This window comes from Corvus cornix, chromosome 3 (genome assembly GCF_000738735.6).
Source record: "Corvus cornix cornix isolate S_Up_H32 chromosome 3, ASM73873v5, whole genome shotgun sequence".
NCBI lineage: Eukaryota > Metazoa > Chordata > Aves > Passeriformes > Corvidae > Corvus > Corvus cornix.
In genome coordinates, this window is record NC_047056.1 from 70,713,905 (window position 1) to 70,858,083 (window position 144,179).

Below are 144,179 nucleotides of genomic sequence, written 5' to 3' on the forward strand. Positions count from 1 at the left end.
AAATTCTTGGCTTTTTTTTTTTTTTAAAAGGTACTGGCTGAAACTGAGGAAACCTCTGTACAAAATGAAGCCAGGGTATTCAGCTCTGGCATTGCTGTTTGCAGCTTTCAATGAGGGAAAATCAGAACCCACAAAGGCAGGAGTCAGCATTGCTGAAGACACCACTGCCCTCAGTGAAGCAGCATTGGGGCCACAACCAGGCCGCGCACCCAGTTGGTGCAGAGAGATTGAAGACAAGGGAAGCATCAGTAAAGCAATGAACACTTATATTTAATTTACATTTGACAATTTGCACATAAATAATGATGTAAACCAATACGTAAACATATGATAGTTTGTTGTTCTAGCAAAGTAAAAAGCCTGTTAACTTTGGTCAGAGTCTTTCTTAAGAGAGACAAAAAAACCCCCAAAAACACTGTTGATTGTTGCTACATTCACATGTAAAACGTCTAAGGGAAGGGGGAAACAGTAAAGAGAAGTAACAATTCTTAAAGCTGATGCATATAAATTCTTGTAAATTTTGTATCAAATACAAGAAAGCACTACAGGCAATAATAGGAAAAGTGTGTGTCCAGTGACAGAGTAGTGATACTTTGGTTTATCCTACAATTAAGTACTATATTTATGAACTATTGCTACATTTAAAAGATGTCAGCCTCACAATTTGCAGGAGTGGAAATGTTATGAACTGGAGCCCTTCAAAAGCTGTGTTGGGAGACCTGTATTTCAGGATTGTTTGTTTTTTTAACAGAAGGCATTAAAATGAAGTTTGCTGAAAAAAAAAGACCACCGAATCCTGAATTGTTGAGGTGGACTTTAAAAATTTTTTTAAGAACATAACCAGACAAAAAGGGATACATGGAGGGAGGTGTGTAATAATGCTACTTATATTCATGTGAGTTGACTGTGCAACTCGTTAGTGGCAGGGCACAATGAGACAAGGGCCTTGTCCCCCCTTGACTTCCATCCTGCCCTTACTGTGATTTGTGACCACATCACGCACGGGTCATATTTGGCTTCTTTTCAAGTTCTTTCAGTTACATTTTCTGGCTGTCTGTTGACTGACCACCAGCCTCCTTCCCTCCCAGTGCAGACTGCCAGGAGAGCAGGGGACTGAAGGAGCCCTGGCCTGAAAACAGGGTCATTCCCACCAAATTCACTGAGATGCCACACGTGGATGCATGATGATGTCACTCACGTGTTTGCAAGTCCCGGCTTCACCTTCAGCTGTGCGTGTGTATTTGCAAGTGATAAATGCCTCGGTACAACCTTCTGGTTTTGAGGTCACTGGTTATTTGCAAAACTGGGATAACATTTGATTTTCACACTTAGATGAAAAATAGGTTTTATTACATGGTTTGGCTCACAACTTAAGTGGTATAAATATATATACATATACATATATCGTATAGTGGTATAAATATATCTATAAATATACATGTATTCTTTGCTACACCTCAAACATCACCATATCATCTTTGGGCTTAGCAAAACAAAAAGATAAAAGGACGTGCATTCTATCTTTCCCTGTGCACATTTTGGTTTCTTCTCTAAAGTAGCAAAGCATTTAGGTAAAACAGCATTGTCTGCACCACTGGACACAAGCACTGAGGTAATTGTTGTTCAACAACTTTGCAATGCCCTTTTCTTCTTTAATTAAATTAACCACAAAATGTACAAACACAAATACTGAGAAAAATCTGAGTCGTACAGGAAGGAAGAAAAAAAATTTATGTGCCAGGAAAGGACTTTGCTCCCCACTTCTACCCAGGCAAAGTGGGAGAGAAAAATACAAGTAAAACTGAACCCCTTCTTTCTCAGGGAATCTGACCATCTTTTTTTTTTATCCCTGGAAGGCTCTGGCCAAAAAACCCAAAATAAAACAAAAATCAGAAGAAAGAAATCTGCCCAAACCCCCTTTTAGGCAGAATATTAATAATATTTGTGTCTTTGCTTTTAAACTGCTTTTGGAAACAAAAGAATGTGAGATTCTATTTTGGAAAAGCCACTTTAAGCTCATGTGTTCCTTTGGTCTTAAAGTTACATGACAATATGTGGGGCTAGAGCTGTTTTCTAAAAACCTATGGTATTGTCCATGGCAGGTCAGTGTTTGCTGTGCCACATCTGTTCCAGGGAGAGCTGCAGGTAGAAAAATCTTTCTCCTCTCCTCTGAGAGGCAGGAGAAGTTCTTTCTTCCCTGCTTGCTGCTACTCTGGGTTGTTGGTTTGGTCTTTTTTTTTTTTGCTTTTCAATTCCCAGTGGGGTGATTTGCTCATGAAAGTACACAGAATTTTTTTTTCAAACCAACAGATCTAGGATTCTGTATGTCACATGTCCAACTTTGGCAATATGAAAAACCACATTTGTTTAAAAGACATTGGTACATAAAATACATTTACTGAAACCCTAATCTTAGGTTCTTAAAACAGATGTGCAGAAAAAAAATATCTACAAGGAATGGCCATAAAACAAAAAATAAAAACATTTAAAGTAAAAATTACAATGAATTTTTCCAGTCATTGTAAACATTTTCCTAATTATTGCTTTTAGAATGATTAATTGCATAATAAATTATGAAGTACTATCATTGAAAAAATAATTATGGATAGATGATTGTCTCTTAGTAACTGGCGAGGCAATGCACAGTCCTTTGCCCCTTTTTATGCCCTGAGAAAACAGTAACTTTGGAGTTCCTTCTTTCAGCTGGAGAGCGTAGGGAAACTACTGTAAGCCAAGATTGCTTTGCAGCATTGAAACTATGTACAAGCAACTGCTACAGGCACCCTGACTTGCCAAGTCATAAATAAAAAAAAATCACTTTGCCAAAAAGTCTTAAGGGTCCATCGGTTCAATTGTTTCTTGCTTGACCTTTACAGGTAACAGAGGTAGTGGGTGACCGTGAGGCAACTTCATAACTGACATATCTGACGACTCGTAAAGGTTGCATCCTGAGGAGATAAGCCCATTTCCCAGGTTCCTCTGTAGAGAGACTTTCAGATTAGCTCCTTCCATTTCCCTCCTGAGCATGGTCAGTATATCCTTCTCCACGATCGACGTTAAGTCGATATTGTCCTCCACTTCTTCCAACTTGTCAGCATTGTCACTGATATCGAACTTCTCAATCTCCTCATTGATTCGGTTCAGGTCCTCCATGGAGAGGCCAGAGGCAGGGGCAACGGGGCAGTTGCCCTTCAGGTGGACCTGGAGGCTGCAGAGGTGAATGTAGCTCTTGTGGCAGTGGATGCATTTATGGGGGCGTTCCCGGGTGTGGAGACGCTTGTGCAGCTTCAGGTGCACAAACTGGGTGAATTTGGCCGGGCAGAGCTTGCACTGGTAAGGCTTCTCTCCAGAGTGGAGCCGCAGGTGGGTTTTGAGATTGCTGGTGCTGCTGAACCGCTTGTGACAAACCTAATGTGGGGGGTGGCAGAGAAACAGCGAGTGAGTGGGAGGCGATTTTATGGTTTAAATCACAGACACCTAGGAGGAGACGGCAGGACGAAGCAGCAGCTTTCTATATCTTCACACTTTCTCACAAAGGGAAAAAAATCCCCACCTTTTTTTATTTAAATATTGCTGAATGTCATTTTGAGTGTGGCTGATGGCAAAACTGTATCAGGCAGATGTTGCTCTAGCAGGCTGCAGGCAATCATGCTGTCTCACAGATGCTGCTGCACAAGGGCTGGGCCCAGCTGCGGTGTGGATTCTGGCCCTGAGCAGCCAAGGGTTTGTCCCTCAGCCCTCCCTGCACACTGTATGGGGTGTGCAAAGCCCTGCCGTCCCTTTGGCCTCAGAAGGAATCATCTCTCTCTCTGTGCATTACATACCTGACACTCGTGGGGTTTTTCTCCCGTGTGTACCAGATAGTGCTTCTGGAGGTGAGCCAGCTGTGTGAAGCCCTTATTGCAAGTCTGGCATTTAAATGGTCTCTCTCCGCTGTGTACTCGGAGGTGCACCTAGGGAGAGACAAAGCAATTAACAATTTGCAGTTTCCAGTACTACAACAAAAGTGCTTTCAGATGTTTCCTAAAGTCAGCGGAAGAGTCCCATTGCCAAAATACAATGTTATCTAGTTAATTAGGTGGCGTCAGTATTAAAACACACAACCACGCTTTCTTGCTGGGGGATGCTGTACTAAGCCCAGACGAATAAACAGCCTAACAAGCAAGGGAGGCCTGACCCTGCTTTTCCTCGAAAACCTACAGGGAGAAACCTGAGCCTTCAAAGAAGGCTCCTGTCTTATTCTCCACTGCCTACCTTCAGATTGGAGAGCTGGCCAAAGGTCTTGGAGCAAACATTGCATTCGTACTTGATCTTCCCATTCTGCTTTTTCAGTGGGTATGGGAGGGTTTTGTAACCGGTCACATTCCTCTTACTTTTAATGAGATTCATGGCTTCTTCACCGCCGGTGGCAGCCAACACCACTGAGGTAGGTTTAGGTTGCATTATGTGTTCTGAACTGGCTGCTGTACCAGCGGTGGGGGACCCACTGGTAGGGCTGCATGGCTTGTCCTTCATGCTGGCAGCAGCGCCTGTGATAGAGAAGGCACTGTTGGGTGCTGGTATGAGGAAGTCTCTTGGATGATCAGGCTGCAGCAGTCGACGGCCTCCTTCACCGGGCAATGAGCTGGGGAGCGTGGTAGGGTTCAGCATGTGGTGGGAAAGGCTACCTCCACTGAGCAGGTTGCCATAAAGAGGATACATCCTTGGGAAGAGATTGAAATTGTTGATGCCATTGATATTGTTCAAAGCGCTCAGGTTATTACAGCTCATATTGAATGGAGGTAACAGGAATTTGGGGTAATGGGGATTGTAGGACGGTAGAAAGGCAGGTGAGAGGTGGCCAGGGGGTGCATATCCAGGATAAGACCCCAATCCTTCTGAGCCATATGATCCATTCAAGTAAGGGTATGGCTCTCTGTGCTCTTGGGAAGTAGGTGCCAGAGGCGAAACCGTGACCCCTGGACTACTGTGGGGGCTTGAACTTTTTAAACTTTGGTCTGGGCTGCTCCTCCCGGAAGGACTCGGTGTAGTAGATGCCTGGATGGGCGAGTGAGTAATGTAGCTGGGTCTGTCCATGCCATATGCTAAGGAAGCTTTCAGATAGTCTTCTGGAATGTGAGGTCGGATTGGGTAGACAACTCGAGGGAAGAAACACCTCTCCGGGCTATAGTTCTTATGTAAATCATCCAAGTCTTTTTCTGGAGTAACTGGTGAAATGTTGGTCTGAAAGAAGTCTTTTCCTTTTGGAGGATTGGATTCCATTTTCAGGATTTCTTTCACACTGTGCTCCTTCTTTGGGATGCTTTTCTGATAAAGCTCATCTTTATCAGCGCTGTGCTGCTTTGGATTAACGTGGGTTTGTGCTGAAATACAAAGACAAAGTAATGATTATTTAGATATGTCACTGGTATTATCTCTTTTCAAAACAAAATCTAACTCCTACAAGTTTAGTGGGAAGGAAGGTCATCTCTCAGAGATGAGCAATCATTCAACTTGCCAGAAAACTAATTTTTGTGTGAAGAAATGCCTGCTGGTATTAAGTGTTAATATAAAGCACTGTTAATTTAGGGGATACAGGCCAGTACATAGAGATCTGATGATGATGCATTTGCAGAGTGCCAGTCTCCACTCTGCAAACTGATTTCACCTTTCTTTCCCCTTAAATTTGCCTGGCTTTGCTGTTGAATGTCTCTTTAAGCAGTATTTCTAATAAATGTGGTAACGAGCATTTGTTCACAATACAGGTTTAACTGAAGGACTTCACAGAACACAAGCTCCCAGAAATGTTCCTCAGTAAAATAACAAGGCATGACAAATCGGGTTTTGCCAAACCGCAGCAGTCACTTCACCAGCCAGTTCAATTACTTACAGTACCAAAAAAACCATGGCTGGCTAGGATGAAAGCCTTCTTCAAAGAGAAGGTATTCTCCATCAGTAAACAGATCATTACTCATTAAATATACTGCTTAGGAACATCTACAACAAAGCAGACTATTTACTGCAGATTTCTGTGGCATTCAGTCTATGCAAAACTCCTCTGCTTACAGCTGTACTTTATAAAAAAATGCTGAAGCAAAGTAAAAGAAAGCAAGACTGGTTGGCTCCAGCTTAAGTTGAAATGTGCTTAAAAAAAAAAAAAAGGAAAAAGAAATATGTATTTAGAAGGAAATAGAAGCTAGCATGCATTCATCTCAGTTCAGCACATATTCTATTTATTTGTATTCAAAGACCTTGCTATCTGGACATAATACAATCTTAACAGCACACTGAAAGACAAATTCAGTAGAAAAACAAATCTGCCTTTATCTTTGTTACATAATCTTGATTACTTGTAAGATATTTTGTTATAGGGGAAAAACTACAAGAAGGTTTCATAATCTTAGTTAGTGCCAGGCTTTCCCTCAGGAGGTGCAAGCCAACACCAGTAGGTACGTGACTCAAAACCATTGCAGTCCTTTAGAAACGTTTCTGCTTCCATGACTGACTGTTCTTACTTCACTATCTGAGGTGAGAAACAGTTATTTCTGATTTTTGGAGGATCATCTGAACCCAGTGAGGAACGTAAGAACAGGCAATGACCACGCAGCTTTCAACACGGATTCTTTGCTTCACTATGCACTACCCTGATGGAATCTATAATTTGGCAACATTACCCTATAAGGCAAAGAAACAGCCATTTATTAAACGTATCCAAGAAAACAGCTGTTTTCAAAGCATGCGCCTACTTACACCAACCCACTTTACAGTAGCATCCTTTTTGAAATGGCATTAGACTAGTAGCAAGCAAATTTAGTTTGAGATTTGTTGGTAGTTTGTGTGTTTTCAAGCTGCAATGAAATGCAACTGAACACAGTTAAATTCAATTAAAATATTTATGATAAAACTTAAGAGTGTTGTACAGCAAGCATGTACACAGGTAAGTGCACAGATAGCTTCCCAATTAGTTCTCTCAGTATCTAAAATTTAATCCAGAGCTGTATCAAAAATAAAGTAATAACATATTGTGTTGTCTGGCTTTAAAAAACATCTACTTTCTTTGGTCATTTTGTCTGTAATCCTGGACTGGTAACTCATTTTTTAAATGTCAACCAGATTTTTGGGCATAGCATAGAGGTCCTCCTAGGTCCAAGAAGCTCCACAATGGCACTGTGGATAATATTATCTGTATCTTCTTATCAGCTGCCTTTCACCACAGCAGTGTCTCAGAGCAAACATTCCTGGTGACACTATCAGCATTGGGAAGTATCAAGACCAGGCAGTATTGAAAACTGGACAGGGGGGTGAGAAGGAGGACTTGTGAAGCCTTGCAGCAGGAAAAATAAATAAATACCACCTTATCAGGCCCATATCAGTTTCTCAGTGGGGTCTGTCAAGCAGGAAGTTCAAACTGACACTTTTCTCTTTTAAAGAAAAAACCCAGGAGGAGGGGAAGAGGAAGGAGAAATGCTGGTGGTGCTGGAAAAGTGATAGAGAAACTGGGGCCACTTCAGCTGGAGAAACAACTCCGACTGTCACAAGGTTAAACACGAGGGTGGGGATGTACGTGCCTTATGTGCAGGAGCAAGCCCAGGAGTGACAGAAAGGAAGCTCACGCAGAGATCGTAACTTTCTTTGTGCAACAATCCCATGCTCTCTCTTGACTGACTAAAGATAATTGCTCTTTTCTTCCCTTCTGAATTTTCCCAGTAAAGCTGTCCCTCCTACTAATTTCCATGCATAGACAGAAGTTGTGGTATTTAAAATTTATTTTTCAAGTCTAACTGTGACAGGTCTCTTTAGTTTGCAAGCTATCTGTGGTCCATAAATCCCCTCTTGGCTTTTCCCCTATTACCTGAGCACAAGGGACACTTGGGAACACCAGAGAGATCAAAACATAAACAAGTGTGTCAGCACTGTGTAAAATAAGAGAAGGTAATGTCGGGGGCCAAGGAGAGGTTCTTAAGTTTTATACTGAAGGTGGATTTAAACCAGGGCTGAAACTGATTGAGAGGTTTACAGCCTTTCTTGTTGCTCTTAAAGGAGCCATACTTCAAAGTTAAAGAGATATATTTCTTATAAATGGATGTTTTTTCTGAACTTGTGATCCTAGATCTAAGTTTTTACCAATCAGAATGTCTCCCTCTCACTCTTGAAATGCATTTCTCCCCCTGCCCCCATACACACACACACACACACACACATATACATACTAAATATAGGCACATACTATTCCAAGATCTGTCTAGTTTCTGTGGTCAGAGAGACACACAGAAAAGAGATTCATGACAAAACAAGAACAGTGCAGCTGCATTTTTAAGTTACTGATCTAAGAAGGGTGGGGGGGAAGAAAGAAAAAAACCCCAGACGTGCCTCTTGAGGAGCCTGATCCACTTCTGAGGTCAAGAGATTATTTGCTCAGATTTTTTTTTATCTGCAAACAGATATTTGCTGAGATTAGTGCGTGCGTGCAAGAGGAAAAGGGACGAAACTCCTGTTACTTTTAAGTATTAATAAAACTTGAGTGAAGGGGCTGCCTGAAGTCACTCCAATGTGGGTGTTCCAGCTACAGACTGCTGCAGAGCTATAGCCTTTGCTCTTGGTTCTTGTGCTCTGAGCAGTAGCCTGACAAACATTTCATGAAAACAATGATCTGGTTTTTTTTCTAAAAACTTGAAAAACGGTTGTAGGCAGACAGTAATTTCAATAGTAATTTCAGGAGTGAGATGGTACTGAACACTTTGAGTGGTGGAGCTTAATTATGCCGATTCACATTTTTGATCTAAATTAAGCACCTCTTTTGCTAGTAGAAAGAGAACCTCGAAGTTGTGAAGCGGGCAAAACAAAGACTGTTTCCACTCAAAATGAGAACAGAGACCAACATTTAGAAGTACATAATTTGATCATCTGTTTTCTAAATGTGTCCATGGCAGTGTGACATGCCTTTGAAAACTTTTTGCTCAGAGAAGGTCTTTCCGGGAGCCTTCAAATAATTCTCAATATTAAGACAACTTCAGGCCCTGAATTCTGATTTTGTGAAGACAACCTCTCATATCATTTAAAAATCGTTTTCCTGAGCCCTTTTGAACATTCCAGGAGGCATTTTTTTAAGCAAGTGCAGATGTTTCCTATCAACCCAAACAGAAAAGCTTCAAAACCAGAAAGTGAAACTGCCCATAAACAAAAGGGAAAGCGAGCGACAGGGCTGAGCTAACGGCCAGCATATCAGGGCCAGCAGGAAGAAAAGATTAAATAGCATTTTAAAAAAAAGCGTTAAAAACTTAATCTTCACAGAACTGGAAACATTTTAAATAATGCCTTGTTAAACCTGTTAATGAAACAGAGAGATTGCCAAGTATTTTGTAAATAGTCTTCCCCCAACTTGAATTTTTTTCTGAAGCTTGACCAAAAGATGTCACCTGCCCGTACTTGACTGAGGAGACAAACATGACATGAGCAGCAGGAAGTTGCATCATATGATTGCAATATATGAACATTATTATCAAATAGTCATGTCCTGAGTCAATGCAATGGTTTGGATTTTGTTGGGCTTTTGTTGTATAGGGTTTTTTTTGTTTGTTTGGTTTTTTTTAACTGTTATCCTCTCCACCCCTCCATCCCAAAATAATCCTCCCATGTTGAGGTAAGAATTAAATTCTAAACTATGTGGAACCACCAACGCAAATTTCCTCAGTCTTTGCTAAAAAAAAAAATCACAGACTAAAAGACAATCTGAAGGAGCGGTTGAATGAGGTTAAGCACATTTAACAAATTACTGATAATTTATTTTTAGCAGAATACAGAAATCTTGTGTCACCATACTTAAAACTATTTTCTGGACAATGGCACCATCTGAAGGTGACATCTCAAATCTTGACAAAAAACATCAGGGGCCTCAAAACAGGCAGGAAGGAGAAGGGGATAATTTGGAATGACACTGAGTTTCCAGCATTGGGATAATGTGGAGTCTTGCCTCTGCCACTGTTGTGCAACTCCTTGCAGGCACTTCAACATCTATCTGAAGTTATGTAGCTCCACTCAGAGCTAATCACAGCTGTGAAGGTAGGTGTGTGCTCCAGCGTCCGAAGGACTGGGTCAAAGGCCCCAATTCAGGAAAACACAGAGGACAGGGTTAAACCCACAACTAAGTACATACCTAATTGCTGTCTTGCATCTGGATGCTTTCCTTCTGCGGCGCAAATGAACTAATGCTAGGGAAGTTACCTTTAATTTGAAAGTTTGCTGTTACAGAGGCAAGTAGATGTTACATGTGGGTATGTAAATACATTTATGCTCTAAAGTGGTAGTTCTCTCATTTTTGAGGCCACTAATTACAGGAAATAAAGCCAGAGAAATTCCCTGATACATTTTTCCCCGGAGGCCCATCCTGCTCTGGTGCTTAAAGAGGAACTGAGGTGCTGAACTCTAAGGCTGTGATCCCCAAACCCTTGAGGCACTTAAAGCAGCTGCCTATATTTTAAGTTGGCAAGACTGGAAGGTCTCTGTAGGTGTGTGTCCCAGGTGGCCTCTCCTGTGCTGGGCTGGGCAGGCAGCCAGCCAAGGTGCGACTCTTCCAAAGCCTCCCATGGGCACCAGTGAGCACTGCACGCCCAAGACACAGTGAAGGGAGAGATCTGGGTGCAACACATCACAGCCACTGGCAGCCTCCTGCCCACACCAGTGTGTATCCCATGGGAGGAGGCCCTGACTTCAGCATGCCTCTTGGGACCTGGACTCCAACTTTCCCTCCCTCCTCCTCAGTGGGTGCCAAAACCAGCAGCCATGAGCTGTGAGAGGTGGTGATGCTCCCCTGCTCCTCTGAGGGAAGCCATACCACTTTGAACACCAAATTATTAACAATCCATTTGGCTGGAGAGGACTTAACTGACTTCCTAGCAGGTGGGGGATCCCCTCAAGCAAGACTGTTTTGATGGGCCAAAGCCCTACATCTGTAGCAGGTGCAGGGTGCCAGTGAACTGGAGACAAACCCTTTGTGCTTTACTCATGGATGAATGCAGTGCCAGGGTACCTTGGCCAGGCTTTGTGACAGAGAGAGAGGCTGGAGAGGCAGCACAATGCTCTCTAATTTTAGATTTAACTAGTGGCCTGTGAGAAAGGAGCAGAAGAAAGCTAAACAGTACTGGCATTCATGGTAAACTCATCTGGTTCCAGTACTAATGCTGGAAAAACCACCCCTGCTTGCACCATTGCTGCAGGGACTTTGGCAAATAAGGATCTTTGGGAGACTTCTGGATTTTTCTTCCACACTTTTCAAAAGGTTAACTTTAGAAAACCTCAACCCTTATGGTACCTGTAGGGTTTTTGGCCCAGCTGCAGGCTTTAGGCCTGAATGTGCTGGTCACAAGAATGAGGGAAAAGAAAAAAATGTGTGAAAATTTTTTCTCATTTTCTGAACTGCTATTTTCTTTAGGTGGAAGGAGCTAACATAAAATTTCTAAATGGTTTAAATATAATTATCTTAAAAAAGAAAAATGTCTGTTTCAACCTCAGCATCTGGAAAAACTGCAAACGTTAAGGCTGAACTACAAAATTGTGGCTCAAGTTCCCATTTCTTTAAATCCTTGTATTGAGCCTACTGCTTTTACTAAAATCAGTTATTCTGCCATGTCTAGACACCCCTAGTTTTGACCTGATTAAGAGAAACTGGACAGAGTAAGAAACACTTTACAAATACATTCATTGCTACTTCTGCAAGGAAGCCTAAGGTGCCAGCAGATGCAGGAAACCGATCCTGCGTTTGTGTGTCCTCCTAGCTAGTGGCCAAATGTGCCTGACCAGATCTTAGCAAACTCCTCATCCACCAGAGCCCTACATGCTGTTGTCTCATCTCACCTGCAGGTCTTACTGAAAAGCCAACAGTTCGTCATATCAGGAAATAAAACTGCACAGAGAGTGGCGAGATGACATATGTGCAAAGATGACAGAATCAGTGAGATCGTTTTTGAACAGAGAATATAGCTGCGTAAGACATTCCCTCCCTCTCTTCCCTCTGTCATTAAGAGACAACAGGTTTTCTTCTATTAATTTGTAGGAAAAGACAAAAAACTAGGGAAAGGGTGACACCCACAGAGGACAGATGTACTTTTGATTAATCTGAATGTGTGATATCATTTTTGTAATATGGGATGACAATTCTAATGATCCCCAAAGTAACAATGATATTTTTTAACCCATTCTTGTTGCCAAATAACCATAAATAGTTCTTTATATTAAAAAAAAAAAAAATCCTGCTTGCAGTTTGTCCTTCAAGTTTCGGTGTAGTCACTGGCAGAAGGACAAAAGAATACTCTGCTCTATCTTAGAGCAGCAGCAGGGGAAGCAGCCTAAGAGTCCACTGAGAAGTCAGCAAGAATCTTTCCTTCTCTAGAAGGGGCTCTGGGTGAGGTATCAGGCAGTGATTAAGTGAGAAGTAAAGCACCAAGGCTGGAGATCATCAGAAATCACAGAGGAACACAAACTCCTGGAAACACCTCTTCCCTCTGCTACCAGTGCTATTATTTTTGAACAGAAAATGAAAGCTGCAATATAAAGCCAAGAAATGGGGACAAAGTACACTGACCTTAAAACATAAGTAACCAGATGAGAAGACCACAGGAGGTTTGGTCCCATTAGTTAAATACGTGTAGATGCAAGGCTCAAAGTGCATTATGCAGTAAACATGTATTTTGTCAGACACCTAGACAGTCATGGCACATTGCCACTTCCTGGTACAGCGAGGGCAGCCCTTTGGGAGCATGACTGGACAGCCCAGCCTTTAGTATGTGCTACCAAAGCAGACTTTTGCTCAACACACTGTGAGATCTGAAATTGGAAAGTCTGAGAGTGAACCAACAGCTATGGTTAGGAAGACAGAGGTCAGGTTGTCTGTCCAGAATTTCACCAGATAAGACTCAGAGTGTAAACAAGCAACTGCTCAGATTTTATAACCTCTTTCCATTTGAACAGGCACAGAGTCTTGTGTTGGGTTTTTAATTCCCCTTTTTAACATTCTCTTGTGTTGGGCTTTTTAATTCCCCTTTTTAACATTCTCTTGTGTTGGGTTTTTTAATTCCCCTTTTCCACTCCAAGCTACCTCCTGTGACACAACAGATGATGCAGCTGTGTAATTATACAACTTATTATTAGATCGTATAGGCAGAAGAGACATTACTAGCATTCCTTGTTTATACTGTAATGCACTTACTGAGGTTCATCATTGTCAGCTCTCTGGAGGAGGGATAGTGCAGCCTCTCTGCAAAGTCTCGGCAATACCACACAAGCAGCTCTTGGTTGGCAGGGATGGGCTTGATGGTATAGAAGTAGATGTTCATTCCATTCTGACAAGCAGCCAAGTTCTGCTCCTGAACAGAGTAGCCGGGGTTTACATAACGCATCCAGTTGCTCTTGTCCTCGTTAAATCCATCAATGAAGTGGTGAAGTTCACCACTTGAGTAGATCTGGAATAGAGAGGAAGTGCTTATGAATATATATAAATATATATATAGGCACAATATGCAACACGTATGCACAGAGTCCAGAGGGGAAAAATGATAAGCTCCCCCTTTTTTTTTTTTTTTTAAAGAGCATATATTACTGAAGTAAAGAGTTCAAGCTGTGTTCCTGCCTTTCCAACTATGACATCCTCTGATTTAAGAAGGTGTTCAAAGGCAAGTTCACAGTCACCTTTTCCATTTCATCTTAGCCTATGTCTCAGCTTGGGAAAACAAGACCCAAAATCTGAAACGCAGAGTACTCTCCCTGTGTGAACAGTCTACCTTAGAGTCCTTTTCCTGATTCTCTGATCAACAAGTGGGTGATGCTGAAGACTGCAGGTCTGAGTGCATGCTTGCATTAATGCTTTGAGTCACCTGTGTATAAGACTGGCTGGCTGCACTACGTCAGAATCCTTCTCACCTCTTTCTATGGCCTCTGTACTTGCAGTTTCCTACCACCTCCACCCAAGGTTTAAACTATGCAAACATTCTCCACCCCCCCCCAGAGTCCTAAAGCAACACTTGCTCATAGTTGAACTGTAACCCTTTTGTAGGAAGGCTGGGTGAGGCAAAGATGAAATTCACCTGCCATAACTGAAGGAAGACCTGGAGAGGGGTTAACCCATGAAAAGTCATTTTTCCTGCCAAGGGACATGTTCTGACTTGCCCACGGAGGGGCAAGAAAACATGAATATGAAAACTGCTCAGCGGTTTCGGGGGAAAGAAGTTCCCATCATTGACAGAAGCTACTGTTTCTCGAAATGGTAAGAATAAGAGAATTATTTTTAAAAAGTCAAGAGAAATCCACGAAACATGCTTGTTAAAAACTCACTGCTTACTCTCAAGGGGAACTAGTTCCGTGCTGGATGAAATGACCAGGCAAAAGCCAGACCTTGAAGTGGGAGCAGCTTGCACCAGCAATGCACCGCGCTGAGCAGGAAATGCCTTTCCAAAGGGGAGACAAAGCTTATCTCATAGGGAAAACACTCCACAGGATGTTGCTGCCCGTGTGCCCTCACCACTCTCGCAGCTCCCTGGCCGGGCAGCGCCCTCCGGCCGGCCGGGACCCTCCTATGCTCCCCGAAGCCCGGCGGGCAGAGAGGCGAGGCGGCCTGGCCCTTTAACGCGGGCCGTAAACACCAGAATCACTTTCTTTAAGAGTAACTTCCTGTAAACTGAGAAGGGGGAAATACATGTGGCCTCATCAAAGCGGCTTGCGAGAGATTTTGCGGTGTGTTTGTTATGAGAAAATGGAAGGGAGCCGGGCGAGTTGTGCTGCATCAAGAGGAGCCTTCGGGTTTCTCTGCTCACCCCGGCTCGCAAACTTCCAGGAACGCGGGGCTCTGGCGCTTGACGCCTGCCACCACTTCCCAAACCAGCCCTCCACCGCTCCCACGTCAGGGCCACAGCTCCGACTCTCCGGCAGAGGCACCCACCAGGCTCCCACCTATTCTGGGGAAGGCGCGACCAGATGTGCTGAGTCACGGCGCGTTCCCAGAAATGACGCGGGCCCGGGCGGCCCCGCTCCCCTGGCGCGGGCAGGGCGCAGGCAGCGTCCCCGGGCGCCTGGCAGATGTTCCCGCTCCTGCCAGCGAGCCCGGGATGCCTTTAATAACATGTGGGGAGTTATCTCCCACGTGTTATTATTTCCTTTGCATATGCAAGCCTGTGTCAGACCCCTAGGAAGGAATTAATTTTCAGTGCAGCAGTCTGTCTTGAACGAATCAAGAGATTATAACAGGGAATTTAATGATGCCTAGATGGTTCCTAGGATATTATTTCTGAGGATCCCTCCGCATTAAGGCTTAAAATCACATCGTAAGAATGATGTCATCTTTCTCACTGCAATGTAGGAATGAAGTCCTGGGTTAGCAGCCCCTCTTCCCTGTGTCTTCTGTCTTATGAACAACTGGTGGGGCTAGGGTCAGCATACTGGTCTCTTCCTATACTGGACACAAGCTCCCTAAAAGTTCAGCAAAAAGAAACATTTTGTGGCCTTATTAATGTGAAAACAGTTGCCTGCTGTGTAAAAACGCACATGCAAATAACTGCCTGTGCAATGCTGTATTACGTCGTACAAAGACGATCTGAGAAAACCAAAATGATTCAATTAGGTAGGAAGAAAGGGGTGTGGGGAATGCTGGTGCGTGCCCTGGGTTTCACCTGGATATGAGGTTGGGATATTACTAAGGCAGGCAGGCACCTGAGCGTAGAGGCTTGGACACAGTCCCAAATCCACGGAATTAGACACAACCTACATGGCTAGAAGGCAGCAAAACAAATCCATGGAAGGAGATGGGGCTGAAAGAATGTTCTCTAACAATTAATAATGTGTCTGTAAGGAAAATGAGGATTATGTCAGCTGATAAACTGGAAGCATATTCCCCAGCACAGACTGTCCAAGCCAAAATATATTGGCTGCTGCTCCCTTCCAGTTTATGCTATGGAGTACAAATTAGGCACCACCTCTGGTGTTTGTCTCTTTTCCCTTTGCTAAGATCCATGAGCTATTCTTTTAACAATTCTGAGGAGGCCTAGAAAAATTTATTACTTGAATGATATACACTGAAGACTACCACTACTGTGTTACAGCAGTTCTATACAAGACCTAGGAAAAAGTGTCACAAAATATATCATAATTCCAGAGTGAAAGCTTATGCAGTACTTTCACAGCTTCTTCATAGTGGGAAAAAACAAGGACGTGATACTTGCATAAATCAGAATGACTTCCCGCTATGAAGAAATGCAAAATAACCTGCGCCCTTACAGCAAGCAGCACAACTATTTCTGTACAGAATCAAGCACTGATACATTTTAGAAGACAGAGCCAGGAAGGGCTGTGCATCTCCACTGCTCTCTCCACCCACACAGTCCCTACATCCAAGATAGCCAGGCTTTTACTCGGCTTAATTCACCCACTGGCCCTGTTTGTGCCTGGCCACATACAGAGGTTGTTCCCTGCATCATGCAGCAGGAAGTGACCCAGCTTCTCAGCCGTACTCATTTAGTGATCTGCTTACTGCAACAACGTGGTGATGCTTTTTCCTGCTTACCCGCCAAAAGTATTTTCTGTTCGCATTCTTGGGAACCGTATCACTGGTATAGATCTCTCCTACCAGGGGTCCAAAGCGTGTTCCTTTTGGGATGTACTCTTTGCTTATAACTCCAGTGACCTACGAGAAGAGCAGCACAGGATCAGTCCATTGCCAGTAGAAAATGAGAAGTCTCCCTCTTCTCCCCTGTCCCCCAAATGTAACACGGTAAAGCAATCAGTGGAAGAATTTTTTTGTGACAGGTCAGCAAAACAGAAATAAATAAATGAACAATCGTGTCGGTTACAATACAACCAGCTTTGTTAGGTACTAACATTTTCCTAGGCCATATGGAAGTTAATGATGAATACCACCTTAAAAATGTGCTTTTTGGAAATACATTTACAAGAAGAAACAGTAAGCAAAATGTACAGAGACTGTCAAATATCTTCAGAAGTTATTTTTCCTATCAAAGGCAACCCCCAAAAGTCTAGTTCCAGCAAACAAAAATATGCAGTATCTATCAATCACTTCACTGCTACAGAGCTTGCTTTTCTAATAAGTTAGAAACTGGAATGACTGCTCCTCCAGATCAAAATGAAACCACCCTCCACCCCCCTCCATTCTTCAGTCTATAGCTGCCCTAAAGTAGCTAAAAGGAGAACACACACACAAAAAAAAAAAAAAAAAAAAAAAAAAAAAAAAAGACAACCTTCAGTTCTCTTACCAGCATACAGTGGCATACTAAACAGAATATGAAGTGACTCTGGGACATGTACTCACAGGTCACCTTCTTGTATAAAAAGGAATCATCAGTTCCGGTAACATATATCAAGTGGGTTTGGTCAAAAAAGGTGTAAGGGTTTTGTAGAAAATGCTCCACTATGCTAGGTCTAAGAAATGTACTCTGGTTGTTCAGCTTCCTTCTTGACAGTAATTATACCAAAAAAAGTCACTGACCACAAATCAGGAAGCAATTCATCATTATTCAGAAGAACGTGCCTTGGAGTAACCCTTTGCAAAACACTGCTGAGTTATTGGTTTTGTCTCTCTGCTTCTCACCGATTTTCTTAAATTTAATGTATCCAAACAATGTTAGAAACCCAACAATTTTGTAAACCAAAAACCCCAAGCCTTTGCAAGATTGATCCTGCTGCTCAGATGGTGGGGAAAAAAAAGAAGGTAAAAAGCCCATTAATTTGGTATTATAACCAAATGTATTATAAACTGTCATGGCAAAATGTATTAAACTTATCCCCTTCACACATCTTGCCACTTGTCTTTTTGCTTGCCAGGATTTCAGAACAAGACAGGAACACCAGCAGTAGTTGAGGAAGACTGAGAGCTGGGATTACTGTTGTCTGTACCCCACAAGGAATCGATGTCCTTACCAAAGCAGATTAGCACTCATCAGAATCTACAGATAGCTCACTTCAGTGAGCTTTTCTATTTCTTTTAACAGTCCTTCTCAGCAAAGGGTGGTAAAAACCCTGGACTGTACGTAGACAGCACTTCACAAATGAGCTAAGCCTTCTGATTTTCTCATGCTACATTTTCTTACATTGTACGATCCTTAATGTGTAAGTGAAGAGGCAGACATAAATCCTTGCCTGTGTACTGGTCAAGATTAAAACTCCCAGTAAAAAATGAACACCTAGCATAATTTCATGTTAAATGTCAAAATAAAGGGGACAAATAACAGCCATGAATTCAAGAAATCACCTGGAAGCAGATTGGTGGGTGTATGTGGTGGCTGTTTGTACTCGTTTGCATTTTAACATGTGTTTTCAGCACACTACAAAGAAAAAAAATTAAAACATCAACAGGAGAGGTAGTTAAATGCTTCATTGATCTGTGCATCTGGACTGAAGAGAGAGAAGAGGGACTTCCAGAAATTTTCCTATACCTACCATATGCTGAAACAAGCTCAGTGGCTCAGTTTTATTTTTGTCTTGCTTATACATGTCTCATAGAGAGCTGAAAAAGGCAGATGTTCTTCTCATTTTCCTTATATATCTTCATTTACATCCATCTGCCCTCTCAAGAAAAGTTCACAACCAAGCTACAAGCACACCCTACCAGTTTTACTGCATGATAGCTTGAGATTTTTCATGGTTTTAAAAATATCTTGGCCCTAATTAAAACGACTAATGAAATTCTCAGAATCTCTAGAAATCACTCCTTGAACTAGTCAACTTGAAACAGTCTCTGACACAGCAGATACTTTTTGATATCCACCTTACAGACAGCATTTGTATTCAGCTATGCCAGGGGAGAAGCAAAGATGATTTCTCACCCTGTACCCATCAGAATTTGGCAGAAGAGGTTCTGCACATCTGTGTGTGCCAACGCTGAAGCTTTGCTAAACCAGGCTATAAAGCTGTCCAGACGACTTTTAGCTGACGGTAGCTCTCTGGTCAGCAATTCTCGGCCTCCACTGTTCCCTCACAAGCTCAGCTGATGAGGTCGAGGAGGGGGCACCTGCCAGCAGAAGGGTGCCAGCAGTGCCAAGGCAGCCTGGCTCCAGACTGCCGGCAACCCCCCTGCCGCAGCCAAAAGGGGCTCCTGCCCCGCCGCAGCTTTAGCGGGGGCGGCTTAAGAGAAGGAAGCAGGGAGCTGCCGAGGGCTGGCCGGTAGGACAGCGGCGCAGCTCCGGGTCCGGAGCGGGGGTGAGCCGCCCCCGGCTGCCGGAGGGCTGTGCCAGAGCGGCACTTCGGAGCTCTGTCCGCCAGGTGTCCTCCAGCGCGCCGCTCCGCTCGGCGCGGAGCCCTTCCCGGGAGCCGCGGGGAGCCCGGCGCGGGCGCTCCCCAGAAGCGGAGCCCTTCTGCTGCCGCCGCCGCCCGGGCGCTGCCTGCGGGGCCCGCACCGCGCCGCACGGCAGCCACTGCTGCCCCCGCTAGTTCTCTCCACAGGCGCTTACCCCCTCTCCTTTCAAAGCTCCCGGCACTCCGCCGCGTCCCTCCTCTCAGTGCAACAGCATTTCCAGCAGGAAGGTGCAGCCCGGCGTCAGCCGGAGCCCGCTGCCCCTGCCCGAGCGGGGCCGGCTGCGAGCGGCGCTCGGGCGCGCCGGCGGGGACAGCGCGGCCGCCGGCGGGGCGGCCCGGCGGGGGGAGCGCGGGCCCGGCGGCAGCCCGGGACGGCGGCCCTGGAACTGACCAGGGTCCTAATGCGGCGCCGGGGGCCGGGCACGCCTGGGGCCCTCCAGGCCCGGTCAGCACACCCCGGCCTGCCCGCGGCCCCTGGGCATGTGGCGGATGGGCTCCGGTCCCAGTTTGATCTGAGACGGAGCTTTGGAAGATCAACGCTCCTGCATCTTTGTTTGGGGAGAGGGCACTGAAGTAAACAACGACTCCTGCTAATTCTGCAAGGGGAGGGTATTTTGCAATGGGACCACTAAACTGCTTTAGAAAACCAAAACACCGAACAAATTCTTATTGGCTTCATTAAAACAACAGTATTCTCCACACACAAACAGGGCGGGCCATCGTGTGTCCTGGAATAACATTGATTTAAATTTTTTTTTAGCTATTAGTTCTACAGTTATGTAGTTTTTACCCCTTTGTTCAGTAACCAGTTTTCTAAAAGTGATGCCACAAAACAGAATGCTTTCAGATGGCGTCCTCGGTGACCGCACAAAAAATAAATAAAAGCAATAGGGGAGAGCAAGTGTCTGAGGTCACTGAGGCACAGTTCGTAACAGCTCAAAATCACTGCTTTCACCAAAATCACTGATTCAGGGTCTGTCTCTAATAAATGGCCTTAACAGATATATGCAACAGTAATGGGTGTTTTGCCAAGATATGTTTTCCTCTGCCGAAGCTCACGGACCAGGATGAGACACTAGTAATAGTCAAGACAGCAGAGTAACTGTCACTTTATATCAAGAAGGGCTGTTTGAGCTTTAAACACCAAGACCAAAGGGAAGATTACTGAAAAAAATGTTTTTAAATGTCTGCATGAAAAGATCATTCACATATGGCCTTCTAAGCATAAGCCTGACACCACATTTCATCATTTTTTGACAATTGCCAAAACTGGGGGAAAGGATAAATAATTCACACATAGAAATAAATAAATGACTTTATGTAAATCTAACAGCCTAAAATGTTATGAGCAGTAGTAATTAATTTTTTAAAATGCTGACACATTCTGTGAACTCACAACAAAAAATGTGTTCTTCAGAAAAGTCCCTGATCAAGATCCAAGAATAAACAAGAGTATGATGACGTGTCACGGGCTCCCTTGCAAATTGCATAAACCTTTAAAGAGGAGCTCCATAAAGCATGCAAGGGAAGATACAGAAAAAGCAGCACTCCCCAAATAGCTGTGGCCATACTTCCTCCCTCCTAAGCAGGCATGCAGTACTTTTCCTGCTCCTGCCGGAGATACAATACTAATTGTGACAGCACCAGGATTTCATGATCTAATCATGACAGTATCAGCATTTCACAAGCGATATATATGTTTTTTTGACAATAAACTGACTCAGCATTTAAAACTCAACCAGATGAAGCCACAGCTCTCCCCAAAGTTAACAATGAAGACAGCTCACATCTGAAACCCACTGGCAAACACGCACGCATGCATCCCCCGAACTCTTACCTCATCCTTTTGCAAGTGATAAAAACCCACCCTACCGAGCTGTCAGGACTCCAGTGGTTTTCCAGGAGGTCAAAACCAGAATCAGGCTCCCTCACTGACCCACAAACAGCAACTTGCAAAAGCAATACATGTACCCAGTCCTGACGCCACTAAACAAAATCACACTCAGAAGGCAAACAGAAAAAAAATAGTGTTTCATGTCAGAAGTTGCTAGCACACAAGCAGATCATGCCATTTACAGCTACTTCACCCTGTGGATTAGCAGCAAATGAGAGACCTGTCCATACATTCACCAGAGTGTAGCCTTCACAGAAGGTGGGCAAAAGAGCACATATCTGCCCTTTTTTTCAGAGCTACCTTAAAGAGAGTCAGGGTTTAAAAGCTCCTATTGCTCCTAAGGGTAGGTGCAATTCAGCACAAATGAAAGACCGGGGGGAGCTTTGGAGAACAAAAGGAGGATGTCCTATATTCAGACTCCCACTAGCAGGGAGCTGCACGGGTCACATTTACAAGGAAGAACCAGAAATCTTTCAACAACTTCTCTCTCCCCCCACCTCTTATACAGAGATGGCAGCAATCCTCCTGATTCACTGACCTGAACTAGAGAATAAGGAAATTACACCTCGGTATTTCCAAACACAGTGTTGGAAATTTTGAAAGCTCTTTGGATGTCTCCAGCCGCAGCAGCAGGACTCGACAGGGGCAGAGAGAGCAAGCAGCCTCAGCAGCCAATCAGTCATCAGCCGGCTGCCAAGGACTGACCGGAGCTGTCACACTGTAAGCTCATCCTTCAACCAAGAAATCCTCCTGTATTCCATGGCAGAGTCACAGCTTTATTTCCCTCTTCACGCCAAACTAAGACCTATCTAACAATGCAATAACACAGAACCAGGTTTCACACTTTTTTTCTGGAGCATGACCTTTCTCTGCCAAAGTTTGGCAGGGCAGGGCAGATGGGAAGAGAAGAGTGACTTTAAGGAGAATTTAGCTTTAACCTCTTACCAAACCTACTTGGCACTCTATTAGGCACTGCCAAGCTAAATTCTGTGGTGTCAACACCCTTCAGCTGGGGGTCTGGCCCTACTTCTGTGCACAGGATTAAACAAGTACCTGCTCTGGAAGGAAATATTTGATAGGCATGGATGAGTGTACCTCTTCTTTTCAGCTCTGTGGTCAGTATGCTTAGCCAAAGCAGAAGCACAGGTAATAGTTGCTATACCACAAGTCTCAGCACAGGGAGAAATGAAGGGTTGTCCCCTGGGTTGTTACACTACCGAACATCACACCTAGCTATAATAGCTACTCTATACGAAGGAGTAAACACAAAACCAAATTGCTCATCCGGGCTCATTTCTTTCCAGCCCTTCTGAAACAACAACAAAGAATGTACCCACTCCAGGGACAAGGATAGGACAGACTCGCACAGCTAGCTACCAGTGAAGATACTGTCCCAGATAAACAAAAGTTAATTTAAGCTACGGCCGCCCTTCTGTCAAGCTTGCTACAGTTCTACCATTACTTCCTTAACCGACATGCCAGAGAGTTTTTAAGAATTTAGGAAGTCGGGAATACAACAAGCTCACGAAAAGAATAAAGCAATTTCATAACCAAAGGGAAAACAAAAAGAAATAATTAAACACATTTCCAGGAATTTGTTTTTGTTTTTTTTTCCCTTTACTTTTTTAAAGCTATTTATTGGACAACCGAGGCACTTTAATCTCTGAGCCAGAGGCAATGAATGGTCCTGGCAAACAGCAGCCTAGAAATTGGCACAAAGAACTACCCCACAGTTTAAATACGCTTATTCAGATGCTGTTCAAATTGTGTGAAAATTTAACTGTTTGCGAATTGGTACAGAAGCAGTTTCAGGGATAGGTTGGCTGCAATTTTCAGTGGAAATATTACACAACAGATGACCAGCACACAGATTCTTAAAAGTGTTATTAGGGTCCCATATTAAAAGCCAGCAGGCAGCATTTGTTGTTGTTGGTAGGGTGTGTGTGTGTGTATGCTAAAGAATCAAAGACAGGGTGAGCACACGCTTTCCAAAGCGCTGTGATTTGGCTTGTCTGACTCCAACCTTCCCCAGAGCACTGCCGCTTACCTCTTTGCAGTTAGATGCATATTTGAAAGTCAAGTTCCTTGGCAAGGAAGCCTCTGCCTGAGTTAGGGTGCCTCCATCGGCACTGGGATCCAGCGGGTGATCATTTACAATATATGTGCACTTCTCTTCAAAATCAGCCTCTGTCCACAGAGTCATGTCAGCATCCTCCATGTCCATTTTCATTGTCCACTCTCTCCCTTTCACCAGATTCTTGAAACTCACAGCGTCCGAGCTACACTGTGTAGCAGCCTGGAAAAAAAGAAAACAGCCTTTAATCCTCATTGTCCTTCAGTGTTGTGGTTTCCGTTGATACAGTGTGACTAATACAGTAGTCTGTGACACTTTAAAAGCGTATGCAGGATAGTTGGTACAGTTGAGTAATAGCCAAAAAGCAGTGTAAACGAAGCTGCTCTGACTGAAGCAGCACTTTAAAATGCCAGCCTCGGTAGTAATGAGGGAACAAAAACAAAGAGGAGAAAATCCCTAGGCTGTGACAACAACTTTACCTTTTTCAGACCCTTTCCTTAATGCTTCAGAGAGAAAAGAATATTCCGTGCTGAAGAAAATGTGGGGTCATGGCCGCAAGACCACTTAGTCGCCTGTGGAAAAGCTGCCTCAGAAAAGTGTCACACAAACAAGGAGAGGAAGAGGAAAGGAACTGCTGTCTGCGTCTGAATGAAGCTAAAAATGGAAAGCGCATGTTGGAAGAGCGGAACCCAGCCTTGCCTCTTCCAAATGGGGAAGCCTGAACTTTCCCACCGGCTTTCAACACACAAACAACTTTCAAAACAACCTGGCCCCCCCGCCTCCTCCTGACGTCCCCTTATCCTTTGGCATGGAAGGCTGAGAAAGCCGACATCCTGCCAGCATCACTGTAGCAGCAGCAGCCCTGCACAAAGCACTGAAATGTGTTCTTGGGGGTCAAACCAGAAAAGAAGCAGGGGAAATAAAATATTTTTTAAAAAAGTTGATCTATCCCTTTTGATTTTGATGGTACCTCCTAGAATTAGTATCTCAAAGCAGTGGATATGAGCCTAGCAGGACAATTCCAGCAAGTCCTTCAGCCCCTCTGTCTGTTCAGGACAGAAGCACTGTTATCAAACCTATCCTCGAACAGGTATTAGGGTCACGCTCTTTCCATAACGCTCATGAGGAACCAAAATCTGTGCCTATGCCGGTAGTTGAGAATGACGCTCAATCCGGCGTAAAATCCCTTCATTTTTCCTTTTTGGATACGCAGCTACTATGAAATTCACACCCCTCCTCCGGGAAAAACGAAACACGAAGACTGAAAGCGCACGATCTTCCGAGAAAGAGATTAAGGGCTAAGCGACTGTGTGTTCGGGGGAGACCCCCAGCACCCCTCCGGGACCGACCCTCCCGGGAGGCACAACCGAGCCACCCGAAGAGGCTGAGGCGGGGGTCGCGGCAAGACACAGCTCCCCTGCGACCGCCGCCGCCTCGGGACCAGCCCCGCGCCCCGTCCTGACCGCGGTCGAGGCGAGCAGTGCGACAGTGCCGGACCCTCGGCGTTGAAGGGGGAGAGGGGACGAACAGCGAAACTCAGGCCGGGGGTGGGGGTGTGACAGCTGCGCGGCGCAGCGAAAGGGTTAATGCCGATCAGGGCAGCGCTCCCGATCCGGGAGAGGCGACGAGGAAACTTTTGCTTCGTCCCGCGGGCGCCGGGGCGGGCGAGAAGCAGGAGCCGGGGAGGTGGAGACAGGAGTGAAAGAGGGGACGGCATCGCGCTCCTTACCGGGGCAGAGTCCGCGCGCGTTTCCACACCGAAGCCCACCGGCGGCGGCAAACCTGGCTCATCTCTACAGAGTAAGCATTTCTCCTTCCTTCCAGCGGCCGGGGTCCCCGGGAGACTGACTCACACCTCCAGCCGCCGCTCCCCTCCCGCTCCTCCCTCCCCCGGCTGTCACAGGTGCTGCTGCTCTTGCCGCTGGGGAACGCTGGGGGGCCGCCTGCCACAGCCGCGCGCTCCGCTCGCCCCGGCCCGCCCGCCGCTCGCCCGCGCTCACGCACCAGCCCCTCCCTCCCTCTGCCAGCCCCTCTCACAGCGCGGGAGGTGGGGCCCTACCTGCGGACCCTGCCCCGCCCAGCCCACCCGCGTTGGGTTTTTTACATCACTGTTATTATTTTAATTTTTTTCCCTCCCTTTCGGCCCCGTGCGTCAGCTGGGAGAGCTGCGGCGCTGCCCCGCCGCCTGGATCTGCTGGGTGGGCGGGCACCGCGGCGCTTCGCGGAGAGCGCACCTGAGGCAGTTTTTACTAGAAATCTGTTTTCCGTGCTATTTTTAAGCTCCGGAGTTCAATATATGACCGCTTTCGTTCTTACGCAGTTTGACTTGATAGAACTTTATAAAAAATACTAACTAAAATTATTTCCAAGTTCCTGAATACTGATTAAAACTCAATTCAAAGTGCTTGGTCCCAAACCTCAACAATCATAGTACTTTACTTGAGATGACAAATTTGGAGGTTTCAGAGTTTTGATTTTATCCCTTTCCCAAGTCTCTTTCTAATCAGCGCCTGTGAGAGGAACTGGGAAAAACATTTCTGTTTCTTCCCTTAAACAAAACCTTCCCCCTTTCCCTTGGTAACATCAGGGAAGCTCACAGCAGCAGGACATGGCACACGGCGTTTCCAAACCCGATGCCCCTTTTGCAGTGCGGTAGGAAAACGAGCACGGATCGTGGATGGGCCAATGTGTGAGCAGCCATCCAGGAACACACTGCTGATGGAAGGAGAGTTGGTAGACCAATCAGCAGATCCCGGCGCCCAATTTTTTTCCTCCGATCCAAGCCAGCATGTTGGCTGAAGGAAGGACATCCTGTGATGATGGCATACAATGTCCTGTTTGTTTATTATTAAGAGCATTCCTGCTTCTCATTACAAAACAACCAGATGCCTTACTTCCTTCAGTGGTCCTGTCTCTTCAGCGAGGCGTCCTCGGGCTCAGAGGAACGGTGATGCACAATTCCATTTATAGCCATCCACAGCCCAGTGCAAATGCTAGCTGCTTCACTGTGAGGCAACTCTACTACTTTTCCTTCTTCTCACACGTCTGCAAGTGTATTTCTCATCAGTTGCCTGGCACTTTATGTGGCAGCTAGTTTCACATTCTTCTTCTAAATCTACATGCACTTATATTCTAGGGTGATCTCAGTGTTACATATTTCTTCACAGGAAAAAGGGAGAAGTGGCGGGGGGGGGGGGTGGGAAGCAGGTTTATGCAATCGGGTGCCTGTCTGTCTCTCTGACAGGCGTACACAAACCCCTTTCCCTTAACCTGCTTCTCCTCCCACTGATAAAAAGACGTGTGGAAAGGATTACTTGCCATTTTCGGCCTGCGATGCTGAGAATAGCATATCTGTGTAAAGACCTTCCGTATGCGCTAACGCGGGAGGGCTCGTGGCAGCAGACCTAAGTAGGGCAACTGCTGGCAAGTGAGTGTCCTGCCTTAACTGCCACCACAGTGTAATTCCACAAGAGAGGTGGCCTGAGCACTGGGGCTGAAGGATATAAATGTAATTGGATATACCCTGTAAAACCGAGGCACATCCAAAATGAGGTCTAGGAAGGCTCTGAAGTAGGAAGAACCATTCATTAAAGGAGAGAAATCCAGCCTACTTGATTGGGTTAATTAACTGATGCTGAGTCACACTGCATAGAACAGAAAAACAATGTAGTCATACTGAAGGTGATTATTTTACCGAAAAATAGTCTCACTCCGAGAGGCAGCTGTTTCAGAGCTTTTCACTTCCCTGTTAGCTTGAAAGAAAAACAAAAAAAAAAAAAAGGGGGGGGGGATGGGGACGAGAAGAAAGGGTTGGTGTGTTTCCTTCAGGGACTGATCTTCTTAATGTGAAGGAGAGCAGGGAAAAAGGCAAATCTGCTTTTCAAGGAACTGAGAATGCTTTTGGACTGGAAAACAAGTGGAAGCAGAGATTAGATTAGATCACATCAGATGAAGTGAAATATTCATCAGGAGGATGCCAATATCCCAGGTCAGTGCGGCTCTATCCCTGGAGCCTGGGGAGGTGAGTACAGCCTACGAAGCCTATGGACTTCAAATAACTCTGTGGCACGCTCTGAGGCTATCCTGAAATTAGTTCCAGGTGTCTCAGTGAAGCTGAGCCCAGAACTACCTTAGTGCAGGAGAAGGAGTTTTGCTGATGTGCAGATCCAGCCTAACAGTGCCTGATCTGGAATAAAACTAAGTTTATCAAGAAAAAGAGACAGAAACAAATTGTTAAGAATGTGTACTAAAGTAAGAATCACAAAGGAAACTCTGCCATTAAAGAAATATATAGACTGACCTTCTGACCTTCCTCCTTAAGAGAGAAACATAAAAAGACGCCGTGTTCAACCAGAAGTTTTCTGCTCTTTTATAGAAATCATTTGTACCAGTAGCTGCTATTGTCTGGAATGTGCAATTTCAAAATGTTGTTCATTTCAAAAAGAACATTTTTAGTCATATTTTAATTTTTTCCTTCTCGCTCATAGAAAACCTCAATTACTGTATTAATCAGCATTTCTCAGGCAGCTCTCTCTGCAGCAGCTTTCAGCCTGGCAACAAATCATGAATGGCCCTAACAGCTCTGATCTCAGAAATCCCCATCCATTTCCTTTGATGCTATCACCACTTCAGCTCAACAACAAGCCTGTGCAACTCAGCCTCAGCTGCCACTGCTGCTGTTCTCCCTGGGCCTGCTGTAATTGTAAGGGGAAGAAGGAGGGAAGGGAGCTGGCTCTAATAGATGAAATTTCTTTTAAAAGTTGGAGGGGAGATAAAATGCACACAAGAGATTAAAGGAGAGTCTCATTTTCACATCCTCCCCTTCCCCAAACAAGGTCAGTGGCAGATTGACCACATCAAGAGTAACTATCAGACCCACCCCCATTTCCCACTTCCTGCATGTAGGCATCCTTGTGCTGGTAAACATTTGGGGACCAGTTGTGGTCATTACTTGGAGAAGGTACATGATGTAGTTGCACAACTGCACGTCTTTTAAAAGCCAACTGAGAAATCAAACTCTAAGAAGAACTTGCTTTGCTTTCAAGTTCTGATATGCACTCATGTTTTGGGGCCATGTTTTTGAAAACGTGGTTGCTGTCAGATTCAAGGGAAAGAGAGACACCCAGCACACTTTAGTGACTGGGCAACAGGAAAAGTTACAGCCATCTTCCTTCAGACTGGCCTGACCTTTGCAAAACACTGCCTATGGGGTTCAGATATGATCTCAGAGGCTTTGTATGGCCTAGACAACTTCAGCTGGTATTGCCTATAAGGAGAGAAATTAAAATTGCACTTGAATCTACAAGAAGGTTTTTGCAAGGGCATTTGGGGTGGTGTGTGCTATAGCCAGAAGGCTTTTGAATTAACACATGCAGCTTTCAGGGACTGCCTTTAATTACAGAGCACCCTGGTCATTGCCTCGTAGCACTTCCAAATGCCAAACGTTTATTTTTGTCTCTGCTCTGCAATACCAAGAGCAGATCTTTTGGCTGCACTCTCAGCTACTGCCTAGTGCAAGCCTTAACATCACTTTTGGTTTCTGTTGTTTTATCCTCTCAAGAAATTTTCCTTAAAAAGAGAAAAAAGGAGTCAAACTAAAATGCCATATCCCTTTTTGTTTCCCACTAGGCCTTATTAAAATACTACTCAGATGACATATGAATAAGCCAAAACAATTCTCCTCCAATGGAATAAAAACATTCTCACAGCACACAGAAGTGAGAACTAAGCTTCAGCCTTTTCCTCTTGTTGAGCCTTGAGTTTGAGGAGAAGGAGTCAAGGCTACCTGGGCCTGCTATCAGGACAGCAAGAAGGCTTTGTGAGAAGGTGGACCACGATGTTCCCTTCTTGGCTACTGTCAGCCTTCCCATCACACTTCTGAGCAATGGTGGTCTTGGGAGGACAGTCAAGAACCCATACAAGAACACTTTTATAGTCTTTGCATGTTTCTACCAACACAAGCTTATATTGGACGGGAAAATCTGAGTACAAATTCAACCTTTCACATCCTAGCCTTGGACTTTTGAATGTTCTGTCTATTGTAACTGAGTCTGAGGAAACACAAATGACAACAGGCCAGCCCATTCCAACTACTTTCCAACCTTACTGGTGACAAGAGGACTGAAAAAAGAATGTGCTTTGGAAAATTTTCATTTAAAATAGGCTGATTTCCAGATTGTCATGGAGGAGGGATGGGATGGTATACATATATTAGAAGGCTCAGTCCTGTGAATACTTCAGACATCAGTCCCATAACAAGCTCACAACAAGCTGAAATAATGAAGTCACCTCAGAATGAATTGTATTATTTCAACTTTCATGTCTGTTCCCAACTTGGCAGTCATTACACTTTTTGGGGTATTTTCACCTCAGCTTGCCTGGTAAGATACAGTGATATGACCAATGGTGAAACTTCAGAGTGTGCTCCTGCACAGTTCAGTTTTGATGCCAGATACTCTCCGGGCCGCCTGGTCTCCTGGAGCTGATGAACACAGCAGAAGGAAGGCAAGATCCATGGGTGGAACTATGCCACTTTTCTCAGACAAAAAGCTGGCCACAGAGTGCATTTCAAAACAGATTAACAAAAACAACAGCTACACACCATGACAAAGTGCATGTGGTGGAAATGAAAATATTTACCCACAGATTATCACAGAGCCAGCAGTGTGACTACCGTGCATTGAGGACCAAAGGATTCAAAATAGTGACTGTATGTTTAGAGTTGATTAGGGAATCTGGTAGGGTTGGTCTGAAGAACCACTTTTTAAGCTTCTAAGAGTGCAGTTGTCATTTCTCCACCTCTCCTATCCCAGGGTGGTGAAATAACAGTCTTTTCATACCTGCGTGTTGGCTGGGGGAGGGAAGAATTCCTGTGCTATTAAACACAACTTCTCATTAAATAGTTGACACCTTATCCTTCTTTAAATGTTGTAATGTTTACTTTGCAAAACCCAGGAAAGCTTTTAAAATAAAGATAGCAGAGAGATTCTTAAGCCGGGTGTCCTTGCTTATCTGCTCTTTATCAACCAGCTATTGTTTCTGGAGGAGCTCGTTGGGGAAGGTGGAGCAAAGGGGGTTAATGTTCAATAGGTATCTATCAGTTCCCCTGAAGGAATAGCGCTGCTGACAGAAGAGCAACACTGGGCTCTCAGCTACTTCCTGCAAATGTGACAAACCAGAGAGGGAGGAAAAAAAAAAAAAACCAACAAAAACCCGAGGGCTGCAGCTACTTCTTTTCTTTTTTTCTTCTTTTTTTTCCTCCCTCTCCCAAAACAACTAGTTTTAAGAAATACATTGTCCTTAGGAGAGATAATCCCACAATAGAGAGTCCATTAGAGGTATTAAAGCATTGGCAGCGCCTGATCTACAAGAAGGGCTCTGTCCTGACAATAGACAATTAAAGCTGATAAATCTGCACTACTTGTTGCCGTTCTAATTCCTCGTAATTGTATGCTACTTGTCCCTGCCTCCTGCGTCCAGGGATGAAGCATGCTTCTTTAATCTCCAGAGTACCTGACCTAGTTCCTATGTGGTCTTTTCAGGACCTGTTTTCTTCCCATCTGGACTTCTTCCCTCCTACTCTCCTTTCCTGCTTCTCTGCCCTAAGCATTAAGAAGAGGTTACGATAGAGGGCACAGAAAACACCAGAGCACAGCACCCGGATCAATAATTCTGGAGCCCCAGACAATGCGCTAATCTGCAATAACAGCTAATCATGGTCAATTTGGCACACCAGTGATTAAACTGTACTTTTCATTAGGCTCAACAAGTAGAGCAGACGCACACTGACAATTCAAATTGCCCTATCAGTAAGAGCTGCCAAACTCATGTGTACTTCTGCATTTGTAGCTGCTGCATCACTAGACTTGCCAGACTAGGTGCTTTGTGGGGGATTACCTGTTTTCTTTTGACATTTTACGAACTGGGACTCCTAGCTGTGTTTTCTATAAAAAGCAAGCCCCCTGTCTCATGCCACTGTCACAAGTTCTTACTTAAAGGGCTCAGTGGGTGAAATTGTGATATGCAGGATGCTGAAAAACGATCATTACAATTACAATTCCCTCCTGGTCCTAACAAAGTTCTTGGGGTTTTTTTATATCTCAAAAGATATTTGGTGATTTTGTCAAATTTCTTTTTTTTTTTTTCCCCTTGAATAAATCTTGAAAGCCTGCTGGCGACAGAGCAGAAGCATGAAAATGTGCATCACAGGATTTAGAAGATTGAAAGCAAGTAAAAATTACCTTGGATCTTTTTATTTTTCAAACGGAGCTGTTCAGCCAACCTCGCAAAGTATTTGGAGACTCAAGAAAGGTTTGGATTTTTTTTTTCATCCCTGAACTTATGGACAAGCCACTACTGTGTCCACCTTAGAAATCTACACAGTTATTACCCTTTACATGTCATTTTGAAAGTGACCTTCTTGTCACCCTCATAGAACAATTTCTTGTGACAACAGTTTATTCTGGTTGCAGTCGTACCTAACGGACCCATTTTGCAAACTGCCCTGAAAGTCTCACCCGAGAGTTTACCACTATCTTTCTCTAAAGCACAGCACCAAATTCCAGGACTCCTAGAGACCAATCCCACACACTCAGAGGTCTCCTTCTGTTTAACTTTAGCTTATCATCCTTGTAGTAACTTGAATAAGTGTTAAAACTGCACTTCAAGTTGCTCTTAAAAAAAAAAATAGCTTAGAAGATGTCAAACGAAAGCAGGAAATGTCTATTCTACTATTAATATTAATGAATCCCTAATGCATTTGCAACCCACTTGAGGTTAAGTCAGTAGAGTTCTTCTTCTGACAGTGATTCCTCATCAAACTACCACTGCTGAAGATGTTGATGCTTTTCCTTTTGCTCTGTAATCTTTAAACCAAGTTTAAATCACACCAGAGCCTACCACAAAATAATGTATTTTATCCTAAGTGAACACAAAGCCCTGGAGACAGTGGTTTAAAGCAGCACACGTCTGCTCAATTTATCATTTTAAGATAGGAAGCTGCTGCAACAAACAAAACACCTCCTTGAAAGTGGGACAGCAGCAGATTGCGGTGCAGAAAGCTCCGGGATCTTTTGTTTTCCTGGAGAGCAACAACAGGGCTTTGCAGAGAAAGACAACAGCCTCCCCTTGCTGAAATCTAAATCAGTTCATATAGGAAAGCCTGCCAACTGCTAGTTAGATGATAGCAAAATATTGCAGATAATTCACTTTTCACGATAAAGCAGAAACAAGTGGGCAAGCAGCACCCAGCAGGGGCTCAACTGATAAAACGGTGTCAAACTCAGACCATTTGTCAACTGGGAGGGAAGAGAGCAAGCTGAAAGATGGACTCAGGAAGTAGATTTATCTAGTGCGACACATTAACTAGTATAAATACTAAGGAAAAAGTAAACACATTTACCCAGCAGTATCTCCAGCCAGCAAAGTAAAGGCTTCTGAGCCTCAGACTCACACTGGCCATCTAACCACTCAGCTGTCAGCTACAATAGCAGTAACATTTTTCTTCTTGTGCAGGATTGCAATGACATTTAATTCACGGCACTAAAAGGTTTTATTAAAAGTGTACGTTATAATTAAGCAAAACAAAAACGTGACTTGTGTGCTGTTCCAGTCTCCTCCCTCCACCCAGTAGCCAAACCAATAAAACCACCTTGGCAGCAAACAAGTCAGGTAACATACCCCGGAGAAGAGCACAGATTTGTTACAGAATCATTCACTTGGTGTCTGGCTTGTTCAAAACTGCCTTATCAGAAACTTCTGTGCCGGAGGCTCCCGAGGCAATGGAGGGGGCTGACAATGCAGGTCAGGCACAGTAATTCGCCAACAGCGTAATGTGGGGCACATAAACAAACTGGAATAATGCAGGGCAGAAGGGCTCTTTGGATGTATGCTTTCAATTGGAGAGTATAAACCAGTAACACAGTCTGTGCACCGCACATTCCTGCTACAATCACTGGGAAGAAGGAAAACGTTTCAAAGGGCTTTAGGATACCAACCCACAGCTACGTGGCAACCTGTAACATCAAAGAATGGTGCAGCATATCAGCACACCATTTTAACACTCAATCTGATGCAAACCTCAAAGATTAACAGCAAAGTAAGTAATGTGCATCTTCATCGCCCACCCCCCCCCCCGTCCCCCTCAAAAAAAAAAGGCTTTAGTTCATAAAGAAAACTACAGCACAGTTCTTTGTTCAGCTGTACCTTCACATGTCCACACAGCACAGGTTCCCCACCTCCAGCTGATGCACCTCAGGGTTTTAGTCCATATGGAAAGTCTGTCATTCACTCTCACACACACATACACGCATGCTCATGCACACCACACCACACCCGCACTCTTGCTCCCCAACACACACTGCCTGGAACTGCTCCGAGGATTTTAGAATTTCCTCTTGCTAGCAGATTCCTCCCTCCCCTCACATCCACTCCACCCCGTTCTGTAATTAGGCTTAACAAGAGCAATTAACAAAACAAACTCCTCTCCGCCTGGTGGCCTGATAATTCTGATTGTCATAATGTATTAAGATGCGTAAGCCAGTTTAAAATAAAGGTAAATTACAGCATTGCACAAGGGCCATTTTGCACCTATTTCTACTGCTTTTATCATAGGGATAATGAACATTCAGCCACGCCTTTAATTTGAAACATAAAACACCAAAACTCGCATCTGAACAGCAGAACTCAAAATTGATGCTTTTAACCAACAAGACTATTTTGATTTTTTTCCTAGTTTGCTAGAGGGCAGCTCCCTTCTCCTATGCACAGCAAACTCCGTGTAAAGATTTTTCTTTATGGAGTTACGTCGTGATCCTAAACCTCCAAGGTGTAAAGTCAAGTTTTAATGCATCTTCTGGCTTTACAGTTGGCCATGAATAAATGGATTGCAATTGTTCCTTTTGCCCTGCCTGGTGTCTAACAGCATGATACAGGAGACCAAAGCCTCAACATTTTTCTGATGGTTTTGTCTGTCCACTTTTAAATCACTTTCCTTCAGCAAACAAATCACACAACTTTAGTGTCGGGATCATAAAAAGAACCAATTGAGGACTAACTGATTTCAGGTGGTTAGTGGAGAAACTTTGATGTCCTTTGATTTCAGTGAGCTATGGGTACAACACACAGAGAAAATTTACAGACAGCCTGAATTCAGTTGGAAAACATATCTAGTTCTTGCTCTGCTTATACATTCTGTGAGTGTGTAATTAAAACTATCAACATGAAATGAGTAAACATACCAAAATCATAAGCACACAAAAGACCTGAAAATAAAACGAGTTTGATTTGTGACATGGATTTGGGTTTACGTGAACTGAAAAAACCATTCTGTTCCCTCAGTTACATACAGTCTGATTCACAATACCATCTGCCAACTAACCACAAACAATTGAAAAAAAATAAGACAAAAAAGAAAGGAAGAAGAAAGGCTGGTGTTGCTAGTATATTGTTGGAATTGTGCAGTTTCTGATAAGCTGGTTGTGTTTTCTCAAGTCAATGATTTCATCTCTGCTGGGTGTCAACATTTACACAAGAATAATTTGGGGGGTCAGAAAGACATCAGCAAATGAGATTTCAAAAGGTTTCATAACAGCACAGATTGCTCAAACCTAGGGAAAGGAGGGTTTCAGCTTCCAGAAGTTCACTCTTCTGCTTCTTCATTCCTCCTTCCCTGAAGCTGAGTCAAAGTTCTGTAAAAACCTACAGCCAACCATCAGATTTGCAAGACAACAGACGCACATTAAAACCCCCAAGTTTTACAGTGAGACAAATATTCCAAAATGTCGGTAAATGGAGACCTATTATGGTGCAAACTCAGGCATTCTTTCAGTTGGTAGGAGATGCCAGGAGATCTAGGATTGTGTACAGAAACTCAGTTCTGCAGTCCTGGCGTAAGATGCACCATCTTTTTCTCCACCTCATTCGGCGTTTAGAAAGAAGAGTGCTGACTAGAAGAGCTGTTTTCCAGATTTTTTCTCTCTCCTTTCTCCTTGAAAGGCCCAGTGCCTTACTTTAACCACAGACCATTCAAATGAAGACAACCAATTTTGTCTTGTATTTTTCCGCTTTGCTCATCAGAACAGCAGCACTTGAACACTTCGCAAACATCAAATAATGACTAATCTGATTTTCACAATACCTCCCCCATATGTTGATGAAGGTATTATTGCTATTCTCGCTCTGCAGAAGGGGTATGGAGACACAATGACATTAACATCAAAAGCATACATTAATTTTGGGATGCAGAGCAGCCGATTGACTCAGAACAGTGCATTATTTTCTATGTTCAAAGCATTTCTCTTCCTGGCATCTGTGATGGCTCTATATTTTGCAGGGCTTCACATCAGGCACCCAGAAAGATGTCAAAATTATTGCCCACCTGCAAAAGGCTTTGCTGAGGTGAATTGGCATGAATCTTGTTCAGAATCCTATTCAGGTAAGAATAATACGTAGCTCTTCAGAGCAGAGCTCACCTGCTCAGAGAAGAGTAGCACTTCTTCCTACCATGGCTGCCTTGCTTCCTTACGCAGCAGCAAATGGGATGGCGGGAAGAGGTGTCTGAAAGATAACATTTTATTACACCACCCCAATTCATCTCCCCTAGCAAGCCTGTCGTATGCCTGAATGAGGCAAGTAGCCAGTTAACAGTAATTAAATGAGTAATTAAAGACTGTATCATAATGCATAAGAGGATCAAATTGGAGTTAGGCAAACAACCTTAAACACTGGAGAACTTGAATTTGCAATTTTAGTAAGGTTTTTCTATAGTTTTTATGCTGATTTTTGAAACTGCAAATAGAAAAAGCAGAGATCTCATGACCTAGCACTACTCTGATGCCTACACAGATCAAGAATGGAGCTGAGGTATTCTGATCTGCCATAGGCAGACCTCCACAGGGACGCTGGCAGACCCGGCTCAAAGCAACCATATGCTTGTTTTTGGCAAGGTCAGCACAAGCATTGTAAGGGATAGGACACTTCTGTTGGTGGGTTTCATCAGGTGACAGTCTGGCAGCAGAGGAATGACTGCTTTCAGGCATCTTGATTTCATGCCAGGTGTGGTGTGGAGTTTTTTCTTCCTCTTCCAGTGCTCGACTCAGACTTCTGATTGGTTTCCTTGCCCAGCAAGTCCTCAGCTTGTTCCTCCTGACCCCTCTTGTAGTTTCCCTTTCCAGTCACTCACATCTACCACTCCCACACCCAGGCTCCTGTGTGCCAAGTCTTCTCATCAAGCCAGTTTCAGTCCCTCCTGGTTCCTCATCTGCACTGCACTTCTTTCCTGTCCTACTTTAAGCAAACATGGCAAGCTCTGCATCCCCATGTGCCCCTGCCTGCTGACCAGGAGACCTGGCCTCCACAGCCTCCTCATCAGTGTGGTGCCGTCAAGTCTCCAGGCATCTCCTGGTGCTCCTGTGCAGGCATGTTGCCCTGAGCTCAGTTCACACATTGAGCAGACATGGTGTCAGGCCAACTGGAACTCCTGTCACTATGTTAGTATGGCAGTGAGCCCGAGCTAATAAGCCCTGGTGAGAAGCCGGATATATTAGCTTGGGCTTAGCACCATGCTAATGCAGCCAGGCAGCTTTTGGATCAGAGCTGGCTTACATCCCACCCGCTTTTAACACCGAGCTTGCTTGTCTTCGTCCACAATAACCCATAAAGATAAATCCCTTGGTCTTGTACTAACCTTACTCTCAGTTTCCCTCTTCCCTGACACTGCTGATCTCCAGGCATAGTCTCTCCTCCTTCATAATCCCCTCCAGGTTCAGCTCTTGTCCGTAGGCTTTCAAAAACAGTCCCTTTTGATGACTCTCTGGCCTCAGGATGGTTTGCAATGAGCATGTGCTGAACATGCACTCCCTCTGCTCTTGGTTCTGGTGTTTCATTCTAGGCCTAAAAGTGTTAGCCCATTGATGGGACCATGATGCCCTCCTGCAGCTCCTGGGAGGGCTGCTCTGCCAATCCTCTAGGCTGGCTTCTAGCTCAAAAGCAATTCTCCTGGGCATGGGAGTCAGAGATGGAGGTAGGGACAGGACCAGAGTGTGTTCTGGTCTTGTTCTGACAGAGACCCAGTGCAAATGAAGCACATGTGGAGATCCATTAACTGGGAAGTGCTCCTGGCAGAGGGGATGGCATTCGAGCACCCCAGACAATGCCAGTCACCACCCTCCCCTGCCACATACGCTGCCCTTCCCCCAAGCCACTGAACCTGTCATTCAAACTTGTGCTTCAAAAGATGGTGGAGATTACTTTTCAACAGAAAACTCATCACACTCCTAATGTTAGCAATACAATTTTTGTCACAGCCAAATTCTTGGAAATGACGGAATAGATTTTGGGGGAAAATGCATCCACAGGAAAGGAAAATGCAAGAAACACCTGAGCCACACATTAAGAATTTGGTAGATTTATGAGAACCTAAAAGTGAGATCTCCCAATGCAAATTGTCTGTCTTAGCAACCGGTGATGCTAGCAGGCTACTAGATATCAGTTCCCTGAGATTTATTTTAGGGGGATGTTATTGAACATTCTCATTTGTATGAGAATGAGAATATTGCCATCAGATACAAGCCACATACAAAGCATGTGCATAGATTTAAACCCTTTTTCAGTGACCCAGGCCAGAGCACTAGAATTTTATTTACTATACAACATGGCAAGGTTTGATAGAGACAGAGAGGATGCTCCTATTCCAGCAAGTTTATACAAATTTCTCCTTTTCTTGTACTAAATCCTAATGGGCAATGCAGGCAATGGAATGCTGAGACTCCTATTTTTCATCACTGGTAAGATTAGAAATATAAACAAGTGACTAGGTGATTGCAGTAGCTTGCTGTAATAAAACCAGATCCCTGAATGACTAATCTCATCACCGAATAATAGAAAAATTTTTTTGAAAGATTAATTTGCACCAGTCTGTCCAGCATATCCTCTCATCTAAAATTATTAGCACTACGTGCACACAAATCAGGCAACGGGGAGTAAGGGAAGCTTGCAATCAGACCTAATGTCTTCCCTTCCTCTCAGCCCCCAGTACAGGACAGCCACTTCCTTTCTACAAACGCTTTGCTCAGATCTGTACGCAAGACAGGCCACATCTTCCGGGGAGGCTCAAAGTCTTTGCAGACGCACAGTTGCCTTCAAAGCATCACTGGAAATCTGTGTGGGAAGACTCTAAAATATTAAAACCATCCTATACTCTTTCCTTCTAAGCCAAAAACAAACCCCCTCTAAACTTATCTATCACTTCTCTGCTCAGTTTATTCTGGGCTGCAGAATAAACTTTCTCACTACCGAAAAAGGTACACACATGCATAAGCTGCACCACATGTGCAAAGGAAAACAAATAGAGAAAATATGTGTGTCCTTTCCAGGAAGATGGTTCTTTTCCAGAACATTAAAATTATGCATAAGCATTTCCCCTATTACCAAAAGGAGGCAAAAAGAAAGCTGGTGTGAAAAAAATGCACTTCTAAGTGTAGCTTATGTGTCCTAAATCTGAACTGACTTACCTTTGAGATCAACACTTCATTGCCATCTTGCCTGATTTTCTTCTCCCACAAGTAAACACTAGCCCTCTAGCAGATTCGTAAGTCATTTAAGCCATTGCCTTCAGTTTTAAGAAATCCCCATCTGAAAGTTTGCTACGGCACTTGTAACCACAGCCCAGCAGTGAGCAGGACGCGACACTGCTCCTCCTCACGCAGTGCTTGGGCAGACCAGAGATTGTCATGTTTTCTGTTTCCCCATTTCTACCCTGAGAGCCGGCCTATGCAGCAGGATGACTTTCAGAGACACATCCTTCATACCCTCTCCTTGCTGCCAGATGTCCTCTGCAGCCAGTTCATTGCTTTCATCTTGTATTTCACAACAGTTTAACAATTTTAATAGAAATTCCCAAGTGACTACTCCTGAAAAAAAAAGTTATTATTCTTAAAGAAGGCGGAGAGGCCAAAAGAGTTAAATCTCAGTTAAATCTTCTGAATTTCTCTAACTTGATATTTCTTTCTGACTGTCAAATCCAGATTTCTGCCAGTCCTTGATATATTTATAACTGGATCCCTTTGAAATATGGTCAAACTGACAAGGTGTGGGGCAGTACAATAGAGATGCTATTTCCCTGAAATACCTGGCACATTTTCACATTTGCACAACTCACTGTGCAGAGAAAAGAGGGCACTAACAGACCTTCGGAGGCTCCTGATCAGTTTCTGTGGATAAATGCTCTGACCCCACAGATAATGATGAGGATGAATCAATTGGTTTAAGTCTGGCAAGGAAGTAAAGACAAACAGTTACCAGAAATTCAGTGTACATACTGGTTACTGAAAACAGGCAAGGCACAAGGAATTTTTTTTCTGATTAATTTACATAAAAATAAATTTGACTTTTGTAGAGTTGATGTGATTTTGCAAATCACCACATCGAAGACATCTAAACAAAGTCCATCTGCATGTTTATAAACATGTACAAGTGTTTAAGGGACACAATATGTTAAAAAAAAGTCAACAATAATGGTTAGGCTATGCTTCCAATTATATTCTTTCTTCAATTAGTCTTGAAGAAACTAACACCTCTATTAATCATTTCAATTAACTCCACGCACCACATGACATCCGCACCAGCAGCCCATATGTTGCGTTCCAATCACCCAAATATTAAAGCCTTTTTAATTGATTGATCTAAAGAACATTCAACAGGCTCAAGGTGGCAGCCAGCCAGGAAATCCCAAAAGAAGATGACAAAAAGGTGGGGGTGCTAAACCAGCTTCCCAATTTGTTTTTCCTCTTCCTCCAGGGTTCACTAAGTTAATCCAATCACAGCCCATAAAGCCCCTTTTTAATAAAATAAATAAATAGATAAGAGAACACACATGTTGGCTTTCCCCCAGAGAAGCCCCCTCCGCTAAAGCTGGAGAGCCATCCTGTTAAGAAAGTGCCGCATAGGAGGGTGCATTTTTTATCCAGCAGAAATATTTAGCTTGGCCATCCGCCAGGGAATGCTGAAAGAATAGACTGAATTAGGGGATTTACCTTCCACGTGTTTGGCACGCGTCATTAGAGGCTCTGAAGAGCTTGACTCTTTCGCTCTCTCACTCTCTGTTTTTACTCCCCCCACCAGAGCTTTGATGCAGAGAATAAAGTATGAGCTATAAGAGCAGTTGATGTGTTGCAGTTCTAAATGTTGGCACGGGGGCTTTTGTGCTGTCGAAGAAAACCAATGCCCAGTTTCTGAAAGTTTTGTTTCGGTTTTTTTTAATTCCAGTCAGGTATAGGGTGATACATTTTAAAAGCACTTGGTTTAACACAGAGAAAAAAAAGCATGCTGTTTTTCTTTCTCTCTTTTCCTAACAACAACAACAAAAATGTTTTTGAAGTTTTCTGTAGACAGATTTAAACTTGGAGAAAGTGGCTTAAAAGTAAATTCCGTAAGTGAAACTCCAACCCACAGAACATTTTAGGAGCTCATTTGAAAGGTTAGTTTTGTAACAATAACCCAGGAATTGCTCTGTCATTTGACTTTTATATGCTGTCATGTGGACTTATGTTATTTTAAAAAACACTTCTTTACCTAACTACTTTGGTCTTGCAAAAACCTATTAAGATCTATAACCAGAACATGTTAGTAGAGGTGGTTGGTCTATACCTCGAGTAATTTGAGCACCTTCTCAGAATTTCTAATTTGTGAAAGGAAAGACTATATTTTAAGTTAGCCTCTGCCACCTTAACTTAGGCTGAGGAAAAAAAAATAAAAGGAAAAAACGCGCAGTTTCCAGATGAATAAAAGCATGGAGGTCCTTAAACCAACAGTAAATGCAAATGTTTGTGTCTGGCACATGTGCCAGCCCTGTTTACAGGGCAGAGTCTTGCAGGACTTCCAGTGCCACTAATACCCATTCAGTGAGCTGGTGTGAGCACTGGAAGAGCCCTGCTGCAGCTGCCTCTGCTGTACTGTCTCATCACAGTATCAGATAAATACAGGCCCTATTAACTCACAGTTTTTATTGCTATTGATTAAAACAAATCAGTTTAGACACTACTTGCTGACATGCTTACTCAAAGCAAGATTCAAACACAGTTTCTGAACTACAGTCCTGGCTGTATCTTTATATCATCTTCACTTGCAAGAAACCTGGGTCTGACTTCAGTTCAACTAAATTCATGCCACCACATCACGTGTGAATTTTCATCTCTCTTTCAGTAAAACTAATTCATTGGGCCTTGTGTATCACAAGATCCTGCAGGTTGCAGAAAAGAAACTTAAGGGATGGATACTAGCCCTCAGATGAAAATACAAGACAGTAACTCCAACATCAGAAGGGTGCTGAGGACCATCTCCCTGCTGAATGCAAAACACCTCAGCTGTAGGGACCTCCTCTTAGCTTAAGGGCAGACCCATAGTTTATCACTTCTTAAGTAAATCATTCATAATTCATAGCCAGGTTGAAAACCACACAAATAATGAGCTCTCAGTATTACTCAGCGGAAAGTGAGAACTGGAGTTTTCCACCTAAACCCGTAAAGGCTGACAAGTTCAGACATGGTTCTGTGAGCCCCTTCCTGGACCCCATGTTTTTTATTCAATTTAAAGAAAGCTAGGCAGCCACTTCCCCCGTCTTTGAAGTAAAGATGTTTACATCCGTGCTAATAATACAAACTACCCCTTCTTTTATCAAAGGCTTCAGCAATCGCAAAGGCTTTTTTTTCATCACAAGGAAAAACGGCAAAAATAAAGCTGCCTAGTTCTGCTGCTAACAGGGCAGGTTTGGCTCTGTACATGCCACACATGCCAGCCAGTGCCCAAAGCACTTTGTAAATTCATAGAATTGTTTCAGTTACCAAAGACCTTTAAGATCATAGACCTTAAAGATCATTCCATCCATGAGCCCAGCACCACCAAGTTCACCTCTAAGTGTTCCCAAGTGCCACAGCTACATGGCTTTTAAATACCTCCTCCTAGGATGGTCACTCCACCACTACTCTGGGCAGCCTGTTTCAGTGAAGCTTGACAACCCTTCCAGTGAAGAAATTTTTCCTAATATATCCAATCAGAACTGCCCTTTGTGCCCGTTGAGGCTGTTTCCTCTTGTCATAGAGAACAGTAAAGTCCTCATTGAGTGGCCTTTTCTCCAGGCTAAACCACCTCAACTCCCTCAGCTGCTCCTCATTAAGGCTTTTGCTCCAGATCCTTCAGCAGGTTTGCTGCTCCTCTCTGGACTCTCTCTGGCACTTCCATGTCTTTCTTGCAGTGAGGGGCCCAGAACTGGACACAGTGTTTGAGGTACAGCCTCACCAGTGCTGAGCACAGGGACAATCACTGCCCTGGTCCTGCTGGCCACTCTACTGCTGATCCAAGCCAGGATGCCCCTGGGTTTCTTGGCCACCTGGGCCACCTGGGCTGGCTCATGTTCAGCCACTGTCAACTGGCAACCTCAGGCCCGTTTCTGCTGGACAGCTTCTCAGACACTCTTCTCCCAGCCTGTAGTGTTACATGGGGTTCTTGTGAACCAAGTGCAGGAGCTGGCATTTCACTTTGTTGGGCCTCATGCAATTGGCCTTGGCCCATTGATCCAGCCTATCCTGTCCAGATCCCCCTGTAGAGCCTTCCTACCCTCCAGCAGGTCAGCACTCCTGCCCAACTTTGTGTCATCTGTGAACTGACTGAGGGTGAACTTAAACCCCTTGTCCATGTAGTTGATAAAGACATTAAACAAATCTGGCCCCAGTATTGAACCCTGGGGAACCCCACTGGTGATTGGCCACCAGCTGGATGTAACCACCATTCTCTGGGCCTGGCCATCCAGACAAGCTTTTACCCAGTGAGGAGTGCCCCTGTCCAAGCCATGAATAGCCAGGAGATTGCTGCGGGAGACAGTATCAAAGGCTTTACTGAAGGCCAGGTAGACAACACCCACAGCCTTTCCCTCATCCCCTAAGTGGGTCACCTGGTCATAAGGAGACCAGGTTAGTCAAACAGCACCTGACTTTCATAAATCCACACCAGCTGAGCCTGATCCCCTGGCTCTCTTGTGTATGTCAAGATGATCTGCTCCACAACCTTTATGTTTCCAGGAGAGCATCTTTGCTGCTAACTGAATCTCCAGATCACCGGCCATGCATAATTTGCATACTGTCCACTAGTAGCATTAGGAACTGCAACAGGTAATTCCCCATCAGTTGTTTCCACCTTATCAGAAAACAGAGTATGTGCTCTGGACTGACAATCCCAAATGGGAAAATCCCTCTGTGGAAAGACTGTGGGTTTAATAAGGGGTAATAGTGAATGAACCACTGACAGTAGCTCAGTTGGTTAGAGCATGGTGCTAATAATGCCAAGGATGTGGGCTTGATCCCTATATGAGCCATTCACTGAAGAGATGATCCTTATGGGTCCCTTGCAATTCGGAATATTCTGTGAATTAAGATGTGGATGCTGCAGGCTCACATTCCATGACAAAGTGCCACAGGGCAGCATGTGCTTCTCAGTGTGAACCTGTAAAGAAGGGCGTTCAGTTTTCCCCATGCCACTGGCACAGGGCTGCCATCCTGTAAAACACCCACTCACACAAAAGGTGCATTTCTGCAGCTCTGGCCCCCATCACATATGGTCCCAGGAACATGTGGCTTTATGTGACTATGACTGGAAACTGCCTGCCTCCTTTGCCTCTTTAGTAGATATAGTGAGGCCAAGTGTATTTCGGTATTGTGATTGATATTTTGAAACTTAGGTCAAATAACAGAGAGCATTGGCCTGACAATATCAGTTCAGTAGCAAATTGCTTGATGTATTTGTCACCATTAAGACAAACTTGTGTCTAAATACAGTCTGCTTATCATATTTGCAGAATAAAAATATGACCTTTAATGTGAAATAAAAGAGCTCTTTTTTCCCCCCCACGTCTCCTCCGTGTTTTTAATTAAAACACGAACCGACACATGTATCCATCCTTCCTTCTGCAATAGCTTGGGATTCCACTCTCAAATACTATACAGATAAAACGAACATTTATGTGTTAGCGATTCAGAGTGCAGTAAATTCTCCTTTCCAAACCTGCCGTCTTCATTAAAATCTTATTTGCTTTGTAATCTCCTTTGATCGCTAAAGTTATAAGAAGCCCCCTCCTCTTCTTTTGATACTATCAGTGTAGCTTTTGACCAGAGAGCGTGATGAATTAAATGTATGACAGATATGACAGGTGAGGAGTGCTTGGAGAGGGCTTAAACAGCAGGGATAAGACAAAGCCCCCATTTAAGAACAAAACCCCTACCCGATGGCTAGCCCGTTAATGACCAACCACTCTATTTGTCCTGGTGGATGAGGAGCAAGCTGATACTACAGACAAAGCTTTGTTAGCCACGGGGCTGTTCCTCAATCAGGCCACACAACCAACTAATTGAAATGCCCAGTTTTTCCCCCTCAGGATTTGATATACAAGCCAGGGGGTTTGTAGGTGTACTCTTTTCTTTTTCTTTTTTCCCCCCTGTAATGCATTAATTCAGCCACCACAAGTTTACAGCTGGACTAAGTGGAATTACGCCATATAAACCTAAAAATCTATCTGCAGGGATCCAGCTAAGCCCTGGAGAGAGACAAGTCCAGCAATACAAATCCAAGGAAATTTGGAAGTCAATCCATTAGGATTACCAAGCCTTTGATTTTGGAAGTCACAGGCTCAAAATATGGAAGTGATGAACTCTATCTTCCTTCATTTTAGCCTCTTGTCAGAGGACTTATTGACCCCATTGGTTTTTTTTTAAACACATTGAAAAATGTGGACAGAATTTTATTGGGTTTCCACTATATTTTTAATGAAGGAAGACAGGAAAATACCTTCTTTCCTGAGCTCATGGGTAACACACCTTTTAAAATTTCATATTTTTTTCATATGTATTTTCTACATATTTAAAACTGCCACAAGCAAATCATCACTCTTCTCATCAGCTAAAGGCCCTTGTCCCCCTCTTTAAGGCTCAGGTTAACTTCCAGCCTGGTGTGCTGTACCTAAATGCAGAGCTTCAGGGTCCAGTAACTGTAAACCACTGGCTGCTTCCCAGACGTGAAGAAATCTCTGTGCCCCCTGCAGACCAGGATTATATTCTCAATGGGCAGTCTCTCATTTTAGCCTACCAATCTGTGGTTAGCAGAAGGCCAGGAGTAGTTTCCAGGGGTAGGTGCCAATGCGATATTCATTGTTAAACCCAAATGGGAAAGAAAAATTAGATTTTAGGGATGTAGTAATGGTCTGGGTATAATGGAAAACACTACCTGAAACAAGAGGAGTTTTCACTTTCAGAAGAAATTCAGTTTTTATCTCTTTGCTCCTTCCTGTCCTGCCCTCACAGTGTGCTGTGGTTGAATAACTCGTGCTCATGTCAGGAAACCTGGGTTCTATTCTTAGCTCTTCCACGGGCCTAGTACATGGCTTTCAGCACACCTCATACCCTTTCCATGCCTCAGTTTCCCTGTATAAAAATGCAAATATTCTTACCTATTTCAGAAAAAGTGTAGTCCAGCGCTTTAAACCATAGAATTAAGATATCTGAAATCTCAAACTGATTATGGTATCAATTTTTGCTGTGTTTGAAGCAACTACCCTTGCCGACCCAAGGGGTCAGCTTCCCCTGGGAAATGCTGAATGGCCAGAACTCAGGCTTCCCAGTAGAACATATGTGCTACTTTTTGAGTAAGTGGTGTTTCTGTCTGGATAAGAGCCCAGCCTCACCTCGCAGTGAGACCACTCACATGGAATGCAAAAGAAAAGACAGTCCAAGCTACAGCCAGCAAAGCTTCTGGGAGCTGCTCTCACTAGAAGGCCACGGTGACCTTCTCTCCAAGTGCTTGTCTGCAGACCACCCAGCAGAGCTGTCCTGACTCTGGCTCAGCCATTACAGTCCTAATTCAGCATGTGGAGGCATAAGGCTAAAGTTCCAAAACTTCACCATGCAGGACAAAGGGCTGAAATGATAGCTTTCTTCTTCCCCAGGGAGCACTCTGGAAGTTTTGGCCATTATGCAGCAAACCACTGTGTCTCTCACGCTCTCTCCTCCTCCACTTTTCCTTCATGAAAAATGCCTCAAAGTTTTGAGCCCATTCAACTTGGAATAAGTAGCAATTTGAACACTTTTGGAGGGCAGAAAAAGCACTTCCTGTCCAGCTCTATCTCATGGTTCTCTGACTCACTGGACACTCGCAAAGGTTAATTAAATAATGCTTAAATATTCATGATACATAAGGTCCCAGACAAATGATGTGTTAACATTATGATGCATAAAAGGGTCATTCAGTGAGAAAAACCTTGTAGAAATAAAGAGGAGAATATTGTTAACCTCACAGAAATACTCATTTTTTCACTACAGACGCCAATAAAGCTAGGCAAAGTTGTTACCAGGATTGTCACTAACCTTGTACTGAAAAAAACCAGACTTATTTTTAGAAAAAGAGCATAGGGATTCAGATCAATAAATTAAGGGGAAGGGGGTGTGGGTACAAAAAACCCCATTAATCTGGTGTATTTTGTTTTTGAATGTGCAGATCTGAACGGAAGCTGCATTTTTTCAGACAGCTTTCCAATCTCCCTATTAGATATAATGTTATAGTCTTATTACACATGTTGCCTACTAGATGTGCTCTGACTTTTATAGATGTCAACCCCATTTCTTAATTCAAGACATTTGTCTCTTGTGATCTCTGCGCCTCTGGGTTAGAGTTCCAGCCAAAGAGGTGAGCCAGCTTTGTATTTGCAATGCAGCCATAAAATCCTCTGGTGCTACATCCCTGAAAACTGCTGCTGCCCTGCAAAAAGGCCTGGATTTTGTCTGTCTGCAGCTCAGCACCCAGAAAGGACATTTTGCAGAAGGGCTCAGTGGACATTCAGGAAAACTGCTTTCAGGACCTTATCTGAAGGACAATACTTAACTTTCACCACCTGGGCCTGGCCCCTGAAGGAAAACAGTCACACTCAATTATTGTCTTTTTCTAGACAATTACTATTTAATCAAACCTCCAGCTGATATTAACTGGTGGAAAAAAGGCTATTTTTAGTCAGGACAGTGATTCCCCCTCACTCCTTTCATCTATGAGTAATGTATTTCCTTTTGCTCTCAGTACCACAAACCAGTCCACACCAGATGCTCAGTATTAGGTAAAATTAAAAATGTGGGCATCATACCCTTTGAAAGATGCTTTGAACTCAAATTAATATACCTAAACCCACTATTTAAATTAAAGATATCCTGTCTCTCTGCTGTGTAGTTTTCCCTTTTATCAGAAGGGGAATTTTAGTCCATTTAAAAGTTTTTTGGTTCAGCTCCACAGACCACGCTTTGACTTAACAACACATTGTAATTTCCTTTTAGCCACAAGAATAAAGGAAATGTATAGAAGCAACACCATAATCTTGTCAAGCACTCTCTTTCGTTTCCCTGAACAAGCCTGTTTGAGAAAACGTGAAGCCTAAGATTTTTAAGATGTTATCTGGAAGATGTTTAGATCATGGAACACTTTTATTGAAAACAGACGTATGTATTTTTATGCATCTACTGATGTACCCACACACATAAAATATATGCCTACTAAATTCTTTTATGGACAAGAACAGAACAGCCTGAAACCTGAAGAGGATTTGCAGAGTTCAATCCTCTTGCCTCAGCATTTTACCTTTTCCAGACTTTTGCCCAGAATCTGCATGGATACTTGAGAAAGCCCCACCAGGGAAGTAACAACCAGGGAGCGCCTGCACCCAGACTCACCTGTGAGCAGGGCTCTCTAACTGCTGTCAGAAGTAACAATGTGGGAGCAATGTAAAGTACATTGATTTCTCATGTATCTCTATGTATATATTTAAAACGTGCTCCTGCATTACTTGTGCCGTTTATTTGCATCTTTGATCTTTTTCAAAACATAATTATTTAAGTGCAACTTCTCTGCTTCTGGAGCTACAGGACTTGAGGCAGTTTGCTGAACATACTTGGACGTAACATTTCGTAAGCAAACACCATGCACCTTCACATTCAGTCCATCCCCTCCTGATGTCTCCCTTGATGTCATCACTGACAACGTTCAAACTACAGGCAGAGGTGTAAGAGCTGCCTCTTCCCTTTGGCACTAAACCATGGAGCTGTGAGTGCCCTGGTTTAGGCTCCGTGGGACCAGGAGCCATGTCCTGTCACACACAGCAAGCCTGGGAGGCACCCACACATGCTCTGGGGCATCCAAGTGTGCGTGGGATGCTGTTCCCTCTGCAGACCCTGAGGGTCTCTTGGTCCTTGGCAGCTTTGCCAAGGGGCTGGTGAGGCACTGGAGGGCAGCTTGACCCTGGCCACAGCATAGGGAGGGGGATCTGCCAGGAGAAAACCCACCCGCCAGGCTGTAGAAACGGATGCTGCTGAACCTGCTGCACTGGACAAGTGGAGAGCTAAGAGTTGGCTGTGCTAATGATGCCACGGAAACTACTTCAGGACAAAGCAAAAGAGCAAGTTACGTGTCTGCAAGTTCTCTCAGTGCCAGTTAGACAGTGATAGTAAGAAAGTTTATCCCCAAGAGCTTTCTCCTCACTGAAGGTGTTGAGTTAACTGGAGATGACCTCTCACTGACCCACAGGCAGCATCTGCAAGTGGTGCGCGGCAGTGGCGGCCAGGAAGCGCTTCTCACAAGCAGCGCCCTTTCAAAACACCACTCCGAAAAGCAACAGCTGAGGTGACCCTGGAGTCAGCTACCCAGCCCCATCCAGCATGGAGGACTCCCTTCAGTCTCCCTTCATCCTTCTGGGATTTCATCCATCTTCATTTGCTTTTTCTTGCTGCCATTTCCTCTGACTTTTCAAGCTGGGGACACTGGTAGCTATTATTCATTCTCTTGTTTCTTACCAGCCATGCAGCTGAGAGCTGCAACTTTCCAGCAATAAATATCACTACATCAGTTCTTATTTAGGCATTATTTTAATAGCTACATTTTTTTCTCAGATACTTCTTGGGCAAAAGCAGGGTTTACTGCATTATTACAGTTTAGAAATCTAAGAGAGAAATATCTCAATGCAATTACTAAGTGCCACTCTGGGTAACCACAAAATAACTTGCTAATGAAAATTCTGAATAGGAATGAAAATACAACTGAGGTATAAAGCAAGTAACTGTTCAAACCATTTGAGTTTAAGCGAGTATGGACAAACCTCTTCGTTGTGTACCCTTTTTGTCTATAAAAAGAGTGAAGAGATGAAGCAGCAGAACTTAACGGTTCCATGACAAACAGTGGTGTAAACATGAAGAGATTTTCCAATTTCCAGCTATAACTAACTATTTAGCTCTGGGTAATTCCAATAATTGTAGTCATCAACTTGCAAAACTGCATAACTCGTATTCAGTTGACATGAATTTGAGTAATCTTGTTGCTACGTCTGGTTAAGAGAAGACAGATAATAATATATCTCGGTTTCAGAGTAGGGAGGGGGAAAGCTAGCCCTTCTCTTCCTCTCTGCTTCTCAGTGGTTCAGGGGGAACAGGGGAGAAATAGAGCTGTTGTGAGGGGGGTGAATTAGCATGGGAGATGAAAAGGCAAGCAGGAGTCCTGGTAGCAGATTTGGGCATAGGATGATGTTTACTATTCTAAGAACAGCCCCCAAAACTCTAATACCTCATCTTCCCTCCCCAAATGTGAGAAGGCAGGCTCTCTAGCTTGCATTAGTGGATAACAGTGGTGAGGAAGGCATACAAATGTACAGCCAGTGACAAGAAGCTCTCAGCTCAATAGAAAAGACACAAAGAGTCCGAGATTTTGTGTAAGAGGAAGAGATCTATGACTTCCCCAAGGTTTAACTGAAAGCAGACAGCAAGGATAGGAGGTGAATGCATGAGTCCTGAATCGCAGCCCTTTGTCTCTATCACAAGACCCTCCTTCCTCTTGAATGTTTTGCACTATTTAGGGTAATCAAGAAAAAGAGTGCTTTGCCTTCCTAAAACAGGGAGAAGGGCAGTGGGTTCCAAAGGAAAGACAAACCTTGCTATTGCCCCAGAAGCAGTGTTGTTTCCTATGCTGGTCGTGTGTGTTGAATCAAGACCAATGTCGATTGCATTAGGTTAGAAAATGCAGAGCCTTTCTTACAAAAGATGCAAGAGAGCATGTCTAACCATGCAGCATGCTCTGTTGCAAAGCCTGCAGAGCCAGCTCCAAGCCCCACTGGCTGTGAAAACTGTAGTGTCCTGACGGGTATGGCGGCACCAAGAGAGCAATGTGGATACATTAGCAGCTAAGTTAATAAGCTTTACAGCTCAGAAAGGCACACAAATTCATGTTCAAGGACATACTCACACTGTTTCTAAGGCAACCTCAATCACTGCTCATACTCTTGAAGGCTGCTGAACCTTGTTTCATTATGCAAGCATGATCATCTTGCTTTCTGGTTTTGCCAAGGTTGAGAAAGGATGTGGTTGTGCTCTATCAATGTGTCATGAGGTAAACAGCAAGGAGCCATTTCTTGAGTTTTAAGATTTTCCCAAAGAATAAAACTGTCCCAGGCAAATTCAGACAAGAAATTCTTTAGTCTAAGAGGGGCTTTTCCATCACAGCAGTGAGGCAAAAAAATGCCAGCCTTAGTAAGATGGACCTCATTCCTTAGTAGAACAATTTTTTAATGAAGCTGCCTTTTCTATCAGAAGACTGTGCTAAGTGACTGAGGAGACCTAGACCCATCCTTTCTAACAAGTCTTCTAAGGTATTTCTAAGAAATATCACAGTGGTCTAGACATTCAGATACTTCCAGAAGGGTGAACTAGTAAAACATTACGCAGACATTTTTTTCAGAGCAGACCATACATAATAAGTTTTCCATCTTTGGATAAAATTCTAGCTGACTGAGCAGTATACATGCATGTGCATGCCCATGAACTCACACTATTTTCAGTATCAAGACCATCTTCAAGCAATTTCTCACTCTTATAACGCATTTATCTTATGTAAAACAGATGCATGTCTTTGGGGTAGGCTTTTGTCTTTTAGTCTTAGATTGTGAATACCCCTTTTAATTAAAACGGGAAATACAAATTTCCTCATTTATTTCCAAGCCTGAAGCCCACTAGCACAAGCAGCCATCTGCAGATTCAGCTGGAACCCTTTCAGCATCCCACAATAAGTCTGCTCGTTAAATTAAGGATCTTTGGACAGTGCAGCTCCACTGAGCTGTGCCCTTGTACACCAGCTGGAGCAAAGCTGAACTAGTAGTGCTGCATCCATGCTGAGTCCTGAAACTCCCGTCTCCAACTGGAGTTAAACAGTTACATTATTACTATTTAAAAGCTGCGTAGCTGATGATAATGCCACCCTTGTTGGCAACGCCTTTTAAAGTCTCTGCTCTGTGCTGTGCCTAGTGATGAAGAAAACTAAATGAGGAAAGCAGCAAACATTGCAAATGGAGATTATCAAACTGCACAAGAGGCAAACCGGGGGAGGACACCTACTTATCCTTAATGCAAAATAATTCAGTCCTAACTTTCTCATTAAAATATATATATTTTAAAAGTCTTTCCTTTTCTTCACGTGCCCAAACGAAGGCGGAAGCAGTCATTTCCTTTCCCGATGATGGAAGTGATACCAACTCTTATGTCAGTATTAAGTGAACTTCCTCCATCCATTTCTGTCGAGTTACTGTCATGTGACTCAAATGCGATTATTAAAAGCGGGCTGTTCGGTTCCAACAAACTAAAGGCTTGCAAGTTTATAGGTACAATTTCTTCAGGCCCCTCCTACGGGTGATCAGATAGGGTGTCTATTGAATGGACTCAAAGAAACACAGTTTCACACCTGTCAGGACTAGATTAATATCCCTGCTAATTGCACTTTAAGAACGGCCAATTAGTTCTAGTTATAGAAGCTTTCATGGGTGAGGGGGAGAAGCAGCCTGTTACCACCATCAGGACTCATTGTTCCCCTGAATAGATTTGTGTCCCAAACTGCGCGTGCCTCAGCGGTTTGACTGGAAGCCCTGCTGCACACCGCTGCAATGACGCCTTTATCCCAGCCCCAAACCCGCTTTAATGATGATAGAGACAGCAGAGGTGACCATAAACATAAAAGGAAAATAAACTAGTGCTTTGCTGAAATTACAAAGCCAGAAATTATTTTCAAGACAGAAGCGGTTTGCTGAAATTTCTTAATAATCCAGACTTATTTTTTGTCTAAGATAAAATCTTGTTTTTACTCTAAAGCGACAGTACTTTGTAATAAAACACTTGCTCCAGCAAGGAAAAGAATGTCCAGTAATGTGCCTGAATTTGCAAAAGGCTGATAAGTGAAGTTGTGGCCTTGAAGTGGCAGCCTGAAGAGTGACACTGCAGCGCCAACACCACCAGTGGGACACTTGAAAACAAATCAGGGACCAAGGGTTAGTCCAGCCATTGGAACGTGACAGGAAGGCTAGTTAATAAACACCAGCTAACCCCCTCAATTACAGCAATAAATTGTTCAATTGGTTAAATGTCCACAGGTTCTGCCCCAAACACCTCTGTGAACTGTTTAATTAGCAAACTCTTGCATCACTGGACAATCAGATCCTGGTGAGCATGGGGGACGCTTGGCTCCTGGGGAGTGAAGGGCGCTAGTGCCCCACACAGCTCGACCCTGCAGGGCTTGTCTTTAAACCACGCAACCTGCTATGTTTTAACAGCTCTGGAGATTATTTGTTCAGTGACACCTATTTTTTAAAACAAAATTAATACTGTGAGGGCAAAATACAGCTTGGTTGCCATTCTTTCCACATCAGTTTTCTGCATTTCGATAAGAAGCCCGTACAAATTACAGCTTCTCACCTGCCGCAAGATTAGATAGCCATGCACGCGAGACGGGTTACGCAGCACACGAGATACCGAGTACCTGGAAACTGCATGTGGTACAAAGCAGACCTGCAGATTAAAAGTCAGCAAGCCTATTTCTTGAAAAGGTTTAACACACTGAATTTGGAATTATCTCACCAAGAGTTAAGAACATTTGAAACATTGCAAAATGATTTATCATGAAGATTATGTAAGATAATATAAGATTGCTGGCTAAGAAGAGTATTTAGAGAATATTCATGAGGCATATGACACAAAAGCATTAGAAAATCCTGATACAAACCCAAGTTTTTGGTAAAAGCTGTTTCACAAAAACAAACAAACAAACAAACAAAAAGACCCAAAAAACCCAAACCAAAACACCCCCCAAAAAAACCCCAATCATTTTTTCTCCTGAATAAATCAATAAGTTTAAGTTGATCACTGAGGATCAATTCATAGTTAAAAGACTCATGTAAGTTGCCTTCACTGGACTTCTAATCACTGTGATAAACCACTAATAGTACATATTCTGTTACTAACTAAAAACCACACACTGATGCAGTGGAAAAAAATGTGTGGCTTTTAAATTTGTTTGTATTAATAAGATCCATTTACCAGGAATTTCATGTCTGAAAAACGACTAGCCAAAGGAGATAAGTACTATTTGTTATGTTTAGACAATGAGGAGAAATTGCATTTCCCTGATGAAGTTTTCTTAATGAACAAAACCCAAGGTAAATTTATCACAGTTGGGAGTAAAAATAGGTACAGTGTTTGCCTGCGGAAAGCTGTAAGTGATTGCTCCCTGTCTCTCTAGCAAAAGTATTTCTTTGGAAACTGCCTTTAGGCAGAAATGTTCATTTAGAACAAATTTTTTAATAACATTGAAGAAATCTACTATTTTGCACTTCTGCCTGAGAGGTTGAGCCTGGATCCTCAAAGGATATCCAAAGAACAGACACGCAATTCTGTTTATTGGGGAAGGATGTGGTCAGACTATGCCCTGTCCTCTGCTTTGCAAAAATACACAAGTCATTGAACTAAACTCAGGATGCTCCTGGCTGAACTTGGTGGCTCCAGGGATTTGTCTCGTGGTTACTGTGTTCTCCCACTGAGCCACCCGGAGAGCCTCAGCACGTAACTCAAGCTCGAAGATTCTCCTCCACGTACGTGGGTCCACATCCACGCTGGGAAACCTGTAGGTTCAGCGTTGTTACTGCCTCAGGTTTAAGGACATAAATGGTCTTACTTGATTTAACGTGCACATCTTGCACAGCTAAGCAGAGAAAACTCTTGAAATTCGGGTTCACAGGAAGATTTCTGTTGGCTTTACTAGTCACTGGGTCGATCTCGTACAGAGCGATTTGAATGCAAATTTTAATCTTTCTGGTGCCAGACCCCGCAGAGAAAAAATACTTCAGAGAGACTCTTTACTGCTAACAAATGACGTCAGCTACCTCACGTTTGTGCGTAGTGCTTAATGTTAAAGAAAAGAAATAGTTCTGTTAAATTGATGTGTATTACAAGCTGTTCTGTTAAAAGTTGTGTACTGACTGTTGCTGAATACAGGGGTTTAATGTCTGTGCCGCTGGAGTGGACAATGAAGAACTACTCTGGGTTTTGTTTTCTTCTTTTTCTCTTTTCTTTTTTTTTTTTTTTTTTTTTTTTCCCCCGTTTAGTTTTGTAGTACTAAGCGAATTAACATCTCTGAAGTCTCGGGGTCTCAGGACAGGCTTTCAGGCGACACCGATTAGCACAGCCTCGCTGAATTAAACAGACTGAAACAATTCAGGCCATTGACAATCCACGGGGGCAGGGTGGGGAGAAACTGCAAATTAGGAAAAGAATAGAGGACACAATACCAGCACTGATGTCCTGGCACACAGCTTTTATTCTGGAGATAGTTTACAAGCAGTTCGTAACCTTTGGACTCCAGACAGTCTGTAGAACCAACAAGAGGAGGTTCAAGATTCGGTCTGAACTTTCCATCGAGCCCCAGCAGTGTCAATATTTGGAGGATGCACAGGAACTCATAAAGTCTCCATAAAATGGATGTTAGTGAAACAAAACAAAATACCCCCGAAACTTGTATTCATAAAGTCCTTTTAGACTTTGTCACTTTAAGCCAAGAAGGTATTAAGGAGATAACCATTTATAACCTTGCTGTGCTTAAAAAGAGGAGTTTCCCTGCAAAAAAATCTAATGCATTTTTGTTTAACAAATCTGGAGTTCAAAAGCTGCTTCTCATTCCAGGTTCCTAACTCTGATTTGCTTCAAAAGTTTTGATTTATAAGTTTAAACTTTTTGCGGTTAATAGAATAACTCCTAGAAATGGTGCAAGTGTGATTTTTCTGCCAAAGAAAAAAGTGACTGGAGAATTCACAAATCAAAATCACTTATGTTCCAGGCCTGTCAATATTTCATTGATCCGTTTAAAATATGTTAATCTTTCTTTCATTCTGTACTATAAATCAATTAAGTTATCATATCAAACCCTACTCTGTCAGGAGAAAATTATTTAAACAAAATAACAAATTAAGGTTTTGTTCTTTGATAGTAATTTTAAAAGACTAAAAAAAAAAAAATACAGGCATGTAATTTTATTTTGTGAATGAAAGATGCTTAAAATAATCATTATGTATGTCAGAGACTTTCGTGTGATGCTAACTAGGAAGTGACATTTACTATTAACTTAGTTGACAGAGCTTTTGTGCAAACACAGTCAAATTAAGTATACTGTTAATAAATAACACAAAACTAGAAGAAAAAGAGTTGTCTTTTAAGTCTCTCATCATTTTGTTTCTTGTCACATGTTTAATGGTCTACATCACAGGGAACTCAATTAATTAAATGTACTTACAGCAGTGCAAGGGTAACCTAAATGAAGAGGGAACTGAATGCCCAACAATATTTTAACAAAGAATTTTTATCTGGTCAAAAAATACCTTAAATGCATCAAATTGTAAACTTCTGTTCCTGAACAGAGGCTTCTATTGTAGGCAATAAACGCTATACAGTTAAAAATCTATCATTTTATACAAAACTAGCTTGTTTTTAGATGTGGATCACTTCATTCATCAAGGGAGGAAAAGTCAGTCTGAAAAAATAACCCAAATTTCTGATGTAATTAATGTATCCCCTACTAGTCAGGATCAAAAAAATGAAATACCAACTTACTCTGCCCATAACCGTGAAAAAGTGAAACACACTGGGTTTGCTCTAGATATGCTTTTAAAGCCTTCAATGCTGAGTTCTGGATTTCTACCTGTAGGAACAAATAAACTGCTTATTCTTTAAAAAACCCCTCATTTTCATATTTCAAATGCATAGAGGGGAATTTGTATTTTACATTAAAAAAAAACCAAAGAAAAACCCCAAACAAACCCACACTATTACAACTCATCCAGAACAAGCATTTTTTAAACAGTTGAGATTTAAGATACTAACTCAACCCATTTTATAAGGCAAGACGATTAATCAAGATGATCATACAATGCTATCATTGCAGGAACTGTGCTTGGGTGAGAGGTCTCTCACATACACAAAATGTAGTTTTATGCCTCTATGAAATTCCAGAAAACAAGATTGTTACCCCATATGCCTAATAACAAGCAATTTCCATGAAGTTTTCAAAGCCCCCAGCATACAGGTCCACAGTTTTGACTCACCTTATCTATTAAGTTTTGCCTTGTACAGAGAGCTCAAAGTTTCAGCACTATCTTGCCCCTTCATTCTCCATACAGAGTATCTCCACACTGCAACCTCCTGTGTAAAGCATGATCTTGCCTATTTCTCTCCCCTTTCTCAAAGCCTTAGCACAAAGTTACGCCAGCTATCCTGAGAAGCTTTACACTGCATCAAGCACCTGTTCCAACCACAGTCAGTTAAAAAATCAAAATAACAGCTGAGTTGAGGTCAGCCACCCTACACACTTCAGAACATTCTCAGAGACCCTACTACCCTCATCCCTCCTGTCTTGATTTGAGAACAGCAGCTCTAGTAACGTGATGCCTTTCTTCCCTTCCCTGTTTGAGCAGGCAGTGAAAGCCCTCCAGCTGTCTTCTACTCCTAAGAATAAAGCTTTAGTCTCCAACCTGAAGTAGGTTGTCTGCAGAAATAAGACAACTCATCCCACACTGATAGCGTTTGTTTAAGGAACACAGGTTCAGCAGAGCCAGTTAACCATTAGCTAGCACCCATACAGATCATATTACACTCAGTGTGAATACTTGCTGAGGTATCCTTACATGAAGTTAGTTGAAGACAAGCACTTGGGTCGATCAGTCTTCTCTGAGCATCACTACACAGTAACACCAACACAGAATATCATGATGAACACTGAGCCAGCTCCAGGCACAAATTCAATGTTTGTAGAAAAGATGGTTGTCGAATACCACACTTAAACCACTCAAATTTTTATTCCCAATACCAAAAACTGCTTAGGAGGTATTCACATAAATAAAAACTCATACTAGATGTTTGCAGATTTAACAGACATCCCTAAAAGTGATCCATGCAAATGTTCCCCTACATTCATCCATAACCTGCTCAACTCCACAGGCTGAAAACAGCAGCTGTCTTCTTAAAAAATAATGTAAAGTTACCACACTTCTTAAATTTTTTTTTTTCTAGAGTCTCACAAGTTAATTATTCTGGTCAGAAAACTACTTAGTGCTGCCATTATTTTGTATCAACCTAAATCTTGACAAAAACTTCAGCTGCAACAATACTGTATCATGTCACGTGAATCATTTTGTCAAGCCCAAAGGACAGGATTTATTATTATGGACTTTTATTACAAAACCTTCTAGCAGGCACAAGCAAGAGCACTGTGCCAGGCATCACGATAACGTGCAGAAAGAAACCTCACCAGCTCAAAGAGTTTGAAAGAAGGGAAGTAGCATTACCTCCACAGGACAGAGTGTGTGTTGGGGCTTAGAAAGATTAAGCCCCTTCTCCTGCAACTTCAGACTTAGCATGGCAGCTATTAACATTATAGAACTTTTTATGCATGCCAGGGCTCACCAGGACTGAAGCACAAAGGAATGTCAGTCTCCAGTAATTTAGCCTGAAACAGACATAGGAACAGAACGCACATCTCTCCTGTCTCCTACCCACTATTTTAACAGCCCCAGCTTTACCCCCTTTTTACACCTATACACCTCTTTTCTTGTGACAGTTGGTGCTACCCTGTTCCTGGTTTATATTAATTCAAGATCCAAATCTAGTGCGTAGCTTTTCAATCTTCGTAGCACAAATAAGATTAATTTTTAATTTTAAGGCCCTGATTCAGCAAAACATTCAACTACATGCTTAATTCTATCCCTATTCAGTAAAGTACTTAAGTATTTGCTTAATTCTCATTTACTCTGCTGAGACTTGAACATGTGCTTTAAGATAAGCCTCTTCTTAAGTACTTTGCTGAACTAGGGCCTAAACTGTGACCTAGGAGCCAGGAGGAAAAGAAAAAAATAGATCAATAATGTCCAGTGTTATATCCTCAAAATATTAGGTTAGCTGACTGCAAAAGACGAAGAAAAAATAAAAATCACTTTGATTCAAGTAGTACATACAGCTAGTATAGCTGTTGCATTGAAAGAAACGTTATAAAATCTTACTAAAATACATATCTTCAAAAATTCCTTCTTGTTGCCCATTTAGATCTACAAATATGCCTTATAGCAATGTGTTGAACCTATCACTCGGTCTCAGTTCCATAACTGGAACCTTGAAGTTTTTCAAGCCAGATACCTGACAATTAGGAAAGAAAAGAAAATTTAGAGCAGAATCCAATTTAATAAGTACAGTGGCATAGAATTCAGTTTTGCGTTATCTTAAGAGAAAATTAATGGAGAAATTGGGAAGATGCCAGGGAAGGACTCCATAATAAAAGCAACAATAAGGAAAAAAGATCGACTCTGGTACTCCACTAAAATAACTGCCAGAGTTTAGTCACCATCAACAGAAACCACGTTTACTACACTTACACTGTGTAATACATTTTCTTGCTAAAAGGTCTCATCATGGGTGGAGCCTTGGGCCAGTGTGGAGATAATACAAGATTGGGATCAAAGAAGCCCTTGGCAGGTAGGGGAAAATGTAACTAAACATCTAAGTTTAGGCTTAGATACCAGAGAAGGCAAAATATTATTCCAATTTTATTTAAAAAAAAAAAGTGGAAAAATATATTGGCTAGTGGCTTATTTCTATCTGTCTGTCCTATCCTTATCACCATGAATCATTCCATAAAGCATCTTCCTCCAGTTGTAAGATCCTAAATTAACCACACATACCCTTTTTATTGCAGGCTCACCGTTCAAATTAAAGGTACCTTGTCTGTTTCAAGGATATTGGTATCAATTCAACAGACATGACCAGAAAGTACGGGGAAGGTGTAAGTCAGGAAGAGCATCTGCAGATGGAACTTACATCCTATTTCTTCCTACAATCTATCATTTCCTGGCAAAAAGTCTGGTGAAGCCCAAGTACTTAGATCGGATACAGGTTTCTAAACTGCAGAAAGATGATTTCACTAGGTTTGTGCCCACGCAAATGGAACTCAATGCTCCAGATGAGTTCCACCCTTGGAGAAACTGACCCACTGACGTTTTGCCAGGAGAAGAGTCCCTCTCACAAATAAAGACCAAACACATGCCACTGACAGGTCTTCTGTTGGCAAGTCTTTCATGTCAGCTGCTGCTTCTGCTCTTCCTTCACGAACTGCATTTCCTCTGCATTTGGAATCCCTGTTTTCATCTACCTTTTGATTTCTAGCTAACAGGAATGCTGTTTAATCTTTACAATTCCTAACTTACACATATGCTTAGCTTCACGTACTGTGAATGGTTCCACTGAAGCCTGAATTATGGCGCATAAAGCTGAAACATATGCCTAAGCGCCTGCAGGATTGGAGCCTGAAAAATGGAGTATTTACTAGCTATTACCCTTTTGATGGATCCATCCCACTATAACGATGGATAAAAGTGTTTATTAAAATTTTTGAAGATGAGAGGTACTCCATAAGTACATGTGTGGGGTAGGGGAAGTGGAAAGACCTAAAGACACAGGTTGCACTGGCTGCCCTGATGTTTGCCATAGAAACCACACATCATTATTAGCAGCTGCGTGTTTGAGGTAGTTGCTCATATTTTGGATAAACACAGCCAGATAGTGCAGTTTCTTGGCTTCCACCTCAGTTCAGTCTGCAAAAGGAAGATGCCCCACATGGACACACCACTCCTTGGAAGGCTCTGCTGCAGCAACATCCACGCTCAGCATCAAAATGCACAGTCGCCCCTGTCACCATGGCCTCTCTCTCCTACCTGTGGCCAATGGCTGAGACAGAGCATGGCGAAGGGATGAGAAATGTCTAATCTGTATTCCCCTTTGTCAGGAGGGCAGGGAAGGTCCCCCGGCGCTCCCCTTCGATCACATGCAGGACCAGGTAACTGCTGTCCCCTCCTGAGCTGCCGGGGCTGTGGAGGTATAAAATATTTCCTAACAAAAAGAAACTGGATCGCTTGCCTTGGGGACCCATAATGTTTATTCTGATGACAATGGAAGACTGCTTTGATCCCCACAGCAGCCACATATCTCTGATTGCAAGCAGCAAGCCCACGTCAACACACTTACAATGCATGTACCAGCCTCCTTCCTCCTGCCACGCTGGATGTCAGGCTAATCAGTTTGATCTGACAGATTTTAATTAAATTAATTAAGATCTTTCTGAATGGACTTGATTAGTGTTCCACAGAGGAGTCCCTCATGAAAAGGAACACTGTCAGGAAAAGCACTAATGTTTTCTCCTCTCATAATGAGAAGTTTCTCGGGTTGTTATTGGATTTTTTACACCATTAATAAAAGCACTTTATGAACACATAGCATATGATGGGTTTTGACACCCTGTTGTATTAAATAACAATAGTCTTCTACACACAAAGAGAAGATTTTCATGTCCTCCTTCAACCAATTTTGTTACTGCCAAATCCACCATTTCAAATAAGATGACCTTATCTGATTTAAACAGAAATATGCAAAATTGAGACACAAAACAATCCTGATCACTTCCAATCAATCTTCACAGAGCAGCTTCTTGTACAAATATTGGGAACTCAGCATGTGCAGAAAGGAGATGTTGCTAACACTATGAGAGGCCACCTTGTTCCCTGCATTGGCTTGTGCAAGAACCAAGACCATTTTTGTTCCACCAGACTTGACTAAGATTGTATTGGCATCATTTTCAAAGGGTTCTGCATGGACAAATCCCCCTTTTATCCGTACAGACGCAACAGCATGACCAAGGTAGAAGGCATCACCTTGCTCTCCGCACCACATCTGTGATCTGCTTGCCTGGGATCTGCAAAAGCATTGGGTCTGGAAAGCCCCTGGTACTGGTAACAAGTGGCCACAATCACAATGTCCACAAGAGGCGTCCCACCAGCCAAGACAGGCACAGCCAAGTAGCAGGTCCTGCAGCTAGTAATGACCTCTGCTGTATCACAGGCAGTCAAAAGGCCTTGTGCTGCAGAAGCCTATTAAAAAGTGACATGGAATCCCAAGTTCACGAATAGAAAAGCTCATTGTACTCTACTTATAGTAAAGACATCCTTGACTAGATGATAACCATTAAAATGCAGTTAATTCCTACCACTAGTTTAAATTGAATGTACTTTGAAAAATAAACTCACCTCTAAACATTTTTTTAATTTTCCCTTGTATAGCAGGCAGAAAGTGGACTTCTCTACCCACTTTTTTTTATCTCGCATTTCTCCCCACTTTCTATGGTTAGTTTAATAGCAAGTGAAGCTTCTCAATAATTGCAAAGGATTTTGAATTCAACCTGAGAGGAAGTAGCAATGATCTTGTTGTGACTGAAAGAAGCTCAGATACTGAAAAAACACTACTTCATCCACCAACACTTCCTTTTTCCCTGAAGCCAGAGTGGTCATTCCATTATCTGGAAGGGTCAAATGATGGTGAGTCCTATGAATTTTTTTTCTGAGAAAGGCTGAACAGGGGAAGGGGACTCTGAGGTGGAAAGATAATGTATTTGGAATGGAAGTCAAAATAAAGGAGAGCTAAAAACAACACTGTGAAAAGGACAGAAAAAGGAGGAAAAAGATTGAAAGCATAAGATACAGAGAGATTAAGACACAAGGTACTCTGAGAGACAGACTGAATGAGATAAAACAAGAGATAAGGCTGATATCTTCCAAAGAAAGACAAGATCTTGAAAAAGAGAAAATAGTGTTAACAGGAAATTGTCTAATAGAACAAGAAAGAGGGAAGAAGAAAAAGAAAAGACCATTTTAATTTTTAATCCATGACCCCTCTTTGTTTTTTGTTTTTGGTTTTTTTTTTTTTCATTTTTTTCAACATGTCTGATACTCTATACATATTACAAGAAAATCTTGTGTTCTGATAAGTCAGCCCCCATTTACTACAGTGTTCCAACAAACAAATGCTATTCCAGCTTATCTGCTGGTTAGTCTGAATCCAGCAGACCCAAATGCATTTTCTGGTGTTATTTTGGTTAGTCTCATGGCTTTCTGAAGTTCAAACTAATTTATTCTGAGCGTGAGCCAATAAGCAAAGTCTTCTCATTGCACTGAGATTAGATTCACATGTCAGTGTACAAATTCTATTCTCAAAAACATACCTGGTTGCAGCATCTGTTGCTGTTTTATTCTCATGACCACACTCAGACAAGAAATAGAAATTGGCTAGAGTGTAATTCTGTCAAGCAATTTCAACAGAAACATCTATTTTGAGACATTTCTGGCTATTTTATAAAAGCTTCAAGGAAAAAAGGCAGATAAACAAAGAGGCATAGATTTGCCTTTGCCAGAAACAGAAAATAAAGGGTTTTCTTTAATAAATTATATAAAGAAAGATAGGCTGCAATAAAAAAGACACAACCAGAAGGAAAAAGAATTCAGTGCGACTGACCTTCAAGTTCCCTCTGCTCTTTCATTAACTGTCCACTGAGGTGATCCCTGGCCAAATACGGCAATTGAAAGCCTGTCATAGAATTACAAGATGAATTAGGGACTGCTGCCACAAATTTACAGCTACCAAGGCCTCTGCTGATTACTTTTTCCCAGACTTGAAACTAATTTCACTGGAAACACTCCTAACGTGGCCCCAAGATCAGCATCACGACAAATGAGGAACGGGAGTAACACTTTTCCCTTCCAATTATCGGGTGGTTTTTTTCTTCACTGTGGTTTGTACGCAAATAGACATAATTTAAGCCAGTGTGACATGAAAGTGCCAGCTCTAACATGGATTGTTTGCTTCCCGAAAAACTTCCCAGAGAAACCCGAGTTTTCAATTCCCTTGCGGAAAGGTGACTCCTGTATTTTTTTCTTTACCTTCTGACTTGCAGAGCTTATTAAATACCTGCAGTCATCAGCCTGAACAATTACTGACTCACCGCACTATCTATTGGAAAGCTAATGCAGTTGAAACTGTACAGATAGCTCACTACAGGTGAGTAACTTCACATGCATGGGTAGTGTCACTGCACTTGGTGGCATAACTCATGTGCATAGGTATTTGCAAAACCAGGGCCTCAGATTGTAAAAGCACTGAAGCAGAAACCAGATCTTATCTGCCTGTAAAGCACCTGGCAGTGCACCTATCTCTGCCACTACATAAATTAATTATCATTAGCATCTGAATTTTGTCAGCTCCAGCATTCTCCTCCAACCTCAAACACTGAATTTCTTGCCAGAGAAGTGTTGGTGCACAGTAGATGATAATAATATGTACATGAATACTTAACTATTCTGGCATTCAATGTAGCGCTATTTCAAAAATTTCAATACAAGATGAACACGTGTAAGGCATCTGAAAAGCTTTTAATGTCCGAGGCCTGGGTGGGGTAAGGAAAATCTTTAAAAGTAAAAAATACACTGAATTGAAATCTTGAAATGTTTTGACCTTTAAATGGAACCTTCCTCCCCTCCTGAGGTTTAAGATAAGTTCAGCAAACAAAATTTCACCCTAGGCTTGACACATAATCTGCTAAATTACTGAAGAAATAAACAAACACTTTTTCCTTTTAAAAAATTCAACATAATTTCAAAAGTCATCAATTTTTTTAACTGCTCGTGAGAGTTTCTGCATATAAGCTTACCTACAATGTAAAGTCTTCAGATTTTAACAGGAAATACATACTTAGAAAGAGAGAAACAGTTGTGAAATAGCACCTTGAAGATAAGGAACTCTGAGCAAGATGACTTTTGGTCATCTGAAGAAAAGAATAGTCATCTTCCTTAATCATTTCAGACTGATTGCTTCAGTTTGGTAATCTCACATTTCAATAGGTTTTTACTGCTGAACCTACAGAAACAGGGAGGGGGACAGGAGGGGATGGGAGAGGACAGGACTAGAAGTGCTGGTCAGTTCACTCAACCCTTCCACTGGCAAAAAACCCCAAACAAACCAAAAACACCCTACACAAACCAATCCCAACTATGAACTAGTAAGTCGAAATGGAAAAAAAAAACCAAACCCCAAAGTCAATCTAGTTCTACGCAGTTCTTATCTCCCTCGAAAAAAAATTGGAGGGAGCATTTTTGTGTTTGATGGTTACCTGTTACGTAAAGCTTATTCAAGACAGCAGCTGGCTTTGATGCATGTATGGGCATTCAGTGCCACTCTTTCTCCTCTGCTTTCTCTTTTGACTTTCTCATCTTTGCTAGTGGACTATTTAGCTCCTTCAACAGCACAAAGTACTCCAGCGAACAGTGAAAGCTACTGCATGCTCATCAAACCAAAACTAAATGGAAATTGAGAAAAACAAACAAAACCAATCAAAAATATGAAGGATTAAACTCTTCACTCATTTGTTTAGGTAAGACAGAAATCCAATCTTATAAATCCCATGCCAGCAAATACATTGTAACTGTAGTCACAAAGACTCTGATTAACTTACATATTACACAAAAAATATTGCCTCATTAACATGAAAAAAGAAAGTGCATTCTTTTTCATTCTAGTCTGAGGCCTGCTTGGATAGGTATGGACACAAGAACTCTTTACCTGCTACCTTATGACACCACTATTTAAAAGCTGTTTTTCTTTTGTTGTCCCAAAAATCACGAAAGTTTCACAAGTCAGTTTCTGGTAACACACATTTCCTTGAATTCTTAGGTGGGTCCATTAAAAAAAGGTTGAAGAAATTTTAGCATTTTTGCAGGAGTGTGATGCCAAAGTCCTACCACATAGAGCAGTACTTTAACTCAAAGAAAGAAGCATGTTTTTCATGTCGATGACAAAAAGGAAAGGAATACCAAGATAAATTAGTCACAAAAAGAATTACAGAAATAACAGTGTATGATTAAAACACAAACAATGACAATGAAATCTAATCTATTCTGAATCTTTACCTCTTTGTCTGCTTGTGTTGTGTAATAGAAAACCGAATACACTCACAATATCTCACCCCAGAGGAAGAGTCTCTCCTAACACAACATATACCACTTTGCATCTAATAACTATGTACATTTAAAAAAAGAAGAAAAAAGGATTTAACTCGGAAGAGTGACAAAAAGTACAGCTGATAACTTGACTACAAAAGCACTTCCTTAAATTGTGCATCATCTTGAGGGCTTCACCCACCTCAAGAAGCCATCCTTGGTGGCAGCTACTTACACAGCTCTTTCTTTGCGTGGAAAACACTAAGTGGAAACCTCACCTTGGATATAGGTCAGCGCATCAAGTGTACTCTGCTGGTCAGTGCCTAGGGCAGGCGTGAGCAAGGGCCGGCTGGCCGCTTTCACGCTGAGACCTTCGCCAACAGTTCAGAGTCTTTATGGAGTGAGAAAGTAGAGCAGAAGCTCAGAGAGTACATCTTTTAAGCAGGATATTTAGGAGCCTCTGCAATCCTTTTACCAGACACACAAATGCAACCTCGGCTGCTTGCTGCTTTTTTTGTTTTTCCCCCCCTCTCCACTCTAAAAATACTAACCCATCCTCTGAACTAGTTGGAAGGGACTTGCGAAGGGGTGGAGTAAGGGAAATCAGTGCACAAGTCACCTTTCAGCCACCTATGACATCAGCCTGCTGCCCTGATTCCTTCATTAATACCTTTGAGCTGAAAACAATGGGCCTACCATTAAGCACCACACAGTTCGAGATAAGAAAGCCCTAAGCAGATAATAATCGGTGCATTTAGCTGGATTTCAAACATTCAGCTGCTTAATCATTTCTTCCTCACTGCATGCTACCCAAACACACGGGGAATGCTTTGGACGCCTTGGGCTAAGGAAGAAGGAGCTGGGGTGTGGGGAAGAGGACGGAGAGAACAGAGCCACAGGATGGGGATTGGGGGGGAGAGGGGGATTTCATTGGCAATCCTCTCCCTGGGAAATGAAAACATTTCTTAATTGCCATTAGGGAAATAGGTTAAATACAGGCTTGGTAAGCTGCTAAGGGCTGGCTAACAGATTAGAGGGGATGGCTGTTGAAGTATACTCATTTCCATTATATGACAGACCAGGGAATTTTTATTTTCTTAATAGTCTTCAGAGACTGTTCTGTCAGGCACTGGGTGTGAGACTGCTAGTTAGATTTTTAACTAGTCACCTTCCAGCTGACGAAATGAGGCCCAGTTCTCTGGCCCTGAAGTGACTGCTTTCCTGTTTCATCCAAGGAAACAGAAACTGCAGGACATGCTGACAGGGAAGGTATTGTAACACCTGCCGGCTTTGCTCACACAAAATAACAATGAGTAATCGCAGAATCAGAGAAACTAAAGGCATGATGCAGCATACCTGTCACACAGGAGGAGGGGTAAAAAACCACCTCAGGATCCCCAAACACTGAACAGACTCACGAGCTGTGCTCAGTCCTGCCAGGGCTGAGCAACTCCTCACCTCTGAAACCTTGGGGCCCACGCTGGGGAGAGTGTGGGCAACTGAAAAATCTCAGATGCCACTGCTAAGATCCTCAAAGCCCTCTCCTTCCCCACGTTCTGCCAAGGCACCTCCTTCCTGCCTGTGCCCTTCCTCCTCTCTTGTAAGTTCCTCAAAGGCCCCATCTCTAGCTTATAATGAGGATGATAAAATTTTTAGCAAACTGAGCGGGAGCAAACGGAAATCAAGTTTTCTTGTAAAGGGGCACAGCCTTTACTCATCCACAAAACTAAAAAGCAGCCACAGGCAGTACACACAACAAAGCTGAGACACCATCCTGTAATCCTTCGTCATGCAAAACTCCCTGGGGCATGAGTGGGAGTTTTATCTGAGTAAGGTCTGAGTTTTTTTAAGGAAAGTCTTTGTTCTGGGGCTCCCTGAAGCCAATATACTGAACTATTCAAACGACCATGGATTGGCAGGTGAAGTCGACAGGGGGTCATTTGAAGAACAGGTTTCTGGCAGCAATGCTGGTTTAAAGCAGTTGCTGCCACCTCCCTCTCTCTACCTGCTGACATATTTACCTTCCCCCACCCCAGTCTTCTCCACTGATAAAGACACAAGGATTTGTACAGCTGAGAGCAAAATGGACCAAGGAACTACTCTGGCTGTAAACTACCTTGTCTGGGAACTCCTCCACAAGTTTTAACTTACACTTATAAACAATTCCGAGGCAGGGAACACTATGGCCATGATTTAATAAACAAGGAGCAGGGACACACAGGCTACAGACATGGCTGCAACCATTCTATGTCACTGCCAACTACTCACCCAGGAGGGCAGGGCCTATGTCACATGTGCCAGCACCACTCATACTCCTTTATAGGGCTGCATGCAAGTCACCTACCGGTAACAACCTACCTGGTCTATCTTTAACACCCAAGCCTTGCCCAGGTATTGTCCAAAAGAATGCTAGATGAGTCAGGCCAAAGCTGCTAGCAACCCTCCCCACCAGGGCAGTGTATATATCCAGCACCTAAGGCTCCTGTGCCCAGTAGGCACAATCAGTCTCTGAGCTGCTGGGCTAGTGATTGTTAAAGGTGTTTTGTCTCCTCAGGGAAAGAAGAACAGCCTAGAGTGATCTCCATGACATATGATCTTTTGAGATATCCACTGTGTATCCATCTGCATCATCAGACATCTCAACACACTTTAAAGTCTGGTGCTGTCAGTTCCATCTATCTGACTAAATGTAAACTTCTCTGTTGCTGATGTCTGAAAGAGATTGTTAAATATGTTGTAACTGTTGGCTGGTTTTCTCCACGGACAGTCAAGGAAGATCTGAGAAAACTGACTCAAACTCTGGCATGTGAAGATGGGTGAAAAACACGCCACCCCTGCTTCCTGCCCAGAATCATGCTGGAGGCAAAGGTCAGCCATGAAATTTATTTTGGATGTTCTCTCTTTCAAGTCAATGTGCTTGCCACAAGATGAGACCCAAAGCCCACTTACATGGGTGTACGGACTGTGGAACAGCAACCACTTTGGTAACAAATGGTATTGAAGTCCATTTGCTCGTTTGTGCTGCTATCACAGATTCATCCAGCAAGGGCAGAAAGCCCATTCATTTACGTAGCACTAGCCTGTGTGTATCACTTCACTGGTAACTCCATGGACCTCATTTACATGGAGTGTATTTCCCAGGAGCACACTGGATCTTGATCTGACGTCAGTAAGAAATGAATAAGCTCAGCATCTCCCTTGGTTCTTGCTTCCCTTTTTCAGCTCTCATTCAGAAACGTTTGACTGTTTCCCATACATAGAAATTATCTGTGAATTAAAATTAAACCCTGAGCTGCGTATTCTTCCCAGATGATCCAAGAATTGATAGGAATACATACACCAGGGCAACCAGGGAACTAAGGCTATAGTGTGCTCGTTCTAAAGAGCCTGGGAGAGATCCTTTGCACCTGCCAATCATTTCAGGTCAGAAGTTTTGGTTTTCCTGTGACCACCCATTTAGTCACAGCCAATCTAAACCAGCCACAGCAGTGCCCAAAAGACAACAGAATAAGGAAAGTACATTTTTGTGTGGTAGCTGCCCACAATATCCTTAGGAACTGAATGCAGCCACTCTGGATGGGTGTAAGAAACACTGGTTTAGGTCCATGGAAATCAGTGGCAAATTGAGAGTATGCCTTTTGTATGAAATTCTATAATAACACTGAAATCTCTTTCTTAAAGGAGAATTATTAACAGTTTTCATTTATGCTGTGGTAGAGGGAGAACAGTGGGGAAGTAACAGAGCAGTCTACTGTTACCCCAGACTGACAAGACTTTTTTTCCAGCATAGGTACACTCCAAGATATGCACCCTTTATTTACATTTGGACATGCAAGGTAAGACTTACATGCAAGTGTAAGCCTTTCCAAACACATGACTATGCTATGGTGCAACCCTTCTTAGCAAACAGCGTACATTTATTTGTGTTCAAGACCATCTGAGTGTCTCTGAAAGGCACTGCAGGCTAAGCCAGCACAATCCTGCTTCCCAACGAAGAAAAACGATGCTGTCTTAAATGTCATAGAAAGTCAGCTAGTGTGTTTTTTTTCTGTCATTAAGGAAATGAGAGGTACTGTTTCGAAGTACCAGTACAGCAGAAAAGTAGTGGATACACTGTGCTTAACATGAAGTACTTTCTTTTACAACCTAAGTAGCACACAGGTAATTTGTCTCTTTCTGCAAGTTGTGACAAGTCAAATGACTCTGAACCCTACCTTTAGCCTGCACAGTCTTGTAATATAACAAATTTATTTTCCCTGCTTATTGCATAGGCATTTATACTATGTGTAAATACAGAAATAATGTATCTATATTAATGAATGGTCTCCAGAATAATATCATGACATCAGATGATTATCCTTCGATGGCATAAAATTAATAGGGTCAGTGGAAGAAGCAGCTTTGTGGTAAGCATGGGAACTATTGCTGCAAACAGGGCTCCCGATTCCTAAATATAAATAACTCCAGATTATTGTTTTTTGAAGTTATTCTTTACAAGTTTTTTTCCATTTCACGCATCTAAAGAGAACATCTCTATTACAATATCATATTCTACAAGAAGGAAAATTAACCTCATCAGCAATTCTGGAATCCACCATGTCATTAATTGCATCTCAAACCATGTTTGGCAAGCCAAAAATGTTTTGAGGAATCCTGGAGAAGTAGTTGGACAGAAGTCTACTTCTAATTATTTAAAAATGTTGTGCTGGGAAATAAGTTGCTTGTGACTTAACTATTAAGAATAGACCATTTTTTATCAAAATGTTCCTTGCATCCAGTCCTTTACACTAAAGGAAAATAAGGAACAAATGGACTATATTCCACAATGGGTGAAAATCATCTCATCTACACTAGAGCAGCTCCACTGCAGCCCAGTACAGACACATTAGCAAGAAACTGTAACTAGATGAAGTCAAAGAGTAATAAATTTTAAAGATTAAATTTTATTTTAAATAAATAATGAAGTGAACTACCTGACACAGGGGGTTGTCTGCATTACTTAATGCCTTTAAAACAAGATTCAGTGGCGTCCTAAAAATAAGCTTCAGCGCATTCATTTAGGACGTGACACCTGTGCAGGAATTACTGGGTGAATTTCTATTACTGATGTTCTGCTGAAGATTACTATGTGATTGTAACAAATTTAGGCTTTAAATTCTATAAACATGGGGAATGTGACCACCACTACTTATGATGTGACAAAAGAACTCCCTCAACTATTAATTAGAAAAGGAAAAATAGCTTTAAAGATTATTAACAGAGTTTTTCATTATTCAAGTACAATTTTTTTTCTGCTGTCACCCTCTTATCCCCCTTTTTATTCAAAACACTACTATACAAGCCTATTTCAATATGAGACCAAATTAATGTGGGACTGACTTTGTGCACGAAAGGAAAACAAGCCTAAGTTCCTATAAACCTTTCAAACTTTCATTCCACCTCCTTCCCAGTTTGCACGGAGGAGTCTATTTTACAACTTTATCCATGTAATGATCCTGCAGACTGCTTCTTCATGCCAGAATTTCTCTTTGAAGTTTGCTCTCCCATTAGTGTTTCAGTGTAGGTATTCAAACTGATGGCGCAAGCACAGCAGAACTCCAGAACTGTCCATGTTCCATCAAATACAGTTGTTTCATGTTGCTCGTGATTTACAGTCTTAATTAGTGCTCAAAAGAAGAAGAGCACATCTTGGTGGAGCATCCCCCTTCCACACACACCCACCCCCCTCCTCCCTTTTTTATTTTTTTTCCTTTTTTTTCGTTACAAACCAGTGCTCTCAGGGTTTTGTTGGACATTGTGCAGGATGGCTTTGCCAAGTAGAATGGAACACACTTAATACTTTTCCTTTATAACCTTTGCAATAAATCAGCTACCACTCCACTTACACGAGAACAGCCATTAGTGTCCTGTCCCCTCCCCCAGCACTTCCCGAATTTTAAACAAAGTAGGAATAAACTGAAGCTGAGCAGAGCCAGTGAGCCCAGTAAATCAGTTTAATGAGAACTGAATCAATCGTATGAAGTCCACTACTGAACAAATAAGGTGGACAGGAGAGGCTGAGCTTTCCGTGGAGGTACTGGGGATGGGGAAGCAGGAAAGCCGGGCTCACATACTTCATCTTCAGCAGTGACGCATGTCTGCTGTGAACACTCTGTTCTTTAGAATCACATTTGCCGCAGCTTGCTGCTGAATTCCTTGTTTAGATTTGGCTGTTTCCTCTCCTGTTTGTGGTTTAGCTCCTCCATGTTTTCCCACAGAAGTGGAGTTTTCTGTTTACCCATTTTCACCACTTATCTCCTCTGAGATTCACTTTGACTCTGTTTATCCTTCTCAGGTCTTCCCTATTTCCACATTTACTGTAAGTGAACATATGTGCACACACACACACACATATATATATATACACACACACACACTACTGTTCCATTACAAAGTCAGAAAGTGAATAATTATGTATTTTCAGGAATGCAGGGTATTAAAGAAACCACAAACTTTTGTGTACGACAGCATGTAGACTCCGGACATTCAGCTTTAAAAGGGCCTTGCCAAAAGTGTAAACACCCACCAAAATTTTTAAAAAACCCAAAAAACCAAGCCAAAACCAACCAAACCAAAGAACAGTACTTCAAATGTTTTTTTTTTTCAAGCCAGAGGGAGTAACTTGCACAAGTGGGGCCAAGTATGAATTTTCTCAGTCAAAAAGGGACTAAGAGGCTTTTACTTCGCATACATCAGTTGTCATCTTGGAGACTTTTTCTTCACTTGGTCTCATGCACTCAGAAAAAGGAGCTGTTAAAATTTATTAATGAGCACAATCAGGAATTAGTATGTCCCCTTTGCACAGGGCTGTGCTACTGTCCTGCTCCAGCTATAAAAACTGATGGGTGAAGAAGCGCATGGCCCAGCCATTCAGATCACCTCTGTGTGTCTTCCTCAGGACCGCCAAACCTCCTTCACCTGGGACTCAATAAGACAACCTCATCCCATCCCGGATATCCCAACCCCAGCTATAACTCTTTTCTCCTTGAAACAGTCAACCCTTTTCAAAATTAAGGACACAAATATGGATCACATTTTCTCTTCTGTCTTCTCACTTCCTCCAGAATGAGCAAGCAGAGCCCATTTGTGAGATCCTACTATCCCGAGTCCCAAAGGTTGGACCAAGATACAAACCTTTAGAGCTTATTTGTGAATGTGGTCCTGTTTCCAGAACATTCCTGTCTTCACCGTGAGTCTAAAGGAAGAGTGCAATTTGATTCATCACCCCGAAACACTTCAGAATGATACAGCCATCCTTTTAATCCCAGCAGGTCAGTCAGTGAAGTCCACTAGAGCATCCAGTGCTTCTTCTCTGCCAGTACATCAATTTCTCAGATGCACCATTGCCCATGAAAAATTTGAGTATCTATTCAATTTCCAGACTTGGCAATGGGTAAACCTATTACCACTGTCACCCCTGCACCATCTGCATGGCTTCTGGGAAAAGGCAACTAATTAACATTGCTAATTAGAGAGACAGACAGGGCCACTTTGCACCCTCTTGCCCCCTGCTTTCTCCTTTCCCAGCACAAGGGAGAGAAGAGAACACACCCGGAGCTGCCAATCTGACCTCGGAAATGGAGACCCTCTGCCACTGCAGGCACAGGAGAGACCATTCTGTACAGTTAAGGATAGCAGGGGCTCCTTATGTGTTTATGAGCACAGTATTTAAGGATGTTAAGATGGTCTGTATTAGAGGAGGTGAGGAACAGAACTTATTTACTAGAGTAAATTTGGAAAACCGGCTTATCTACCATCAGCTTGTACTTCATGCAAGACCACCAGTGCTGTGAGCTCTTTGGAGCTCAGCTGTGAATCTTACAAGATAGGCTTTTTTAAAAGCCTTGTACTTAAAAAAATTGTGATTTTGTGGGAATCTCAGCTGTCATGAAAGAAAGAAATGAAGTGTCTAGTCTTGGTGACAAAGAAAAGCCTGAAACTGAAATCTATTAGCACCAAGCCCAGAATTCAAAATACTATGTTCATAACCTGTGATTTTTAAGACAACTTCATGATCTGACTTACAATTCTTGAAAGCTTGAGTTTGATAATATTATAAGTGATATTCTAAACCCCCCATATTCTCTGATTTTTTTTCTTGGTTTTTGTCGGTAAAATATTCTGTCATAATACCCTGACGTAATTATCTCCTTTCTCCAACCTCTAGACCAATGCTTTGCTCTCCACTGCTTTTAGCAACTTGCTTCTAGTGAAGCCTGTGGTTTTCTGACAAAGTAAGCACACTGTATCTGCTGTCAACGGTAAAAAAGCCCAAACCCAAATGATAAAAAAACAAATGCAAAACAAATGATACTAGCAAATATGCAGCTTCAAGCTTCTGCTATGCAAAAGCACATTGAAGAACTCAAGATATAGAACATTAATTAGGACTATATTTGAAATTGTTTTGAGTACCTGCTGTTCTCTCTGTCTCTTCTTCTGTCTGATGGGTATTTAAACTACCTAGGATGACCCATGGATTCCGATAATCAAAAGAACTGAGCAGTTAAGAAAACCAAACAAAAAAGGAAATTAAAAGCAAGTCCTTGGCACAGCTAATTCACTCTTCATTCTAAATGGTTACATATATCTCTAACCTTTGTAAAAAGGGAGAGGAAAAGGTACTGCATTTAAAATAGAATAGTAAGAGTTATAAACTATAGTTTCAAAGAGCTTGGAAAAGAGAAGGAGATTTCACTGGACGGTTGTTCTTTTCTTTCTACTATTACCAAAACTTTGCAGGGATCAGGAAAACATGAATCCAAAAATTATTTATTGTAACAGACTGTTGTTCTGGTCATAGTCACCAGTGGGTCAGTCAGATCCAAAGCCCTCTGTAATGAGTCTCTCTGTTGATTTCATGGCTTTGGATCCCTACCAATGTTTGTGCATTTCTTTCAAGGAACAGTTTTTCCAAATAAGCTGGGATTTTTTTGGAATTATTCCAAGGGCTACGTGACACTTTCAGGAGTTTATATTCATCCAAGCGACTTTGAGGAGACAGTCCTCTGTTATTTTACATGGAAAAAGCTTGGCAGAGGATGGGAGGGAATGAAAAGCACTGTATGAATCCATCTAGGTATTTCTAGACCCTTCTTTGGAAGGCGTCCCTCAGATTTGATGTCACAGGCAAGGCAGGCAGCAGCACACCATCCCTTCCCTTCCTGCCAGTCTTTCCTGAGGAGCGACCACAACCTACTGAATGGTTACAGAGAAGGAATTAGTCTCACTGTGCTCCTGAGAGATTTTTAGGGCTGGAGATTTGGCTAGTGCTACGTTTGCTTCACATGTCCAGAGAGGGGGAGGTGGAAGTTTGCCTGCTACAGGGTGACTCCCAGGTGCGGTGAACCCAGCATCTTGCTGTCCGTTCTGCCTGCAGACCTGTGTAGGGAATGCACACAACATTAGGGGCACTGGCTTAGTGTGGCGATCCCGAACTACCACTGCAGCTCCCTGGGCACCATACTTCTCCAGAGCTGCAAGTCATGCATTCCTCCGGTTGGCTTCTGGTGCCAAATTTTTCAGAAGTGCTGAATGTCTTAGACTGAAGTGGTCCTGTGGTTGCCAGAGCTTGCATGGTAGCTGAACAAGTCCTCAGCCAACACCAAGTCAGTGAGGGGAGGAAAAAAGGTGATGTAACATCCCCCGATATTTCACTTTCCCTGCATGCTGGGGGGTTCAAAACATCCGATGTGGGGCACGTTGTCTCTCAGCATTGAAAAACTGAATTTTCAGCAGTACCTCTCTCTTTACTAGAAATAAAGGCCACCACATGCCTCACCATCCTCAGAAGAAATGTAAAGGGATAAAGTCATTATATTTGCCTCCCCACAAAGCAATCTGGTAACTGCTGTAAAGCATGAAGAAGCAAAAATTAAACACACGTTCTCCCAGTCATGGAGTATAATTAGAGATATGGCTGAAGAACAGAAGACCCACTTGCTAGCTGCAAACACAATTTTTTTAATGCTTGAAAACCCTTGTGATATGTTTAAAATAAATACCCAGCTACAAAAATGCTGTTAATATTAAAATTATGTGAAAAAATCCTTGGCAGATCTCTGGGATCTACCCAACTAACACTAGTACCAGAGTGCTTACAGATATATAATTAACACAGCTTGAAACATTCAGTACAAATGTTGACCAGCCTGAAAATTTTAGTTTTACAGCAGTACTTCTGCACAGATGGAGTAATACCACGATTTGTTACAGCAGCAGCCTGATAGAATAGTGGTGAAGGCACGACAACATCTTATTAATTAAAGCACTAAGTTCTGCACTCCATTTTTCCTTCAGTGGACACAGAAAGGTATTCAGGCCCTTCAGTGCTGGAAGGGTATTCAGGTGGTCTCTATGCTCAGTATCCTGAGGTAGTTATGTATTTAACCTCCATTGAAATCAAACTGTTTTGCTAGTGCGTGAGGGACTATATTTTGACTCTTTAGCAGCTTTTTATCGTATTCACTTAACAAACTTTCTGCCAAAAAGCCAGGCCAAAAAGTCCCACTGCACATGCAGCTAGCTAGATCTACCAAATTTACATTAGCTACTCCAAGCAGAAAATAGTGTGTTCATAAAAAACTAAAAGTGTTTTGATTCAACAAAAGCTGTTGCATAGACCTGCTCTTATTCACTTTGTGATTTTGACTGCCTCTTGCAAGCACTACTGTGAATACTCAAAAGCACTTTTTCAAATGAAAGAAAATCTGAGCATCTAGTGTCGGCAAGCCTTGTAAAGTCCATACATGTTTACACTTGGCATCAGATTACACATATTTGACTTCTTGATTTACTGAGCACACTTGTGTTTTCCCTTCTTTTGTCAGAAATAAAATACAGCTATTCTTAAGAGAAGTCTTTGTTTTTAAAAAGACCTAATTTGTACTGTATGTTAGGAGCGTTCACTTTTCACCCCACCCAGAGAGAAGCCTGATCCAAATACCAGGGGAAAAAATAAAAACTCAGAAGAAGTTAATTTGGGTAATGGCAATGTCTGTTTGCAAGATGTAAAAAAAGAGAAAGAGAAAGAGGACAGACGCTGAAGTCCTTGGACAGGTTTGGGGTTTTTTTGCTGCATCACAAAAGCAATTCTGTTGAAATCTAACTCGGAACATCGCCTGAGTAAAAAAGAGAAACACAGTTCTTAAATTATTTTGTACTTTCCATGTAGAGGAACAGTCAGAACTGTATGGGGTTTTACGCCTTCGTAGTAGCCAGCTTATAAACAGTGCAGCTACCAGTCTTTCCATAGGAAAAACAGTGTTCTGTGGATGATAATAACATGACTAACTGCTTGAGCTTCAGAGGCATAGAAAGCCTTCTACCTAAAAAATAAGGTGTGCTGTCAGGCCATCTATTATTTAACAGACAGCTGGCAATTAATAAACATTAAATGAGAGTCAGGAATTGGAGAACAATCTTACACAAGTGAAAAATTTGCACAAGTTTACTTTTCTCTTATTTCCATGATTCTCCAAGAAGAATATTACATTAAATCAGATGAAAGAGAGGGGGTTTTATTTGTACAATGTGTGTTAACAAGCCATCAAGTGGAACATTGGTACATAAGTGTTTGAGAATCAAACTCATAAAGATAGCAGTAGCCACAACAAAGTGAATAACTAGGTGAGACCTGAAATTCTCAACATGTTTTTATGGATTCTTACATGCAGGAAAAGGAAACTCATCCAAATGTAGAAATCAGGTCAAAGAAAAACATTGTGTGATTTCCAAGCTAATTCAGGCACTGCCCTATCATTGATCATTATGCAAGTGAAAAGCAAAATAAATCAAACACCATTTGTTCCTGCTAATAATTTGAGGGAAAACCATAATCCAAAGCTTTTTTTTCAAATGTAACAAAGTGGAACTGCCTCAGAACATGGCTGGATGCCCTCTGCACACAGCCAACCTAAAATCAGCCGAAAAGAAACCATTTATGAGCAAGTAAACAAACAAAACACTAGGTTATGAGTCTTACTGTCTCTCTAAATTGTCTGACAAATGAGTATACTTTGCTCTGCTGCCATGGGCAGTCCTACTCTATGTTTGCAGTACTGGAGCCCTACTTATATTCCCCATCATCTAAACACAATATATTCATCTAGGTGGAAAAAAAAGAAAAAGAACAAATTGTGCTTTATCTGTACAATACATTGAACATATACTTTTGTCTTTTGTCCTAAGTGTGCTAATCCCACAGCATTTCTCAGGTATTTCCTGCAGTATCTTGTCTAGAAATAATGATTCTCACACATAACTTCTTTCATAAATCTATCACAGTTCAGTATAAAATTAACAGTGACAGAGAAATGTATATCTTCTTATTTTTATGACCTTAATGTTGGAGGCTGTTGGCCAGAGTTACTGTGAGTGCACGAAACAAATTCAGGTCCACATAACATCTTCCTGATAATGTTGCAATTGATAAGCTATAAATCAACTTTGTGTGATTTTCGTATGTGCTGTGAAATTGGTGATGGCTTAACATTAATTCATGATCTTGCCTCAAAATTTCATGATTGAAAATAAAATCCATGATCTCAAAACATGGCCAAGTTGTACTTTTCCCAATTTCAATTTTGGCACTTTTTCAGAGTCAGAACATAGGACCAAATTTGTAAGAGAGGATATAGACACAACCTGAACACATTATTTGCAGAAACTCACAGAAAAGAAAACTTAGATATTTTATTTTCAGCTGAGATGTAAAATATCCTCCTGGGAATTGCTATTAAGATGTGATTCGGGACCCCTATATTCAGTTTGAAGAGTTATTATTTAGACTTACAGGCTTCCACAATAAATAGTTGTCTAACGCTTTCTCAGAAATTCTCTTTGGGCTGTTAGAAATCTCTGATTGGGCAGTCACCCCTACACTGGGGAAAGCTGCAGCTTTGTTATTCATCACTTTTTTCTCATCTAGGAGATGCTAGAACAGTAGTACAGCATGGCATGCAAACAGCTTGTAGAAATAAGGAAACCACATTCAAAATTATATTTATTAGGGTTCATTTAATGAGTTTCAAAGAATTTTCCCCATCTGTTTTATTGATTTTAGAAAATAAACCATGTGACAAACTGATGAAATCTAAAATAGGAAGGTAACTATAGTTGCTTGTTCATAGGAGGAAGGACAAGCGTGTTTCTCTTTAGATTAGAAAAAGACAAATAAATTTATTGTATAAGTTTTTTTTGTATTGCTGAACAAGACATATTTTTTTGTATTTTAGCAACTGAGCTGTGTACTTGAATTTTGAGATGCTGCTTGTCTGCTTTAATAACCACATTAATTATAGTTTTATGCTGAGTTTTCTGGAACACAGAGATGTTACAACAGTAGAATAGCACACATCCTAAAGGAGCTTTCCTCACAGGGAATTTTGATGGGACACATGGAGGAGTGCTCACAGATCCTGTGAGCAAAAATCCCAAACTACTTAAAAATTTTATTTAAACATTTTCAAACAGAGATGCACTAACTGCACTTCTGAAGGGATGTCCTGAAAATGTGGATTCAACTGCTTAGAAGCCAGAGCTGCCACAGTACTCGTTCCTGTGGTGGCTACTGCTTGGCCAACCCCAGGCATCATTCCTAAATCACTGTAAACTAGCACTGTCTGAGAAGGTTTGCCATTTTGATCACAACTTCTGCAAGGAAGCACCTTGGAAAGAGGAAGCTGTGTAAGTCCATGCACACCAGCTAAGGATCAGTGACTCTACCCTGCAGAAAACAGCTCATGAGAAGCTCACTGGTATCTATTTTGCACTTCCACCACTTGTGATACTGGAGTGCTGCACAAGCTGAGGACCGGTGAAGTTTTTTTTATCCTCACTCGTATTTTGTCCCTTTTAATTACATTAATTTCACAGTGTCTGTTGGCATATTTTTAAGCTAAATAGAAAGGGTATTTTCAGTTTCTTCATTGTCAGGATGTGAAGATGAAAATGTCTACATATGGGAGCGTCCCTGAAAGCTTGTATGAAACAGGTGCAGGAAGAAATAGTCTGTGTCTAAGCACTACAGGGGTCTGCAGGAGACACTGCTATAAAGTGTGCTATGTGTCTTGAGACTGTTCACCTATGGTTTCTGGTTAAAAGCTATAACCTTTAAAGTATTATTTCTATGCTAGGTGGGATGGAAACAGAGTAACTAGTATGTAAGACCCGAAACCAGAGTGCTTTGCAAGGTGTTTGTGGTTCAGATACTAAACTACAATTTGATTAACCTCCTTAGCAAAATTCAGATGACAAACGTAACTTCGGTGAATTTGTTTTCTGAAAACAAAAACTTCTGTAGACTACTTAAAAGATATTAAATACTGTTACAGTGATTTAATGAGTATTTAGTTTCACTGCGACATTGGAAAATCAAATAGTTTCAGTTTGAGCTTGAGTAAATTCTTATCAAAGACTCTCAGTATTTTCAGTTTTATTTCAAGAAAGTTTATAGTTTTTGTATTGCTGAATTTTGTTTAAATTAGTAATGCAAAGTGCCTCTATTGTACAAAGTCTGCATTATTTTCTTTGCCTAACACAGTGAATGCATGTCAGCTGCCAGGCTTGTCCCTGTCCTGCACCTATGTGGGTTCACCTGGCAGCTGAGGTCACCTGGGCTTCCTCAGCTTGTGCAGAGCAGCTTCACACATCAGCCTTTCAGGCTTCACCTCTACAGACAAAATATTTCAGTCTTTGTATCTCCCTCCAATCCATTGGCTAAGCACAGGCCATGGGGCCAGTTTGTTTTGCCCTGGCATTTGACTCTTTTTGAAGAGCTGGTGCCTACAAGGGCTCCACCTTCCAATCACTTCCCTGCTGATGTACAGTGCACACCTGTGACTGTAGTTCTTGGAGGGCAGCTGCTTCTAGCCCAGCACAGCCAAGGCCCTTTGTGACCTATTTCACATTTGCTGTGTGACAGGGACTGCGTAGCTTCACTGACCCTTTTGGTAGGCACGGACTCACCTGGAACCTCCAAGCTCCAATACAAAGAACAGTAACTGAGGCAAGAGGAATACACTGATTGGTAAAACTGATTTCAGGAAAATTTTGTGGCAGCTGAGAAAGCCTCAAGGAAAAAAAAAATAAGAAGAAATAACTTTTAGATAAAATTAACAATTGTACCAAATACCTCCATCATGGCAGTTAGGTGACAATGAGAAACAGGAAATCTCACTTACTTGCGTAAGTGAGAAGGGCTGGAGACCTTTAATAGGCTAACTATAATTTCCAGTATTTTGTATTGCTCACTCTGTGGAGCCAAAAAAAAACCAAGACACCCTGTATAAACATGAAGCAGTATTACAGGAAACATGCATTTTTCTTAATTTCAGGGAGTTGCTTTCCACATTTGTTTACAGAATCACTCATTCTGTTTACAGGGACATTAACTGCATGAGTATCATTTTTCCTCTCTGTGATTTTTATACTCTGTGCACTCATTCTGAAAGTAAGTCAGTGGACCCTCTTTTATGCAAGTTCAAGCCTCACATTGCAACACAGTCATTATGGTGCTTCCTACATGCATTAGTTTTTGAAAGAGCTGACCCCAAAATAAAATGATGCAAATCATATTAGCGCTCAAATGGAGTGCCACTGTGCCAGGAGAAACAGAAAGGCACTGCAGCAGCAGCAGGGGCTGCTCAGCCAAGCTGCAAAGTCCTCTGCTGGGGCTGGGCAGGAGGAAGCAAGCCTAGGGCTGGCAGCTTGGAAGGGAGAAGAGGGGGGACCAGGGAGTCTGGCATAATCACAGAGGAGAAATGAAAAGCAAAAGGCAGAACAAGAGAAAATGCATGCTGAAACTTGAAGGAAACCAAAGTGAAAGAAACAGGTGTGGACAAGTAGATAAATGATGAGGGGAAAAAAACAATCGGTCATGATTCTTATTTTCAAAAATAAAAGAGTAGATGAGAAGGGAGGACCAAGCCCATCCTTTAGACAGAACACAGGAAAAGAAAAGGTGAGAAGGAAGGTCAGTATGAAAAATGGAAAAGTAATGTGGGAAAAGGGAGAAAAATCTCAAGAAAAATGAGAAAATTGTGATGCTTGCCCCTCCACCCTCCCCCCCAAAAAAAGCTTCTCCCTTGTCTTGTTTTTCTCTTGGGAGAAAAAAAAATGCAGACTGAAAGAAAGCAAAAGGATGATTACATTCTCACAGTAAGGAGATAAAGGAGGGGAGCAAATTGGATACGAACCGTCTTCATCAGAGGATACGGAAGTGAGTAGCTGAATTCAAGAACACTCCAATGCAAAAAGAATATTTCTTCAAGAAGGAAAACTATCTGTCCAGCAGAATTCCTAAAATATTACTGCAATCCCACAACTTCATCCAAAACCCCAGTAAATAAAACTTTCGTCTGAAACTTTTCCCACCATTCCAAGACAGTTGGTATTTAATCTAAATAACCTCCTGCTGAGTGTTGATCGCAGCCTGTAGCTCTGCAATCCAGCCTCATCACAGCCCAGTGTAAATAGAGCTTTAATAAATAGTCAGCTGAAATCCACTCAAATTCCAACTTGCTTAGAGTATGTTCTCTATTTCTGAACTCATAATGGCTGAACCAAAATCTGGAACTTTGCTATGTTTGTGGAATGCAGGATTTTTGTCTTGGGTCTCCAGCTGCTGTGAAGTCACTGCTGTTTTGTGTATCAGCAATTTTGACTGGAAAAAATAGAATGTGTTTTCAAATATGTGGTAAAGTCGGCAGCTATGGCCAGACTAGAGTAAAACAAATGCCTCGATGGTAAATAGGCCACCAGCACTGCATCTCAGGTAGAGGCTAAATAGGGAGACCAGAACTGTGTTTGTTTCAGCCCAAGTTCTTCCCACCTCTCTCCAAATGCTGCTTTTGCAACTGGTTTGCTTCTGCTCATTACTCATTTTAATGGCATAGGCACCTCACTGCCTGTCCTGTGCTCACCTTGAATCCCACTGAGCCACACCTCATCACAACAAATCCTCACTGAACAATGACGGATTTATTGACATGCACGGGGTCCAAACACGACAAAATTAGATTTGTTCAAATCCAAACTTCACAGGAACCAGGAACCAAAAAAACTGCAGGCACAATTTCTAATTACATGGGCATTTTTAAACTCCCTAGAGACCTACTGCCCCCCTGATAATTTTACCTTGAGGAAAAAAACCAGAAAGTGCCCGTTTGCAAGCAGATGAGGATGCCCCACTCCTCACTTAAATGGAAAGCACTTGCTACTTCAAGAGAGCTGTGACTGCAGTTGCTCCTTTGGCCAGATACCTCTTCCAAAATAGCCCCTTCCCACCTGCCAGGTCCAATCAGCAGCCCAGAGGAAGGCTTTTATAGAGTCCAGCTATCATTTCCTCCTGCTTTAGATCCAGTGACCCAATGCTAACACCATTCCCCACTCCCAACATTACTGCGCTGACTGACAGGGTCAGTCCTTGCTAGATGTCACTAAATCAACATCCCTGCAGGGTCTCTTTCCAAAGGGAGAATACGCCGTCCCGGGTGACCTTCAGAGTTCAGGAGTGACTGACGCAGAAGCCCCACACCATCCATCACTCCGGCAGGAAGGGACATTTGCAGAGGATCAGAATGGCACGGGACTGCCATGAACTTCCTGCACCCTGCTTCCCTGCATACCGAGCCCCACTGTTCCCAGTGGTTCATTTATCAGGAGAAGGGAATAGAAGGTGAAGTCAATGAAGCTGCATTGAGTGCGGCAGAGGTCAGGCCCAGGAGGGAACCCAAAGTGCGCATACACACATACACAAGAGACACAGAGAGAGGGCAAGTATGTTTTCTATTAGCTGCCTGCTATAAATATTACCTTTCAGGTCAAATATTTTGTTTTGAAAATAGCCAAATCCCAAGGACTACTTCCACTCATCAATCTAAAAGGAGGGGAAAGAAATGTCAATGCTTTCTTCATCTGAAAATTAGCTCAAAACAAACAAGGTCATGGCTGTTTCATGGCTAACAGTGATGAGCGACTTCTACCAGCTCCCGTTTTGTTCCTTACCTCGGTAAGAGAAAAGCCAGATTTCTGATGCATGGAGGAGGAATTCCCAGGACAATACCTAGAGGGGCAGTCCTTCATGTGAACTGTGATCTGCAGTGCCTATACAGCAGATCTAGAACTGACCAAACTAATTTTCAACATGAACATGTGATGCATCTAATGCCTTACCACAAAAAGATATTAAACCATATAACTAAAAGTAATGAATTACAGGGTGGATTAATTTGCCAGGAGATATGACCCTGCTTTAATACCTCCTTTACAATTAATAATGGCCTTAATGGCCTTATTTAAACACAAATAAACAATAAACACTCCTTCACCATACACTGCATGTTGCTGAGGAATATTTGTGAAAACCCAACTGCTTGGCTGACAAGTATCACCTTAGACCTGATAAACAGTCCTGTTTTCCTTAACACAGACCTCATCGGGGATGGGAGGAGTCTGGGGGACACAAATCAAGAGACTGCTTTCTGAAACCCCTCTGCCTGTCCTGTTTCAGTATCTGTAACAGCTCACAGCCCCAGCTGCACGCAGGCAGTCACGGGGAGCACACCTGCTGCACAGATGCCAGTGCAAGAACCACACTGGTCACCTTTCCCACTGGCATCTTCTCTCCCCATTTGCTGAGCAAATGACAGGGGTGAGGCCTGTGTTTCTCTGCTCACAGCCACGCAGAGGGATGGAGTCTGGGCAACATGGACATCACAAGTCGGCAGTTCTGACACACACCCCTGTTTGAAGGCTCTCCTGAGAGAGCGGAATTTTCACTCCTTTACACAGGGAGCTCAAGCGTTGCACCGAGTTTCATAAGGTGGCATCAAAACCCATCAAACTCCCCTCTAAGTACACTTCACAAAGACAGCTTTTTTCATTCTGGCAGCTACAATTACACATGATAACTCCTCAGTGTATTTTTTATGGCCTGGTAAATACTCTGCATATGTTTTGAAAAATAAGAGAAGGTTGATAAGAATTGACAACATTCCAGCCCAGGAGCAGAGTACCCTACCTGGCATGTTAGCTTTGCCCCATAGAATGGGAGGAGGGGACTCTATGCACACCTCACCCATTGCTTTTCACTCTCATCTCCCCATGGCAAAAGTGTAACAGGCACCTTGGTGCTCTGGCTCCTTTCTCTAGTCCAAATATATTCATTTTCCTTGACCACAGCCATGCTAGTAGTTACACTGCATAGCCAGTTACTAACAATTTTTATACACCAGTGCAGCCAGCACTGTATTGGCAGAGCTGGAAATATCAGCACTTTCTGGGATGGAGAGGTAGGAAGTGGGACAGCAGAAACAGCTATTACCACCAGTTCACCTGTGCCACACATTAGTAACTTGGCAGCTGAAACATCATTACAACCTAACTGGAAGCCTGGGTTTTGACAGTGATTTTCCAGTGCAAATTTTATGCCTTGTTTTGCTCTTCTCTGGCTCCTGGTGCAGCAGGGGCCAGGGAAGCAAAGTTCTCAGGGCAACCCTTCTGTCCCTGCACCCCAAGTCTCTGCACTGAGAAAACATGCCAGTGCATGCACCACAATAGTGACTATTCTGCTGTGATAATTAGTGTGGGACGCCTTTAACTTTCAATAATCAGGTTCAGCATGTCCTTAACTAACTGCAAAATCCCACCTTCTGCTATCTTCATGGACGGCCTGAATTCTGAATGAAACTGACACCCTCATCATACAAATGTTCGCTACCTATCCAGGAGCTGAGGATTTCTTCTCAAACCAGCCAACATCATTTCATGGCTGAAGTATGAGGACCAATGATCCATGTAACAGATTAATTACAACAATGTGATGGGAAAGAAGAATACCTAGAAGAATACCTAACCCATTTTTTACAAAACCTAAAGGTACTTCAAAGACAGTGGTAGAGTGCAAAAAGTATAGCAGAAAGGCAGGTAAGATGCCCCACTTAGTTATTTCATCCTTTACCGTTTTCCTACCACATCCATTGCCTACAATACAGCATTGGAAAATTTACCATGTTCACACATCCAAGGATAGAAGTCTAATTTGTGAATAATTATGACTCAAAGAGGGGCACGCTCTTGTCAGATCAGGTATATCAAAACGAACTCCTTTACAGTGAGAAAATGCCAGGGCAAGTGAGGACTGTGAAGGAGAAAGGTGTGAAAGAGGGATCCTTATGTTCTATATAGGTCTTGCCCCAGGCACAGAAACAGGTATGAGCAGCGGCGGGGTGAAGGGCAAAGCTAATATTAAGAAGGGGTATACATTCAGCAAAGTATTAAACTCTGTAGGTATGGAAACTGCTATGTGTGCTGAGAACCAGAGGGAGACACCAAGGCATCCATTGCCACCTGGGATGCTGCTCTCTGGGGAGCAGCATTTGATGTCCATTGGCCTCTCCGGTGGGGGTATGTCTGCAATAAGCAGCTGCTATGCAATTGTTTACTGCTGTTATGGCTGCTCTGGTTTATGCACTGGAATGGGATTATCTGGGGGGTTTAGGTGATTGGGCTGGCATGAGGACTGGCTGGCTGAGACTCAAGCCAGCCAAAACAGAGATCACCCTAGAGGTGCAGAAGGTGGATGGGGGTGGAGAGGACAGGAAGGATAAGCCTGTATCAGCCCTTCCACCCCACAGTACAGCCTTTTATACACAAATCGAGCTCAAAGCGCAAAGGTCTTGTTACAGACAAAGCTGATACTACACTAGAGCCACATCAAAGAGCCTTTTTTCTTTGCCTGCGCTTGGTAAAGAGCGTGTGACCTCTTACTTCAGATGTGGATTTCTGACATATACCATATTTTGGTCACCTCAGGAGCAGGCTACCATCACAGCTTTACTTGCTCGGGTCCTTAAGATTACACAGAAGCTGAAGTGAAATCCGACACAGGACAGCCTAAGTGTGGCTCTGTGATTACTTATGCACAACAGTTAGCAGGTTGAATTTAAGGCAGTGGTAAGGACTTAGCTGTAAGTGCTTTCAGTTTCCTCAAGACACATTGCTGACACTGCCACAGTGTAACTCCGTGGCTCCATACATCTGCATACGTTTATTGATATGCAAGAAGAAACATTATCTAAATGCTAATCTTAGATTTGTAATCAATTCACCGGGAAGGCTTTTCTTCTTGAGATGACTTTTGCTATTTTTGCGCTATGAATTCTTCCTGATTTTGCTTGGATTTTGACACTCTTGGCTTTATATTTCTTAGGAGAGATAAATTTTATACTAAATATGAGACAGGAGAAGGACTGCTAGTCTGTGAATCTCTGAAACAATAATACAACTGTCTTATAAACCGTTAGGCACTGAATACTGCAATTCAGTACTCCAAATTCGGTGGTTATGCTGTACATACCTATTATATACAAAAGTTATACTGCATGATCATACAACTTTCACAGTTCCCTCCTAAGTGAGATGAGATTCAATAAGATAACTGCTTCCCACACAAAGTTCACGCCCAGGAATTATGTACACATAAATACACAAAGCTATATCACAGTGCAAGACACATCGCTGTAAAACAAACTCAAAATATTTCCCAATATAAAATAATGCAGAAGGTACTACCTCTACCACCATAAAAATGTTTTTTTTCTGTTTCCTACCATCAGCATTCTAAAATGGAAAGCAGTTAAGTATCTAGTTTTTCTGAGAGGAGTTTTCCAAAACACACTAGCTTACAAATTTCTGAAGAATTTAGTAAGCATGCTCATGGATACAAAGACCTTTGCACAAAGTTTCCAGCTTTAATGGTTCAGCAGCATACTGAGGTGGGAGAATCAGACAGTGAGCTAAAAAGAGTAACTTTAGTGGGATGTTCTCAACTGAGAAATACATGGGAAATAAGCTGCAACCTGGGATAACCAAAGAAGTACGAAACTTATCTTGATTGTAAGAAATACGGTTTTGCAAAACAGACATGTAGTTTATTACTAATTTTAATTTGCTACCGGCTCTGAATGCACGTTAAGTATCCCCACTCTTGCCAAGTGCAGCACTAAGTTTACTTTTTCAAGTGACATTCTGCTATGTCGCTTCCCTTTATTTTTTTCAAAACTCTGTAAAGTTCGCTTCAGTAAATTCAAGCCACACTGAGATACCAGACCCTCTGCATACTCAGATCCAAGAGAGCAACATAGAAAAGGAAGTGGAGGGCAGGAGGAGAATTTTCTCAAAACCAGTTAAGAAGGCAGGAGTTGGGGGTTTTTCTGCACATTGTAAAAGTTTTGTTTTGGGATGAATGAATAATGTTAAGCAGCGTGAAACAAAAAGGTCTCAAGTGTTCCCAAAGAAAGTCTGAGTATTTTTAAAAATACATGTTTTATTTCAAAATGGATGCTTTGAGACGCTACGTTTTGAGAATGATTAAAGAAATGAAAAGCTTAAGAAAGTTTCAGCTGAAAACTCTCCAACTCTTAACCAGAACAACAAACTGAATTCATAACCAACCAAGTTAATTGCTTTGCTGTTTCCCCAAATTTAAGGGATGAAAGAGCTGCTGTGACTTCGGCCAGACCACAGCATGCTTCTCTGGTTGCCAAAGGCAGCCCGTACTCTGCAGAGCTCTAAATACACCTTGTTTTTCCCTAGCACACTTTGGAGATAGGATAGGCAAGAGATAAGAGAGAGGCACGAAAATTCCCCTCCAAGCAGTGGAAGGCTGGCAGGGGGGAAGCATGTGGAGAATTTCCTTCACAAGAGGTGAATTTCCTGGGAGCAGCATTGGCTGGGATGTCTGCACAAAGCCATATTGACCAGCTACAGCAGAACGTGGTATTCGCCTCACCATCGTGAAAGGGAACTGGAAATGTCACTGCATTAATCAAATCTGGCTTGTGATGCACTTCAGACTTAATAACACACTTCATTGTGTGTAATAAAGTTATCTCATTTTCTTGCACATTTTTCCAGTCATCTTCCCTCAGCAGCCTTAACATACATAACTTCAAACTACTGGCCGGGTACCCTCAATGATCAGGGCTGCTTCTTGATCTCTCTCTGCCTTTAACACACAGTGCTTGGAATATTATTTTTTTAAAGTTCCATTTAAATAGGATTCGAGAGCTGAGGACTGTTATCCTTCACCATCCAGCTTTTTCACCTGTTGTAATTCCTGACAGGGCTAAACCACTACATTAATTTTAGAACCTTTGTGAAAGAGTATATCAAAAACATATCCAATTTTTTTTCCCTCTTCAGGAGAAACCTGAATGCCAAGAAGCATGGTGCACCTTACAAAATCCTCAGTGTCTCTTACACTTCCTCCTTTTACCTACTAGGAGAATTGAAGGTGACTATTCTTACACCTACCACAACCATTTAAGTCATTCTTTGCTTTCTTCAGAAGTCTCCACACACACAAAAATTCCAAACATGCATATGTTTCAATGTACATTGTAAAGCTTTCTTATTTCATTCTTTGGGGGAAGAAATAAGGGAAAATTTGTTGCCTTTTTCCAATTCCTCATCTTCATAACTGGCAGTGAGTAACTCCTAACTCCTGTATGGCTATTTTCCTCCATCATCCATTGGGGTGAAGTTGACAAAGTAATTCCTAGCACACAGTTGCTAGAAAAAAAAAAAAACCCCAAATGTGTTTATTTTCATTATATGGTGCTAAAAGGACGTGCAACTGCAGCTAAGGAGCTATTATGTAAAGTATTGAACACTTATATTCTATTTCATCCAAGCACTAAGTAAAAGCTTAACATCAAGGGTATGAGTGATCCTACCCATTCAACCAGTATCCCTCATGGAAGTAAAGCTGAGGGTAACGAAGGAATGTGTGCCAGTACTGAGAAGTGTGTGAGCTGAATACATGGCTTTCCTACATCACCAGCACACTGCTATAAAAAATACACTCTACCATCTGACTCTCAGTCACAAATGTACCTGCACTTTTAAACTCAGTTGAGCAAACCATGGCAAACACTTAAAAGCTGTACATTTCCCATTTGAGGACAGGCGGAGTTATCAGAGCTGGCTGACGACTTGCAAGCTCACACCAATTCTCAGCGATGCAGAGAAAACTGGAGGGGAAAACCCCCAAAACAACTATCCTTCACGAATTTTCAGTATATAAAGTTGTTGCAAGAGGTGCCAAAAGAAATAATTTCGAGCCAAACAGTTTGGCTTGATGGCTCCGCTAATTACAGGCCAGGGCTGCTCCCGCTGGGCTGAAGAAGGCCAAGGCTCGCTGTCAGGCAGACGGATTAGCCCCTCTTGCCCATTAAGGGCACCGCTTGAGTGTAGGCAGGGACACGGAAGGAAACATAAGAAGGCGGCATGTGCATAACCAAACAGGCTACCTTGCTGAAAAGAAAACCCCTAAAGCCACATTCTGCTTCATTAGCACATGAAAATAAGGTAATTGAATACTTCATTCTCCCATCCAGAGCCAAGATCCATCACTCAGGGATATGGAGTTTTGATAAGGTGAGGTGTTTAAATGAGGCAGAAAGAGTCTTTGAGCGTGGGTTACTTTGTTTATCTGAGAGAAATCACACTTAAATATGAGCAAAAAAGATATAAAAATCACTTTTTTTCCTATGAATCACTGTAACATGACGAAGCCCCTCCAAGGATGGAATTCACACTAATTTTAACACTATTCTGAAGACAAAGGCATTACACTTGTTGCTGCTTTTATTTTTGTATCAGAATCCACTTTTCTCTCTTGTTTAGCTTTTTTTCTTTCTTTCCTCCTCTCCTTGAACTCTCTGTCTCACTAGGTATTTTTGCTGGCTTTTAACATTTCATACATCAAGAGATGAAAACTTCAGGAACGGTTAGGGCAAGGTATTTTAATCAAACTTTTTTTGTTTTTTTTAAAGTTGTAAATGTAGCACATTCAGGTTTTGGTGTTTTGATTTATTCAACATTCCAGCTGATTACCAAAATATGAAAATAAATTTTATAAAATATTTATCACTACCAATTAAAGACTCCGCTCTTATTTTAAGTTCTTTAGCCTTGTTTTAGGGGAAAAAAAAAAGGAAGGTAAATTCTGACATTTGAAAGGCAAAAGCATAAGCTGAATGTGTTTTATCATCTTTAGTAAGCTAAACAGCAACAAACTCATTTTCTCCCACTGGCTAATCACCTAAAGTATGAAGTAGAGTGACTGGCATTTCCTCCAGAAAAAAATATTTACGTAAATACTGTAAATAGACCCCTTTTCTCAGCCAAAAAATGCCTGCTATGGTATTAAGTCTTTTTATAAGAAAGCAGGAACTAGAGACACACAGAGCTAGACAGACTGCACCCTTGTTCCTTGGGTTTAAGTGGTATAGTTTCCCCGACTGCTATGCTGATATATTATCTTGAAATATAAAAATAAAATAACATGACGGTACAGACCAGCTCTCAGCACTGGCAACAACAAGGATTTTAATAACATTTAAAAAAACCACCTCCCCCAGCCTCTCTACCAGTGATGCCTAACCATGTGTCCTGGGGTGACGTTCCTCCGAATTTGTCTCAAACCGGGACACCATGTCTCAGGCTTTTGTCTTGCTCTCTCATGTGTCCAGACACGTGATGAAACAATAAAAAGGCTTTGCTGCTTAGAAACATGGGCAATAACCACAGTGCTGGGAAAGAGCTGCATTTTCACCATACTTTAAAGGTAACTGAATTGTGTTGGTGCTAGGGCTGTGCTATGTTCCCCCTTATTCAGGCTGTCTGCTCCCACTACATTTTGCTGCTGGTGGCAGAACTGGTCCACTGCTGTGAAAAGCCAGTTTGGGGAGATAACCCTGCAGAAAGCTTTTGATTTTCTGTGGTTTAGTCTGCAGGCTGGGGGCTCTATGGTGGCTTGTAGGGGATCAGCTGTGAGCCAGCTCTAGAGCAAGGGAGAAGGCAGGAACTGCAAGGAAAGAGGGAGTTTAAGCTGTTGTGGACCTACACCTTCTGGAACAATGCCACTTCAGCCAAATGACTGAAGATGGACCAAAGATAAAACTGAAGGCCTGGGGCAGAGTCCAGAAAGTAAACATCTCACCACCCCTGCTCATAGTCAATATAATGGTGGGAAAATTAAAGGGGTTATATCTGAAGGCAAACATTCTTCAGGCTGAAGCTTCAGGAAGCAATCTTTAAGGTAGCTAGGTTCTACCACCTTAAAGTCAAATCACTACTTCACATAGTTTGACAACCTAAAGAACCAGAGGGGTGACACAGCGAGAATACTGTACCACCAGCTGACAAGCAACCACACTGCTGCTTTCCAAAGATGCAAAGGGCAAGCAAAGCAGGAGCTGGGCTGAAGGCTTTACTGCCAGTGAACCACAATAGTCCAGCCTTGTGATCGTAGCAGCACTTGCCACTCTTGCACCACAGCTGCCATAGGCAACAGCAAGGCTTTTTTCGTGCTGGTGGCTGAATAGACCTCCTAAGCAAAATTAGCAGGCTGTGAATTAACACCCCCTTTAGTGCCTGCCAACAGAAAACAAAAATAAAACAAAACCATGTGGCCAATGGTTGTGTAAAACGCTGTCACAGGCCTTCTTGCATATTTTCCCCACCCTTCGACTGGGAGAACACACTGTGAAAACTTTGCAACTAAAGCAAACATTTGCAAATTATACCCAGCTTGTGATTTTCTGTGGAATAAATCTGGGTAAAGCAAAATAAGGACTCAATCTCAATCTCTGTCTCAGAAATAACATCTTAAATGAAACTGTCCAAACAACCCTCTTTATCACCTAGTAAGGTACAGATAGATTTCCCAGGCCTGAGTCCAGAAAGAAAACCATGTGCCCCAGGAATTCATCCAGAGCAAACTGGAGCTGCATAGCCCACCAGGAAAGAGAAAAATGTGTATCATCAAAGCGCTAGTAACTTTCCACAACATGTTAAAAAAAGACTGCAAAAGGTCTTATGCACACTGAGCACAGACAACAAACTAAACTCGTGATGACCGCAGTTACCGAACACCCCGGGCTTACTACGTCTTACCAAACGTGCTCCCAAAATCATAAGCAGTTTCCTTCATGACATATCTACATTCAGATTTCCATGCAAACTTCTAACACTGTGGCTGCTGGCTTCCTTGAGTCAATGGAAAATTCTTCTGAAATTCCCCATTGCTAACAAAGTGCCAGCACTGAAGCAACATGATAAATAACATCAAGACTCTCACATAAAACACCTTTGTTATACATCTAAGTTGGGTATGTCACAGAAGCAAGTGAAAAATTGATGGCAAAAGACTCTCTATCTTAATAAATTTTTTTTAAAAGCCAGTATTTCTGATTTCAGCAATTCAGTTAAAGAAGATGAGAACTACTGCCAGGAGCAATAGCATACATTATTATGACACAAAAATGTACCAGCACACATCCACATAACCTGCATAAAAAGAAACCAAGCATAACTACTTATTCTGTATATCTAAAATGAAATCTAATTTTATTTTTTAACCATGCTCAGCAACAGAGGACGATTTAACAGGTGTTATTGTTTCTCTCAGGTGTAATCATCTTTTTAATTTGCCCATGTGAGAAAAGCAAGGCCATTTAATGAGAAGGATGAAATTGATAATTAATTAAACATCTTCCAGGGCCTGGAGGATCCTACTCCATTTGGGATAGATTTCCTTTAGCTTTAAGCAAGCAGAAGGGCAAGAGACAGATGCCTGCTTGGCTTTCTGTTTTAGCTGGTATGCGTTTGTAAAGGCTTGAGGATGTTTCTCAGCTTACTTGTCAGCTTTTTTGGCATCGGTCATCCAGAGGTCTCTGCCCCAAAACACAATTTTTGTTTTAAAGTGCTTGTGACAATATCCCAGTGTGGTTCAGTGCAAGACTGGACATTAGTTTTGGTATTTAACTGGCAGCGCTTGCTGACAGTATTTTTTTCTCCTAATCACTGCCACTTTTTTGAACTGCATATTCATATGTAGTAACTGAAAGCAAGTCACCTCATCGAAACAGGCTCATGACTGATTTTCTAGTGAAAACTTGCAAACAACAAACAGGACGACAGGTCAGAGTTGCCGAGACATGTGGCCCCTTTCCCTTTTTCTTACACCACCACCACCTAGGGGACCTTTGATCTGAGTGTCAGCAGTGAAAATACACAAACAGATACTCTCTTATTATATACTCACAGGTGTACATTCCTAAAACTGTTACATTCCATTACTTTCAGCTGTGCTTGAAAACAATACCTTCAGAAGTTGACCCCTTCTCTCCTCTGATCGCACTGGTATCCAAGTACAAAGCATCACAGCAAGCACGGTATTCCAAACACCGGCAATAATCACGCCAACAAATTCAAGCAGCACATGTAAGGACAGGGCCAGAGTGCTGGCTGAACTTCCTCTGTGTTACTTACACTGGGCACCACTTAACAGCTCGCACAGAAAGCGTGCTTCTCTCACTCAGTGGGAACACTTCTGGGCCAGGCAGCTGGAGTTTTGACACCGAGAAGGCTGGATTTAAGGCAAACTGGACTCTGTTTTACCAGTGCAGCAAGAATTAAAAATCTTATTGAAATATATTCAGCCCCTGTGGATGTTCAGGTCACTTCCCATAACAGCATGCATAAAATCATCTGTTTGGGCTGGGGTTATTGCATGCAAAAGCATATCCCACCCTCATAATGTTCCTACTTCTTAAAAATCAGTCTCCAGCTTTGGCAGCTTAATACAGGAGGAAGTGCTCTTCTTCTGTTAAAAATATGACAGTATACTTCAGTAACTGGAACAGAGGAAAAAAGTGTGAGGGAATTTTTCCATTCTTTTCTCTGATTGTTCCCTACAGTGTTTATCAGCAGGCTGGTACCACATCTCCTTCTGTTAGAAAATTAAAAGTTGAGCTGCAAACATAAAAGCCACCATGAACCATGCAATAACCTTCAGGCATTTTAAGAGCAGCAGAGGTTAGAAGGGCAGCTCCTGACTCTAAACAGCACCTATTGTTTCTCTTTCTTCTTGAATAACAAAAGCAGAGCTGAAAGCTGTTTACCTGGTTTTACCTCTGTCAGATCTCATTTCCCCCTTTATTTTCAGCAGATGATCTTATCAAATAGTGTAATTTCTAACGGTTGCTTTGATCAGATTTATTTCATTTTTTTAAAAATTTCTCTGTGATTTATTTCATTCTCATATAGATAACTCAGCATACAAAGTCACAGCAGAAAAGCATTTAGGAAACTTCAGGAGTCTGTCAGTGTGTATTTAAATCAAGAGTAACTATTTTTAAGCTTATAAGTTAAAATGCTTTCATTTTGAAATCATGAGAGCCAACTTACAGTACAAGGCTCTGATCTTGCAAACACTCCCACACAAACAACTTTCTGTCTGAACCATCCCATGTGTTCCCCTCCCGCTGCAGATTCATACAACTGGACACTTAACTTGTCCAAAACCAACTGCAGAGCAAGGCTGGAAGGATTAAACTCCCGATGCACAAACTTTTTGGTGTTCTGCTATCCAATGTAGCATGTCCATTATATTACTCAAATTACTTATAAACAAAAACCTTACACAAGTCGGCACCACGCAGAGTTTTTGTGAGTGGCCGGGAGGGGTCTGTAGTTAATACAGGATTATAGAATCATTTAGGTTGGTATATAAAATCCTCAGAGATCCAGCCTTAAAAAAAATCCTCACTACAAGATAAAAGCAATACACAATACATGAGTTCTTCCACTGTTTAAAAATATTTATAAAACTTCTGAAGAAAAAACCCCCAACTTCTGGGGGTGTTTTGCTCTTTAGGAACAAAGCTCATAAAAAACCAACCATTTCTAACTGATTTCTACTGATTTTCACTTAGAAAATTATTTTCTGTTTTTACTTTCTCTAAATCACTTCACAACAACCACCTCTTGTCTTTCATATACTCCTGTAATTTTATTAAAAAGGTGGGGAAAAACACCCCCTTGAAAATAGGTAACAGAAATCTGAACTGAGAAATTATTTTATTTTGGCTATAGATTAAATGCCAGTGAAGTATTTGTAACCCTAAAAACACCTTTAGACATAACAATCTATGATACAAATTTACAGCACTTGATTCTTCATCACTAGCTGCAGTTTGTAAGTAGCATACAGAAGTTTAGGAAAACCACTAAAAGCTGTGAAATAGCAGGACTTCCCTCCCATACAAAAGCATCTTATAAATTTATCCTAGAATTCCTTAAAAATATAAGTATCTCGAAGTTAATTTTCCCTACTGTAACATGCTACCTGTGGAATCTAACAATGTTACATTAGCAGGACCAGGTTCTTAAGTTAGAATTCTATCAGATACTCAGCTGCTATGAACTGTCATAACTCTGCTGGAGCTGATGTCCCACTAGGACTAATTTCAGAACAGCAAAGTGTTTCTGACAATAAAATAGATATAAAACTAGAAGTGAAAACATGTCTTCTTATACAAGATGGAAGTATATTAAAGAGACACATTTTTGAAAATGGCTCACTCTTACAGCCTTTCAGTCCAGTTTAGATTTTCATTGGAATATTTTCACTTTCTACATAGACAGCATCACCAATAGAAAATAAAATCAAGCCATGTTACTTTTTTGGCATCAACTCTTGCCCTTTTCCAGCCCCATCTCCATCCAAAGTTTTTCCTAACTACAAACAAAAAGGGAATAGACATCTGAGTGTCTGTAAAAATTAAAATTATTGCATACATTATTGGTTTTCTATGTATCTTGAGTCACTTGAAATGTTGTAATTTCATATATTTTCTGCTTTCATAAAATGTTGGTGAAAGGTTTGGTTACTATGGTCCTTTATAGCTTTGGAAGAACTGGCAAGTGGAAAGAGGAAAGTAACTTTCCAGTCAGTTCAAAGGAAATGGAGTATGCTCATTTCCACTTCAGAATCCACTCTCTATCAGGCTCTGCAGACATTTCTGTGTGACCTTCTGCAGCATAGCATCTGGGCACAACATTTTCATCTTATTACTTTCTTTTTCGGTGAAGATATTATTAGTTTATAAAGATCAGGAAAGACTGGACATGGGGTGAGAAGTTTGACAAAAAAAATATATTATTAGGTACTTAATACCATTCTCCTCAGAACACGTCTTTGTCCCTGTGTTTTAGGATTTATGATTTCTCTGCTGTTTCAAATCTCATACACGCTCACAAATATCCCAAATCTTTCTTCAAAACCTTCAGTTTTGGGCAGGCATCTAAGAAACTTGATTACTTTTTCACATTACTTAACAAAGCAAGTTTTGTTAAAAATATTTATGCTGAAATTCTAAAAATGGCATTATACTTCAACAGGAACAAGATATAGCTTGAACATTCGAAAATTAGTGACTCTCTAATCAAACAGATTTTCCATGTCTAACAAGAATTAGTTTACTAACGCTGATTTCAAAAATACTTATTAGAGGCTTGTAAGAAAAAGAAAAAAACATTTATTTCTCCTCTTTACTGTCCAAGTATCATTGGAGTTATCCCACCACACAAGACGTACAAACTCAGCATTTTCAATTATTTCATATGGATGATGAAGTGTAGTAACTAAACATATTACGACCCTTAGCAGACAAAATAAAATTATCCTGGGAAATAGATGTGGGGGCCAGTGTTTTAAAACTTCATCACGTGACACAAACTGTTAATAGAACGGTTACTAATGACAGTATTAGAAACCCTTAATTACAAATACACCATGATCAGGATGCTATTTGCAATACACTTGCATCTGGCAAGCTAGACAGGACTGGAGTTTTTTGGAATGTAGTGACAGGTGTGATTTTGAGGAAGGCAGCTACCTTCACTGGCTTGAAGAGGACACTAGAGCCTATATAACTAATGAAGCATACACCATCACGCAAAAGAAAAGCCTGAAAAGGCTTGAAAGGAGGAGGAAAGTAAGGAAACATTATCCCATCATCCTTCCATGCTTCTGGAATGTGGGCAGATCATAGTAAAAGTTTAAGCAGCAGGAAGATTAAAGGAAAACTGTTAAAGCCAAAAAGGACACTCACATCATCTGGCGTAAGTCAGTCGTGCCTCTGCAGACTTCAGTGGAGATTCACTGATTTACGCCAGTTGATGTTTTGGCCCAACGGCTTCACAGAAGATACTATCGATTAAATGTGTGTTCTATTCTGATTAAAAGCTTCTCTTGCCATCACAGCACATCTTGCCCCAGCTGGAAGCCACTCTGGCATTTTTCTTTTTGCCAGAAAGCACCCTATAGGCAAATTCCAAAATCATAATAATAATTAAAAAAAAAGAAGTATGCATAAATTGTCAACTACTGTTTGCTATTATTTATAATTTTTTGGCACATACAGACATGCCAGGCACTTTACAGAAAATACTTTGACAATTCCCTTCCCTGAAGAGCTTAAAAGACAAGGGCTAGTCCATTCTGCAAACACAGGGCACTGCTTTACCAAAAATTCTTCCAGTTACTTCAGTGGCATTCCTCACAGTAGTAAGACTGTGCTTATTACGCATGCTGGTAATTTCAGGTCTCAAGTGAAGAACATGGCAAACAAGAGAGGATAAAAGACAAAGATATTTTATAGAGAAATGTTTCAGATGCACTACATTCATAAAGCTTTCTGAACCTGAACACTTTTTCTGTGCATTTAATGTGCCTAGTTTTCACAAAAAAACCCCCCAAACAAACCCAAATCAACCAACCAAAAAAAAAAAAAAAACCACCAAAAAACCAACCCCAAAACCCCACCCATAAAAACCCAACCCTTTGAGGCTTGTAATTTTTCAAGTACACGATGTTTAGCATGTGGTTTCTACTGTGATACAGTGTAAACGAAGAAATCCTTAGCATAGGGTTAATAAAAAAGTGGAATTGGGAATGGTGGTAACAATTCTGGGGAAGTAACACCCATATGGTTTCAAGCATGGACACAAGCCCTACACAGAGTAGTACAACTGCAGACCCTGACAAGATTTCTGCCCAGCCTTCAAAGTAAAAAGAAAAGTGGAACACGGGGCCAGCTGTGGAACTGAAAAAGCTATCAGGTTTGAGGAGGGCTGCAGGGAAAAAAAAGAAAGTTAAGCATTAGCTTAACAATGAAGATCACTTTTAACTTCACATCCTGAGTATTGGAAAGCCACTATTGTAATTTCAGAGCATCCAAAAAGGAGGAGTGACCTATCAACTCAATTAAAAACATTTCTAGGAATACTTGATGATGTGAAGGCACAGTATCTTTCCAAATATTACTTGAAACCAATAAGTATTTAGTTTTAATGAAAAGGGCAGATCCATAGTGCCAAAGAGTGACCAAAATTAACGTATTCGTTATACAGTGAATTTATACATAAAGGCACATTCCCTTCTTTGCCCCATTCTCCGGGCCACAGGTAACATTTCATTACTACCTCAGGTTGGGTCATTCACTTTGACAAAAGCTAACACTTTAATAACTTTTGGTGTGACTGTGATATGATTGGAGACACAAAGTTAAAAAAAACCCAACCTGTTAGAATTCTTCAGGCTTTCAGGAAAGTACTATTATTTATCTATTGTTACTTTTAAGACATAGGTAGTATCTTTTTAGCTTTCACTAGTCTCAAAGGAATGAATTTTGCAAACAAAGCCACAAGAAACAAAATCTGTGATGACAATTCTCATTCATGTATTCATTTTCAAAAGCACAATCTTGACCATTAAGAAGAGCATTTCCAAACTTGTCAGTTAAACACAGAGCACTGGATTTCCATCACAGTCACAAGATTTAAAACACGTTATTATTAGGTGCTTTAGCAAACTCTTAACAGCTGCTGAGAACATGAGCATTTCTACAGCTTTTGGCAAGATCTAGAAGGTTTGAAAATCAAGAAGATGAGATCCAGCAAAGATATTTTTAGGATCAAACCTTTCAAAAAAAAAAAAAAAAAAGTCATAAACTAAGCAATCATACATGCAATTTGCAGTTAAACTGTCAATTGTATTACTCTGCCTCTTCTTCTGTAGTTATATGTTATGCTGTAATCTTTTAATTTGACAAGGGGAAAAGTTGGTATGATTACCAGAGGTACTCAAAGAACTTTCAAATTGCCATTGTGAAACAGCTGTTTACCAGTGTGCGTATTTCTGAAATTGTATTTGCTGCTCTTTAAAGGTTACTGATTTCGCATTGAAGTTGATGGAATGATCTTTTTCACTTCCATCCTAAATGCTTTACAAGAGTTACAGAGTGTTTTAATTTGTTATATTTGTTACACTGGCTTACCTAACTTATGTAAAATTGTTTCCTCTTTTGAAGTGTTTTATAAAAATTCATTTGAAGGATGCAGTGTCCCACATAAATTTATTACTACAGAAAAACTTTTAAAAAATTACACTGCTAGCAATAGAATCCACGAGAACACTTCAAGTTTAGAAATACTTTTCAGATAATCTATTTGGTTCTTATTTATCTGAAAGAAATCACATATTTAGAGGAGAGAGGTATATTTTACAAATTCTTGTACTCCATCTGGAACTAGCATATTTACCAATCTGTGCAAAAGAGAGTTCGTCTGAACATGAGAGCTAGGGACTCCACTTAATTTGTCATCTGTGATTATCACTTGGAAGTCACTGAGTTTATTAAAGACAACTACTGTGTGATAAGGACAGTAGAGACACTATTAACCATGTCATTTAAATTGCTTGAGCTGGCATTGTGCCCAAGTCCTTCAGATCCGTGTATCAACACACTTGTTGCTGGCAAGGACTCATTTAAGGGGGGAGACAAGGAACTCCCTCTCCAAATTGAGTATGCTGTACAGATTTCTACAGTAATTCATGAGAATAAGCAGTATTACTCAGTCTTTGTATTTTTGATTCCTAGACGGGAGAACAACAAAACAATGACAAACAAGTGAAAAGCTCTATTCCTACTAAGAAAAAAAGAAAAAGGGGAAAAGCATTTTTTTCAATTTTCACTTAAAATTACTTGAATTTGCATTTTACAAGCATATTTTACTTGTAACTGCAATGCTGACAAACTAACAGAGACACCCCACTCAATCACTTGCTCTGCCAAATTTTATGATCCCATATCTCTCCCACCCTTGCCTCCTCCACAGGATCTCCTGCTTTCACTTCATTAAGCCTGTAGGAAGGAGAAAACCTCTGGTGACTGGGCATAGTTTATCTGCAAATCTACTAAGAGTAACTTTATTTCACTTCTGGCAAGAACCGTGCCACAAAATAACCACACGACATTTGGAAAAGATGCAATTAAGAAGATAATTTTCCCCCCAATTTATACCAAAATAAATATAACATCTTTGTTGGAAACAGCCTACATGTTAATTTAGGCATATTGTTTCCACTGTAGAGAACAGAAACTTTTTCATTGTACTCTTCTGTTTTCCTAAGCTATGTCCTGATTAAGAAAAGAAAGACTATCCTGGTTTTGGAAGGGAGGAATTCATTAGCTTAACAAGCATCTCAGTGTGTAAAAGCAGCCGATCTCTTCGCTAAAAAATCCTGTGCTTCCCAATATGCACACCGTGTCCAGCAACAACTCGACAGTCTCCTGTTTATCACTTCCCAGCACGAGCGTGCTGGCTCTGTGGGCCTGAGCAAGAGCCCAGGTACTCACAGTACACGTGGGCAGGATGTAAGTGCCAGGGAAGAGGCTCTCTTACCTTCCACAAACTGTCCTTCGCCGTGTTCAGATGAAGATCTGGAAACACAAAATCCAAACCCCCTAAAGTAAGGGCACAACCAGCAGCTAGCCACACTTCCCTGCCGCCCCCCGCCCCCCTGCCCCACGCCCTCCAGACCACTTTCCCACCGCTTGCACTGCAAACAGCAACTTTCCCGTGGCATTTATTTTTTACTGGTGAGCCATAAAATCGCCTGCTTGTCCAATTAATGCAAGCATCATTATTTTCATTTACCTTTCACCATCTCCACTGAAGGAAAGAAAAGGGAGGGAAAACAGGAAAAAAAATGCATAAAAGAAGCTTCAGAAACATGCGTTTCAACTCATTTACGAGCCCAGATAAAGGTTAATAGTTAAGCTCCTTCCTTTCCCTCCCGATTATTGATGCCCTTCAAGAAATGAAATATTTTTTGTGCTCATTTAGCAGAGGCTAGACAAACTGTCAACATCTCCACTTTATTTACGGGTTGAGCAAGAGCAGTTCCTCAGACATCAACATTTTTTACGTTAATCCTGGAGAGAATCCACTTCTCTAAAACTACAAAATTTGCCAACTTCTGTAGTATTTATTTTTAACGAACGAGAGCAAGAGCCTTGAGCTATCCTCCGCTGAGGAGGGGAAGGGGGAAAGTGCAGCTCCACTCTCCCAACTTTAAAGCGCTTTCCCCCTCCTTCCCACACCACTCAGTCCCTGATCACTCTCTATCCCACCACCCCCTTCCACCCCCAAAAATCTCCCCTCCCGATCCCCCACCTGCTCCACGTCCAGTGGGATTTCAAGGGAGGAAACAAAATTTGCCAAGTGGTTCCTTTTGGGCGACTTCTTCAACCCGTCTGGAGATTTAAACCTGAAAAACAAACACCTCTATTGAATGCAAACTAAGCTTTGGGGGTTGCCGAGTTAATTCCTCGGCAGACAGCTACTCTCAGTGTCTGGTTACACAAACATACCTACAGACAGGTTGGAGGGGAGTCCCTCAGAAACCAAGGAGAGGCGAAGGGAGGAAATAAAATCAAAATAGGCAGAAAGGTTGGAGTGGGGGACTCAGGAGGGCAGCGGGGTAAGTAGGCTGGAGAGAAGGACGATACGCAGCTGGAGACAGGTTTAATACTCGGCAGGAACAGGGAGACTCCAAGCAAGGGCCGATGCGGGCAGGGTCTGATACCCCAGAGGTCTCGACTAGGGATGGGGGGAAGGGAGGGGGTGTCCTTTTGGGTGGCGGTGATAACAACTTTTTACAGACAGCCTAAATAAAACAAAGGAAGGCACAAACCCGGCCGAGCGCCGAGGCGCGGGCGAGGAGCGGGCTGCTCCGGGGGCGGGCGGCTCCGCGCCCTCCTCACCGGCACCTCCTGCCCCGGCCGTGCCCCGCGGGCCCTCGCCGCCACCCCGCTCACCCTTACCTGCCGCTGCCCCCGGGCCGCCCGCGCCCGCCGGCCGCCGGCCCCTCGCACCATCGCGCCGGGCACAAAGGGGCGGCGGGGCAGGGCCGCGCCGGCAGCCCTGGGAGGTGCGGTGGTAAGAGCAGCGGTGCGAGCGCTGACAGCCGCGGCGAGCAGGGAAATTGAAAAAAAAAAAAATTAGTTAAAAGGAAAAAAAAGAGGTGGAGAGACGACCACCCTAATAAACCGCCGTGATCATGCCGGGGAGGCGAGTCCCTCCTCCCGGGAGCAGCGCTGCGGGGCGCGCTCCTGCCCTGCCCTGCCCTGCCCTGCCCTGCCCTGCCTGAGGGGGACGCGGCGGAGGGGAGGGGAGGGGAGGAGGGGGAACCGCCCGCCCTGCCCGGCCCGGCCCGGCCCGGCCCGGCCCGGCCCTACCCGGCCCGGCCTCCAGGGACAGGCGCGAGTGCGGCTGCGGAGGGAGATGCCGGCGGTGCGGGATGCGGGGAGGCGGCGCGGGGCACCGCAGCCCTCAGAAATCATCCACGCACACACCCCCGCCTCCCGTCGCTCGTCCCCCGTGCGGCCGGGCTGCTTCCCGGCTGTCACATGGCTCCTGCCGCCACCCCCAAAAGGGTTTCGGGAGTCGCTTCACTTTCACTTTGGCCCCGCCAAGGGGCTCCCGGGGGCCGCGGCGCCTGACAGGAGCTCTCACAGCGAGGGGCTCACCCGCTGCCCCGCGCCTTTCCCCGGCTCCCGAGGGGGATGAGGGGCAGAGCTCAGCCCCCTCCGCATCCCTTGTCAGGGTGCGGGGCCGCCCTGGGGCCCGCTGCAGCGGGGTGTTGTTGGGAGCGTCTCTGCTCGTGTCAACCTTCCTTTCGCGTTTTAAGCAGGAAAAAAAAAGGAGAATAATAAAAATACAGCCGGGTCCGTGGGAGCTCCGGGCTGGGGAATTGCATGCAGCGCGGCAGCAGAGGGGTGTGGCAGGGGGACTGGTAGGAGCGGGGCATTTGAGAGCCACAGACAAGGACGCTTGCTCTCTTTTCTGGTGGGACTGATCCCATATGCGTCCTGCCCACCCCTGCAACCTGCTTGATCCCTTATGTCAGTCTATCTAAAGGAAGTGGTGAAAATCCCACTGGAGAGACAAAGTCATGCCTTGCACAGGGAGGGTGTCCTTGAGCAATATTCATCGTCTGTCATGGTGACGTGGAGGTGCCTCTGTGGGACCTTTCCATGCTGCCCACTAACACACTCTGCACCCACACCTATGGACACAGACTTCTTAATACCCCACTAACAGCAAGCCCAGTGTCCCACAATGAACACCAGGGATGGATCCGGTCCAGCAGCATTATTTTTGAGCTCAGAATAAACATTTCCAGGATGGGAGGCGTGCTCCATATAACTATATCAGATGCTGTTGCATCCCGGCTTCATTTTGAAAGAGCCATTAAGAAGGAAAAGGGAGTTACAACTTCTATCTTGCTGCCCTCTTCTACTGTAGGCACCCTGCTGTTATGGACATGGCCCTCCTGTAGGAAGTATGCGATTTTCCATGAATATCCCTGGTCTTAATGTTGATGCCATTGAGGGGAGAGAGCCAGAAAAGAGCAGTAGCCTCCTCCAGAGGACCTCTCCATGTGCCTCCTGTGAAATGCCCATCACCTATGCTTGTGGGTGGGTGGGTGGGTGGTCATTAACCACTCAACGGAACTTGCAGCTCCCAACACTTCCCGAAAGACACAGCCACACTTACTGCACTAATTATGGCTACACGTGCCCTGCGCAGAGACAACCTTGTGCTGAGTGAGTCAACTGGCATTATGTCCTGGCTTTTATGTAAGCTCTTTCACTCTGGCCTTCCCTCAACAGTCATCAAACATGGCACAACACATGTTCATAATTTTTAATGAGCTGGCCTGTAACCACCTTCACCCAAGCCCCTGTCACGAGCACAGCAGCAATCCCTTGGTTTTCTTGAGGCTTGGCTGATGCTGGTGCCAACAATCAGGCTGCACACGCTGTGAAGCACTAGCACATGCTCATGCTTGGTTCCTCTGCACCTCAGCCTGCTCTCCCCAAATGTCTGACATGTTTTACTCAGCATGAACAAGAAAAATATAATTACAGTGGGGTTTGGGGTTTTTATTTTCAGTGCACAACTAGATAAAAGATTACCACACAGAATATACATTCCAGTGACAACAAACAAAGTCCCAGCACCACACATTTTAGTATTCTGTCATGAGGTTTCTGGTTCTGCACTACAACCGTTTGCTTTGAGATTCACTGTTAAATGCAACAAAGACCACTCTGACGTTTGTGTTTGTGTTTCTTCTTTTTTTTTAGTATTTATCATAAGGCAACAAGAAGCAGTAATAAATCAGACCGTGAACAAATGCTCTCTAAAAAACCACCCAGTTCATGGCATGTTATTCTGAGTATTTGCTAACTTGAAAACTGTCATTTGAGAATATTTCATATTCCATAATATTCATTATCTTTCCTAATTTTTCAATTACAAGGCAGAATTTGACCCCTTTTATCCATGTTTTTTTCTGCTACAAACCGCCATGAAGTCAAGAGCACTTGAGAAGAAGCTACTGCTAACTGGCAAAATATGGCAGAATCTGTCCCCAGTTACATAGCTCCATTCTCTCACCCTGTCTCCACTGACAGCATGCTCACCACTCAGGAACAATGGCCTGAAAGTTAAGAAAGAAAACATTTTACAGTAAGTGAAATACAGGGAAACAATAGCCTAATTTACCAAGTAAGAATAGTGAGATATCATCCCTGAAAAGAGTCAAGCATAATCCAGATAGGAGAGAGTGAAGAGATGATCAGGCAGTCATCCAGGCATCCAGGCCTATCTTCTGATGCTGCCCAAAGATTAAATCTGTCCTTACAAAGCAAAGCAAGGACCTGGAATAATGTTATCTTACCTCTCCTTCCCTTCCCCCCCCCCCTCCCCCCTACATTTTTATCAAGCTCTTTTATCTTTGGATGCTTGGAAAACAAAAAGAAAAGGGCAGAAAGTACAGAAAGTGAGAGGAAGGAACATTATTGTTGGGTTTTTTAATTTAAAAAGAGGGACGAATTTATTTAGATGTTGTCACATTTTAATCACAGGGCATTTTAATTTAAATATGTGCAATTAAACGAAATCAGTTGTACCGACAAAAGTCTAGAATTAAAGGAATATCAAGTTAAGTGTCCATCAAGTGTCCATGATGGTTTAAGCAAATTGGATGACTTTGTTTCTTGGCTTTTTTCAACATCAAAAAAGGAGTCTCAAGCAAGTGAAACACATTTTTAAAATCAACTGACTAAAAGGCTTTCCATCCTCAAAATTACAGGGAGGAGTGCTGCCCAGCAGAAAAAAAATTTCAATAATCAATAGCAGAATAATCCGAGGCAACCAACCTGCATTTGCATGTCAGGGTACACAGAGAACATCTTCCAGGGTGCTGAGGTGTGAAGGGAGGAATGAGCAAATTCAAAGCTATCCCTTTATGTAGCTTTCACAATATTCTGATTTACCAACGTTTGTAAGCAAAAGAACAGGAGGAAAAGATAAATTAAAATGTATACCTGGCACACATTTTTGTTTACAAACACTTGAAAACTCTGTTTGTGATTTAAGTAGTTCTAAGGTTATTTATGTTAATGGTATGCATGAGTCTAAATGGCATCCTGTTCTGAAAAAAGAGCTGAAGGAAAAGTGCTTTGGGGCAGTCTACACCCTTTTTTGTCCTTCGGCCATAATGACAACTGAAATGGAGGAAATGTGACAAAAGTGTGGTGCTGTGTAAGGTAGGCTGGCTGGATTAAATACTGTGTGGAACGGTAGTCTTCCACCCTGGGAATTAGGAAGAGCTTTCTCTTCCTGAACTAGGCAGACTTCCTATAAGCTTGGGCAGGATATTTTGCTTTACTTTTTCTGTACAAGGTTAATAATATTTCTCTATAAAGCAGTCCACTGTGTCCCAGTGATTGCAAGCATGGTTGCTTTCAGGTTTGTAACCTGCTTCAGCAATCCCACATTGAAAGTATTTGATTCAAGGTGGTGGAGTGTGGTTAAGAAATTTCAATCAGCAGAGTATTTGGTATTGAAGCTCAGTCTCTACTGAGGGAGAAATTACTGCATTAGAATCCTGGAAATTTGCTGCTTATTTTCCTTTTAAGCTTCAAATAACTTGAATTTACTGATGGTATTTTCTTTCAGGGTACGAAGCCCCTGCTCTTTTTTCCTCTTGCCTAGAAGAGATGGGTGTTTGGAAGGGCAAAGAAATATTGTTGCAGGTCTGTAAGGACAGTTGATGAGTATCAGTGGTTGCTGTCAGCTTTATTTAATTTGAGATTTTTAAAAAATTTGTTGAATCACTGTATTTGTCCAGAGTACTTAGAAGACTGGGTATACACGCACTATCTGATAGTGTGCAAGCTGCCCATATGTGGTAAACTAAAATTATTCTTACTAAATGTTAAAGAAAAAAAATAAGGGTGGAACTTTTCTCTTTGTAGTTTTAAAGAAATTTTACATTTCATGCTTGCATTATCTAGTTCCACTAAAACAAAATTCAAGTCCAAAACTGGTACACAAAGATTTCCTGTAGTGATTACTTGAATTGGAAGAGAAAGTCAAACTGACTCTGCCACATATGAAGACCCAGACAAATATTCATGATTATCATTTTGAATAGGGTGAAGAGGTAATGGTTTACACATTCCATATTATTATTTAGGCAGTGGGTTTAATATATTCAAAAGTTTCCCAGTCCCAGCTTCAAAAATCTGGAGACTTAATATTTTTGTGCCGCTAAAATGAGACATCCTAATTCACATAGATGCCATAATAACATGAAGAAAAGGGTAGAACTTTATTTGATTTGTCCTACTTAATATTTTAGTGCCATATTCAGTAGTTCTATTCTGTGAATTCTGTTCAAGACTTGCTGCTAGCAAGCTGGACTAAAAGCTGTCCAGGAAAGAAAGCTGCCTCCAGAGAGAGAGGTTTAAAAATATGGTAATGGTCATACTAGCTCAATCCAAGGTGTGTTCAGTCTCAAATTATGACTACTAGTGGCTACTTCTGGGGAAGATGCAAAAAATGCCAAAAATAACATTTCTAGATTAATCATGTTTCTTCCTAAACATTCAGTTACTTAGGCTTAGAGATGAAGGTTTGTTTTACTTCCAAATGTGATAATGTAAAAATATTATTATTTTCATTTGAGAGTATAACTCTTTCTCTCCATCTATATATTTTTCTTTTAATGCCATCAAGACCCTGCTTTTAATGGCATCTGATGACAGCGTTCCACAAGTTAACTCTCCCTTGTGCAGAAAATTCCTAAGATCTCTTTTCCATTTCCTCTTGTCTTGTTTATATATTACTCATACAAGTCATGAGGGCCAAGAAGTTCTTAATCTATCTTCTCTTACACCCATTTTATTTTACACATCTGTGTTATTCATCTTACCCTCTGATTATCCCATACACCCCAAAGCAGCCAGTAGTCTTTTCAAACATCAGTGTTGTGTAGATCATGGACAATTCATGGTGCATTTCCCTGAGCCATTATATTTTGCTCTTTTCTTTTTGAGATCTTATTTCTGGCAGGGGCTTCCCGCTGATCTACATGATGACAAAGCTTATGTAAATCTTTCTCCCACGCCTGCCTCCCCTTTCCATTGCTATCCAATATTTAATTAGCTTCCTTTACTGTCGCTGCCCTTTGACCAGAGGTTTTCACTGTATTATCCACAGTGATGTCCAGATTTCCATCCTGAGTCACTAGAATAAATTGAGAAGCAAATCAGTGAATGTGTTCTTCAAATCTTATGTCGTTTAACATTTCCCGAGCTGTTACCCATTCTTGTGTCTGCCCTGGGCCTCTTTGAAATTCCTCTCAGTCTGTCAAGCTTTTGGCCAAAGTAACCACTTGAACCAGTTGATACGGACACCACTTAGCTGAGTTGCACTTATCCTCCTTTTGCCTGCCAGACTGTGGGCAGACTGGGGTTACTCAACTGAGTTTAGGAAAGAAAGTGAAGGAGAGTTGGATGCTTGGGCCATCTCTGTGTAAAAGGGCCAAACTTTCATCTCCTGATTATGTTTTTCCTCATTAAAGGAAGGTCCCTCGTGCCTCCTCTGTGGAATGAGATTGTAGAAGCAGTGCATTTGCAGTCTTTTGTGCTGCTTGTTTGAATCTGCTTATCAGCAGACAGACCATGGCTTTTGGAAACAATACTGTTTTTAGCAGAGGGCACACCAAAGCAGGATCTTTTACTTGTTCAAAAATGGCCTTAAGTATCAGAAATACTAGAAGCGATTAAACAACTCTTTTCCCCTTCTCTGTTTGGATATATCTACTACAGGCACAGGGAAGAGCCCCTTCCCTCTGGATTACTGTTAAAGTGAGAGACATGGTTAAAAGGCTAATAAAAAATCAAGAAGTCATAAATACTAAGTGATTTTTAAGTAAATATGTGTGGGTTGGTTTTTTTTTCCTTCCAAAGGAATGCTCAGCTGTTAGTGTTATGTTTGACAGCTTGTAAAAAGGTGAGTTTTTGCTGAAGAGCAAGAACAGGTTGAAGAGAGACAAAGGCATGTTCTGAGATAAAGAAACCGAGAGGTATCTGCTCCACAGATTGAAGGTGTTGCATTACTCTGTGCAATGTCCAGAGAGGGAGAAATCTGCACGGCAAAATGGTCATAAAATACATTTTTGCAAAGAAGACAGGAAATGTTTCTGTCAAAAAAAACCCAAACCCAAAAAAACCACCCCCCACAACCAAAAACAACCCCAAAAACCAAACCAAAAAAAACACCAGTCCCTCTGATGCAGTTTTCCCATCTGGAGAAACAAAGCAAGACAGATCTCTCCCTGCTCTCAAACTACACATCTCAAAACCAGCCCAGTGCCTTGAGGCAGCAGTTTCAGAGCCAGAGCAGGGCACTGTGTCCTGGGCCCTTGTGCGCTGAGGCTGTGGGACACGCTCCCAACCCTGCACGTGCTGGGACAGCTATGGCATCTTAACCAAGACAGGGCAATCAGTAGCCCAGCTCTGAGCTTGCTATAAGATCATGGTTCATTTAAGTATGTAACTCAGAGGTCACTGCGTTACCTCTGAGAAAAAACACTTGCTGTCTCATTCTTCCCTCAGGGTTTATTGCCAGCGTGATTATATTTTCAGGAGTGACAGGGAGGCCCTGAGCTATAAATCTAAGGGAGATAGAGAGTGAGCTGATTATCAGACACCTCCTTCACCACTCCAAAGTCAATAACCTCAGCATCTCACAAGGTTACTTTCTGGAGGAAAACAATCTCTCAGCCAGACTCTGTTTGCATCTGCTGAATTGTATTCAGTCTGTCTTCTCAACAGCTGGGAAATCAATAGCTTGCCCACCATCCCAGAGCTCAAACAACACAATCTTTTCTACTAGTGAGGAGGCTCAGGTGGCACTAGGATTAGGTGAATTGGGTTTGAAAAGTGATTTAGGAGGAAAGTAAGTGCTTGCTTGAAGGAAGGTCTCTGTTCCCCACTCCCAAAATCCAGCATATATATCTCTTCCCCCTGGAAGCATGGGAGCCCTTTTCTTTGAACCCCCACAAATAATTTTGAGGCTTTTTAATGACGAGGTAGCCACTAGATACTATACAAAACGTTACATTTAGGACAATCCAAGGAATATATCAGCAGCTTCCCGGAATCTCCTTTTCACCCCGGGGGGTAAGTTTATTTACAGAAAGTTAGTTTTACTTTACCCCAATGGCAAGTGGTAAACTCAGCCGATAATAACAAGTCATTTATTTGGCTTCTGAGAAGCTGCTTGCAGATGGGAATCGGTTTTTATAAACCATGTATGGAGGGACACATTTGAAGCAGCCCCGGTGAATGTCTCCCAGCGCTGCCGGGCCGGTGAGAAGCGTCTGGGCTCGGCTCGGCTCGGTCACCTCCCGCCCTTCCCGCCTCCGGCACCGCGACGCCGAGGAGCGAGTTGACTCCTGCCAGCGAACATAAACCCCGTGCCGAGGGACTTCATGTTTTATCATAAATTCTCGCGCTTTACAACACACTTTAAAGGGACTTTCTTTCCTTTCACATAAATCCCCGGGAAGAACAAGAAAAAGAAAAAAAATGATGCCCACCCTCCTTCCCGACACCCCGCCCGGGCGTATTTCCCGAGCAGCAGGGTCGTCCCGCCGGTGGCTGATTCACCAAGCAATTCCCTGTTTTCTGTGCGCGCTGCAGAGCGGTCAAAGCCCAAGGCCGTGTCGGTAATCCCGCCAGCGGCTGGTGCAAGGGGAAAGAAAAATAGCCTCAGATCCGGCTGGGCAGTAGCGAAACCGCGCCGGCGACCGCTCCGCTGGCCGCAGCGCCCGACAAGGGCCCGACGGCCGGTGGGCAGCGGGCCTGGCACGGCGCGGGTGACAGGGGCCGCCGGGGCGGCGGCGCTCCCCAGTCCCACCTGCGAGATGCGCCCCGGTGCTGCCGCGGCGCAGAGGGGAGGATCGATTAACGCCGCGCTAATGACCCCTCAGCTTTCGCACACCCCTCCTTTCAGCAGTCCCCTCTGCGGTCCCGATCCGCGGCGGACACGACCGGCCCGGCCCGCCTGCTGCTCGGCGCACCTGAGCGGCCCCGGCGGGGCGAGCGGCAGCAGCAGCTCTGCCCGCCCGCCCCGGGGGCTCCGGAGCTGCAGCGTTCCCCCGGCCAGCGCGGAGCAAACAGGGGCGGGTCTCCACCACCCGCCCCTCGGCAGCACTGAGAAAACTACGTTATTCCTAGCGTGTGCTCTTTTTCTTCTTTTTATTTTTCCTCTTTTTTCCCCCCGTTTTTCCCCCTCATGCACGACCGAAGTGCTCCGACGATGAGTGCGATTTAAATTTGAGCTCCGCCGCAGTTCTGGCACTATCAAACCACATTCATTTTCACATCCTTCCCAAAATTTTTGCCGTGGTTCCCTCGCTGCAGTTTGCGTAAACAGCTTTACTGTGTAACTATCGGGAAACATAAATACACGGAAATAAATAATAGCCCGGCAATCGGAATGAATATCCCAGGGCAGAGCGGGCAAAGGAGAGCAGAAAGTAGAGAGTATCTCCCAGAATGTGTATTACGTTTTGGTATTTGCTTTTTTTTTTTTTTTTACCTCACTCTGCTTGCGGGGAAAATTTAATTAAAATAAAGGTATTTTTTTCCCCCTTGTTTGATGTATCTTGCTCGCGTAACAGCAACGTCTCGAAGAAAATAAAGCAGACAGATTCGGGCGCCGCTAATTAGAAAGCAACGAATGCTGGCATTTAATAAACATTTGAGTGCCCGATGGTGCAGAAGGAGCCAGCGGAGGGGCGTCGGTTTCCGAGTGCCGCGGGACCAGCGCCGAAACGGCTCCGCGGGACGGGAATTAACGCGGTTGTCCCCGCTGGGCTGCGGAGCGGAGCACGGAGTCGCGACGCGGGCAGAGAACCCTGCCCACCTCTCGCCTCCAGCTCCCTGCCTGAGCACACTCTCCGCAGGGCGCCGTGAGAGCCGGCGGGACATCCGCGCTGATTTATCCGCGGGAGGGATCCAGCCCTCCCCTCCCCTGCTCCGGATTTCTCGGGGGTCTGCGCTGCTGCCCGCCCGGCCGCGCACCCTTTCTCTCCCCCGCCAGGCTCCCGTCCTTGCTGCGGGTGGCCGGCGACAGCTCCGCGCACCCCCGCGGCTCCCCGCTCCGGGGCGCGGGGCGGCGAGGAATAGGCAGGGGCCGCGCAGCTGTTGACAGACAGAAAGCCTCGATCTCCCAACCCGTCCTCGATCCATCTTCGCGGGATGGCAGTGGGCAGCCCCAACAGATTAAAGTAAAAGGCTTTGTCACTGCTGAAAAGACGAAGTTGAGAGAGGAGGGGGGAAGAAAGCGAGGTCTGATGATGAGGAGTAGCGTGGGAGGGAAATCACCTGGCGATCAAGCTGTGAGGGGAGTTAAATATGCATCCATCCATCTATCCAACCATTCCGCTGCCACCCCCCAGTGCTTCCCCCTTGTGCACCCACAGCAGTGTTGAGAAGTTGGGACCCACCTGGGGAAGGTGCAGCGCGGCCACAGGTGTGCGGTGCAGAACGGCGTGGAGCGGTGTAGACCAGGGAGGAGAGCTAAGGACAGCCGGAGTGGGGGTGAGGGTCTTGATCTGCCTGTACACCCCCGGCACCAGTGGCCTCCATGGATGGAGCGTGGGTCAGGACCAGGGTGGGTGCAGTTTCCCCCGTCAGCAGAACCCTGGGCGGTGTGAGGAGCTGGCAAGGGAAGGGTTGCCCCGCTTGAATTACACTGGCTTTGCTAGTCCAACAGAAGGGACTGCAGCAAGTGGGGAAACGAGAGCCAGCTGAGCACTCCTGCCAGCCTTGTTGGGGCTGAACTTGAGGTCAGTGGAGCGCAAAACTCCTCCAGGGAAGGAGGAAACAAATGTTCATGGATCGGGTATCGACAAACTTGAACAAGTGGGAGGGAGAGGAGGAGAAGGGACAGTCAGAGCTGCCTTCATAAAACTGTAAACAGTGGTGTTGGGACAGAGTTGAAAGGAAATTGCCTGGCAGCTGCTTGGAGTTTCCCTACGATGTGCTGGCCCTAGTGAGAGACGAGAGAGCCCTTTACTGGAAATGTGAAGTCCCCCCACCCCCGGGAACTGCATCCTGTGGCAGAAGCTGGCCATCCCCTCGCAGGTTCCCCTCCGGGTTACAGTCAGGCTGGTGGGGAGAAGCTGGAGAGAAGAAATCTCGTCACTGCTGATTCAGGCCTTCACACGGGGACACAATGCACTCCAGTGTGAAGGCCCTCGCAGCTCCTCCTCCTGCCAGGCGAAAGGTGACTGCCCCTTCCACAGGCTGCCTCTCTGTTCAGGTACTTATTAAATTGGCCCAGTCTGCTGGCAAGGAGAGAACTTCCCATTGATTTTTACAAACTGTGAAACCTTAAGCCTGTATCAGGTGATGAGAGAGAGGGGGAGATCAGGCGGTTTCAGCACTTGCAAATCTCTTCATTTCATCACTTTAAAAAGGAATTTTTATCTCCAACCATATTGAAGATAAATGATCTATTAATAACAATAAAAGAGAGTTTGAAGCAGAGAGACCCAGGTATTAAGTTTTTTTTAATGGACTTCTGGTTTAGGATTGATTTTCTGAACAATGCTTCTGCAATGGCTTTTCATAAGATACAGTGTTTGATTTTTCCACAAGATATCAAGAACAGATGCATCTAAGTAAACAGATACATGTAAGTACAGACTCTTGCAGAAGGCAGTGCTCATTTTGTCCATGTGAGCTTCACGAATGATTTATTTTTGTAGCCCTTAAGCATAATAATAATAATAATAATAGAACATATGTGTCCATTTTATTGCCATATTTCCAAAGTTCATACAACTCAGCAAGCAATGAGCATTTTTGTTTCAAGCTGGGCCTTAGACCATATACTTTATTAAAAAGAGAATTCCACAAAACCCAGACCTGGTAAAACTGTGTACAAAGGGCCAGGGAGCTGCTTTATTACAATAGTTGCGCCTAACATGCATGAAGGTTCAGAACTGGCTCCATTCTTACTTATCTTAGCAGCAGGCCTGTGACATCCCAAGCCAAAGCTGTATAATCATTCCATTATAAACCATGCATTTCCCAGTTGTAAATGGTCATGGTAAAAAATGTATTTGTGGCTTAAATTTGGTGTGGAGAGTCTCAGGAAGGATGTTTATTTCCACTCTGTAAGATTTTGAAATTAGGCAATTTGGTCAATTGTTTGGGTTCAGAAAGAGTAGAAGAGGGTATTATAAATTTATTTTCCAGGTTTTAATACTTAGAAGGGGTCTGTTTTTTAAGAGTGATCTTCAATCATTTGAGAAAGAACTTGAACCTATGCATTAAAGGTTAAGGGGAATTTATGATGAAGTTCAGGAGAAATGGAGAGAGCTCAAAGTCTTTCCTGACAGTTATATGTGGTATATAGGCTATGCATCGTAGGTAAAATATAGCTGAGTTCCAGAAGTCAGTTTGGGAATATAAGGGCAGTGTGAGTAAAAGGTTATGGTGAGATAAATAATTCAGTGTGATACATTTATACCGTGTATGATGCTGCCAAGGATCCAGTTCTGTATCATCTTCTATAGATGGGAACTCTTCTCAGTTTGTCAGAGAAACCTGGGATGCAGGTTGTGGTAACAAATAGCCAAGCAATGTAAAAAGTTATGGGGGGAAATGAATTTTGTTATCATTCATTCATTATGTGATTAGCCAAAGCTGGCACTCTGTAGTCCAAGGACCTCCCTACATCTAAGGGTCTTGTGCATCACTTTTAGAAATGGCGCTCAAAATGGGATCAGAGCAAAAACTCACAGGTCTAAAGATTTTACTGCTGGATGTAGTAATTCTGGAAATATTTCAGAATGTGCCTCTTTTTCCCACCTCTGATTTTATTTTTGCCATAGAGACATAGGTATTAGACACACTGAGTGGCAGAATACAGTGAAACTATAGATATAAAATGCAAAAATACAGGTGTAGGAGGAGATGGGGACAAAAGAAAGGGTAGAAAGGAGGAAATTACCAGGACACTACACAGTAGGTTGACTGACTGAATTAAGGATGCAACTAGTAAAACTTTAGGAAAGGTCTGCTGCCAAAGGCCAGTCAGCCAAAGAAAGAGTCCCTGGACTCATGTCTCCATCTCTATCTGTATTCTATGCACAATTATTTACCTACCTGCAGGACTCTGTCTGCATAAACAACTTAAGTTTCTGAGCCCTAGGCTGGCAGCACGCTGGAATTTCTCCCTTCCCTATGTGCTGGGAACAGCAACTTCTCTTTCCCTCACAGAATTAGGGTGAAAGCTGGAAAGGGGCACTGAGAAGGCAGAGGTAGCCATCCTTCTGCAACCTGGGGTGCATCTAACGCACACAATGCCCTGCAGTATTGGAGAACACTGAACTCGTGCTGGATGAACTATGTCAGCTCCAGAAACACGCTACAATTTGTCAGCAGAATGGGTATCAGCATGCTCCACCAACACGCACAGTTGTTGCTGCCACTTAATGGGGCTGCCTTAAGGCCCTGGACAGAATGACTGCATATTGCCTGTTCATGGAGACTGGACTTCTGGCATAAGCCATGTGTAATGCTGTTTCACTGTGCGTTGCACGGTCACGCTGCTCATGAGTATCACTTAACACTGCACATCATTCAGCATACCCACAACGTGATGCTGTGAGACCTCTCCAGCATGTTCAAAGTATCCAGCAGAATGCACACTGAAGCATGGTCTTCAGCTAGGGCCCAGGACCAGACCCCCATAGCTCATGCCTGGCATTCACTATCATTATTCTGCTCAGAGCATGACCTCTTAGTGGTGGTACGCCTCCTAGGGTGACTCCTAGTTCTGCCTCCATGGTGGTGCATGGTGGTGGTGAGCCCCAGTGTTGAGGCAAATGGACCACAGGTTGAGGGAGAAAGGATATGTGGACCTGATGGGTGTCACACCCATCTCTCCATCAATGCCACCATACTGCAAGTATGTCTAAAAAAAGCTGCCTGGAAGGAGTGAAGAAAGCTGAAGGATGAGTGTAAAAAAGGAGGCAGTTGCAATTCTTCATTTTTCCTTAGGTTGACGTTCCCAAGAGCAAGACCAGTGGCCATAGTTCTGCTGAAAACAGAAGACAGGCTTAGCTAGCAAGAATCAAATAAAAATTGGCAGTGCTAATAGCTGGACTTGATGATCTTACACGTCTTTTTCAAACTAAATGATTCTATGATTCTATGAAAATATGGCAGGTTCTGTATGCAATTTCTGTAAAGTCTCTTAACTAAAGCAGTGACTGTGTTTATTCTTTGTCAGCTGGCCTGGGGCATGTTGTGGCCTCTCAAAGTCTCAGTTTTTGTGGTCCAGGGATCCCAGAACAAGCAGATTGTGTTCCTGGTTCAGCACTGGGGTGCTGTACCTGGCCCCTCAGCCATAATCACCTTGAGCAGCTGAGACACTGCCTCGGGGCACATCATCTGGCCCTATTGAATCCCCTTTTCTCTTTCACATGCTATTCCTGTCTCCCTGACTTGTAAGAACTCCACGGTGTCACCTTTTAGCAGTGTGAGTGGAGCAGCCCTTCTGCTCCTCTCCTGGTGTCACGCTTACAGATACTGAAACAAATGACAGGAGGAAAATCATCGGCTGCATTTCAGTGTTGTGTGAATTACAATGTTGTGCCATCCTGTGGAATGAAATGTGCCGAGGGGGGGAAAAAAAGGAAACACTATTTTTCCATGTGCTTTAGCACTACTCAACATCTGCTAGTGATATTTAATTTAACTTCTGAAAGTGTGAGTTTAGGTACTATCAAATGGATGGTCCTGATCCTGGAAACCTCTTAAATGCATAACCCTGACATACATTAATTGCTTTCATTTAAGTAAGAAGATTATTCCTTTATCATCAGGTAATTGATTTAAAAGTGTTTCACCATATATTTACACTTGATATGAATTGGTGTGACCAAGAATTTAATCATTTAATAGATTTAGTGATTTAATAAAATCTGATGGTCATTGCATTACACTGACACCTGATGATATTTGTGCAGTGATTTCTTGAGGAGGAGCTGCATGACTTGGTTTGTTTGCAAGAAGAACATTTCTGGGACTTTAGCCTCCATTTTTTTCACCAAAGGCTTTGAAAGGGATTATCGTGTGTGAAAGGTGGACCACTGAGCTGAGCACGCACATGCATGAGCAAATATTCACAATGCCCTCTTTTTTACTGACTATATCACTGTCTTTGTGGCATTGTCCATATACAGGTTTTCCGTGTTTTATGGACCTTTTTGTGGAGCTGCCTGTTCATCATCAGCCTGCCCTGGTGTTTTTTGCTGTTACTGTCTACCTGGTAGATGCTGGTGAAGATAGCCTCTGAGAAAATAATAAACTTTTAGACCAGCTGTGGAGACAAAAAGCTGCCAAGTATCCAAAGTGCCTTTTGAAAACCACATTCTAAAAAAATGCTTTTTATATTTTCATCTTATTGAGGTGACCAGCAGGGTGATGCAATAAAATATACTGCATTTAGCCTTGTTGTTGTAAACCAACTTCTATTGATATGCAAGAATGTTTGAGAAGTTTTTCATTTGACTTTGTGTGGATCTTGGGGTCATTTGCAGTAATAAGCAATCTTAGAGGTAGTCTTTAGCAGTAGATTTGAAAGTGACAAAGTAAAAATGCTCTGTAAATATATTACCACTGGAAAACGCTTTTCTGACCAGAAGAGTTTATTGCTTTTTCTAGTTTGAGTTCTCATTTATGGTTGATAACAATCATACCTTCAAAATTTCAGCATGGATTTCAGCTGCTTTTACTTTTGCTTAATAAAGTGATATTTCTTCTCTTAGTATGTATGTAAAGGTGACATAATTTTAAGTTTATAGCAGATGTGCTCATGACTATGAATCTTTCTCTATATGTTCTCCATTTATTTCTCCAGTGATACTTTAACTATTCATGTATTTGTTAGGTCCCAAAGCAGCATATTTCATACTTGTTACCCTGGAGTTACCAAGCTCTTCAATGACTCATAGCAGCTGATAAAGTGCATTATAATATTGAGGGAAGCTGTAGGAACAGAGCTTCAATTCAGCAAAGTGTAACTCCCTCCTACTTGGGTGTAAACATGCCTTCCCCTACCCCTTCTCCATCATTGCAATCTTCCCTTAAAAATTATTATAAACAGCACTTATTACTTTGTATAATTCCTATTTTTAAATCAGCCATCTTCTGTTCCCTTCCCCCCCACCCCCCACCAAATACCACAAATATGTTACTCAGCCTTTGAGACAATAGCTGTAATTTGGCTATAATTAGAATCTGATTAGAGCAGGGAGAATGGATGAACACACAAAAAAAATCATCAGATTCCAGAAATGTGATACCATAGGCCAGATCCTGCTTGCTTTGCTAATGAAAGCTGACTTGCATGAGTTAGACGAACATAATTTTAATCAAAAGAAAAAAAAATCTAATAGTATCAGCTGTTATAGAGCCTAAAAAGAGAAAAAAAAAATAAAGCTGAGGTCTTTGAGTAAAAAAAAAAAAAATCTTCAAAGGCGTATAAAGTATTTTGATTTAATCCTACTAACATCTGCCTGTTTTGAACCCAAAAACAGCCTAATGTTTATCTAATAGTCTTAGTCTTAGTACATTTTGTAATTAAACTAATTAAGGAAAACATCTTACAGCTTTTCCCTGGAAAGGACTTCCCCCCCCTCCCCCTTCTCACTCTCATAGCAGAAACTGAAAATAATCTCTTTTGTTTGCAGGGCAGATAAAATGAATTCCCTCTCATATGCATATTCCCCAGAAAAACCCTTTTAATATTGGAGACTCAAGAAGCAATTGAGTCCTATCGAGAGGAGGCAGAAATTGCTCTCCCCTGAAACCTTTTTCTACAGAAGGAAATTTTTTTGATCTCAGGAGCTCTGCTTCCCCCTACTCTCAGCTTCCAAAGTCCATAAAAATGCTTCTAAGTAAAATTAGCTTCCAAGTCCATAAAATTGCAATATATCATTTAAATCATGACTTTTATAGCATCCTTTCTTTAGTACTGGAAAGGGGAAACCCATGAAATGGTGTGAAGACATTCTAGGCTTTGAAGATGGTTAGAGATATGATGGCATTTTCAGCACACCTTCTCATTGCCATGAAATGAAAAGTGCTTAGTTGATTAGCAGGCTGATCCAACAGAGTGAACTACAATTAAAGTCAGTGGCAGTTTTGCCAGAGTAAGAATTGCATGAACAGCCATCCAGGGACTTCTTAACTACTTTCTCAGAACTGGAATGAAATCTCTATTCTTTTTTCTCCAAGTGTTCCATCTACTTTTCTTCTTTCTTACAGCTACTCCTGCTGAGACTCGTGAGTTCTGCTATTAAATAATATATATCACTCATGTATATCTAAATAAAACACAATTTGCAAAGAGCATTGGCTTTTTGGTCTAAAGGTTGTATCTATTTTCATGTTTGAATAGTGCTGAGCCTTTTAAATTCTGTCTCTGCTTCATGAACAAGAAAGTCCAGAATTACTTAGTGTGAGAAATGTGGCATACTGAAACAGCACATTTTGTGTTAACACCTAGGCAATATCAGTATTAAATGTTACTGATATGAGCTGTGTATCCAGCTCTCACTTACATGTGTCTGTGAACAGCCAGGACAGTGTGAATTCTAAATACACTCATTTTCTGAGACATCTGCAGGTGGCACCTCAGATGGTGTTAGGGAACTCTGCAAGAGTCTGCTCCCACTGGACTCTGCGACAAAATTTCTGTTGCCTTCATGGGATAAATACATATAATTATTAAGTGTGAGCCCATGCCTGTTCTTGAGAAGCAGGATTCCCTTGCTTACCTGGGAAGCCCATGGCCTGCAAGTCAGGAATTGTATCATGCCTTTGTTCTCTGTAAGGTCTGCTCTACTGAGTGATGAAGACATAGAGGGACCCAGTATTCACCCATTCTGACTTTGAAGGGATAGGTGTAGGACCCCTGATGAACATCAATGTCTATTCATTGAATAAATAGTTTGTTCCCCCTGGGAAACAAGTAGGTATATTCTATTAAGGGATGCAAAGGACAGTACTTTTTGAAAACAAATGTGAAAAATGTCAATTGCTATTTCCAAGATTTTCTCAATAATAACCCCAGAGTTTAATGCTGTATCCCCACACACAGTCTGTTCCCTTCCAAAAACATATGGTCATGATCATGATTTACCATCAGAGTGTTTGACATGCAGTTGTTTTATACATTGTGCAAGTGAATGGAAATGATACTGTTAGCTTTATTACACTTTACAATTTCAGTGACCAGATCAGGTGCAAGGGGTGCTGAGAATTGGTCCTGTGAACTTCAGCTGATCTCCTCAGTGTCAGGAGAAGTAAATCAGGTTCAAAATGCTTTTGTGTAAATATAGTACAAACCAGCAAAAAGACCAACAAACCCCTCTCTCTAGCAACAATTTCATGTATTGTTTCAGCCAGAGAATCCAGCTACAAGGAGGAATTGAATTTCCAGAGGCTGCCAAATGTCTGTGCTCAGCAGAGACATTTTAATTAGTCAAGAGGAGACTTCTCACTTGACCAAAGCAAAACAGATATTCAAACCAACATTAAAAAAAGATGGGACTTTGTGTCTATCACTGCTCTGGCAATTAGCAGTATTTTGTGCATGCATCTCTCATCTTCACTAATGATACTATCTATTGGTAGTGTTAGTGCTTTTTAAGTGGAGTCTATGAGCAGCAAATGTCAGCTAGACTGGGAACAGTTCAGAGTGAAGGTGTGATTTTACTGATCAAGTTCGTTGGATAGTGGCAAATAAAAGTTTGATGTTTCTCCCTGTGTTCCTGGAGTCCTCTCTGCCTTCTCGGCTGTTAATTACATCTCCTGGTTTCTATTCTTTTCTTCTCTCCTTGTATTTCTAATGTTGTCAAACTGATTAGCCACTAAATTACATTGCATTCAGGTAACAAGATCTTTGTTATTGATTTGCTCTGAAGGCTTTCTTTGACAGACAGGCTGGCAGAATCCTTCATCCAGGTTAGAGAATAATCTATTTGAAGGATTCTTCCAGATGTCACTACTATAGCAACAGCTTCTATAGTGTTAATGCTGATATTAAATAGGGTACAGCCCTGCATTACCATCTGGCCATATGGCTCTGTTTTTTTTAAGCTTGAAAATGAGTTTGCTGCTTCTTCCATAGGGAGAGCCGCCTGTCTGTACCTTCTCATTATTTCCACTACCGACTTCTTTACCACTTCCAAAACCAGATTGTAAACCTCTCAGAAGACCACTAAGAATGGACCCAGATTCTTTTTTTCATCTGTAGATCTGATGAGTCTTCCTTAGCAAATTATGGGAATCTGTGAGATTGTATAATTATCTTCTTGTTTGTCTTGGTATTTAATACATTTTCTATTTGCTGTAAGTTGCTTTCTTTCCTAAGTAGGCTGAATTGTGTCCATTTCATTTCCTCACATCTCTTATTCACAGGAGTTCTAACCCAACTTCCTTTGTCTTCTGATTTCCAGAAACTCCCTAAATTTCCAGGATATCTGATATTTCTGGAGCCCCAGGTCTCCTCTCCCTCCTGGTAGAAATCTTCTGGGTAGATCATTTCCCCCACCACTGGACGTGGCCATCTTTAGTCTTTTTTCCTCCTTTTGTTTGAAGTATGAGGGGTAAGATTTAGCCAGCCTGTGTGTGCTGTGACCCCATTTCATTTATTTCATATAGACTCACGAAATGCACCAGAGCATCAGGCCTGAAGATCACCAAGGCCTCCTCTCTAGTCAGACCCCACTAGCCAGACCCCACCGCATGAAGTGAGGAAACCCCACCAAACATGACGGGAGAGCTGGTTCAGATGCCCGTACTGAGAGCTGTGAGAGGAGCAGTGGCCAAGGAGCAGGGGAAGGTTGTGTGAGGGAGTGGGGCAAGACATAAACTGGGTGGGAGAACGCTGTGTTAGGGTGGGCAGGCAGCCTGGTGTGGATGAGGAAATGCAATTTCTCAGCCGGGCTCCTGGGACATGGACACAAATCCAATGGTGGGAGTCACCCGAGACCATGCTGCAGGATGCATGGAAGGTTTTTTGTTTCCATAAAGCATTGCCCAATTAGTGAGGTACTTTATGGATAGAGTTAGAAAGGACAGGAAGGATGGTCTTGTAATTATGGGATTCAGTGGCAAATCAGGAAATCTGGGTTTAATAACCAACCGTGACACAGATTTCCTGTGTGACCTTCTCCAGATCACTTACTCATCCTGTGACTCAAGTTCCACTTCGTAATATGGGGCAACAACACTCCTTTTCTCACACCTTTTATCTGTCTTGTCCTTTTGGGCAGCTCTTCCATGGGTAAGGAGTTTCTTCCAGCTACACATAGCACCTTTCCCCAGAGAGGTCACTTTTAGTTGGTTCTCTTCTTATAAATGAATGTACTTTGCTATTGCTTCAGTTCATACAAATTGTCGTGGATGTGGCAAGAATAATCAGAATCACAGAGTCACAGAATCATAGAATGGTTTGGGTTGGAAGGGACCTTAGAGATCATCTAGTTCCAACCCTCTGCCATGGGCAAGGACATCTTCCACTAGACCAGCTTTCTCAGAGCCCCATCCAACCTGGCCTTGAACACTTCCAGAAATGGGGCATCCACAACTTCTCTGGGCAACGTCTTCCAGTGTCTCACCACCCTCACAGTAAAAAATTTCTTCCTGATAATCTGCACCTACTCTCTTCCAGTTTAAAGTCCTTCCCCATCATCCTGTCACTACATGCCCTTGTAAATAATCTCTCTGCATCCTTCTAGGCCTCTTTCGGGTGCTGGAAGGCTGCAATCAAGGCACCCCAAAGCCATCTTTTCTCTTTCCCTGAATAGCTATTTTGATAATATGCTTCATGGCCATTTAGCTTTGAGGAGCCCCTTTTCATCTGAAATAACTGCATTTTACGCAGAAGAGAAATTCAAGTGCAGTAATAAGAGAGGTGATCCCACTGATATATCACTAAGTAAAATCTGACGTGCAGATATAATGAAAACATGAGGCAGTTTAATAATGAAAAATGTATTGTCCTGAGCTAATGGCTCAAAAATGTTTAGTGAAGGATTACACTGAAGTAAAAAACCACAAGAAAGACATTCAGATAGATTAAACATTGGGAATTCATTTGTATGTCCAGACAATCTATGGTCTGTAATGTACTTTTATGGTACAACAGGATGCAAGGGAATCATTTTTCAAAAGAATTATTATCCTTCTGGTAGGACTTCTGTAGCCTTCATCAAGCACTATGGATCTGACTTTGAAACTCCGTGTGTCCCCATGAGTCCTTTGCTGCCATACCCACTGAGAGACGCACAGTGGACCAAGAGTCCAAGGCTGCCTGAGGGAGAATGAAAATGCTGGCTATACCCAGGGGGAGAACTGAATAGCAGTGAAAGATTTTGTGACACCAAACTGAATTGGCTTGTGGGTGAATTCCTGCACAAAGTAGCGCAGTGGGACTGGTCAAGATGGGCCTGGGCTAGAGTGCTGAAAACACGTTGAATACTTGCCCCATAGAGACACCAAACATTGCTTGTTTACTGAAAATCTCGGTTCATCCTCTTTAACCTGCCTACAGGCATTGCACTTTAACTTGCTGTATCCTTGGGACTTTTTAAGAGACTCCAGAGAAAGGGTCCTACTTAGCCCTTTTTATCCTCTAATAACAAGCAGGGAAGGGGAAGTGTCAGCCCACTCTGTGGTTCTTTCAGGCTCCCATGTGTCTTGAGCACGTGGATGCCTCCATCAAGCAGGCAGCAGTCTTGGTTGGTTTCATGTGCTCTGAAGACTGAGCATTACCCTTCACTGCAGGCTTTCATAAAATGTTCTCTCTGGATGCTATGCCTCTTTTTTCCCTGCTCCTGACCAGCCTCATTTTGCCAAGTATCCACAGGGCACGGATGTATAAATTGTTGTCTCACCCGAAGCTGAAGGGTATCTGCTCGGTGCCAACTTTGAGGACAACTCTTCCACCCTGTCCTTGATCTCTCTTATCTTGCTGTTTCTCTTTCAACTTCTGTCAAATCCTTGAGATTTTTTTTTTCCTTTTCCCATCACCAATGATTTAATTTCTTTTTAGAACTTTTGCCCAGCAGTACACAGTGTTGGTTGGATTACAAGGAACGTAGTGCTTTCACAGTATTGGACAGGGTCCAGCGAAGGGTAGCGGCCAATGGGACCAGCTCTGGAGAGTTGTGATCAGCTTTTATGGGTAAGAGAAGAGACCTGAGATGCAGAGCCTGTCAATGAGCCCTTTGTCTCGACCCTTCTTTTGCCTGCGATGGGGTGTGTCAGATCCCAGGCTGGCATGACTCCAGATCTCAGGAGGCCAGGCTGGGAATAGTCTGATGTTCCTCATTTGCTGATTATGACTTAGAGCCATTCCTTCCCTGCACTGAACACTTCTTTGCATGTTAGCATTATGAACTATTAACTGGTAAACTATCTCTAACAAAGTTGCTGCCCACCACTTAGGCACATCTGTTGCGTCTTAACCCACCTGAGTGTCCCAGTCAAAGCCTTTCCACAGCTGGGACTAGCTTCTTCATGCTTTTGTTGTCTGAATTTGTGGTCTGGGATTAACTCTTGTCATGCCTTCACATTTTAAAAAAGCAGTATCTTTGCAGGAGCCATGATCTCTAATGCTTTCAAAATGTGCCCACCATACTTTTATTTGAGGAGCACAGTAAGCAGTGAAGATGCTTCACATTACCAAATTACTGGGAGCTTTGTAAACAATTTTCTGTACAATTTTCTGCTCTGTTTTCTACTGCAGCTTCCCATTGTCTTTTTGCTTTTTAAAATTTGTAAGGTTTATTTTAAGAAAACAGCTCCCAGAGCATAAAAATCAACATAAAATCTTTTAAGAGCTAGTTTACATTGACCAGCTGTCACAGAAACAGAGAAATGTGTGGGATAGTGGTCGACAACATGTGTACAGAGGAAGGTAGGCATTTTAGAGTTGTTAAATCCTATTGCTAAGCCCAGGGCTTAACAGGGTTCACATTTTTTTGCTCCAGGGTATCATGGTACAGTGAAAGCAAGCTGATGGGCTCCATTAGCATGAATGATAGCTTCCTTCTACACACAAGTCAATTTGCAGGTAAAGTTTTTTTTCACACTGTCAAGAGATAAAGAAAGCCTTTCTGAAAGTGTCCCAGAGCTGATCTTAGGGCAAGGGAGGGTCTCAGTTCAGTCAAAGCAAATGTTTGCTGACATTGTTCAGCTATTTTGGAAACTGTTAACCATTGTTTTTAGCCTGACAAAACTAATAAGTGGATTCCCCGAATCTGAACATTAATCTCTGCCATCACCAGCTTCACTTCTTTAAAATTCAAGAGTGTTTTTGTTAAATTCTTACTTGAATTTTGTTAATAAAAAGACTTGGGTCCTTCACAAACTTCTATTCACACAATAAATGCTCCGTACATTTCTAGAACCTAGTTTTTTTAAAGATATGGGTGCTTTTATAATTTCTCCCTTCAGACTTGTTCTTGCTCCCTTTGCCATTTGGTTCAGTTGGGTCTTTTGCCAATGAATGAAGAGGGAGAAATGGGAGGACTTTCAAAAAAATAGACCATAAAAGAAAGCAGTATGTGCTAGGTTATGGAAATCTGAAGAAGATATTATTAGGGCCAGGCATAGAATGCTTGAATGATTAGATCCCAAAACAGCATGAGTATTACAGGGTTCTAGCTGTTAGGCAATACTTGATGTCATTTTTTGCACTTTTAAAGACAAATTTCACCTGCATGCTCTAATGCATCAGAAGAGTTAAAACACACATAAATTACTGCCTAAAAAGGCCACATGTGGAAACTCTTAAGTGGCAACACTGCTGTAAATATTTATGCTGGATTTAGGCACCTGCATATAGCGTGCCCACAATTCTTTAACAAGCTGTGATTAGATTAGGTATTATGGAAATAGCAAAAATATAAACAAGATGAATTGTTGTATGACTGATCCAGAAAGTGAGTGGAAGCTCAGTGGTGAATTTTCAGCACTTCCCAAGACAGAGAAGGAAAAAAAGGTGGTCTGGTCAGAACAGACCCTCAGTTGCTTGTTTCCTTCAAAAACTTTCAGGGTCCCGGTGGTAGCTTTGTGTTGCTCCTTTCATTGTAGCTCTGCATGGAGCAGTTGAGGATATTGATTTAAGCAAGGAGAGTTAACAGGGCTCATGATACTATCACTCAGGCTGTCTGCATCCTTCTGTTTCCTGGGGCTTCACCCCCTAGGGCTTAATGTCATTAAAATTGCTGAAAATACTGCAAATAACAAGCGTAGCAGCCCTTTCCAAAGACTGATGAGATTGCCTGGCAGCTTGTACAGATCAGAGTGAAATTCTGGCCCCATGAAGTCAGTGTTAACATCCTGCTAACTTCAAGAAGGTAAGATTTTTACTCTTCATATGTATCTGTCTGTTAGAGCATGCCACTGCTGCCCCTTCATGCTCTTTCATTTTCCATTTCATTACTGAAAGGAAACCCAGCCCCAGTTCATAAGGTACCAGGAACTAGAAGTGTACAAGGAAATTGGCAGGAACTGACTTTTGGTTTATGGGCAGACGGTCTGCATTTGTAATGAAGCTTTTTACAAGAACTTCCATGGCTTTATAGAAGTTCTGTTCTCTCTCCAAACACATCATGGCTCTCTCTCATTTATGGGCATGGTGCAGCATGCCTTATTCACCCAGTAATGTTTGCCATAGCCAGACATAACCTTTAATATTAATTTATTTAGGGGAGATAATACAACAAGCTCCACTGTGGCTTACTAAAGGAGAATTCTGATGAATAGTGTTTCTGAACAAAGTGTTTGCTTACATCTCTGACCTGCAAGTTGCTGGAGGCTAGGAGAGTGTTATGGTTGGGAAAGTGTACCAGGAAAACATTGCCATATTTTTCCTTGTTTTGTACCCCTCCAAAGTTACCTGCTTTTGGCCGCTGTTCCCATGGGGTTTTTTTGCTATAGGTGTGGGAAGCAGCCCAACCCTGACAGAAGCTAAAACAAACCGAAACATATTAAAAAAAACCCCCAAAAAACCCCAAAAAACCATACACAGAGGGAGGAGAGGTGAAGAGAAGACACTGGAGAGAAAAAAAGCCAAAGTGACCACAAGTGGCAAAAATGATAAACAGAGATATAGAGGAGAGACTGTGGGTTGGAAACACTTGCACTCACTCCTCCCTTGAGGCACCCGAGAAGCTGCCAGATGGTGGCCAGGGGTATTGTGCAAGGAGATGTGGCAGGGCCAGGCATTGGAAGCAGGTCCTACAGTCCCTGACTGCCAAATCTCCCAGGGACAGAATTAGCTCAGAGTGTGTGATGGCCTGCTGATGCTCCTTGCCACACATTGTGTCTGGGTGGCATGGGTTGGTGAGGCAGTGGAGTGAGGGCAAGAACTGATAAAAATGTTGTCAAGGTGTGTGCAAAGCAGTCTCTCTGGACATCATGTTTTCTTGTAGGGCAGCATGTGAGAGGGCACCTGGCAAGCCAGTGGTAGATGAGAATGCTTTGAAAGGGCTGAGGCTGCTAAAGTATGAGAATCAGAGTTCTATTCTGCTGCAGTCCTGCCCCTAAAGCAGTTTTGCATCACTCTGAGGCAGGGAACAGTTGTGCACCTCTGTTTCTAGTGCCTTTCATGGCACCCGTATGTATCCCGGGAGAGCAGATTTAGACCACTCTGTTTCCAAGTGTCCAAAATTCTCTGTTTCTGAACCATAGGGAGTCTAAGGAAAGGCAAGACCAGATAGAGCTGATGCAGGGATAGGCTAGCTATCATGGCTGAAAGAAGGACTCAAGGAGTGGGTTAGACCCTGGGCTACCTTTCTGATCCATACCATTTGGACTCTGAGACAGAGTATCTTGTGCAAGAAACTTATTCTCACCACCAGCTTTCTGGGAAAAAAATAAGCACACTGTGCAGTAAGAAAGCTCACATAAAATTGTTGAACCTAAAAGTGGCATTCATGGTATTAGAGGTTTCCATAGCATAATTTTGACTGAGTAATTTGTGAAACTTACTTAGCATTTTTGAAAACAAAGCCATGTCCTTTATGAAAAGAAATTCTGGTTCACCTGCACCTTCTGTCTGCCTGCCAAGGTTTAATTATCAGTTTTAGTGGGACTTCTCTCTAGTCAAGAGTGTGACAAGGATGAACACAATCTTCCTTGGGTGCAAACTGCTGCAGCTGCTTGTATTTCACTTGCAACTCCATGTTGTGGCAGAGGACCCTGCACCCCTCAGGTTGTCCATCATTACAGGCGAGGCAGTGGAAGGTTTGCACTGACAGGAGAAAAGGTCACTGAAAAGGTGGACAGTAAATACAGGCAGAAATCCTCTTTTTAGTGTTTTTTCTGAAGATCTTTACAGGGGTTATAGACCATGAGCTGTCAACCTAATGGCAAGCCACTGCTAAATTGAAAGCTGGGGATGGATCTGCCTTCCTCCCTTCTCCACTGCTCCTTCTGTTCTCTGCTGCATCCATCTCTCTGCTTCCTCAGGCACTGGGTATCTGGTTCCTTGTGTTGTGATAAGACTTGGCCTTAACTTGTTGTGATAAGTAGATGGCCTTAGATTCTCTGACACATTTGTTGCTCCAGAAAGATCTCAGAGAACTAGCTAAGGAGGAACTGAACTACAGCCCACTTGAAGGAGGGACTTTGTTGCTCTCACCACTCCCCACACTGGGCTGATTGAGGAGTCTGATGTTAGCGTATCTGTTGCCATTATCTTTCCATGCAGCATTTTCCTTAAGGAAGCATGACTGAATACCTCACAGCCTGTGTTATGGGTCTCAGGAATTAGCAGAATGGCCTACTATATCTCTTTGGGGAATTCGACTGGCCTCCATCTCTTGCACAGGCCAGAGCTACAGGGGTGACCAACTCTCCGCCCATTTCTCTCTGTCAAGTGGAGATACCTCACAGGGGTGCACTGTCCATTCCCATGCCTAGCACAGGGATGATCTGAATTACCCAGTATCAGCAATCCTACTCATCCTAACCTTAAATCCAAGGCAAGTTAGATTTAGCCTGGTGGAAAGACATGAGACCATTCACTTGGCTGTGGCTGCTCATCTGCATCCTTCTTACCTGCACTGAGTGACACACACATTATTTTTCTCAGGTTATTCAAATGAGATCATTATGGGAATATTCCTCTTCCCTACAAAGTTTCTCAGCAATTTAAATTTCAGTTGAAAAGGAAGTTATTAAAATGTGAAGATTAGAACTGACCTAATTCTTACAGGAAAATTTAAACAAAAGCCTGAAACTTTGCCCAATCTGCAGAGTTGAGGTTCAGTAACTAAACAGATGATTGTGTGACATAGGGGTGTATGAGCCCTGGGACTAAGAAACAGAGCCATGTCAAAATTTAAATCTGTCAACTTCCATAAATGTGATTTAAATGATAAAATCCAGCGTCTTCTTCAAGAAGCTTTTGGAAGAAAGTAAGATGGTATAAAAATAGTTGTTTAAGTCTCTTCAGACTTATCTTTTCTCTGAAGTATTTTCCTCTTTGAAATTTTTAAATATAACGTATGTTATTATTAAGGCTGATCTGCATGTACATTGAACGGAGAATGTACTCTAAATACTTCTTTATTTAAAAAGTACTAAAAATACTTCTCTTCATCTTCTTCAGCCTCTCAGACAACTTTATGTGAGAAAATACCATTTACAGACTGCTGTGCTTTTGTGAAGATCTTTGCTTGGATCTTTGGCTTCAAATCAACAAAAAGAAAAAACCAAGAAAACAAATAAGCTCAGTCTGTCTGTCTGATTATCTAGGCACCTATCTGGATTTTATAATCTTGTTAGTACCTGAGTATGCTCTACATAAAATCAGCAGCAACAGCGCAGTCTCTGCAGAATTCTCCCTCTTTGGACACAAAGTAGTTTTCATCTTCCCCTGGCTTCACCAGTAAATTTCCCTCTTTTTCTCTCTCATATTTTGGAGAGTAAAGGAGGATTAATGGAATATGGGAGCATATTTGGTCCAAGTCATTTTTTCTGATGAGAAGACATTTCTAAAAAGAGAGAGATGTTGCTGTGTTTTCTGAAAAGACTATCTCTGGACTCACTGAGCTGATGTTCTCTGGACATGTGCTGCACTGTGGGATCCTGTAGCTGGGGCTTGCATTGTCTCCTCTTCCCCCAGTGCTGCTCAGGCTCCACCTGTCTCCTGGCATCCACAGAACTCCAGCCAGGCAATGTCGCACAACAAGACCTCAGTCAGAAAACTAGGAAGTCACCATCTCATCTCACATATACTTAAGATGTTTCAGAAGTTTAAATGAGTGATTTGGAGTAATATGGTATACCTGTAAATTTAGAGTTAAGTAACTTTCTCCCTCCTAAAAACCTCCTGAAACAGTTTATATCTTATATTACTAACTTGGGCTCTTTATTAAATAACAATGTTTCAGCTTACATGAAGCTTTAAGTCATTTTGCAGTATGTCTATAATCCAGCTCTGAAGTAAACAGTTCTCTAGAAACATCTACACTAGAAAAAAAAGCAAACCTCTCGTCTTTGTTCTGGTAAATCAGAGTGATTCATACCCCTTGTAAGTGGTCTTGATATGTGTTCAAAGTAAGTTTCCAGTAACATACTTCAAAGTATTTCAGAAGGGAACATGGGAACATTAAGATTCTTCTATTCCTTACAGGTATTATTTCAGCAAGAGAAACAAGTCCCTGTACAGAAGATTAGAAGCCCCCTTTTCCTTTAATGAAGCCTTTTGCTATTATCCCTTTACCTCTGTGAAAATAATTTTATCTTAGCTTGTTTCTCATGGAGTTCTGTGATTCTCTTGTGGGTCACTTTCACCACCATCTGGTAATTATTTTGCTTAGGCATGGACAGAGGATATCTACATAGCTCACATTTCTGCTCTCTTGCACGCTGCTGAGTGAAGCACAAACACAAGTAGCTTTCCAGATTTGGTTTGACTGGTCCAATCCAAGAGAGAACACAGTTGCCTGCAGGTTTAAGAGCACAACACCTGCTGATATCTGACTTCCCAAACAAAGCTCCAAACTCTGGGTGAGGGCCTTGTGATGCCTGTTGAATCCTTCAGGAGAATTTGGCATTTCAGAGTAGGTTTCACCTCCTGCAGATACCCTGCCCATAACTGCCTGGAGTTAGCCAAGGAAACAGCTTATGCATTGTGGTTTCTGGTCCTCTAAACCAGCATCTAACTTGGAGTTACCTGGCTTCCCTTGCTCTGGATCTGTCACTGTGCAAGGTCTAAACCATTCTGTGGTGACCCATGCACCTGGCCAAGGATGGCCGTTTTCTTTTACAGCTCTGCAGGAGCATTGAGCTGTCTCACTTCAGTGCTGTGGGTAGCTATAAGGGCCCTTGCCCCAATCTTCCTAGTATACTTCTCCACCAGTGAGCATGAAGTACTCCTGAGACCAGGATCAAGAACCTAGAGCTCTTCTTTCCTGACTCTGCCATGTTACCTCCTATTTGGGAAGCCAGCTTGGCTCACTTTGTGGGGTAGGCTAGAAGTTCCTCAGCTTTTTGTGTCAGGACAGCCTTGGCATTGCACACAGGTCTGGAGCTAAAAACCTCAAAACTTTTTGGCCAATAAAACCTTCTGGGGTTTTGATGGCAGCTGAACAAGGGCTTCTGATGTGGTAGGTGTGGATGTGCCTGCAGGAGGGGAGAGAGGTGACATAACAGCTCAGAGCCACTGCTAGGGAAGGTCTCACTCTGCCCCTCCACATGCCCGCTGCTTCCCATCCCCACCTGTATGCTCCTTCACCTTGTTTTGTGCCATGTGTCAGAGTCTCTGAGGATGTTGGCTCACAGCTCGGCTCAGAGCTGGGGAGATGGCAGGAATAGTGACTTCAGTCCTATCCCCGTCTTCTGATGCCCATTAAAGGCATTTTTGAATCTGGTTCAAGAATCCACCCAAAAAACCCCTAACCCATTGAAAATGGAATAGTGGTCCAACCCACATGGCACCTGAGGCATTTTATCTTGAATTATCCTCCCATCTAGCCCTTCTGGAGACTCCAGAGCCCTTCTGGTTGAGTCTTCACCAGTGCCTGGGTTTTGAGAGTCAAATTCCTGTTTGATAGTGATCAACATTGTTCTGCACAGTATCATGAAGCTTCCCCATCACAAGTGAGTTGTAATGGTCTGTGCTAGCTGAGATTTTGCCTTTTATTCCTCTCTCAAGTTACATGGAAAAATAAATTTGTTAATAACATTGTAGTTCCTAGAATATAAGGGTGCGTCCCACCGCTGGTAACCTCTGCTGTGGAAAGAGGAGCAGGACAGTGTGCAAGTCAGGACTGGAGAGACCTGGCAGGGCTGTGGGGAGTGGAAAACTTGCACAGCATCCGCAGGCGCACCACATATGTGGAACAGCACTCCGAAAAAAACAAGGTTGTTAATATGCTATATGGAGAGATAATTTAAAAGCCTCCCCATAAAGAGAGAAGCAGTATTCCCAGAGCAGTAAAAGGTATTCCCAGTTATGCTAGTTCCTGTTTCTCCCACAACATGCCTCAAGCTCAAGCATTGGAGAGGAGATTACACATGCATGTACCTTTTAGGTCTGCCCTGGTTCGGGGCCTCCCCCTCCACCACGCGTGTCTGAAGCCGTGATTAGCCACCTACTTATGGAGAGGTTAAAATCTGGCCTTTAACCTCTTTCCTTTTTAGTTAAGCTTCCTGGGAAATGGGTTTAACAAATATAAATGGCATGTTATTTAGAGTAATACTTTTAATGAGGTGACTAATAAGTGTAAACAGGTACTTAGCTCTTAGCATAGGTGTATCTGTTTAACCCAACTTATTTTTACCTAAGGAGTTTTTCACTTCTGTGGTACTGCCAGGTTGTCAAGTCCTCACTATCAAAGATTTCCCTGTTAGTAAGAAGCCTGATGCTGTAAGGGGAATTGAGCATTTCAGGTCAGTGTGTCAGGACATGAGAGAATTAATGCTACCACAAAGCTCCTTCAACAGGCTCTTGTAACTGCAACACATAATTGTTTAAAGAGTTTGCACTTGAGAACTGGAATGTAACAAGAAATTACAACAGGGATGAACTGTCTCATTCGCCTTTATGTTCTGGTACGTGTAATGTTACAGTGATTACAACACTGCAATATTTTCACTTCCTTTTGTGAGGACTTCAGGCTTCCTGCTTTTTGGCTGTTGGTCCACATACCACTGGAGATTCTCAGACTTCTTCTCTGAGGGTTCCTGGGAGATATGAGGTACAGAGCCTAAGAAAATGCTCTACATGTGCTCTGCAGAGGTGCACTCTGCCCGATCTCCATTCTCAGGAATAAAAGTTAGGGATATGTAAAAGGATAAAATCCCCTGAATTAGAGGCTGCAATTAAGAAATTGTGCTCGTACTCTGAAGTAGAAACAATAAACACAATACCAGAAATCAGGCTATTATTGCTACATTTCTCTCCAAATGAAAGTAGCTCTGTGGTAATTGCATGACAGATCTGATGACTGATTCCAAGAAGAACAAGGGTTTCTTAGTACTTGCAGTATTTAAGAATCAGGCTGGTAGAAACATTTGAAACTATTGCTTTGGCACATGACCTTGTCCAGAACAGAGTCACTGCCTCCCCTTTAACATCACCCAGCTGAGTTTTTGGAAGTTCAGAAAAGCATCAAGCTCCACAGGAAACTGCACTGGAAGCACTGGCCCTGGCTGCCAGGGCTAAAATCTTTCAGCAGCTTTACTTGTTCCAAAGTGCAGAAGTGGTTCAGATGTTTACTCAGCTCCACCTACTCTTTTGGGAAGTTACAGGTGTGTTTTGGCATGGCTCAGCTTTGTTGTCAGTTACCTGCTCTGTGTCTGGAACATATGGTATTGATATGATACTCATATTGATATGAGCATCACAGCTCATATTGCCATGATGTAGGGAAGAATGGAAAGGAAAGCCAGCTAAAGGTCATCTGGGAAAGAAACCAGATCTGAGTTCACTTTAGAAAGTCATTAGAAAGCAAATGAGGACACTAAATGGATGCAAGGGTGGGGAAAAAAGCAGAAGGCTGATTGTGAAGAGCAGGCAGTGGAATTAGGACATTCTCCAGATGGACTTTACAAGGATTAGTCCCTAAGGCCACAGTTAGCTAGACTGGCCTTGGAGGTTAAGCTTTCTCAGTAAGCTACTAGTACTTTTCCCCTGAGGAAAAGCTATCAGTTCTTTTTTTAGACAACTGAAGTTATTTAAAGTTTTGGTGTTTGTGATACATCGCCTTTTAATCAACTGATTATTTAAGAACAAGCCACAGTATAAGGTCAGTTGGAAACCCAAAGGCTATATTTGGTCAGACTGACAGGAGAAAAGGAGTATATTCCACTTGAATCTAAAGTTGGTAATCTCTTAATTCTTCCCTTTCTTGGAGTGTGAATATCAAGAACAACAGGCAAGTGAGGACATGAGGTTCAGCGTAGGGAGATGTCCCTTCTAGAGTGGGCATTTAAAACTCCAAAATGTTCTGTGTCCCATAATGATTTCACAATCATAGGGTGACACTTGATGCTGTTGTCCCCAGTTTATAGCTTTAAGCCAAACAGTTTAACAAAGGAAACAAAAGAAATTGTTTATTGGCATTATTAGAGGCTCCAGCTACTGATATGCAATGACACTGGTCACAGTGTAATCGAACCAAGTCTCCTACAGCCAGTGAGGGGCCATTAGAACCTAGTAAAAAACGGGTTTTATTTTCTGTTCCCTCAAAATTTTAAGTTTTACAAAGTGGCCACTTAAATAAAGCCCTTTCTCCTCTGCCATTAGAGAATATTTTAGGAAGAGAGTTTTGTTTAGCAAAGGCCACCTAGTTCTCATTTCTTGAAAGGAAAATATTGTGTTGTAGAGTAACCCAACATTTACAGTCATAGGAAACAGTATAGGAAAATGACCATAAATAAATATGTTTTTGACTTGAACTTTGTGGTGTAGAAGTTATTTTAATGTCTGGGGAAAGATTGGGGAAGTATAGAAGATTATAATTTTTGCCTTTTCTTTTTGCACACTGTCAAAATTATTAATAAACATTTCATGTATCTATAATTTGCACCAAACGAAATAGACAAACATAATGTTCCTTGACATTCTACCTTCACTGTTTTATAGAAAATAAAATGGTGCTCTCAAAATTCATACTTTTTTCTTTTTTTTTTTCTTTTTTGATTCAATAGCAGCTCATAATTCAAAAGAAATTTGAGTTTCTGTACCATAAAGACATACCTTCATTTTTCCCCCGTAAAACAGGAGTGCTCTTTGACATCCCCAGTTTTGTGTCAGGCCAACTTTGATGTAGCTTGAAATAAAAATTTCCTTTCATTTCAACCTTTTCAAATTGAGAACACCAAAATATTTTGCTGTAAGGACACATTGGAACTATTAATTTAAAATCCTTATCTAAAAAACTCTGTTCATTTTGATCAACATGAAATGATTACTTTTTTAGCAAATAGATTACCCATGCAAGAAGCAAAATATTGTTCAGATTTCTTTGTGCTCTCTTCTTGTTCCTCTTGTAAGTCAGTATTTCCATCCCCCTGAAAGCAAGGAGACACACTTGGGAGCTACAGGGATATAAAATAACCATTAAAAACAGCAATCTCAGGATATTTTCAGTGGTGAATCATGGCCTAAAGAAACTTCTTCAGATTCCTCTGAATAAGTAAAAACAAATAAATGAAGATGTGCGAGGTCCTATTTAGTATGCCTTAACAATCAAATAGTAATAAGGAAAATAGTCAAATTCCTGCCCAGCTATGCTGTGTTATGTGCTCTGCCTTGAGAGGACCTTCTGGCTCATGTTTTACTCCCCTTGCTTCAGACTATATTTTCTGTAGAGAGTCCTGTCCCTGTGCTTCCCAGGCCCTGACTATGCTAATGAAGTCAAGAAAAACCCTGCAACAAATCCCATCCCTGTTGTTCTTTCCAGTTCAGACTTTCTTAGCATTTGCCTTCCAGGACTTGGGCATGGGAAACTCCCCTTTAAGGGAGCAGGGATGCTACTGCAAGGCCTGGTGGGCAGCCAGGATTTCCCCTGAAGCCTTACAGCAAAAAAGGTGGAGACCTGTCCTGAGTATGAAGAGAGGACCAGCTGCTGACCTAAAGCCAGGTCACGGCAGCATAACTGTTGTGCCTAGAAATCTATCACCCTGAAATTCCAGTAAAATAAGGCATGAATAATGGCACATCCTTCACCTGTTTCAAATTTTGGGGTTAATGTTTTCCACAAAAAAATCTATGGTCTTTTAGTACTTCTCTTTTCCAAAACTGAATGACTTCAAAAAAGGCCTTTTTTGGCCCATCAGACATTTTTGGCAAATGAAATGTACAATTTGTTTAGCTAGTCAACAAATGCTGTCCATTTGCCAACAGGGATTTAGTTTTGCCTCAAGTGATCAGTTTGTACCGTAATTTCTGGACACAGGAATAATAACACTGAACACATGTATTGTTGGACTATTGTCTCCAGAGGATTAATTAAACATATAATTCAGATCTTTCTTTTCTTAAGTTCATAATACTCATGCAATTTTGTTAAATGAAAACCTGTTTCCTGGAAATAAATGTTCATGTTGCTTTAGTCTGTGATATCCTGGACATCTATCAGAACCATAGTCCTTGTTTCAATACAGGGAATGTGCACAGACTTAAGTTTCTGGTTTAAACATCAAGCAAAAGGAAAGCACTTAGGTCTTTTAAAGTGCTTGTGTGTGAGTGGAGCTGGCCTGTGCCGCTGTGAAGTAGGGGAGTTGGTGAGAATGTCATGTGGGGAGAATTACAGCATAGGTTCAGGTAATATCTGTGGATGGATTCATCAAAGAAGAAATCTTCTCTTTATTAAACAAGGGTAAACTGCAAATACATGATGTAGTTGTACCAGTGCTTTGGAACTAAAAGTAAGATTTACCCAGCTAAATTTGCTTTTTGTTATCTTTTCCATGCAGATCTGTCTACTTTTTTGCATGCCTGCACAGAGAAAAAAGGATGTCTTCAGGCCTAGGTACATGTGTTTTACCAGCTGCAGGCTGCTGAGTGGGCTATGAGGGGAACAGAGCCATTCCAGACTTGCCAATCCAAAATCTGTCCATGTCTGGACAAATGGTGAACTCAGAGGTGGAAAACAGGGGACAGTTGTAAGTGTTACACTACTTATAGCAATAAATACACCAGAGTGGATGAAAAAGAAATGAAGGTGGTTGGAAAACTGAAATTAGTACACTTGAGGAAGATTATTGGCAGCACCAAAGCCCAAAGTTCTTATCTGGTGAAGAAAAAAGGTGTGGGAACTGAATATTAGAACAAAATTTGTATATTGTATTTCAGTCCTAAATGGTGACTGAAATAATGAAAGTCTGTGTTTCCCTTCCCCCCTCCCCGCTTTTTTTGGCATCTTGAGAAAAGGGAAGCTTTGGGCAGAGCAGATGTTTGGGGAATTCCCCAGTGGAAGGCCTGCTTTGCCATGGAGACTTTTCCCTTTATTAGTAAGCCTCAGTCACTGGATGATCCAGACTAGTCTAGCCAGTAGGTCCCTTCACCCATCCCATGGGACCAGGCCAAGCTTGAGTGCCTGGGGCAGCACTCTGCCTTTTTCTTGTGCCCCTTCCTGCACTTGCACCCCATGTCTGCCTTCTTGCACCTTCTCCATCCTTCTCTCCCTGCTCTTTCCCTGGTGAGCCCTCTGGCTCTCCCATTTTGCCATATTTTTAGAGACCTACAGAGTTGTGCAGCATTCACAGTGAAGGAAAGGGATTTGGTTACACCCAGATAACATCCCAGGAGAGCGTGGGGTCTAAAGCAAAAGCAACCTGCTACCCCAGAGTATCTGACCTGTCTGCCCAATGGCTTCAACTCCAGAAAAAGCCTACAACATTTTGCACTATCTGGTTTTCCCTTCCTCTGGTTTGCTTTCACCAGGAGCAGGATGTGCTCTCCAAAGGATCAACCTGAGATTCCTGGATGAAATCACATTTTCTGTTTGGCCCACAATAAAGAGCTTAATTGAACAAGAAATCAGAATTGGGTGTCACCTATCCACCTAAGGGACTTCCTGTTAAAATATCTTGCCATTTCAAATGTTTTCCTATGTTTTGAAGTTTTTTGGTCTTGTGGTTCCTACCTAAAAAAATACTCAGATATGGACATTCTCAGAGCAGGCTAATATCTGTAACCAGACCCATGTTAACTCCTCAGTGTAGCCAGTGCATTCTTAGGGCCATCACCTTTGAATCCCTCAACCAAGTTTTCTATATTTTCAAAAAGTCTTATGTGAAGGAACACAATATTTTTCACATTGTAAGTGCAAAAAAATATTCTGTTAGTATAGTGCCAATAACTCCTGCAGAGGAACATGAAGCACAAAGTAAGGAAGATAAATGAAGGAGAACATATAAAGGAGGAACTCTGAGACCATGAATAAAGTGAAATTTGAGTGGAAAAACTACCCGTGGCAGGTAACTTCACACACATGGAAAGTATTTGCTGATTTTTTTTTCCTTGGGGATGTTTTGATTTAGACTAGTTGATAAAAAGGGATATAGGACAAAATATTTGTTTGAATGTGTATGCAAAAAGACACTGAACAAAATGAAATAAGCATGGCCTGAACACCCTGAGTCGGATACCATGTGTGTTAGATAGGATCAGAGAAGACAGAAGCCAGTGGTTGTCAGCTGCCCTGTTCTATCATTTGCACCTAATACAGTCGCCGTGGCAGAGCTCTGTTTTGATTGCAACTCAAAAAAATGTTTATCCTAAATCAATTATATTTGTTTATTATAAAAAGTTTATTATAAAATTTCAGTCAGCACTTTAGCAGGGCTGACTCAAAGGGGATGAGCATGACATCTTGAAATTCAATATTTTAGTTCAGCAAAATGTTTGTAAAGATTTCTGCTTTCACTCTTGCAGCTCTTTCCAGGAGTACCTCTTTTGGCAGAGTGTTTCCGAGCAAGAGGCAGTCAGAGAAGAGGTGGCAGTGAGGTTAAGAACTCCCCAGGAGCTTGTGCCTGAACAGCAAATTCACGTTTCTCTGCCTTGCTTCCTTGTGATGCAGGGAAGTTTTCAGCTGAAAACTGCAGAGGTTGCAGTCTAAACTGAGAGATGCAGGTATCATGTCTGAACCCTAACAAATTTCTCTCTTCCACACAGTCAGGAAAGAAAGTGGTCTTTTCAGCGAAATGAAACTTGGCCTGATCAGCAATATTCAGAACATGGAAGGAGAAAGTGTTGACATCAGCTGATATATACTGAGTCTGGGGCCAGAGATTGTGTCACATCATGTGAGAAGGATAAAACCTTCTTGTCAGTGACAAACATCAAATGTTTTGTGGTAAGATCTGCTGCCTAACAATGAGATAATAATTACAAAAGAATTTTTTTTCACATTTAACCTAGAAGTATAATATCTCCACAGAGATGTGTTCAGGGCCAATTTCCAATCTCAGTTACATTAACATGTGTTTAGATTAACTTCATTCCAGCTTTTTGCAAGCTTCCTTTATGACTGTAACCAGGGAGAGCTCCTGGGAATTGCCCTGACCTTGGCTTTCATTCTCTCATGGCTGACTTGTGCATTTTCTTTTTCACACTACAGAGGCAAACTTTTCTGAAAGCAAGATGGTTGGCTGGCATGTTAACTGTGGATGCTCACTAATAGGTCATTGCTTGTGTGTTTTAGAGTAATAGTTTCCACACCAAAATGAAGCAGTCCTCATAGTCCAGTGCATTGTCTATAGAACATGTATTTAAGGAGAGAAAAGGGAAAAAAAAGCAAGAAAGTCCCTGGATGAGACTGCAATAAGGCAGTGGATGCAAAGGCTACAGGTGAGTCCTGCAGGTAAGATCCATAGTACACGGTAGGTTAGGTGAGAAGATTAGTTAATTACCAATAACAAAAGGCTACAAAGTTATGCATTGGAAATATTTTCATTTTTCCTGTGGCATCTATTCCATTTGCATCTGAATGCATGCTCATCAGACCATGATATGAGAACGAGATCTGCAAACCCTGCTTAAGCACTTACTGAACAGGTTTAAGTCCCTTTAGGAAGAAGAGGGATTGCAGCATTGCGCCCCAATCCCTCTACACTTGTGCCCTAGCCATGAGCATATGATATTAAAAAGGTGGGAATGAACACAACAAATGGCTTCCTTTCCTCCTCCAGCGTTTTGTAGGTGATGGGAGTGTGCCTTGGCACTGGTTGTGATACTTTGTATGTATGCACTGCAAAGGACCTCTCTGAGCCGCTGTGTACTTGGTGGGGGCAGCAAGCAAGTCAGACATCATGTTTAGGAATGCAGGGGAGCACATTGCAGGCAATGCACTGTGCATGTCTTGTGCAATTAGCTGTGCCAAACCTGGAAGTCTGACAAGCCTAAATCTCTTCTGTGTACTCTAAGAAGTACTTATGTGTCTTATGTGCTACTTTAGGAAACAGTGATGCTGGAAAGTCATAGTGCTTCTTCTGAGATGCAGTACAGCCATGTATGTGGAAGACTCTGGGAGATACAGTCTGAAGAGGGATAATAAAATGCTAAAAATACAGATCTTCTGTGGCACAGAAGTGTTTTCAAACGGATATATTTTCAATTCTCCCACATAAAATCACCTCAGAGATGCTAATTTTTCTTGGTTAAGACAATCAAGACTTTCGGAGGGAGGGGCATGGTGGACAGTCTGAAGGAAGCTTGCTCTGTTTTTGATGTTGGCTACTGATTTTGAATGCTCATTTTACAGCTTTTTGATATAGTATGATTTTCAAAAATTTCTCTTCACTGACTCTCTGAAGACTAGTCTTATCTATGTGAACAAATAGGCTTTGAAAGTTAGACTGGACATGCTCTTGAATACAGGAAAAGAAAGAAAACCCCATGTCACAGAATGTATGTATAGGGATGGGAGAGGGGAAAAACATGTGGTGGTTCTTTCCAGATAAAATTGTCAGTAATATTGCATCCCGTGACACATTTATAGATACCAATTTCTTCCAGTAAAGCACGGTTACTAATAGGAAGTGGAAACTCCGAGTGTTATTTTTTAGTATCCTTATCCTCTCTACAAAGTTTAAATTCAAGGGCCGAGGAGAATGCCAATGTAATGATGTGCTTTGCGACAGCAGGTTATTTGACCTCCTTCCTTTGAAGTTGGCTCTTTTAAGATAGCTTCTTTGTCCTGCTCCTCTTAGAAAAAGTAATTCCTGTTCCCATTGTTGTCAGCACAAGCTTATCAGTGACTTAAATAAGATGACATTTAGGATACCAGAGAGTAAATTCTTTGAAATCCGGAAACTAACCAGTTTACGAAATTTTGAACCCATAATTCAAATCCCTGGTTGAAGATGTAATTTAAACGTGGGTTTTAGGAAGTCCATCTTTGAAAATACATTTCTGTAAGCTAGAAAATTAACAATGAGAAACCAGTAAATGGTCATAGCTTTGGTTATCTCCCCCTTTGTCTTTTTTCACATATAGGCCCAGAAATACATTTTGCACTCTGAATGCACCAGCTGTGCTAAGTGGCTTATGAGTTTGGCCAGAAGGTGAACTGCAAAGTAGGCTTAAATTTCAGATTTTGAGTAGTTTGAGAAATGTTAATAAAAGATCAGACATTGTTAATATAAGAGGTATCGGCTTGTTTCTAAGTGCATGCTTTCCTGTCCCTGCACCACATTGACTATGCTTGTTTTATTAATCCCCATTGAAAACTTCAGATTTGTAACCCTGGCATCGGGAGAGGTACAGAGTGCGCTCTCCCACCTCTTTCTCCCCTGCTTATACCAGCCTGTATCACTGGAGGACCTGCTGCCTGCTGTTAGACAACAAATCCTGGAAGCTTGTCGTTCATTTGGTCACTTGGGCAGATCTGGTGAGTTGAAAAGAAGCACTCATGGTCATCGCCTCAGCAGGGCTGTTTTCCAGCAATTTTCCTTGTAAAACAACAGCAAGAATCCATGGGGGGAACCCACATACACTAATAATTTCTTACCTGCCATCTTAGAGTGACCTGTTCTTCCTTTTATCTGCTTGTTCTACCCTAGTTTATGTCACTCCTGTGTTGTCCTACTGTCTTCTCATCTGCTGGACAGTTTTATCAAACTGATCTTCTCTGTCTTTCTTAAATTACACCCTTCAGTGCCTCTCTTCAGTCCACAGAAGGAATGAGATCTTTGCCACCCTTCACTCTGCCCTTGCTCTGTATGCTACATTTGTACAACTTTGTTCTTCTCTGGAAAGTAAAATCATCAGGGCCCGAACTGTTCATTTTCTTAGGCAAGGAAAGAGGAAATTCAGCAAATGTCTTAGTACAGGCTGAGCACAATAATGCTCTTCGAATTTTCCTTAAGGCCTGTTGCATTAATATTGTGGTTCTTGATACATCTATGGATATTGGAGCCTTCCAGAGAGCAGAATAACTAATGGGAAACAGGAATTCCATTAATTTGTTTTTTAGTATCCATACATTTGCAGATTTTATAGCTTTTGAACTTAGATGTGTTTTCTGGTACATAGGCTTTGACAAAAGACATATTCTGTCTCTTGAGACATATTTTTTTAAGGAGGAGAAAATGCAGTTGCTCCTTCAGAAGTACCATTCACTTTATTTCTGCTCCTGGAAGAAACAGTGAAAATGATTTCTTAATTTTCTTTGCAAAACCATGTCAGTAAGACTATTCGTGTGAGCAAGATGAGTGGTACTTAACCTCAATTTAGCAGGGGAAATGAAAGTGCAGTATATAAAAAAACATGCTATCAGTGACTTTCTGTTCAGGCACTAATGCTATTTTTAGAAAGATCAAATGCATTAATTTTGCAACCTATGTCCTGCCACAAAACTGCACATCTACGTAAAGGCGGACAAAACCTTGCTTAAGTCTCTGAGCAGCCACATTGCAACAGAGTGGGAAAGCTGAGAGTCAGACAGCATGTGAGCAGGCTGGAAAAATGAGGGCAAGGTACAGAAACCACCAGAAATGCAGAGAAGTTAAACACGCTGGCAAATTTTCACGGTATATTGCTCATACTGTAGTTATCCGGTTGTGAAGTTTGTTAAGAAATGGATGTAATGCTCCATCTAATTGCAAACAGCTGCCTATTAGGCAGCTTGGCCAAAAGTTTTTAATTCCACCCAATGATGATGAAGGAAATGGGCAACTGTGGTCTGTGCTGTGTGTGAAATTTCTGAACGCTTCTTTGCGAAGTCACAGAGTGTGGTGCAGAGCTGAGAAAAGTCTTTTGAATTGACTGCAGGCTTTCATGATGCAATCTCTTCCTTGTTTTACCAGAATGTGTTTGGAAAGCACGGACCTGCATAGGAGATCAAATTCCAGTTTTTGTCAACTTCACAAAGTTATTTCATATGAGGCTAGTGACTGCCAGCGGTGAAAGTGGTTGGAGCAAAAATTGGATCAGCTCAACTATTATGGAATTCCAAGCTGAACTGGAAGAAGGAAGCTTGGAGGGTAGGCAAAAGGAAAGCTCTTGGGAACACTTTAAATAGTTGACACGGAAAATATTGCAATCTGGTGCATTTTAGAAGTGGTTTCCTGTAAATGTAAAATCTGTTGTGAATTAAAAAAAAGAAAAAAAGAGTTTTCGGGAAGCCTTCATTTTTTCAGTGTATTAAAGCTATCCAAATTTTTGAGCCAGTGTAATTCTTGTCCACCAGTCTGATTAGTTTTGGAAAACAGGTGTAGCCACTGAAATTTTTTTACAGGCAATATTTACATATGTCTTAATCTGAAAGACAAAATGTTGAGCCCTAGGAACAATCAAGGATGCTGAAAAGGAGATGAAATACAAATTTTGTATGGCTGTCTTATCCCATACACATTTGTCTGTGGTATAATATTGGCTTTCCAGAGAAAAGAACTACAACAGGTAGTAATCTCTCTGGACTTCATCAAAGCAATGAATCCTGCAGCATGGATCATAGCACAGAGATGGGGATACATACAAGGACTGTATGGGGGCTAGGGAAAGAAGGAGGCGAGCATACCTGGTATTGCAAAGGAAATGGTATGCCTGGA

General features: G+C 42.4%; 1 protein-coding gene and 1 long non-coding RNA gene across 10 annotated transcripts; one reads left to right on the top strand and one right to left on the bottom strand.

Annotated features, from left to right (window-relative positions):
• Nucleotides 1-249: 249 nt before the first annotated feature.
• PRDM1 (PR/SET domain 1) lies at nt 250-112,838 on the bottom strand. Of its 9 annotated transcripts, XM_019287814.3 has the most exons (10): nt 102,069-102,401; nt 101,872-101,965; nt 101,098-101,135; nt 62,981-63,052; nt 23,208-23,456; nt 16,523-16,642; nt 13,181-13,433; nt 4,255-5,363; nt 3,825-3,953; nt 2,833-3,408 (listed from the first exon to the last, which is right to left on the bottom strand). In XM_019287814.3, the coding sequence occupies exons 5-10, from the start codon at nt 23,388-23,390 to the stop codon at nt 2,833-2,835; spliced, it is 2,370 nt and encodes a 789-aa protein (XP_019143359.2). In that variant the 5' UTR covers nt 23,391-23,456; nt 62,981-63,052; nt 101,098-101,135; nt 101,872-101,965; nt 102,069-102,401. The 9 variants fall into 9 exon arrangements, with proteins under 9 accessions (XP_010401715.2, XP_039425526.1, XP_019143374.3 ...); XM_019287818.3 differs by lacking the exons at nt 62,981-63,052; nt 102,069-102,401 and adding an exon at nt 112,574-112,838; XM_019287809.3 differs by lacking the exon at nt 62,981-63,052.
• On the top strand, nt 24,383-30,226 carry LOC120411739. Its single transcript, XR_005604244.1, has 2 exons — nt 24,383-25,034; nt 28,863-30,226. It is a non-coding gene; the product is annotated as an uncharacterized LOC120411739 (long non-coding RNA).
• Nucleotides 112,839-144,179: the final 31,341 nt, after the last annotated feature.

Excerpts from the sequence above, each read along its gene's own strand:
- PRDM1 (XM_010403413.3), bottom strand. The coding sequence starts at position 23,489 with ATGAGGATTAAAGGCTGTTTTCTTTTTTTCCAGGCTGCTACACAGTGT. Across the intron at positions 5,364-13,180 it reads GCTGACAATGATGAACCTCA|CACAAACCCACGTTAATCCA; the intron begins GTAAGTGCATTA and ends TTTGTATTTCAG. Across the intron at positions 3,409-3,824 it reads AAAAACCCCACGAGTGTCAG|GTTTGTCACAAGCGGTTCAG; the intron begins GTATGTAATGCA and ends CCCCCACATTAG.